Consider the following 144,179-nt stretch of genomic DNA (forward strand, 5'->3'; position numbering starts at 1 on the left):
TTGTTTAAGATGAATAAAATGACCATTGCATGCTTCTACTTAAAGGCCCTACTTTCATGATATAATATCACTGTAACATTCACTTTTTACATTTTCCATATATTTCACCTGAAGGTCGAATATCCCTAACTTTTTGTGAGTAGTGTATGTCAGCCAGTGCACCAATGTGGCTCACTGGTATTTTTTCAGTGGAAGAAGATCAACCAGACTGTTAGTAGACACGTTCACGGTTGGTTTGAGTCCACAAATGTAGAAAAATGTAGATCAGACTTGTAATAAACGTGAAATACAGCAGAGCAGCTTTGGGCTCATACGAGGAAACAGTCACTGGATAAATAGATATGAATGAGGAGGCTTCAGTTATGAGCGAGGACGAGTAATGACTCTGCGTCTGGACTTTACTTTGTTCTTACGTGTTTCTGCCACCGGCTGGGGGTGGGCAGGGGGATCATGCTGCAGCGATAAAGGGCACTTCAGCAGTGGAAACCATGAGGACACCGAGAGAGGCAAATGGGAGTCAATTTTCACCCCCCACCTCTGCTTCTGTGGTCCTGTGTGTGTGTGTGTGTGTGTGTGTGTGTGTGCGTGCATGAGTGTGTGTGTGGGGGTTTCGGTGTGAATCAGCATGTTGCAAATGCTACTGCAGGAGAAAGGAAATGAGCTTCTGCATGTCTATAATTGACATATGATACTGTGAACGAACGCATTCACAGTTCTGCAGCAAACGACGCCTGATGGACACATCAGCAGATTTATTCCACATCAGAGCAGATACTTTGGATCCCCAAAGTGATTATAATTCATCCTGAGGGGACAATGAATGTCTGTACGAAGGAGACATTTCGCTAAACATCAGAAATATCTACCGAGCGGTTTTAGGAAGGTCGGAGGGACGTCAGTAGGAAGAAAACTATTTTTGAGCCTATATTTTTTGGGTGAAATGCTCCTTTAAGGTCACTGTAATTTGATGGGTGGGAACAAAGAAAGAGTTCATGATTTCAGAAACGAGCCTCATCAACCATCAACATCCATCCATCAACCATCAACCATCAACATCCATCCATCAACCATCAACCATCAACATCCATCAACATCCATCAACCATCAACATCCATCCATCAACCATCAACCATCAACATCCATCAACATCCATCAACCATCAACATCCATCAACCATCAACATCCATCCATCAACCATCAACATCCATCAACCATCAACATCCATCCATCAACCATCAACCATCAACATCCATCAACCATCAACATCCATCAACCATCAACCATCAACATCCATCAACCATCAACATCCATCATCCATCAACATCCATCAACCATCAACATCCATCCATCAACCATCAACCATCAACATCCATCAACCATCAACATCCATCCATCAACCATCAACATCCATCAACCATCAACATCCATCCATCAACCATCAACCATCAACATCCATCAACCATCAACATCCATCAACCATCAACATCCATCAACCATCAACCATCAACCATCAACATCCATCAACCATCAACATCCATCAACCATCAACATCCATCAACCATCAACATCCATCAACCATCAACCATCAACCATCAACATCCATCAACCATCAACATCCATCAACCATCAACATCCATCAACCATCAACATCCCTCCATCCTCCCTCCATCCTAATGACAATAAAGAAGCCTCTTGAATTACAACATGCTAAAAGGTTATTACCAAAAGTAACCCGTCGACCCAGTTTCATTTCTCATTAAATGACCCCTGAGGATTAGCAGTACAGACGATGGATGGATGGATGTTTTCACTGCTGACGATCACAGAGCAGGAAAAACAAATCAGAATGAATCCAAACGGCTTCACCTTCCTTCTGTTTACGTCAGGAAATGTGTCACAGAGACAAGAGATCGTTATCAAACCACTGAAACAAGATAACACAACGACAGCGAGACAAGAATATGTCAGAAATTGCCAAGAAAGATATATATAGATATATGTAGTCATCTCATATTTTATATATATATATATATAAATAAAGGGATCTTGAATCTTGAACTCTGACCTTTGCAGGAAGTTTGGCCCTTTATTAGATAAATCAATATGTTTTTATCTTTTGCTGTCATCTGTCTGGACGTTATTGCTTCCTTAGAGCTAAAAAGAAAGCAGAATTACTGATAAACAATGTTTAAGTTATTGGATGACTTGTTGAGATAAACAGCAGGTGGAGCGAATTCTCCATTAAACCACTGCAGAAGAAGAGGAGGAGGAGGAGGAGGAGGAGGAGGAGGAGGAGGAGGAGGACTTCAGCTTTAACCTCAAAACGATGGGAAATGTCCTGAAAATATAGTTTTTAGTTTCCAGATCAATACTGTGCTCAATATTAACCACGTGGAAGCAAATGTGTCTGCAGAGTGATTCAATATCACTAAAATATGCTGCAGGTTTGGGTGTGAATTGGTTGAAGTGGCCCTTTAAGGCAGCCTGAGTTTGTGTCGATGAACAAAAAGATGATTCAGGATTTTCAAACACACACACACACACACACACACACACACACACACACACACACACACACACACACAGACACACACACACGCACACACACACACACACACACACACACACACACACACACACAGCTCATTAACATGTTACAGAGATGCACTGTGGCATTTCCATGAAGTTCTGTGTTGTTTCCTGTTGCAAAGGAAGCTCTGAGTGGGTTAATCTGCAACCACACACACACACACACACACACACACACACACACACACACACACACACACACACACTCAGTTATGTTTCATATCAAAGTGGCAGCAAGTGAATTAAAGTGATTTCTGTGGATTTGACACGAAAATACTTTAATTTAAGTCAAAACTAGATCATAAAAATGAACACTGTTTATTATTATTTTAGAAAAACTCCATTTTCATAAGAGACGCCGACGTTCCTGCTCGTTATTAATGAGTTTAAACAACACGGCAGCATTTTAAGGTTAAACACCAGGTGAATAAAATAAACTTCAGGCGCTGTAAGATGTAAAGAACCATCTTTTTTCCTCGTTCTTGTCTTTTTATTTAATGTTTTTTTCCTGTTGTTTTTATATCTGTTGACAGACAGACACTCTTCACGTCTTCATATACAAACAAAAGTACACAGAAGTGTTGAGGACGTCACTTTTCCACCTCCCAGCATTAGTTTGGACTCAGAAACAACTCAGCAGCTCAAATTTGATGGAAAATGGTGGAACCCGTCCTGCAGGAGAGGTCACGGGGTCGTGAAGACACACCAGGTAAGACGTCTTTGGAGTTTCACGGATGCATGACGACGCATTTTAGTGCGTTTGGATCATTAAAGCCTCTGCTGACATCTGGTGACAAAGTGTCCGACTACAACCACGGGACACCCACAGGGAGAGGATGGACACCAGAAATATCACAAACAAACACATCAGATTTAGAAAAACACTTCTCTTCATGCAGGTGTGTTTCTCCCAGAAGCTGTTTTAGATTCTAAACACATGAAGATCGAATCTCTCTGGATGTAACGACGCCTTTGGACCACGAGATGGCAGCAGAGTATCCTGTTAAAGTGTGTAACGAAGTACTTTTACTCAACTTGTGTACAAATGTGAGGTATTTGGTGTTAAAGTACAAATAATACGCAGTAAAAATACGAGTTACTGCACTGAAGAGAAGGTCTGTGGGTTTTTCTCAAACTGCAGCTGCTGATTATTTTCTCCATCAATCCATCGATTGATTATTTTGCTAAATAGTGAGAAATGTCTTCACAGATGATTAAAAGCAGATTCAGATTATGATTCAAAGGAGAAGCTGATGTTTTTACATTAAAACGGACTTAAATGATGATCATTTGTCTGTTGATCCACTGATTGATTGATAGCTGATGGGTTATTTAATGTTGATCAGGACACGTCATAGTTTATAAAGTTTATAAAGCTGAGGCTCCTCAGTGGACGAGAAGAAGAAAAAGTCGTGAAAAGAAAAAACTAAAGTACTTTAAAGTTGCACTGAAGTGAGTAAATGTACTCTGAGTTCATCTTTAAGTCACTTTGGAGTTTTTATTTTTAGCCTTTTATTTAATTCAAACTCTTTAATGATTTTAATTCACACGTCTCAGCTGCAATTATGTAACTTTTGGATTTTACTTTTACATTTTTTATTAAATTACATTTATATTTTTTTATCTGATTTTGATTTGATTTAGTTTAATTTAATTTAATTCTTATTTTTAATTTTTATTCCTATTTCCGCTCATATTACTATTCATGTGTCTCCTCAGTTGTGTCGCCTCCTGTCTAATGTTTTATCTTGGCTCTTGCTTCGTGCAGCAGGAATAAAGTTTGCTTTATAAATAAAGTTTTACTTTCTAGTGACAGTCTTGAGCAGCCAGCTGGCAGCAGAGCCTCCCTGCTCCTCCTGCAGTACAATAAAAAATACTTTGCATACTTTCCTCTGTACTAGTATCTGTGAGTACTGCGGCAGGTATGTTTGTCCTGCGGAGAGTCTCTGAGGTTCATCGCTGCTTTTTCATCTCCAGAATTAGTAGAAATGCTCCTTTAACGCAGCTTATCATTGATCTGCCACATTGTTCACGTCACGTCGGCGGACGGAGACACGACTGTACGATGAAGAGAGACGCTGGAAATAAACCGACCTCTGGCCCGGCAAATCTGACACCACACACACACACACACACACACAGTTTTCCGCTCGTCCTGAACTCAGAGACCCTTAAACAGATCAGTGAGCGCCTGCTGGAGTCTATATTCAATTATACAGAGAGAGAGAGAGAGAGACAGGCAGGTAGAGAGACAGTTTCCATGCCTGGTTTTATATTTAGGGCTTCAAACTGTCTGGAGAAGGTGAAACATTTGAGTGGGACACAAAGAAGAAGGAGACGCCGTCCTCAGACAGAAGGTCTGAAGTCCATTAGTGGTCATTTCTTCATACGGCAACTCAAAGCGCTTCACAGGGACGTAAAAACACGATAAAAACAAGACGCAGAAACGTTGAATTACATGTAAAAGATAATAAAAGCACAAGAAGACAAGTAGTTAAAGCTCAAGAGATGCATTCAGGGTCCTGTTGTTATATTTTTCTTGCATGTTTTGGTGACGTCTGACTGGACGCTTTTCTTCGTCTGGATGGAAATGTGCATTAATTGATTTCGCTGAAAGTTTAAGTGCTTTAGTGGCCTGGAAACCTAATTTTGGACTAGTAGGCACAAAAAGTTAAGAAACAGCTCCAGTAAATGACCTTGAACGAATGGGTTTCTGTTGCTGCAACATAATTCTCTGAGGCGACTCAAATCCTCGTCCACTAAAAGTTCTTGTTCTTGTCTCAGCGTCCGACAACATCACTGACCTTATGTCTCCGTCTTCAAACACACCAGACTCCGTTGACCAAAACAGCCATTTTACCTCACAGAACACGAGAGTTGCTGGTCTGCTGCTGCCTCGATGAGTTCGTTTGTCTGTGTTTAAAAAGTCACGTATTATCCTGCATTTCAGAGCTAAAATTACTGTTTTTGTCAATGGAGTCTGGTGGCTGTGAAGGCAGCGCTGTAACGGCTTAAAGCTCTGTGTTGTAAATGGATTCAGTGGGTTTAGATTCGGTTATCTGCTCTAAAGACTGGATTAATCTATTTTGTTTTTATTATTTTTATTATTCATTGTGCTCAAGGTTTGAATTTTGAAGTTTGGGGGAAGAACTGTTGAGTTGGTGTGTATTTAGAAACAATATGAGATTGGTTAGACTGGGATAAAGATGGGTTTAGGGTGTGTACAGGGTTTAGACTGGGTTCAGGTTTTAGAGTGGATTATTTACTGTCAGACTGGTTAACAACAGCTAAGAAATGGGTTAAGATGAGTTTAGGATGTTTGGAGAGGGTTTAGACTGGGTTGTAATGGCATTGCAGTGGTTTTAAGTTGGATTTGAACTGTTTTAGAGTGGATTATCTGCCCTTAACCTGGTTTAGAGAGGGTATAACGGTGAGAATTGGATCAGCTAATAAAACCGACTTTAACCGTTCTATGCTACATGTGGGACAGTGAACATATTTCGAATATACTGACGAATAAATGTGTTTAAATGAGGCCATATTAAAGACCCCAACGGACATCGCCATGGCGACGTAAACAAGACACCGGCCACCCGGTTTCCCCGACAACAGCCTCTCAGCAGGACGTCGGTGACGAATGTGACACCTGCTGCCAACTCATCTCTGCTGTCATCAGCCGACCGGACCTTCGCTCGACCACTCGCTCTCTCTGCTTTCTTTTCATTATCTGGGTCTGTAGGTCAGCACACACACACACACACACACACATACGTCCACCTGCTCAGGTAACAGCCAAGTGCATGCTGGGAGTCATGGAGAAAGGACCTGTCATCGTCTGAACTGTCTGTCTGCTGACCTTCACAGCAGGAGCTTCTCTCTTCCCTCAGTCTGGACTCTCAGGCGTTCGCTCACACGTTAGCTTCAGTTTTATTAGCAGGCGATGCTAAGCTACGCTACACTACGCTAAACTCCTCCTGGTGCTTCACGTTGTTGTTGTCGTTGTTTTTAACATTGTTGTTGCATCTTACGCTGTTGTTTAAGTAATAAAAATACATTGAACATCATCATCTTATCATGTAAAACTAATAACTCATGCAGTAGAGGGCTAAATGTCTCGGTCAGCCAATCAGATCGCTCGGTTGGGACGACTTGTTGTGTAACATTAGTTTCCACTGACACCAGAACTTTACCGTGTTTATTACAGTTTGCCTTAAAGCTGAATAAACAAAGTCGCGCAGGCAGATTTGTTCCTGTGTTGTGACTGAAGGTGGTTTGACATTTGTACAGTAAGTGGATATTAATTTGGACCCATAATCCCTTGCAGCAAGTCGCACTCTATCATGTTACCAGTGTGTGTGTGTGTGTGTGTGTGTGTGTGTGTGTGGCCGTCATGATCGCCCACTGAGCTCTGAGCTACAGTTTTAAATAGACACACACACACACACTGAGGTCTGGGGTTGTTTCCCTCAGCTGAATCTCATTTGTTTGGCATCCAGAAGGCGTCACACGGTGAAACTTCGGGCCTCGGCGCTGGAAAGAGTCCAGATTAATCTCCGCCGACACGTCACAGCGTTAACTGACTCTGACCTGAAAGTGTTTCCTTTTTCTCTCTGATGTTTCTGGATTAAAATTACAGTTTACTTGCATTTTACTGCTGCAGATGTTTAAGTCAGAGCGCGTTTTACCTCTTTTATTTCCTGTTGGGTGGTTTAATCTGCAGTAAAGCATCATGGCACATAATCATCATGGCGTCGCTGTTCTCTGATTAACCACGTATCTCTAAAAAGTCTTCATGAGCTCTGTGTCGATGCTTTTTCCAGCTGATCCAACAGTTTATTCACCTGAAGAAGAAGAATTTAAAGGAACTTTTATCACATTCCACGTCCACGCTGCACCTGCCTCACCTGTCTCACCTGCCTCACCTGCCTCACCCCTCATGCTGACTCACCTGTGCCTCTCCCGGCTCTGTCACGCTCTGAGTGGCTGTGCTGGTGGAGTGGGGCGGAGCCAGGCGAGCACACGGCAGGTTTGGAGATTTGGAGATTAATCTGACGGCGAGAGCTGAGAAGCTGAGTCACTTCCTGTCCTCCTCTTCCTCCTCCTCCTCCTCCTCCTCCTCCTCCTCCTCCTCCTCCTCCTCCTCCTCCTCCTCCTCCACCTGTGGACGTGTGGATGAAAACTTTAAATATAACTATATCATACTTATTATTATTATTTAAATACAAATATTTCACACACAATTTCAGGAAAATGTGTAGAAACTGTCTAAATGTGCATAAATAAACATTTGTAATATTCCCAGTTTATGGTTTGCTGTAGCTATTTAAAACACGATCTCACATTAAGGTTCATTTAGCAGGTGATGTGGTGCTTTCAGTCATATCACATGGTCTGCATCAACAGGAACAGTTGGCAGTTACTGAAAATCTACTTTCGGGCCAACGTGGCCAATAAATCTTTCATTGAAATGTACATTTGTCCATCTGCTGATGAAGCCCATGTGAGGTGACTGAAAGCTCTGGGACAGCCACTTTGCTTTTGAGTCCAAGAATCTGCTCAAAACTAAAATGAAATATTTTGTCGTCATATTACTTCACTGAACAGACAAACAGCCGTTATGTCGCTCTCTGCACACACACCAGACTCCATTCACAAAAACAGGGATTTTAGCTCACAGAACAGATGAGTGCTCTGATCGAGGCAGCAGTAGAGCAGCAACTCCTGTGTTCTGTGAGGTAAAATTACTGTTTTTGTGAATGGAGTCTGGTGGCTTTGAGGAGAGCAATGAGCAAAATATGTACAGATGGGGCCGGGGATTAAAAATATGTTTATGTTAATCATTTATCTTTTAAAGGAGTATTTGTATTCCAGTGATTTACTTAATAGACACATCAGAGCTGAGAAACCTAATTTCTGGATCCTACATTTCCCATAATTCAACTCAGTAGCATCTTGCATTAGACTTGATAAAAGCCCGAATCTTTCAAACTAGACACCTACAGTTGATTTGTGTCAGTGTAACTAAGCTCATTCACTCATGTGCTGCACTTTGATTATTCAATTTTGCAGTACATTTTTTATTTCATGCCACTTTATGCTTCTGCTTCACAACATTTTGAGAAAAACATTCTACTTTCCACTTCACTACATTTACTGCAGAGCTACAGATACTTAGTAGATATGCTCAGTCTACACAATATGATTAAATTAAACTACCAAATAAGTATTATGTAGTTAAAATTAGCTCCCCTATAACATACTATTTCCTCAATAATGATAATCTGATAATAGTTTAACACTGACAGCAGCCACTCCAGTGTTTTCGTACTGTAATATCACTACTTTTACTTAAGTAAGTGATCTGAGTACTTCCTCCACTCCTCTGAACGACCAGCTGTCAATCACCCCACCCACAGAGCCTGCAGGACTGGTGCATTGTGGGTAGAATCCCCCGACCACCTGCCCATGAGCCAGGCAGCAGCTGCTCCCGCTCCGAGCCGTTAGCCTGTTAGCTTAAAGCTAGCGTCTATAATTAGCATCAGTGTCCTTCCTGCTAATCTGCCTGCGGCCTAATATGGAGCACAGCTGCTCCAATCACATGGCTGCTGCTCGTTGCCATGGCGAACTAATTAGCGTGCGTTAAAGAGGAAACGTGCACGTGTGTGTTTGTGTGTTTTGTTGGAGATCAACTGTCTGATTAATGATCAAGTGATTAGTTGATCAACTGAAAATTATTTTGATAATTGATTAATTGTTGGAATCACTTCATGATATCAAAACATTTGCTACAAAGTAAATATCTTTGGCCTGAGAAAACAACTTGAAGACGACACTTTGGGCTCATAGTTCTGGTACGGCGGCTGGGAGGTGCCATTTTTAAGAGTGAGAGTGATAAAATTGTTTTTCACAGTAGCGAGTCCCAGCGGGCTAAAAACCAGCTAAGCCTGGCTGATGTCGTTGTGAACCATATTGATTCAGGATCGTCTTCAATAGCTTGTAAACATTAGTATAATTGACATTCTTGGTGAAAATATCGTGACAACAGAAGAGAACTTTGACGAATTTTTCTAAATCTGCGAATTTATTTATCTTCTGTTGGTTCTTCTAAAAAAAACAAGAGCGAGTACGTCGTTGAGTTTGACTAAGCACGAGCCCTTCACAGTATTCCTGTTTTTAAAAATCAGCCTGTGCTCTGTTCTTTGAAGTTTGTTCTTTTTATCCGACACCACGTCGATTTGCCGGGTTTCGTTTCTAGAACATTCTAGAATGGAATTTTCACCTAAATTTGGCAACAAAGTGGAACAATGGAATGTTGGAGCGATGACGTCACCTTTGGTTTCCTTGGTTTCCTGGCACCGTGTCATCGAGCTGTGATGTCACATCCTCCCTCCCCGACAACACTGCATTCATTAGCACCTGCGAGTGCCGCCGTTGTCGTGGTAACCTCTGTCTAATCCAGGATCCCTCTGTGTGTGTGTGTGTGTGTGTGTGTGTGTGTGTGTGTGTGTGGATGGTGGAGTTAGATGTATTTTTACCTGAGATAGAACGAGAAGAGACGTATCCACCGTTTAAAATGTCCTCCGGCTTCTTGTGTGATTTGGAGTTAAGTTAAAATGTTGTTTCCATCTGATTCAGTATAAAGACACACTGGAGAGGAAACAACAGCTCAATCAATCAACAGCTTTTAGCACAACATTACCTCCATAATCCAAAATGAGGAGAAATCAACCTATTTGTATACTGAACTAATCAGCTATCTGGCTCATTGGTAGAAAAAAGTACCTTGAAATTAAATATTTGATATTTCTGTTTCTAGAAATGGAAGATAATGTTACCATCAAGTTACATTTATCTTTTCAGTCAGGTTTTGATGCACACAGTAAAATTCAGTTGTTTTATACCTTCATCCTGTCAAATGTAATGGTATTATTTCATGTTCAATACATTGAGAATAATTTATAGCTAAGACGAAGCTAACACGACGTTGTAAAGAAGACTGTAACATTAGCTTGGTAGCTAAAACACAAACCATTCACAAATTATAAAATCCTTAATATGAAATTCAAATACATTTTTAACAATTTGAAATGTTCTAATCTAAATCAACCTGTACCAACTGACACATTTATTTCACACACTCAGAAAGAAAAATGCATGAAAGATGAACAATAAAACTGTTTTATTAATAATAATAATAATAATTTTTTCCACCACAATAAAATTTAACAAAGGCTCACTAGAAAAAGTGTCAACTTCTGTGTTCTGTACAGTAGATACAGTACGTTGTAAAACTGGCCGCGGTGTGGCACAGCAGCGCATTCAACCCCCCCAAAAAAAACTATAATTCAAACATTTTTCCACATTATTTACAGATAAAATCCACAATAAACCCGAGCTGGCAAACGTCACAGAAATACAGCGCAGCTTCACGCTAACAGCGCCTAACCTCTGGCTAGGGAGACCCCTCCAATAGAAGCTAAATGGCTAACGGGCTGGTAGGCTAACTGGCTAGCATGCTAACAAGCTAGCAGGCTAGTTAGGCTACAGCTGTTTTCACACATGAGCAGAAAAAACACCTCATTTTTTCTGAATGCTACCAAGAGGTCAGTTAAACCAGACTTTGTGCAGCCTGATAATAATTACCTGTTCAAAAAAACAACAAACAAAAACAAAACACTGTCACATGTTCTCCTTCCCTACTTCCTGTCTGAAAGGCGGCTGCTGCTTCTCCTCTGACTGCCTCCCTATTCACGTACTTTTTGCCTCCTGTCCTACGTTCTACCTCCCTACCTACCTGTCTGTTTGAGCGGCTAGCTCTCAGCTAGCTTTGTAAAGGAATGCACTTTGGTAGATTCAACCAAATGCCCTGGATGTTAGTCACAACGATGACAACAGTAATAATCACAAAAACAATGATAACTGAGCAGTCTGAGGTACCAACAGGAAAAAAGAACGCTTTAAAACCACATTAATGCTAATGCTAACAGCTCGTGAGCGCCTCCGTGAGGAGCACGTACAAACTTATGAGCTACTAGCGGTCAGCTAGCAGTAGGCTAGTGTTAAGTTCCATGTAGAGAAAACATCAGTGCAGCAGCTAGCGGCTGGACGCTAGCGGTCAAACGGCTAGTGTTAGCTTAGCCCTGTCGTCAGCAGGCGTCGCCCGTCCGTCCCGAGGCGACGTGTGGCGACAGTTGGCTGATATGTGTCTGTACATTGTGCAGCCATGTAATACAACCCCCCCCCCCCCCCCCTCCACACACCCCAACACACACACACACACACACACACACAATAACAAACACGTCTGTAGATATCAGTGTTGATCAGTTTAAAGCTACGACCTGTGGTTGGTGCGCTGGTCTGCAGTGGTGGCTCTGTAAACTCTACGGAAACCCATTTCTACCAGACAAAAAAAACCAAAACATTATTAATCATCATTATTAAAATTGACAATAGAAAATACTGATGTGAGTGACAGCTGAGATACTAAGTCAGTATTTTGAATGTTCAAGTCTAAAATCTAATTCACAATCTAATTCCTTTCGCTGCCTAACAGACGCTGGTCAGGGCAGAAGAGGAAAACCCTCTTTCCTCGTTTCTTCTCCCGCACAAACATCACCGCTAACGTCACTCACTTTTCTCAGGACACAAAGAGGTCAGAGGTCACATGGTGTCTTTGGGCTTTGCTGAAACAAACCAGGAGCCAATCAGGACGCAGACTTTGGCCGAGCCTTTATGACATCATTGTGAGTTGCACCAAGAGATACTTTTTGATTTTTTATGAAAACTTTTTTGTAATATACTTTTGTTGATATATTGGAGACCGTTGCCATGGCAACATCACCGTTTTTTTTGTGTGTGTGTGTGTGTGTGTGTGTGTGTTAGGTGGGCGTGGCATGGCGATGAGATACTGAAGGCACAAAGTTACGACTCTCAGCACTCGTCTCACTAAAAAATTTTTTTTTAAAAATTAAAAAACACAATCAACCAACCAACCAACCAATCAAATCTTTAGAAAACAAACAAACAAACAAACAAAAAAAAAACATCAGAGAGGACTGCCCCCACCCCCATTTCCCCCTCCTCCTCCTCCTCTAGTTCACTTCCTGTTTACTGTCCAGGTCCAGGAAGGGGCGGGGCTTCCCCTGAGATGGGCGGAGCAGGTAGCGTCTGTGTGTGTTTTACATCATCAGTTCCTTGCATCGCATCATTGTCGTCCACTTCCCATGTGCTACATTACATCACGGTTGCCAGGCCGACGACGGCACACACGACCTCCTCTTCATCATCACCCTCCTCCTCCTCCTCCTCCTCCTCCTCCTCTTCTTCTTCCCCAGTATGACTCGACTTCCTGTGGGTGGAGCCAAACTGCAGAGTGCGTTCAGGAACGGTTGTGTGTGTACACATAGATATATTTGTGTGTTTTTGTGTGAGGGAACAAGGTTTAAGAAAACATCTCGTAACGTCGACGTTGCACATACACACTGCTACACACACACGCACAAACATACACACTGCTACACACACAAACATACACACTGCTACACACACAAACATACACACTGCTACACACACACACACACACACACACACACATTCAAGTATACGGTATGAACTGCACATCGTAGTAAATATGTTGATTAGATTAATAAATATTAATTAAATCGTAGTAAATAAATAAGAAGCATCTTCAAACACCCCTTCCCTCCCCTCCCCGATCACATTGATTGATCCATTTATCAATACTGACCTTTGATCAATATATTACTGCTCGTCTACACATTATTGTAACTGGTTATTCTGATGTTTTGGATCCGTTTATTTCACTTAATCTCGTCTGTATTGCTTTTCTGTGATAGCTTCGGGGTCCGGTCACAGCAGGAAGTTATTCCTTCATGTGGCGACGGCTTATCCAGCTAAGGATGGTATCCCAGCATGCATTGAGTGAGAGGCAGTACATGCAGGTGGGATATACCAATAACATCACAGGGACTCTTTTACTTTGATCAGAAAGCCTATTCTGATTTTACTTGAATCATCTCTATTTCATCTACTAGAACTGGTTTTACTTTTCATTTCATGTATTTCCTTTTTTAATTTAAATTTGCTTCCTTCTGTAAAGCTGAGTTTAAAGAAAAATCCTCTCCAACTATACAATAGATTCTTATATACTATCAATAATGTATTTATTTTGGCTAATTCAGTGAATTAAATCGCCTCACAGTAAACAGTAACCATCAAACTATTTCCCTGCCTGAATTCTTTGGCTCACTTGTGGCTGATTTGAAACCAATTGGTTACATATCTATATATATATATATATATAGATATGGCCAATAAATTACCTATATCCAGGTGAAGCCTGGCCAGCAGTAGCTCGGTTAGTGCACTGCATGTAAACGCTCTTAAGTGTCATATTCAAATTCATATTCACTCCTGTGCTGTGGAGAAACACTATGTACGTTTCCATTCGTCTTTTCTTTCTCTGTTTTTGTTTGCATTTAAAAAATTAATTAAAAAAATTATGGAAACTAGGAGAAAGGTGAAAAGAAGTTCTTTGCTGAGGTGAAAAAGCTGATGCAACAAAGTGTAACGAACGAAGAGTCATGTAAAGCTGCTGTTGGCAATAATATTTCATCATAATTGAAGTTAAAATAGCTAATTTTGATCATTTGACCACGTCAGTAACAATATTTAATCAAAAACATGTATCTATGAGTGCTAGCATTCATTTGTGGTTTCATTTGCTGGAAATTTGGTTCAAATGTGCGCTACATTTGGATGGAAACCTGCGACAGAAACACTTACAAACTGCTGTGACTGGACCCCTTTTTAATGATAATACCATCTGTGTGTATTTTAGCGGATATGTTTAGTGTCTAATTCCCTTCAGAGGTGTTTATTACTTTAAAAAGAAACCCTGAATTAAAAGCTGGAGCCCTCCTCCATCAAACAGCATCACCATCAGTGGCATGCTAACACCGTGTTAGCTTCAGAGTGATTCTGCCTCTTAGTAAACTGCAAAAAATATGCGGCTCACAAGGCTTTTTGCTGCAAATTTCATGTCTGAATCTTTTATGTGGAGCAAAGACGTCACACAAGGTGTCGATAGTTCCCACCTACAAGTGAGACAAATTCCACCACAGTTTAATTTAGAAGGATATGTCTGTAGATAACCAGCTGATCCCTCCAGACTAGCTTCACAGTAACAAAGTGTTACAGTCTGGAGTCCTGAAATGTGACTGAGGAGTCACATTTCTCTGCACTGGGCCAATATGTGAAGCACCTTCAGGCTGTCGCTGCTTCGCCTCCATCTGTTGCATTAAACTTTAAGAACGGTCATAAAACGTCTTTGTTGTTCAGACACACGGACTGTTTCCGATCGATTTTAATGCTGTGAAATCGTCACAGCCAAACAGAGAGTCAGCTCTCTGAACTGTGGCTCCTTTTCCTCCATATTTCATCCATCTAAACAAACACTCGCCTCTGCTGCGACATTATGGAGGATATTTTTGCCGCCATGTGATTTCTGTCTGTCTGAAAGTCTTTTTTTGAAGCTGGGAATTTTATTATCCTGCTAAAAACGTATTTGCCGTAACAAATATTGATTTTTCTCATTAGTTGATGCTTACGTGGCAGCTTCATGGTATTGTTTTTACATTTAAGACTGACCAAATGTACGGAGTGATTCATTTAAATCTTGACTTTGGTTACTATCATTCCCATTTTGTCTACATCAGAGCCCTTTGATTTTAACACCATGTTTTTTGTCTCTAAACCTGCCTTTACTCTGCCTTTTTCTCTGTCTTCACAATTCTTTCAGCCATTTTTTGTCCTTAATAATAAGATTTGGCTTCTTAAATAGGGGACAAAATGGTGCAAGTTAATCCACACATACTTTGCTGTTTTTTCTCTCTCTTTGCTAACACTTCAGAAAACACTTAAAAACACTAAATCTGTGCTTCATAAGGCAGGGCAGTGGACAGCTAACAGGCTATGGCTAAAAAAGTCTAAGGCTAGCCAACAGACTGCCAAGAAAGGCAAATCGTGAGCCAGCTATCGCTAGCTGACTTGTTTAAAGTTTGCTAGGCTAACTGCTGGCCAGAAAAAAGGGTAAATAGGTAGCAAAGTGACAGCTGAACACAAACAAATAGCTGTCTAACGACCAACCAGTGATAATTAGCCAGTTAACAGTTAGCCAGCTGACAGGCACAACGCTACACACTGTAAAACAACAGCTAGCTAAGAAAATTAGCCAGCTAACAGGTAGATGGTTCAGTTTGGGACTTTGTTTCGATTATTTGTTTGGTCATTTAAGTCAAAAGTCATGACAAATGCCCACTTCTGTTCCCCCAAACTGAAAGGGAACACAAAATTTGTTATTTCGTGATGATACGAATATAAATTATCATGCTAATTGTTGTGCTTTTGCAGCTTTTACCTTATGAGGACATAGCTGACTTTTTTGTCAGCAAACCACATGAAAGTACTACATGATCCATTACCCTACAATTGTCTGTAGATGCAACCTTGTAAGGCTACGGTCATAAAAAGTTGTTTTTGGTGTCTGATCGATTAATCGACTGTCAGCTCAGCTAAATAGATTCTGTGCTAAAAACATAAAAAAAGCCTTGTTCCCTCCGTCAGCACCATGTTTTTGATGTGTTTGTGAGTTTGGAGCTACAGAGTGGTGTGTTCTGATTGTCTGAGCAGCTCCACAATCATTTCAGGTGTGTGTGGTCACTTCCTTTCTTGCTGCTCTCAACGTAAAAACAACTATTGTCTTTTTCAGACTGAGGACTGAGAACTTGGGGTGTGAACGCACCCCCAGTTTATCAATAAAGTTTCTTTCAGCTCAGCTAACGTCTCAGCCTGGCCATTCTGCACATTTTAACACCCCGACGCTGGGCTTCCATTTGTCTTGAACGCACTCCAACAACGCTGTGAAAACCAGCTTGAAAAAAACCAAACGCTCTTCAAAACTGGACAAACCAGTTTTATTCGGTCCCAGCCGGTTGCTCTGCCTAAAACTCCCACCACAGCGAGCGGGGTGCATTCAATCTCAGCTGACCAGCTTGGGCAGAACCGTCCTAGGCTGGATGTTTCCGTTGGCATCGGTGATCGCTGCCAAGTTAGTCCTGGCTTTGGAGGAGGAGGACGTGGTGGTTGAGGAGGTGGTGGCGAGTTTGGAGATTGAGGTGATGGCGCCGTCGGTGGTGGTGGCGCCACGTTTGGAGGAGGAGGAGGAGGAGGAGGAGGTCTTTTCCGCCGTGGTGGTTCCTGTTGGCGGCTTGGGAAGTCGCCTCCTCAGCCACGGGTGGCGCAGCGCCTGGCTGGGTGTCATCCTGAGCGCCGGGTCCCACTCCAGACACTGTTTGAGGAAGTCCAAGAACAGCGGGTCGTCGCAGCCCTTCAGCGCTGCGCTCCAGTCCTTGCTGCCGGGCGGGCCGCGTACCTTCCCCCGTCGCGAGCGCCCGCCGTTCAGCACCGTGGTGCCGTCGGGCAGCGCGGTGACGGTGCAGTACCGAGGGTAGCCTTTGGACGACACAAAGTTCTTGGCTCTCTTGGAGGCGTCTAGGAGCTTCTGGCCGGGCATGCCCAGTAGTTCGATGATGCAGGCCAGCTGATCGGCTTCGTCTTCGCCCGGTAACAGCGGGTAACCGGTCAGCAGCTCGGCCAGGATGCAGCCCAGAGACCACATGTCGATTGGCATCCCGTACCTGGAGCCTGGAGAGAGATGGACCAGTCAGCAGCTGGATTCAACCACCAATTCTCTGTTGATACACACTGTCCATTCTGACCTTTCATTTCCTACCTCCCAGACAGCCACTGGTTCCAGTATAATCCAATAAAATTTAACTTGTAGCAACTGGAAACTACCTTTGTTAAACATTTGGTCGTAATCTCTCAATGCATATTCTCTATTACGTATTCATATTTATGTAACTTTGATATCACAAGCAGCCCATGAACATGAGGTAAAACTACCGTTTCCCTCAATGGAGTCTGGTGTGTGTGCAGAGAGCGATATATCGGCTGTTTGTGGTTAAACCAAAAGGATCTTCCAGGTCTCTCTCTGTAGGGATCCTTTCCATGATGCTGTCAGACATTTTTAGCGGACAAGAACATCCACTAAAAATGTTTGTTTTGCCACTGACAGTCAGACTGTCCCTACAGAGACAGACCTGTAAGATCCTTTTGGTTTAACCAGAAACAGTTGGCACATTGCTCTCTTCAAAGCCACCAAACTCCATTGACAAAAACAGTAATTTTACCTCTCAGAACACAGGAGATGCTGGTCTACTGCTGCCTCGATCAGAACACTCTTCTGTTCTGTGAGCTAAAATCACTGTTTTAGTGAATGGAGTCTGGTGTGTGTGCTGTTTGTGGTTAAACCAAAAGGATCTTCCAGGTCTCTCTCTGTAGGGATCCTTTCCATGATGCTGTCACACACTTAGAATAACACTCTGTGCCTGTCAGTGGCACTTTTTGCAGCTACCAATCATCTGAAACCGAAAATATGCAAAACAGGGCCCAGGCTTAAAAGTACCGGAGTGATCCTTAAAGTATATGTGACTAATACCTGAAATTGAAACCAGCTGCCAAAACCAAACCAAACGGAAGTGAAAGAGTTTACTTTTAGTGTGGACCACCTTCATGTTTTGAATGTTTGATCTTACCTAGAATGACCTCTGGCGCTCGATAGAACCTGGACTGGATGTAGGTGTAAACTCTCTGATGTTCATAACAGCTAGAACCAAAATCTATGACCTGGAGAAGCACAGAGAACGATTTATTGACGATTAACAAGCCTTTAAAGCAAACAGAAACACTTGGTGTCGGTTATTGTAGCTCACCTTGATGCCGCTGCGGCCCTGCTGCTTGAGCAAAATGTTCTCCGGCTTGAGGTCGCAGTGGATGATGCGGTTCTTGTGCAGCGAGTCCAGACACTGCAGGATGGAGTGGGCGAACTTCCTGACCAGCGGGAGGCTGAAGCCCTGGAACTTGTTCTTCTTGATGAGCTCGTACAGGTTCATGCTGAGCAGCTCGAAGGTCATGCAGATGTGGTTTCGGAAGGTGAAGTTCTCCAGCATGTGGATGACGTTCATGCTCGAGTCCTTGTCCTGCTTCTTCAGGTGCTCCAGGATGCGGATCTCCTCCGCCGCCTGCCGGTGGAAGCGCTTCTCGTTGCGGACCATTTTCAGGGCCACGTGGGTCTGAGACTTGTGGTCGAAGGCCTTCACCACCTGAAGGAGGCGGGTGGGGGCACAACGCTCTAATCAATATTTAATCAAACGTGACTGTGATCTGCTGATAGTGTCAAACAAATTGATTAGTGATCAAGGAGCCAAGAGGAGAATGAAAAAAAGCTTCTTTAACCTCCTGAAATCCACTTTTTAAGTTGGAAGATTCACTTTATTCCACTTCAACTGTAAATAATTACTGCAGGTTGAAGTAAATGATCAGCTTCTGTTCTGCTCTGATGCTTGATAATCAATCGAAAGCAATATTTCAATCCACAAGAGCAATTCTGATTGATTAATTGATTGATTAAAAGTAGTAGCAGTAGTAGCGGAAGTAGGAGCAGTAGTAGTCTAGCAGTAGTATAGCAGTAGTCTAGCAGTAGTATTGCAGTAGTACTGCAGTAGTACTGCAGTAGTACTGCAGTAGTCTAGCAGTAGTACTGCAGTAGTACTGCACTAGTACTGCAGTAGTATTGCAGTAGCAGCAGCTCTGTGGCCGGTCTACCTGTCCAAAGCTGCCCTTGCCGATGACCTTCAGCACTTCGTAGCGGTACGAGATGTGGTCATGAGGAACGTGGATGTAGGATCCCTGATCGTCGTCATAGCCGCCGTTGTTGGCTCCGCCCATGACCCCTGACCTCTTCTTGGCATTCGGACCAACAAAATACACTGAGGAGAAACAAGTACGTCACTCTTACTCCTATTGATCAAGACCAGAGCAGCTACAGACGATCAAAACAATGAAAATGTTCTTCTTCTCACCCTCCGGGTAGCTGAACACCTCGTGGTGCTCGAACGACGACATTTTGGACATGAACTGCTTCATGGCCTGCTCCGGGGTCAAGGCGGTGGGCTTTGGCTTGCCGTCCGCCGCCTTGTTGGAGGCGGCGCTGCCCTGCCGGCAGTGGTGGGCGGTCTCCGAGGTCGTGGTCTGGCGGTCCGGGAGCGGCAGGCCCGACCGGGTGGAGCTGAGCGGAGCCAGCCCATTGGGCTGGGAGGTGAGGACCGGACGCTTGTTGGTGTTCTCCTCGTACAGCTGGGTGACGTGGACCTGCGACTGTGACGACAGCTGGACGGCGTCCGACATGGCGGCTTTAGAGCCTCCCTGAGAGGAAACAACCGAACATGAGAATCCATAAATCTGACTCCTTATCACTGCAGAACTTGCCTGAGAAATATCACATTTTTAAGTTTTCTTCACTGTCACAGTAATCCAGTGATAGTTGTCTGTCCAGCCATGAGTGCACTGACAACAGGAACTGCTCAGAGAAAAATCGGCATAATTTTAACAGTAACGATTCACAAAAATGATAAGAACGGGAAGCTGAAAATAAAAGTCTAGTCATGGATGTTTAAAGAGGACTGGATACAGCGCTGGAGGCGGAGCCACCACTTCCTGCTGTAGAGAAATTTATCGGAAACGACCATCCTGGAGTTTTTTTTTAACGTTTTAATCTAATAATGTATAATTACTACTAATGCTGACTTTGTTCTGAGAGTTTAAGACGCTGTTGTCTCAGTTGTTTGTTGATATCCACTGAAAAGTGTCTGGACGTTCTTGAACACAACACCGACAATTTGGACAATTAATGCCCACAAATGAGTCATTTGTCCCCTAAACTGATACCGACTAATTACCAAACAGTGACCGATAGATTATCAGAAACACAGCCGTCTCTCTCTCTCTCTCTCTCTCATTTCGTCTCTTTGTCTCTCGCCCAGTGAGTCACTGTTGCCGTGGAGACCAGCACACCTGGGTCCTTTTCAGATAATAACAGAGGTGCATTTGGTTTCAACACACACACACACACACACACACACACACACACACACACACACACACACACACACACACACACACACACACACACACACACACACACACACACACACACACACACACACACACACACACACACACACACACACACACACACACACACACACACACACACACACACACACACACACAAGAAAAGAAGGTCTTTGAACTGAGACGCTGTGTGTGTGGTATAAAAATAAGGAAGTGAGTTGAGACGGGAAATCGAAACAATAACACACAGGTGTGTGTGTGTGTGTGTGTGTGTGTGTGTGTGTGTTGTCAGTAGTTACAGTGACATGTGAGAGCAAAGTTCTCCGTTCTCTCTGTTGACTCCTCCCTCACCTGGCAGCACCTTGACTGACACACACACACACACGTGTTTGCGTCACTCTGCAAACATCATGATGATGCTGCAACTACTGATCATTCATTCATTCATCATTCTAGTTACTGTTTATAATTAATAGTTTTCAGGTACTTGCTTGTTTTGTCCAGCTAACAGTTCAAAACCTGCAGATTTTCAGTTCACTGTCATAGAAAACAAGACAGATGCAATAAAGCTTCACATGTGAGACACTGAAATTAGGGAATTTTGGTAAATCCTGCTTAGAAAATGTCTTAAACTGTTAATCTGTTATCAAAACCGTTGCTGTCGTTTGGCTAATCAGCAGTTTCAGCTCTAAAAAACCTCATTGACTCTGTACTTTTGGCTCCTCGAGTCGTAAAAACTGGACACACAAACCTACTAAATCAACTTTAGTCACAGGGTTAATTATCGACTTTAAACAACATATAAAAAATAACATCAGCAGACACTATTATACTTTGACAAACACTGGCTGAAGGCAGCACACACACAGATCTTCAGGAGAAAGTCGACGAATCTCAATTTCACCAATTTATAGATCGGACCTTTCCTCCGCTGTGTGACTGTTTATTTTTGTTCAGAAAATGTTATAATTTATAACTGTAAAACGTTACATAAAACCCTGCTAATGCTAATAGTCAAGGACATAACTCTAAAGGCAACGGAGTAAATAAATGCTGCATCAGCTCCTTCATACCATTAGTCCTGTGTGTGTGTGTGTGTGTGTGTGTGTGTGTGCATGTCCTTCACACCAGCCTATAAACCAATCAGCTGTTTAAAGCATCCCAGAGCAGAGGGCTATTATTAGCTGAGTGGCTACAGCTGACTGTTCCTGAGAGCTGCTGCTCAGGCTCACTGCTTCACCGAGCTAACAGCAGGCTAGCAGCACGCTAACACGCTAACTGCTGCTCCCTACTCAAACTACAGCCTTCTAAAGCCACCGTGAGCCTCCAGCAGAGGTTGGCATTAAACTGCAAACACATGAACTGCAGACTGACCGGAGGCTCCTTCTGACAACATGTTGATGTGTCCTTAAAGGGATTGTTGGGATTATTTGAAGTGGGGTTGAATGAGGTACTTATCCATAGTGAGTGTATTAACTACAGTAGATGGGCAGACAGACACAAAAGATGGGGGCAGCAGAAAAATATATTTTGGCAACTGAAAACTTCACAGTGTCATCAGACAACCGTTTCCTACAGAGAACTGCATGGTCTCTTCCAAAGCCACCAGACTCCATTAATAAAACCACTATTTTTATCTCCCAGAACACAGGAGCTGCTGGTCTTCTGCTGCATCAATCTGTCAGTTTGTTTGTGTTATTGTGTAACTTTGGTTTGTTTCGAAGTCTTCGCTCATATCTGAACTAACATATCAAAACACCAAAGTCACAGGAACTGGACCAGCAACCCCCGTGTTCTGCCAGGTAAAATCACTGTTTTTGTCAATGGAGTCTGGTAGCTTTGAAGAGCTCGATGAAAATATTCTAATATTCTTTCCCGCTGTCCCAATGCACAGCACACAGAGTCATTACTATCCCTTCAAACAAATAACTCCAGATGTATGTATGTATGTAGAGGACAAAATGCCAAATGTACATAATAGAACGTACACAATGTTCGTTTATACATACAAAGTAAACACCTTCTACTTCGCTGCACTGAGGTCTGGGCACTAACAGGGCTGGAAACTTTTCCGTGTTGGTGCCGACATGTTGCCTGAGCTTTAGTAATATAAACATGTTTTTTAGTTTGTGCCAAACTGCTCACAGCATCAGGAATAAAACACAGTTAGATGTGTTTTATGATTTAAATCTTTAACCGATCAAAGGATAAGTGTGAGTTTTGTTACTGCACTTATTTTGTTACTCCCACACCTGGAGAATGTAATAAGCCGGGGGGGTCTTAAACCCACCAAATATGCCTAATTACTGCAATAAAGTGAAGATGAAAGCGAGAGCGTGTTTGTACCGTCAGGGGGTTGAGGTTGTTGTTGCGAAGCCGCGGCAGGGCGACAGGCGACGTTGTCTGAGAGCCACTGTGACCAGGAGAGTAGACCGGCTCGCCCACTTTGCCTGAAAATAAAAACAGACACAAGTCAAGTTTCAGAGAAGAAGATTGACCATCTCCGACCGGCTGGGACTTTTTGGTTTGCCTCCTTCAGAAGCTCTTTGTTTTCCGGCACCTCACATCGGTGAAGACGGCGTCAGTTTTATTATCATATTTTTAATAACAGTTGTAACAAACTTTTCTAAAGTTTACCACATCAGCCAGCACTAATGAACCAGGATATTGGTACAGGGACAAATCCAGTGGTTAGCTTAGCTTAGCATAAAGACTGGAAACCAGGGATGTATAAAGAGACCTGGAGGCTCCGTTTATTCCTATGAAAGTTGCTCAGTGGCGCATGAAGCCAAAAACGTTTAACTTCCTGGAGATAAAAGTACCCAGATCTTCTGCACCGTTGTGCCAGTATAGCATAGCGCACTAGCGTCTTTAGCCGACGTAGCCAGCTAACTAGTGATTAGCCCTCCGCTAGCTTGAATGGAGATAAAATCAATTTAATCGTGCTGCTCTTCTAGACTTTCGAAATGTTGCCGGACTGAATGGATCAAATTCTGATGGTGGAATGAGTCCTTTCACAGGTTGGGACACTGTAAGTCTGCGGGGAAAAGTGTTTTTGGGCAAAATGGCGTCACGTGACGGATGGTGTTGTTGCGGTTTAGCCTCTATGTTGAGTTGGTGTGCCGTACATCCAGGGGGCTTGATGGAAACAGGAGTGTGTCTGATTTACATGCTGTGTTTTAGCCACTTGTTGACTGCATCTCCACAGTCTTGTCCTCACAGCGGGGTTGCCAGGTTTGAGCTCTGACCGCCTAACTGATGCTGCACTGGGAGCAGACGACATGACACGGTGTAAGAAGTGTCCATGCCTCCCTTCAACATACCAAATGTCACATGACGTGATACAAAAAGAGCTCGTTACGTAACACACATATCAGCAACATGCTCGTCAACGCCCTGAAATATTCAAAAGTGTTTCGAATCCCTCGGATCCCTGCGGGTTATTTGAGTGGAGACTTTGGCAGAGTGTTTTCATTCAGAGACAGATAATCAGGGTTAGATTAGATATGTTTAGAGAGGACTGAACAGAGACAGACATTTGCATACGCAGACAAACACATGTAGAGACTGACGGACGGAGACGTGGCCTTTACTGCCATCCACCCATATTTAAGAGCTTTTTTAAAGTCGTCCAAGCACATTAACTGATCCTAAACACCACCTCTTTCCCTAAATGCACCTCTCAAAGCCAATCATGGACTCAGACAACCTCTGTCACTCACACTTTTCACACAAAAAATACCTGGAGAATGTCCAGCAGCAGCAGCAGCACTCACTCTGCTACTTCTTTACAAAGTTAGGTCACCTTGCTTCACGTTTTTTGAGCTAAGCTGAACAGATAAACTCCCCGTCCACTTTCTCAGGTAGATCTATACATGCTAATGCAGCTCTGCCACCTTTAGCTTTAGCTGTTATATCGCTCTCGTCACAGCCACCAGACTCCATTGACAAAAACAGTAATTTAACCTCACAGAACACAGGAGTTGCTGCTCTACTGCTGCCTCGATTGGTTAGTTTGTTTGTGCTATTGAGTGTTACACAAATATTGTGTTTGATCCAAACTAACCGATTAAAACACCAAAATCACACAATAACACAAACAAACTAACCCGATTGAGGTGGTGGTAGACCTGCAGCTCCCACGTTCACTATGGTAAAATTACAGTTTTTATCAATGGAATCTGGTGGCTTTGACGGCGTTATGTGAAGAATCCCTACAGCCATTTTATCTCTCTTTCCAGACACTTGGAATAACAATCTGAGCCTGTCAGTGGCAAAAACAAGCACTTTTACGGGCCGCGCTTTGATATGGATGAGGATTACGTTGCAGCCATTGCAGCTGCCGGCTGAGGCGACCTTCTGGACCAATTCCAAAACTGTTAGTACCTGCCAGTCATTCCAAACCAACGCATGTACAAACCAGGCCCAGGTTTAAAAATACTGGAGTGATCCTTTAATTAAACTATGCTGTAAACGACACAACAGTTCGACATCTCCACAAACACAATAAACACATGAAAAGTGAACATTGTTGCTCTATAAGTAGAATGTGTTGGGCTGCATTAGATGGTGTAGGTGGACCTAAACACCTGAACTGAAATGAACCGACACCAGAGGCCGCCTGGAAGACACGACGTCTATTTAAAAACCGTGTGCTGGTACGCTGTGTTTTTCAGGACAGTTAGCCTGAAACAGCCCTGAGCCGGACTGACCCAGGCCAAAGTGATCCAGCCTAGTCTGGAGGCCGCGGGTCCTGCAGGTTGACTCAGTCTAAGGAGGATTTAATTTAGTCTGATAATCCCCAATATGCTGCCAACCTCTCTTTACCTCTCAAACTCTGCCTGCAGCCTTGCCCTCTTTAACAGCGACAAGACAACAGCGACAACACGGCGGGGGCAAAGGTCGGAGGTCACGGCAGAGCGCCGTCTGAATACGCCGGAGGTTTAAGAGCGACGATAAGTGTTGTACTTTGACCGACTTTCCTATCAGCGTCCACCCTCCCAACGCCGCGGTGGAAAATATGCTCCAGGAAACAAACTCTAAGGTTTCACACTTTTAATATGGAGGATCAAAACTCACAAGATCACATCTAAATAAATAAGCAACTCAATAATTATTAGAATTATCAATTTATACGCCTTTAAATGCACCAAAAATAATATTAAAGATACATTTAGGAATTAATCGATCTGTAAAATGTGACACAAATTGGTGTTTATATTTTAATTTGCCATTGTATGAATTTACCTTTGTCTCAATTATTTATCAATTAATTTATTTCTGTTTCATGTTACGTTTCTTTATGTATTTCTGCTTCATTGAGCATTTATCTTTTAACATTAATTTTATCTATCGATTATTTATTAATTCATTCATTCAATTTATTCATTCATTCTTGATTTTGGTGGTTTCCCTTCTCCACAGTTTAAAGACTGACTCGCGACACTTTGAGAGTTTTTGCTTGCTGATTGATCGACTGTTGCAGCTCTGGCTGGATCGACCCTGACAATCACTGATCGATATGCTCAGCGGCTCTGAGAGCGTGGGGGGGGGGCGTGATGTGACAACCTCACAGGCCACCGTCCGGCTCTCAGCTGCTTCCTGTGTCCACGCAGGTTACAGCAGGCAGATGGTCTCTGCCGCTGCTCTCTGCCTCTAATCTCAACGCTGCCTGTAATCCTGCAAATGAGGACGACACAAATCACATTCAGGGGACGGCGGCAGAGCGTCGGCGCGCCGTGCGACGGCTACGGCTGCATGCAAACACCACAAGAAGAAGTCGCTGTGATTCAGCCGATGAGCCCTGAGCGCGCTGTAAACTGCAGACGCAGCACAAACCCTCCCTGCAGGGAAACAACGCAGCGTCTTCAGGCTCAAACGATCAATATCACTACACTCTCTTCATGGTGTGTGTTCTTCCTTCCCTGCAGATTAACACAGAAGCAATTCAAGCCAATTAACTAATTAGGCAGTCAGCTGATTTACAGATAATGTCTCTAATCTGAGTGTTTTCTGCTTTTTTCAGTGTTTTACATGATTTTGGATAAAACCTGACCGTAGACTGTATACAGGAAGTGGATACAGCCACTGTGACGTCACCCATTGGTTTGTGGACTGCCTAACTGGCAGTCAGGCCGCCGCCATTTTGGTTTTGGAACCAAAATTGGCGTTCACTCCATCTGACTGGTTAGGTTTAGGCATGACCCACACCTGAGAACTGCTTCGTCGTGTATTCTCCTCTAAGTGGGACCATAACCTACTAAATGAAGATTGTAAACTAGCGAATGAGACCATGAACTCATCAGGAAAATGTTCACTGAGCTGATAAATCAGGAGAGAAGTCTGTGCTCTAAACAGAAGTCTGATTGGATGGAAGTCAATGGAGAAATGGTCAGTGAACAGAGATCTTAAAAAACAAGTGTCTTCCTACACCTACATATAAGAAATAACACTTTCTTTCACACCCAAAGTTAATCTTTTATAGCCCGAATCCCTCCTGTTTTTCTTAAATGTATTTGTATAAATTATTATCATATTGACTTAAAATAAAATAAACGTTTTATAGCCTACATCCTTACTGTTTTTAACGTCAAGCTTAACACATTTTTATTTTTAATAATTTGGTTTATTGGAAAAAATCTATGTTTTATTGGCTGCATCCAAGTGTGAAATATTTCAATTTTATTTGTATGTAGATTATCATTTTATTTATGTACAATAATAAGGTAGTATGATCGTTATCTCAACTTCTGGTTAACAAACGTGTAGGGAAACCTCAGAAAAACAAACATAAGTTAATCAATAACATGGTAAAATCCAGTATGGCCGCGGCTCTAACTCAGACTGTCCTCAGACCCCTGAGCCCTTCATCAGCCCCACAGGGTCTTCATCGACACATGACGACATACTGGGGAGCACATACAGTCTTCCTCGCCGCGGGCCTGACAGATGCATGCTAACAGAGTGGAAAAGCAGCGTGCTGAATGTGAACTTGACACCCCGAGCTGGAGATGCCAGAGCGGCCGGCGAGCACGCCCGGCATGCTGCTCGGCAGGACGAGTGGGAAAGTCTGCAGCAACGTGACCGCACACATGCAGCGCTGTGACGCTCGGCGGGGTCAGAAACAGAAACAGATTCAAAGGAACTGCCCCACAAAGTTCAGAAAGTGACCTGGAATCTACAGACGGAGACTTTCTGAGGATCCCAGCTGGGTAACATCTACCGGTTCACACAACACTTTGAGTTTGTGGCGTTTCTCCACCATAAAAACATCATCACGTATGATAAGAAGTTTAAAGGGCAACTTCAGTTCATCCCAAAGGCCTCGCTGTGCTTCACATCATGTGTTTGTCTAGATAGATAAATCATATTTATTTGAACTACAACATGTCTTTCTCAAGGTGACGTCACATATTCTGTTTACAACGACATAAAACAGAGAAAAGCAGCTAATTGTCACATTTAAGGAGCTGAAACAAGTTTTCTTTTTTGCCATTTCTGCTTAAAAATAAGAACGCTGATTGATTTTCTGTCGATCCATTAACTAACTAATCCTTTCAGCTCTATCTGCGCTGATACTGTTGGCAGACTCACCATCAACATTCTTGGTGATTTTTGAAACAGTGCGTCTCACACGGACGGGAGATAAAAACCTGCTGCAACTTCTAATGTCTGCAGGCAACAAATACGGCAGCTGATATCGGCAGATTATCGATCAGTTGTTTGGACTGTGAAGGTGAAAATGGTGAAAAAATACCCATCTCAATCCTTCAAGTGTTTTGTTTTGTTTGTCAAAATGTTAAGATATTTAATTTACGATCAGAACAGACAAAAAAACTAAACATATTCACATCTGAGAGGCTGCAACCAATGAAAAAAATGACTCAAAATAATTAATTATCAAAATAGTTGCTGCAGCTCTACATATCTGCTCAGGCAAGACAGCTGGACAAAAGTCAGAAATTGGTGGACCGCGTTGGGATGCTTCTGGAGACGAAAACATCCGATAAATCCTTCTTGTAAACACACTTTCTCTGGATATTTACTGTGAACATTGGCTGCACACAAGTACTAGCTTGACTGACATCGTCAACATCAGTGCATCAAATGTGCTTTAAAGTGTTGGTGTGTGGTAAAAATTTGGGACGCCAAATGGAACAAAACTGAAAAAGCAGCACAACCAGTCACCACACCGTCTGAAAAAACATTCAAACCACTAATGAACCAGTTATGAAACCACTAGTATGAAGAGTTAATATAAGAGAGAAGATAAAACAACCTTCAATGCTACAAAAAAAGAGGTTAATAGCCAACATGACAGTATTATTTTAAAGAGATAGTTCACACTTTTTGAAGTGGGGCTGTATGAGTTCCTTATCCATAGTCAGTGTATTAACTACAGTACATAAAAGTTGATAAGCTCCAAATTTTAGCCACCTAAAAAATCTGTTTAAACGTACGCTATATTCACAATACTTTAACCACTTTACCGAGCATCAGACAGCCCCACAGAAGCCGTTCACTCCATTGATAAAAACGGTCATGTTACCTCACAGAACACAGGAGCAAGCTGGTCTACCACACAATTACACAAACAAACTAACAAATCAAGGCAGCGGTGGACCAACTCCTGTGTTCTGTGAGGTAAAATTACTGTTTTTGTCAATGGAGTCTGGTGGCTTGGAAGAGAGCAAAAGGGGAGAATAGTTTCAGTTCCCCTTGGACATGGCTGCAAATACAGCGCACACTTAAACTGATATCGATGTTTACATTTTACTGCTGCCCTTGTTAACTGCAGTACATTGCTTAGCGTCTGTGCTGGGACTCCTTCCAACTTTAATACTTCTAAAATGTGCCTCTGACATACAACACCAAAAATACTACTAGCATAACCTTGATTCATGACTGTAAAAATCAGACTAATACAGAGTATACTATGATGATGCCAATAAAGGTTAATGGACAATCTAAACTGCTACACTGATAATAACAACCAAACAAGCTAAAAGTGAGCATAAGGCTGCACGCTTAAAATTAAAGTGAATAATCTGTAAGATACAGCCCTACATGTATTTACATTCATGTAGTTATAGTTTCTGTACATACAGAGACAAAGCCAAGCCAACACTTGGCTAGTAACCACGAGGACCCAGTGTTTACATCAGGATAATCAGTTTCCAATGACACTGATATCAGCTAGCAGGCCGGCTGCTTGAACAGTAGCCAGTGTTTACATTAGAGTAACTGCATTAACGTCACGTTACATTTCACGGTAACAATGGGCTAACACAAAGCTACAGCACGCCAATACAGATAAGCTAAAGCTAACCAAATATGTTGACCATGACAATACACTGATCCGGCTCTGAATGCCACATGGCAACTGTGCGTAACCACGGAAACAAAAATACATTTACATTCAAATTATCATGAATCATAGCAACAGAAAAACCCAAGTCTTTGAATGGTTTAAATGTCGACGTTACCAGATCATAAAGCTGTAAAACTACATCAAGCCACATCATGTTGATACCGATAAGCTAAAGCTAGCCAAAAATATTGACTATGGCAATACATCGATCGGGATCTAAAGGCCTCATGATAACTGTCTGTAACCAGGGAAATAAAAATATATTTACATTTAAATTATGAGTCTTCTAATGGCTTCAATGTCGACACAGCGCACGCTCTCTGTCCACACTGATCTTGACGCTAACGCTTGCATCGCTTGCTGGATTGTGTCATTTCCAGTAATGAAACGTCTAAATATCACGATATAAAACGTGTGTGTTCAGCTTAAAAAGTACAAAAACGTGGGAGCAGAGGGAGTTCCCGCCATCTTTTACTGAAGTACTTACATCTCCAGTCTGATCTCAAGAGCGTCTGGTGATGCGACCGTCGCTTGTGTGCTGTCAGGACACGGTGTCAGACTAACACAAAGCTACAGCATGAACACTAACTTGTGTTACAGATATTTAATGTTATCATAGAAGCTACAGTCTGACTGATAGTGTCTGATAAAACATTAGTAGTTTATAAAGCTGTAAAACACCAGTTTAAGGTTTTTACAAAGCTACAGCCGATATCAATAAGCTAAAGCTAGCCAAATATACTGACTACGCCAATACGTCGGTCAGGCTCTAAATGCCACATGACAACCGTGTGTAACCAAGGAAACAACAACATGTTTACATTTAAATTATCGTGAATCATAACAACGTCCTCTGATGGCTTAAATGTCAACATACAGGCTGTAAAACAACAGTTTACGGCTGACACAAAGCTACAGCGTGAATATTGACGAGTGTCACATACATTTAAGCTACTATAGAAACGACAGCCTGACTGATAGCGGACTTTGAGGCTTATATCAATTTTTAAATGTAAAAATTCTGTAACGACCTATCAACCTTTTCTTGTTTCTCAAACAGATAACGTGAACAAATGTTTTTGATAAGAATCCCTTAAATTGGGTTATTATAGAACAGAACCCTGGTATGTACAACAAGATAAACATTTATCAGCTCTCTCTGGTGGACAGTAAATTTATCTTTGCAATGCGATTTCTTGTTGCTTATCTGCCAACATATATGCTGATACCGATAAGCTAAAGCTAGCCAAATATACAGACTACGCCAATACATCGATCAGGCTCTAAATGCCACGTGACAACTGTGTGTAACTAAGGAAACAAAAACGCATTTACATTTAAATTATCGTGACATCGTTGTATCATAACAACACAGAAACCTCGAGAGAGCAACGTCCTCTGATGGCTTAAATGTCAACAACAGTTTACAGCTAGCACAAAGCTACAGCATGCAAATACAGATAAGCTAAAGCTAGCTAGCCAATATATTGACCAGGCCAGTACATTGATCGGGCTCTAAATGCCACATGATCACCGTCTGTAATCAGGGAAATAAAATATATATTTACATTGAAATGATCATAAATCATAATAACACAGAAACCTCAAGAGAGATTAGTTTTCGAACTGTTTAAATGTCAACATACAGCTGCAAAACAGCAGAGTCGGGCTAACACAAAGCTACAGCATGAACTTTAGGCCGTGTCACATACATTTAAGCTATTATGGAGACGACAGCCTGAATGGACCTTGAGGCGTATTTCAATATTTATATCTTTTCAAACAGAGAACATAGATGCTTTCGATGAGCATCCCTTAAATTGGGTTATTTCACAATGGAACCCTGGTATTTACAGAGCACGGCAAAATATACAATTATCAGCCATCTCTGATGGACAGACTACGATTTCTTGTTATCTGCTGACATATATGCCGATACCGGTAAGATAAAGCTAGCCAAATATACTGACTATGCCAATACATTGATCAGGCTCTAAATGACACATGTGTAACCAAGGAAACAAAAATATATTTACATTTAAATGCTCATGAATCATAACAACATGTTTTAACGTTGACATTAGCGGCTTGTAAAGCTGTAAAACAACAGATTGTGGCTAACACACAAAGCTACAGCATGCCGACACAGATAAGCTAAAGCTAGCCAATGTATTGATCAGGACAATATATCGATCAGGCTCCAAATGCCACATGACAACTGTGCGTAACCAAGGAAACAAAAAACACGTTCAAATCAACATGAATCACAACAAGACAGAAACCTCAAGAGAGATGAAGTCTTTGAGTGGTTTAAATGTCAACAGTTTAAGGCTAACACAAAGCTAGCGAATGCCGATACAGATAAGCTAAAGCAAGCCAATATATTGATCAGGACAATATATCGATCAGGCTCCAAATGCCACATGACACCTGTGTGTAACCAAGGAAACAAAAATATATTTACATTTAAATGCTCATGAATCATAACAACACGTTTTAACGTTGACATTAGCGGATTGTAAAGCTGTAAAACAACAGTTTGCGGCTAACACACAAAACTACAGCATGCCGACACAGATAAGCTAAAGCTAGCCAATGTATTGATCAGGACAATATATCGATCAGGCTCCGAATGCCACATGACAACTGTGCGTAACCAAGGAAACAAAAACACGTTCAAATCAACATGAATCACAACAAGACAGAAACCTCAAGAGAGGTGAAGTCTTTGAGTGGTTTAAATGTCAACAGTTTAAGGCTAACACAAAGCTAGCGAATGCCGATACAGATAAGCTAAAGCAAGCCAATATATTGATCAGGACAATATATCGATCAGGCTCCAAATGCCACATGACAGCTGTGTGTAACCAAGGAAACAAAAACACATTCACATTCAGATCATCATGAATCATAACAAGACAGAAACCTCAAAGAAAACAAAGGCTCTGAGTGGTTTAAATGTCAACATACAGGACACAAAGCAGCACAGATCAGCTAAAGCTAGCCAATGATATTGATCAGGCCAATATATATCGATCAGGCTCCAAATGCCTCATGACAACTGCCTGTAACCGCGGAAACAACACAGCTACATTTAAATGACCCTGAATCATAACAACATGTGTGTCATGCTAACACTTAGCTACAGCAGCAACACTACCATGTAATTACACCTCTAGCATTATAGCATGAGTCTGCTAAGCTAACTACAGTATCCTAGAAGTGACAGCTAGAAATAAATAAATAGATAAACACATAAAGGCAAACCAACTGACCTCTGACTGAACTGAAGCTTTATTTCTGTCTGCAGAGCTGGAGGCCAAAAATTACCCAGCAACCGAAAACACACACACACACACACACACACTTAACACTTAACACCTATCACTGCCCAGCACCAAATATCTGTATAATATCCAACATCACACACACACACAAAATGTTTGACAGACACCAAGCAGCTGCTATAAAAGCTCCACAAAGAGCTAAATTAGAAATAAACAGGCAGAAAACACAGCTTCCGCCGCTGCTGTCACTTCTCATCTGTTAGCTAGCAGTTAGCTAGCTAGCAGTTAGCTAGCTAAAAATAAACCTGACAGCCAGGAGGAGAGGAGGAAGAAGACTCTGCTGCTGCAGCTTTAAAACCACCGTTTCTCCTTTATTCCTCCTCTTTTTGTTTAGTAACAACACCCGCAGCACAGCTTCTCCTCGGTCTCCCTGTTTTTCCGACACCGAAAAAATAAGATTACAGCTAATTTGATTAGTTTAACGAGCAGAGAGAGAGACAGAGGCGAGCTGTTTTAAGCTAGCACAGCCTGCAGCCCTTCCCTCACTCCTTTCCTTCCTTGCTCACTCGCTTCAGTTTCATTAACACTGATTTAAATGGAGGTAAACAGAAGCTGGGGGTTCAGCGGGGTGTCCCCGTGGATTCGGCCGGGCTCAGGCGCCCTCGGGCCGGCTATAGAGGCTGTGCTCACCCGTCGGGAGGACCGAGGTTCCGGGCTTCTTGGTTAACATGGCGGCCGCTCCTCTCCTCTGGACACAGACGGACAGGACGCCTCCTCTTCCTCCATCTGCAGCTCCTCCTCTTCCTCCTACTCCTCCTCCTCCCTCTAATCCCTCTGATCACTCAGCATCTACTTCCTCCTCTTCCTCACCCTGTTTTAAGTCTTGTTATTGTCCGGATACTCTCTTTTTAATCAAATAAATGATATTGCCAATAAGAATAACAGTCTAATGTAATAACAGTCTACATCTGAATGCATTATATCATCTATTGCTGTTTATATTTCTGTAATCACTATATCATAATGTGCATTCCCATCATTATACAGTCAGTATTTTAAATAAATAATAAATGCCTGGACTTAATATTTAAAGTTTTATAAAATAAAAAAATGAAAAATCATGGATGTAAGGCTTCATGGATGGTTTGTTTCCTGGTAATTCACTGATAATTCACAGAAACCTGCATCCCATGATGTGTCTGGTCCAGTCTCAATCAATCAATCAATCAATCAATCAATCAATCAATCACTCTTTATTTATATAATGCTTTCCATGAAGAGCCGCTCTGGACCAAACTCTGTAATTAAGATTCAGGAATTCAAAGAGTCTCTCTGCTGATCAACTCGTCCTCCAGCGTCAACCAGCAAAAACATAAATAAAACTTTTGGTAAATTAGATTAAAGATTAAATCCACGTGGCTTCAAATAAATAAAACATGACTAGTAACATCAGAACATCTCTGCACAAAGATTTACACAATTTACACGATTCTTTATTTACATTTGAACCTGTCCCTGACCTCTGATCACTTTCCCTCCAGAGGATCAATAAAGGCTAATTTTACTGCCGTCAATAAAGATCAATAAGCAGTGATCATATTCAGATGACTGTCAGAAGGGAGCAGTGATAAAGCTGCAACCAGGAAATGTTTTTACAGGAAAGATTATTTATAGTATTAGAGTTAATCATTCATTTTCTGTCAATTGATCGACACACTTATTGACGATTTTTGTATACAAAGTGAAACTAAAGACATTTGAAGTGGACGTCTGAGCTCTGAATAATGAGTTTATCAAACGTGCTGATGTGTGATCAGAATATTGATTAGAATGATACTTCTAATGATGCCCCAGGTCTTTAAATGAAGGTCAGATAGGAAATACAATTAAAAACAGCATCAATCAAGCTGTGGGTAACCATGGCAACGGCACTGATGCTGGGCCGCCAATCACAAACTGAGTGATGGTAAAAAAAAAGACAGATACTGACCTCGTTAGGGAGAGGCTGTGTCTGCCCGACGAGCTCCAGGAGGCAACAGAAGGTGGTGAAGCTGAAGGTGAAGGTGAAGGTGAAGGAGAAGGTGAAGGTGAAGAAGAGCAGAGCGCCGTTCTTCATCTCCGCCTCATCCGGAGCTCTGAGCACGAGGACGCCATCATCTAAACACCGTGTGGTGGTTCATCTGGCTGCCTGGAGACCAACAACATGTTTACATCTGACGGCGAGAGCCTCCTCAGGGCTGCTGCTGCTGGGGCAATAAAGTTTGTTCAATCAACGTGTGTGTGTGTGTGTGTGTGTGTACGTGTGCTCTCAGGTTTCACAGCTTTTAGTTAAATTGAGAAGCAGGCTTATGCAACACTCACACACACTCACACACACTCACACACACACACACTCACATACACACACACACACAGGCAGGAGCAGCTAAGTCAGCCCAGAACATCAGCAGACCGTCTGTTGAATCTTTTATTTTCCAGAACGACAGGACGGTTCACTGACTGGACTTCCTACATCGCTGATGTTGGTCCGATATCCACCAAACAGAGTCCACCAGGCTCAGGTGCTCCCCCCCCACCCCCCGGGGGGCCTTTTCAGCTGCCATAAGGTTTTACAATGCAAAAAAAGAACTTTGTATTAAAACCACCAGGAGAAAGTAGAGAAAAGCAGCCAGACAGTGGAGGACGAGTGCATCATGTGCACAGCTGGAGACAAACAAACCTCTGAACTGATTTCATATTTATGTTTTCTCACTGGTATCTGAGGTCATCAATCAGGGGTCATGCACTGGGCTGCTAATATTTAAATAACAATCCTAAAAACAGAGACCATAGGGCATCATAAAAAATTTGTTAATCACACAGAATAAATCCAGAATAATAAGGACTGTACTTTTTTAAAGCTATGGTATTTTAAATACTTGATAACTGTTAATTTAAATAATAAATAAAGGCATCTAAGGGATAACAATGAACATAATGTCCTTTAGTATAAGGCGACTGCCATCTAGCGGTTCGGCGGCGCTATGACCACCCAATTAGGCTTTTATTGTGAAAACCACCGAGACTGGCGGCATCTTCAAATCCAAGATGGCGGCCGGACGAGGGCAGTTTTTTCGGAGCTTCTTGGAGGGTTTGGAGAGGAAAGCCGCCCAGCCGGCTCCGGGTAAACTACAGCCGGGCCCGGATGGAGGCAAACCGGGTCCGAGAACAGGAAAGACGGGCGGAAGGAGGAGGAGGCAGCCGAAGGCGGCACCGGGTCCGGTTAGCGGAAGCGGAGCCAGGTGACAGGGCGGGAACCTGGGACCGGGGCACCAGTTAGTCCAGGATTCCTTTTTTTACACTACACCTCTGCTATGTAAAATTATTATTTACACTTTTTTTTGTGTGAATGATTTGATTTTATCCTAACATATTTTTCTTTATTTCTTCTCTTTATCTTTATCTCGCAGCCCAAAACCAAAAGCAGAGAAAAAGAAAGCGGAAATTGCCAAAGTGAAAACTTCTTTTGAAACTTCTTTTCACTTTGAGGAAATCTTCATTGAAATGTAAGTTAGCATTAGCATTAGCATTAGCTAACCACAGCCACTGTAAACAGTCGCTGCTGCCTGTTTTAATTTAATTTAATTTAATTTATTTTGCCTTAAAACAACAATTTAAAAAGACATTTCAGGTGATGTTTTACACGGATTTGTTGCTACTTTAGCTAACAGTAGTATTAAGATAAGATAAGATCAACTTTATTGATCCTTTTTAAATTGCTTAAATATCAGATCGACATGTTTTAATTGATGAGGATTGACTAAAACAGTCATTTATTGATTTAATAATTAATCCACTGACTAATTTATTCAGCTGGTTAGCTAATTGTTTAATTAATACACAGAAAAGTTTAATTAAAAAGTCATTTTTAACCAAATACTTGCCTTTGACATGTTTAAAAATATGTTAAACCCAGTTTTTATTCAGTAATGTTGATTTTTCTTTCTCGGGATGGTATTCGTCCTTGTTTGCACTTTTAAATGAAACCTGTTTTATCTTTTTCTGCTGGCAGAAGAAATTACATTTCAATGGGATCTTTCTGGTTGAAGAACGATCGAAGACTTTACTGGTTCTTATATGACAGTTTAGGAACTTGTTACAAAGAATTTTCAATATTTTCTGACATTTATAGATGATCAATAATTGTCAGCCTAATAGATAACAGATATGATTGTTAGCTGCAGCCCTTAGATTGATTCACACACCTCCCTTCATGTCCAAATTTAGCAGCTTAAGTGCCCAAACTGTCTCCTGCAGGTGGGATAGAAACAACGGCGTCAGTTCTTCGTGGTGATTCCTCGTTATTTTTCTTCCAGGCTGCCGTCCGAGATCCTCGTTAAGATTCTGTCCTACCTGGATGCCTCCTCGCTCTTCTGCATCAGCCACGTCAGCAAGCTCTTCAACCAGCTCGCCAGCGATGAGTAAGTCTGACACGTCGTCTTTTAACAGGAGACAAGTTTAAACCAAAGATTTCTAAAATATCCACTATTTCTCCAGCTGGTGTGACTCCTATAGATGTGTTCACAGGCTCCTGTCGGCTAAAGGCTTCTACTGTGAAGCAGCTGGAGGGGTTTTATTGTGAAACAGCTGGAGGGTGTTTACTGTGAAGCTGTCGGGGGGGGCTTTCGCTGTTAATTGTATAAACTTTTACTGTGAAGCAGCTTGAGAGCTCTGATTGTGACGCCGTTTGAGGGCTTTTACTGTTAATTATGGATGAAAACATTTAGTGCGGAGCAGCTGCAGGGCTTTTACTGTGAAACAGCTGAGCATCTTTTACTGTGAAGTGGCCAAAGGTCTTGTAACGTCAGGAGGCCTTTACTGTGAAGCAGCTGCAGGGCTGTTTAACTGTGAGGGACTTTTACTGTGAAGTGTCAGGGAGAGTTTGAGGCTTTTATTTTGAAGCAGGCCGATGATGAACACGACCTCTAAACAACATTTTTCAGTTGTTTTTTCTCAGCAGATCAGAACAGGATGGTCCTGAATACATATTGGATGCAGATTATTGTAATTAATGTAATTTTGTGTTAAATAAAGTTTTAAAAATGAGCAGCAGGACTTGTTTTGACAGTGAGGAGTAACTCTTCTTTCACTGCAGTGTCATGTGGCAGAGGATTTACACGTCAGAGTTTGGGAGCCAAATGTGGAAGCCGAAGTCTGCGGACGCCGCGGAGGACCGGCCGACGGGCCACTGGAAGAAGATGTACCTCAGGACCGTGGCTGGACAGGAAATGAAAAAGTGGAGGAAGGAGCTGAGAGACGTCAGCCCGTACACGGGGCTTCCCCGGCACACAGAGTGGGTCCTCAGGTACGAACTACACCTTTAGAGGAAAGTGAAAACTGTCGCACATGGACACAAACAAACTGATGGAGGCAGCAGTAGAGCAGCAGCTCCTGTGTTCTCAGAGGTAAAAGTACTGATATAATCCTGAGATTAAGAATCTAATCAGAAGCAGCTTTTCTCTCCCTAAAGCCTCCTCAGGTAGTTACTGGTGGTTACTGGTGCTTATTGGTGGTTACTGGTGGTTACTGGTGGTTGTTGGTGGTTATTGGTGGTTACCGGTGGTTACCGTGGTTGTTGGTGGTTATTGGTGGTTATTGGTGGTTACCGGTGCTTATTGGTGGTTACCGGTGGTTGTTGGTGGTTACCGGTGGTTACTGGTGGTTGTTGGTGGTTACCGGTGGTTGTTGGTGGTTACCGGTGGTTACTGGTGGTTGTTGGTGGTTACCGGTGGTTACTGGTGGTTGTTGGTGGTTACTGGTGGTTGTTGCTCCTCTCCAGGAGGCTGAATGTGAGCTGGGAGCTGACGCTGAGCGACGGTTTGGGGCAGGAGAGCCGGCAGGAGCAGAGCCGCCTCTTCTTCTTCGAGACGTCCGTGGTCGTCCGCTGGAGCCGAGGAGGCTTCCCCAGATTTCACCACATCAGCAGCATCCAGGTGCACGGAGTCAGGAGGGGGGCACCCAAGGGTGCCACAGCCTCAGAGTAAGACCCTGCCGCTCCTCCTCTGGCTGCAGGCCTCATCTCTCCCTCCTCCTCTTCTTCCTCCTCCTCTCTCCCTCTCTTCTTCCTCCTCCTCCTCCTCCATCAGGCCTCATCTCTCCCTCCTCCTCTTCTTCCTCCTCCTCTCTCCCTCTCTTCTTCCTCCTCCTCCTCCTCCATCAGGCCTCATCTCTCCCTCTCTTCCTCCTCCTCCTCTCCATCAGGCCTCATCTCTCCCTCTCTTCCTCCTCCTCCTCTCCATCAGGCCTCATCTCTCCCTCTCTTCCTCCTCCTCCTCCTCCATCAGGCCTCATCTCTCCCTCTCTTCCTCCTCCTCCTCTCCATCAGGCCTCATCTCTCCCTCTCTTCTTCCTCCTCCTCCTCCTCCATCAGGCCTCATCTCTCCCTCTCTTCCTCCTCCTCCTCTCCATCAGGCCTCATCTCTCCCTCTCCTCTTCCTCCTCCTCTCCATCAGGCCTCATCTCCTCCTCCTCCTCCATCAGGCCTCATCTCTCCCTCTCTTCCTCTTCCTCCTCCTCCTCCTCTCCATCAGGCCTCATCTCTCCCTCTCCTCTTCCTCCTCCTCCTCTCCATCAGGCCTCATCTCTCCCTCTCCTCTTCCTCCTCCTCCTCCTCCATCAGGCCTCATCTCTCCCTCTCTTCCTCCTCCTCCTCCTCCTCCTCCTCCTCCTCCTCCTCAGGCCCGGCTGGCGCTCTCTGATCTTAAAGCTGGACGTGAAGCCTCGACACGCTCGCTTCGTCGGCAAAGACCGACTGATCACACTGATGCATCTGCCGCCGGGCTTCATTGTGGGAATCTGGAGGGTACGAGACGACAGCAGATGGTCCTCATGACCATTTTATACATTCAGAAAAACTGGATAAAACCTGTGTGTGTGTGTGTGTGTGTGTGTGTGTGTTGTGTGTTGTGTGTGTGTGTGTGTGTGTGTGTGCAGGGGCAGAGCGTCGTGGCCTTCGTCATGCTCAGCCTGCACTTCCACAGGCTGGTGGAGAGGAGCCTGCTGGGATCTCCGGCCTGGTAAGTTCTCCTCCGTTCTTATCTGCACGTAGTCTTTAAATGTTTGTTTTAATAAAATGAAACGATGGAAGTAATCAATAAGTCCATCAATATCAGCTACAATCATCTTTTTATGATATCAAAATGCTCCTTTTTTGATTTAAGATGCTCTTTTTAAAGCAAATCAAATCCGTTTTCATCTGTGTTGATATTTGAGTAACTATATCAGAGATCAGTGGGGACACAGTCCGTTATTATCTGCTGGTAATATTTCTGACTTCCGTCCCGTGTGTCCCTTCCTGCAGCCCGTACTCTGAGCCGACGGACCCCCCTCCCGCCGACGACTCGGACCCTGAGTTTGGTCTGCACGGCTACACTCTGCACTTCGTCCTGCACAACACCGGCACCGAGATCATGTCGGGACACTTCCGCCAGCTCTCCTGTCGCACCGGTAACCTGATTACAGTTAATGATAAAGACTTATTTTGGGGGGAAATTCCAGTTTTTATGTCTAAAAGTGTTGGAGTAGATTGTTTCAGCCAGCAGCTGTGAAAGGAGCTGTACCGTTATCTTTGGGACAACTGCACCTGATCACAGTAGGTCCACTAAAAGAGCTTGTTTGATCCACTGACAGGCTCAGAGTGTTATTCTAAGTGTGTGACAGCATCATGGAAAGGATCCCTACAGAGAGAGACCTGGAAGATCCTTTTGGTTTAACCACAAACAGCACACACACCAGACTACATTCACTAAAACAGGGATTTTGCCTTGCAGAGCATGGGAGTTAGTGGCCTATCACTTTCCTAATCAGTTAGTTTCTGTCTGTTATTGTGTGTCACACAAATATTGTGTTGGATCTGAAGTGACCCTTTAAAGCACCAAAGTCACACAATAACACAAACACACTAACTGATTGTGACAGCAGTGCTCCAACAACTACTGTCTGAAATCACTGTTTTAGTGAATGTAGTCTGGTGTGTGTGCAGAGAGCGATATAACGGCTGTTTGTGGTTAAACCAAAAGGATCTTCCAGGTCTCTCTCTGTAGGGATCCTTTCCATGATGCTGTCACACACTTAGAATAACACTCTGAGCCTGTCAGTGGATCAAACAGGCACTTGTAGTGAACTTAGTGGCTGCTGGCTGAGGCATATGAAAAAAGAGGGCCAGAGTCCCCTCTTGTTTTCTCAGATCCCTCAGGTGAACTGTCCTGTTCATGTCTAAAGCTTGTGTTGTTGATGTGATCAGTTCAGATCCAGCGCGGACTGATGGAGCTGAAGGTGATCGACAGGACCAACCTGTCCCAGCACAGGTCGCTGTCTGGAAGCATCAAGATGCCGTGGAAGAGCGAGGAGCTGGAGGGCGCAGTGGAGGTACGTCTGTCCGAAACAGGAGGGACAAGACTAAAGTCATCAAACAACAGATATATGAAAATAGGAACTTAAAGACTTTGTTTTTAATAATGAAATCATTTATTTTTGACAATTTTATTATCATTTCTCACTTGTAACAGACGTGAGGTTGATAATAGATGAATATTAAAACAATTAGTAAAATAAAAAGATATAACAGAGACAAACAAATCAAATCAAATCAAGAAATGAGACAAACTTTCAGTATTATGAACTGGGCGACATTGCTGGGAAAAATCGTCTCGGCCGGCGTTTTAGAGTAAAAACTTCCAATCACCAAACAAACAAAGAGAAATTTGATGGCTGAAGACGATGAAACTGCAAAAAAACAAAGAAAAAGAACCAAATTTGATGTTCAGGTGAAGGTGAAACGGCTCCAGGTGCCATTCAGAGGTGCTTCTAGAGCAGGTTTACATGGTTCAGTGCTCAAGAAAACACTTTATTCTTCTTGCACCAGACGTGACTGCTGTTTTCAGTGTTTTAGAAGAACAGATGCTGCTTTCGGACAGCAAGGTAGATTCAGGAGGTTTTCAATAAATCCAATAAATAAAGGGAGCCAAATATGAACAGAGAGTTTTTTTTTATGCACATTTACTGAAAGATGCAGCAGGAGAAGATCTCTGTGCATACTGGGGGCTCATTTCTGCTGCAAAGGCATTAAAAAGTGCATTTTGCTCAATGTGGGACCTTTTAAAACCGCCAGCGAGGACGCCGCCAGGATCCATTAGTGAAAAACACCGGTGGTTACGAAGAGAGAACATTAAAACTAGTTAAACTTTAAGGAAATAATCAGCTTCAGTCTCTTTGTTGCTGAGCTGAATGCAGGAGAGTCTGCACACGCTGCTCTGATGCTTCTTTCTTACGTAGAACTGCTGCATCATAACGCTGACGCTGCTGGACGAGTTCCAGAAACCGTTCTGGTGCGTCAGCTCGCCCATCTGCATCGCGATGGCGAAGAGGACGCTGTCCTTCGACTACAGCGGTGAGCACTTTGTGATGGAGCACCAGACGCCGGAGGGCCAGGCCAAGATGAAGCTGGTGTGGCTGAAGGAGCAGAAGCAGTTCTTCCTCATCAGCCTCACCGTCTACGTCCCCGTTGTCAAAGTCAACGAGCGTTTCAGCAGAGACTACTGAAGCTGCACCGGGACGCAGAGACTTTGAGTTCTTCCGCTGAGGAGTTCAGACTGTTTTCAGGAAAAAAAACAGACTAAATTTAGTTTTAGAAGAAAAGTTTATTTGTATTTTGTTCCTAAAAACATTCTATTACTTGTTTTAAAGTCAGGTTTATTTTGAGTAGATATGAATTTCAGTTTAAGCTACAAACACATGACAGAAACTCGTGTGACTAATAAACTGCTCTTTAAAAAGGCCGTGAAGGTTATTTATGTGTTTATTCTGTTTCTAACGACAGAGTTTCCACCGCAGTTATTTCCAGACGGGGAAAGTCAGGAAATCTTAGCGTCTTATTTATTATTCTGTCCCATTACTCACTAAACCTCTTGTTTAAAAAAAGTTTCTTCATTTAACAAATACGTATTTTTTTTGTTTTTGTCTGAGAATTGTGACACTGAAACGCTCTTTTGACCACGTCCTCTCAGCGGTTTGTTGCCTCCGCTCGGTTTTTGTGATCCGATCAAACTAGGATTTGAAATTGAAAATGAAACTGTTATTAAGGTTTTCTATTGTGACTCCCTGATATAAATAATATAATATAATATAATTTGGAAATGACGGCTGTCCCACAAGAACCTTGTTGCTTGTCGGCGTAATCCAACCTCCATAGTAGTCAGTTAGTGACAGTTTGATGGACGACAGGTATTGATGGAAGGGAAGCAATTTCCTGTCTGTCTTAATTATGATTATTATTCGTATTATTGCATTTCAGTGCTTTATTTGACAGGGTGACATGCAGCAAAGGGACCAAGGCTGGATTTGGACCTTGCTGTAAGAACAAAGTTTAATGGTACGTGCTCGGTCTGTCTCTGATCATGTGACTTTTAAGCTTGAAGGAGTTTGTCATTGATTAGGGCTCAGTGGTGGATTGGGTCGTTTTGTGCTCCATTTCTGCTTGATTGCTCCCCTCACCTGAGCTAAGTAGCATATTTAACGATGTCTAACAGTGTTCGATGGCGATTTAACGAATATTAATACAAGGCTTTGTTGGTGACTCGAGTCTGTTATTTCTGTATAACAGACTGTCGCTGTGGACACAGTTCAGAAATCATATTCAAATCAACATTTTAAGTGAAATTATTGCTTTATTTAGTACAGAGCCGTGTAATAAGCAGGATAGTTTACAACAAGCAGCGATCATTCTTGCAAAACGATCCCTAACGGGTTGCTGCAGGACCCTGTGCTCAAAATAAGATCACACTTGTAACAAAGTTGTTGCCTGGAACAGCATCAAGCACTTGTTTCCCATCATCAGACCTCCACTGCACACCATCTTTCTTATTCCCCTCTGTCATCAATACAATGCCAATATCAAAAAGTATCAAATTCCCCTCAATAATGTATTGATTTTGACAATTTTGATGATTCACCGCTGGATTGTGTTGTGGGATGACCAACAGTAGTACAGAGTTGTCGGCCTAGGAGTCTCTGGCTGGGACCGTAGACAAGATGCTGATCTCATACTTCTCTTTATGTTATGCAAGAGGGGGCCAAAGCTTTTCTGGGCAAAAAACGAAGAATCTCGACTCTTTTACTTGGTGAAATGGCTTGTGGGAACCTGAAAAGTGCTTTGTTACTGGACTCCTGTGCAAGCCACGGTCCGAAGAATGCGATTGTGGATAAAAGCGTGAGCGGTGCTCAGATTTCTAGAAGGATCTTGGGGCAGAACCTCTGCTCCTTTTGGAGTTGATGAAACCGGTCCAGGCAGCGGATCGAGATGTACCTTGATACCTCCCAGTGAAGGTAGTCCAGGTACGTGCAACTAGAAAGCGACCCCTGCTCAGACCCAGAACACATCTGAAAGACTACGTCCCATTTGGCTGCGGGGTCTAGTAAAAGGTAAAGGTGATGGTAGGGTCCAGCTGTGCTTTGCCCCCGCTCATCTTCCGCCATGAATATAGTCTAACTCTGTGCACACTGAGAGTTCAGTGGTTGATTAACAGGAGTGATGATCACAGGAGGACCACCACTTCCACCATCAGTTATTTCTGGACCAAAGAATGGGAGGAGCTTCTGAGTGAAGGAGCAGCCAGCGAAGGAGTGGAGAAGATCAGCGGAGTCAACATCGTAAAAGGAGACCAGACCCTCTTCATAATCTACAAACACTCCCACCTTCTGAGGATGCGACTTCGGAGAGAGAATAACTGGAGGGTTTTCGGAAGCCGAGTACTCGTCTTCATTCCTCAAAGCAATCGTCCAGAAACCTTCTTCAGGAGTCATTATGATGATTCCCTTCCTGTCAATCGACTCTTTGACCACTCCTAAAGTCCAGGAACTGTTCCCTCGAACCTGAACCTCAAAGTAAAACCTTCCCGAAGAGAAGCCCTGCTTTCCTAAAACATTAACACATCTTTTAAACCTCTTGGGGTTGCGTGGAACTTTCCTCATCACGTCACCATCATACACTTGTTTGCCATCATCTGACACGATTAAAGCAGGATGAGCCGTATCAGGATCCAGAGTCACATCAACTGCAAACTTCTGGACACTCTTCAGCCCAGCTTTCTTTCTTTCACATACTTCCTGATCTCTGACGGGAGAAATGATGAGTGGGGCAGAGTTTTTCCTCCTGTCGTTACTACAGGGGCTGAAGAGTGGCAGGAGATCCTCAGTGAAGGAGCAGCCAGTGAAGGAGTAGAGAAGATCTGTGGAATCTACGTCGTAAAAGGAGACCAGACCCTCTTCGTAATCCACAAACACTCCCACCTTCTTCAGAGGGTGATTCAGAGAGAGATGAACTATGGGGTAAATGGCAGCGGTGTACTCGTCTTCATTCCTCAAAGCAATCGTCCAGAAGCCATCTTCAGGACTCAGCATGGTGATTCCCTTCCTGTCAATCGACTCTGTGGCGACGCCTACAGTCCACGCTGTCTTCCCTCTAACCTGAACCTCAAAGTAAAACCTTCCTGAGGAGAAGCCCTGCTTTCCTAAAACATAATTACAACTTTTAAACCTCTTAGGGTTCTCTGGGAGCGCCTTGGTCTCATCAACATGATGCACTCGTTTCCCGTCAGCAGACAGGATGAGGTTAGGATGAGCGGTATCAGGATCCAGAGTCACATCAACTGCAAACTTCTCCATCCTCTTCAGCTCGGCCTTTTCTGCGTTGTGCTCTTCTTTCTGGGCACCAGAATAATGTGTCCTGGGGCCTAAAACAAGGCAGAACAAAAACACACTGTCAGACTTGCATATCGGCTTTTATAATGTAATGTGTTAACACATGTATATAAGTAACTCTAAACCATAAAAAAGTAACTCTAAACCATAGTAAACTAACTCTAAACCATAATAAAGTTACTCTAAACCATAAAAAAGTAACTCTAAACCATAAAAAAGTAACTCTAAACCATAGTAAAGTAACTCTAACCCATAGTAAAGTGACTCTAAACCATAGAAAAGTAACTCTAAACCATAGAAAAGTAACTCTAAACCATAGTAAAGTCACTCTAAACCATAGAAAAGTAACTCTAAACCATAGAAAAGTAACTCTAAACCATAGTAAAGTCACTCTAAACCATAGAAAAGTAACTCTAAACCATAGAAAAGTAACTCTAAACCATAGTAAAGCCACTCTAAACCATAGAAAAGTAACTCTAAACCATAGTAAAGCCACTCTAAACCATAGAAAAGTAACTCTAAACCATAGTAAAGTCACTCTAAACCATAGAAAAGTAACTCTAAACCATAGTAAAGCCACTCTAAACCATAATAAATTCACTCTAAACCATAATAAAGTGACTCTAAACCATAGTAAAGTGACTCTAAACCATAGAAAAGTAACTCTAAACCATAATAAAGTCACTCTTAACCATAATAAAGTGACTCTAAACCATAGTAAAGTGACTCTAAACCATAGAAAAGTAACTCTAAACCATAGTAAAGTAACTCTAAACCATAATAAAGTCACTCTAAACCATAGTAAAGTAACTCTAAACCATAGTAAAGTAACTCTAAACCATAATAAAGTCACTTTAAACCATAAAAAAATAACTCTAAACCATAAAAAAGTGACTTCAGAAGGTTTTCAGATCTTCATATTTGTACCTTTTGGCCAGCTGAAGTGTTGCAGCTGCTGCACCAGATCGTTCCTGCTGATCTTCTCTAAAACCTTCAAGGTAACTTTCAGAGCTCCAGGCCCCTGATGCTTCTGAACCATCAGATCCACGGTGTCCTGCCGCTCTGCCTTCTCCAGCTGAGCCGCCGGGATGCCTGGAAAGCCTTCTTGGACGTCACCCTGCTTCAGGAACCATTTGAAAGTCTTGAACTCATCTTCCCTCAAGTCCTGCAGCGTTTGCCAGAGTTTCTCTTTCAGGTCCTCCATTTTTGGCTCCCTGGAGAAAATAAGCGAAACACAAATTCAGGTTTTATTTTTCTCATGTCAAGCCGCTTCTTTAGTGCCTCTGATGACAAACGGATGACAAAATGTTAGATATGTTAATTCTTTCTACATTTTGTTGTTCAAAGAAAGTGAGATGGTGAGTACTTAAATCCTTTTTTACACTTTGTTATGTCATTTTCTGCTGTTTTCCCTTTGATAATTAATAATAATGGTTAATAATGTTATTAATAATAACAATGATTCCTGGATAGACTCGACTACAATATTCCTCAAATGTAGAAAGATGAATCATCCAGGTAAATCAGTGTCTTACTTATATAATATATATATATTATACGCCTGTTGTTGTTTTTTTAACCTGCTCTTCTTCCTTTTAATCTACATCCGCCAGAAAAACGTACTTGCGTCACTCCTCCATGAACTTCTCTTCAACTTTCAGTTTGGCTGAGGTGCACTCTGAGAGCACAGGCCTGACTTCCCTCCTGCTGAACTAAACACTCCTCATTCTGCAGAGATCCTTTACTCCTTTACTCCTTACAAAGAAAGTCCAGATGTGAAAAATCAAATCTCCCTGCTCTCAAACACAACACGACCCCCACATGTAGCCTCCCAGAAAGAAAGCGCTGCCTAATATTTGCGCCAAGTACAAACATTGGTCCGGTTTATTTAATGTTTCCTCTCAGGGATCTACAGGAAGAGTTTTGTTTCTGGAGGTGCTTTAGTCAACACAATACTCAGCTGAAACCAAGTTCTTATTAGTTATTAGTCTTATTAGTTATTGTAACCATGACGAAGGTTCCCCAGATGTTTTCAAACATCCTAATCTAGTCTTCATTTTAACCCAGACAGGACTCTTTCTTTAACGTTTTCTGGTTTTAGACGGATTAACTTGTAAAAAGTAGCCTCCACATAAAGTATATAAGAGAGTACGCACCTTAAAAAAACGTCTATTCAAACAATAAACCCCCCAACACACACAAATGGGACGTCACGTTATTAAATAACTCACCCAGAGTCTCTCAGCATTCAGTTATGATCCTGTGGTGGTTACTACCTCGGCCTTGACTTGTTTCTCTCAACTTCCTGTCTAAGGAAGTGAAGCGAGTCTCCTCCTCCACCCTGTGAAGCTTGATTACTTGCCTCTGTCACATGTGACCATTTCTTCACATCTCTAGATAGAGAAGCATGAGATTCACTTCATGTACAGATTTTTATATTGAGAGCTTCACCGTATCCAACTAGCACAACAAAAAGAGCCAAAACACACAAAGCAATGAAGACATGAAACACACTTTACTGTGCACGCAAGGAAAAAACATAAAGGGACAAAAGCTGCAACACAAAGAGTAAAGAAAAATAAAAAGCTGAGCTGCTGGTGAGCAGTTATTGCTAAAGGGATTAATGAAAACTTGGCGCCATTTTGGTTTGCTGTCGTCAGAGATCTTCCAAAATGAGTCTACGTAGAATAACATTTCTTTTATTTGTGCTACTAGCCGCCCACCGCAGCTCGGGAAACACTGTCCTGTAATCAAGCCTCATCTTAGCTTTAAATAACATACATACAGACACATGACTGTTGTTTTAATAGAACAAAGTGAAACACTTGACATTCAAGTAAATAACGGGGGAAAAACCTCATATTACATCCAATATTTCTTTATTTTTTTAGTGAGTTGCTAACTTCGCCTGCTCTTCGGTTCTTCGTCGGTAGAATTCAATGTACTTATCAGAGATTTCTGACTGAAACCAAAACAAAAAACTTCACTCAGCAGCCAGAGAACGACACCATCCACTCCTGGTAAGCCAAGTCAGACTGGTAGCTGTGTGGCCATTACCAGAAGTATTTATTTGAAATACCCAACCTGGCTCGGAGCAGCTTTCCATCTTTTTCTGTGTCCTTCGTGCTCACTTGACATACTTGACTCTGATTTAATCTCCTCTCCTCACCCCAGCAAATGCACATCTAGCCGCCCTTCTTCGGGCACGTATGGGACAGGAGGACGTTAATCATGTTCTGAATGATGGCAGGTTGCGGGTGGAGGTTGTGCGGCAGGCGGTGGGCCTGGACCATCTCCCAGGCGTCCACCAGACGAACGTTCAGACCTTTGAACGCGGCTCTGATTGCTTTGTCACACTGCACCGCGTGCCAGTCGCTGCTGATTAGCGCCACAGTGCGCGTCAAAGTTTTGGGGTTCGCGGTCCGGATGACGACCAGCGTGCCCGGAGCCCTGTCCAGCAGCCGGACCACCGCCCTGCGGATGCTCAGCAACCGCCGCATGTAGACCTCGACGGGGTAAGTGGTGAAGTGAGCCCACACGCCAATAACCACGACGGTGTTTGAACCTCCGATTAAACCGTCTAGTTCATTGGCAATGTAACGCAGCTCGCTGGTGGGGACGCTGGCAAAATTGATGGGAGGACCGTGGCAGCGGTACGTCACCAAGATGTTGTTTTCATGGTCCAACGCCATGAAAGGTCCAACTTGCTTCTGATGGTGCAGGTTAAACTTCTTCAGATCTGAAAGTGTTGCAGAGAAAACGGTTTAAGCTGCAGTGTGAGCACAGTTGTTTGCAGTTACTCCTGAGGATTCGCTACCTGGCAGTACTGCGTTGAGGTATTCAAACCACTGCCTGATGGTGGAGTCTCCATACATGTGGACCACTTTGTCTCTCAGACACTGAGTGATGGCAGACGAGGTGTTGAATTGGTGAACTGTGGTGCCATCTAGTGCTCGCCACGTATCCTGGTAGTAGTAACCAGAGGGCCCAGACTTCACACTGCTGCTCTTTGCATTTGATTGACCTGAAAGGAGGTTAAAGACTCAGGGCGGGGTGTTTTTAAATATCATATACGTTCACCTAACGAAGATTATGACAGTGAAATGCACATTTCTTGCTAGATGTGTTGTCAGAATGTATTTTGATGCCAAAACCATCTAGCATAAAAGGGAAGTCTGCCATTTCGCTTGAGGTTTCCACTGCAGAGATCTTCCACAAATGTGATGCATAACTTTTTGTAATATATCATCTCTACCCAGAACAAAGTTATTTACAACTGCTTTGCTTTACCTTTCTGTTTTGGCAGCACAGTGATGTTGGCAGGTCCTGAGGCCTGAATGGGGACTTTCATGTTGACCTCACTGAAGAAAAGCACACATAATAAATAAACTATCCCTGACACACAGTACAATATACCAACATAGTTTAGATGAAAACGGGAACAACCAATCAGTAAAATGAGAAGTTTTACACAGAACTTGGCCTCTAAACCTCTATTTTGTGTTTTAAAGCTACACTAACTAATATTTTCATACGTCACGGTGCCACTGCATCCATCTTTCAGCTCATCAGCATATTTGATCAGACGCAGCAGATCTCAGTGCTAATGTTCCTCCACGTGTGCTGAATGTGTAAAAAGCCCTCTGCTGCTACACTTTTGCTTCATAGCTTTATAAAGCGATAATATGTCAGTGTTATGTTTATAGATTGTTGCTTTGCCCCCAAGTGGCAAAAAAATAAACATGCATCTTAAATTAACAGTAAAACATAGATGGCAAAAGCTTTTTTTTAGTTTGTTATTAAGGTTTAGAGCTGCTTCTTTAGGATTTACAGTCTTTTTTTTAGGGTTTAGAGTTTCTTTTTAGGGTTTTTAGCTTGTTTTTAGGGTTTAGAGCTTCTTTCTTAAGGTTTAGAGCTGAACATGTAGTTACAAATATCTAAAATTCCCCTCAAATGACACGCACAGGTAACTCTATATATGTATTTATTAGAAGTTGCACATAATGCCAATCCTGTCTCTCTTCTCCCTCACCTTTGGAACAGTGTCTGGTCTCCGGCCGAGACGTTTTGTTTCATTCCTCCTTTGGTGTGGATGATCCTGGCGCCACAGCTCAGCTTCATCGGCTTGAAGCAGAACCAAGGCTCGCCAGTGTGGATGTCAGTGTAGTTGCACAGCGACCTTTTCGGAGTTGGACGTAGGCAGACGTTACAGACGGTAGTTTCGGAGAGTTTGCCTGAGCGAAAGAGGCTTTTGAAGTAAACCCTATAAGGCTGTTTGCTTGCCATGTTCTGCATCACTCGGACAGCCTCCCTCGTGTGAACCAGCGTCACCTGATAGGATGGAGAACCCCAGTTTTCATTACGTTCATCGTTTTCATATAACACACGTCGTGAAAACCTAAAAAACAGACATTCTGCGACACATCCATTTCATGAGAGGTCCATATAAGTTTAGGTGTTCAATGCAGGCGAACCATAACAGAAAAACAACTCTGAGCTGATTTTGTCAAAGAGTGAATCTTAGACCATGTTCACAGCATTCAATAAATAAATAAATATGAGACCTTCTCAAACAGACTTTATAAAAGACTATTTAATTCAGTTCAAAGCCTATTATTAGTAGACGTGAATTTAAGAGCTTTTAAGGACCCATGGAGAGTCAGGCCACAACCTGATACACCTTGAGGCCACCTATAAGCCTGTCAAAGGACGCTGAGGAAACCCTCCAGGAGTGTTTACCTGGGAACAGTTCCAGGAGGGCTATGGACTATGTCTCACTGATTAACAGACTGTTCTGCATGGTCACAACTGTACCCTCATAAAAGGTCTGCCACTTCAAGAACACCAAACCCTAGATTAGTAAAGAAAATGCAAATGCATGTACCTTCATGGCAAGGGATCAGTAGGCTGTCCACAAGGAGCTAAAGAGGGCAACTAAAGTGAGAGGACTGAGGCCAAGTATGGAGTGAAAAGGAGTGGCACTAGTACAGTTCCCTGAGGTGTGCCAGCGTTTCTTATTACAATCTCACAACACGGGTCACTTAGATTTAAAATATCTATATTTAACATGATAGTGTTAAGCATCACCTGAACCTCTGAGCTTCCTTCCCAGAGTAAAGAGAACACCGCAGAGTAGCTGCCGTTGAGATGATCCACCACGCGCCCAACCACACCTGCACCAAGCGTCGGGTTGTGCAGCCAGGCGAGCAAGAAGTCTCCCCCAAACGTCCTGGGATTGCCCTTGAAGTCGTACATTTTGATTCTAACCTCCAGCTGATCGCCTACGTGCCGCTGTCCTCCTCCCCTCCCTGGTGGGAGAATGGTGAAGGTGCTGTGGGCAGGATCACTGGTCTTCTCCAGGGAAAGAGGACTTGGCAAAAGTGGAGTTTCAGGCCAAGCAATGGAGTCTAGTAGGAGGCGTTCCTCCACGGCATCCTCAGGGGACAGTTTCTTGAGGGTGCAGACGCCATGATGCACATTAGGGGCAGTTGAAACTCTCGGGACGATGGTGGTGGAGTTCAATTTATGCTGAAGCTGGCAGGGAGAGAGAGAGATGGTGATAAAGATGCATACATTGTTCTTAACATTGACCCATGGGAAATATGCAGGAGTTTGATGATTCAGGAAGATTTTCAATGTTTGAACGCAAAACAAGGCAGTAAATGATGACTGTAACACAAACCATTTTCTCTTTTGATGCATGAGATGCAGAATCTCCTTTAGCTTGTTCCAACTGACCTCTGCCGACTTGAAACCACTGAGAAGGGCACAAAGACAAACAGAAATATAGAAATCTCAACTCAACTTTCCCCAAATGATTCTTTACAAATCACAGTAAGTGAAGCAAGTGAAGGTTTTTGTCCACAGCGTTGAATGCATACATTTAGCATAGAAGAATCACAGGAAATCTTTAGGCATTACATTATCTAAAATGGTGCATTTAGCTGGTGTTTAGGCATAGCTCTAAACGTTTACATTCCCCGGCTTCTACCCTGATCCTGAGCATCACATTTCAGGGTCATCCCCCTTCAAGTGCTCCCACCAAAACCGAAGTTCTCACCTCCAGAATCTCCATGTTTCGTAGCACGAACATGAAGGCAAACACAGCCAGAAAGAGGAAGACGGCGCTGTACTTGGGAAGGCAGATGTTGACCTCCCCGCACTTCCAAACTTTGACATTCATGATCGGTGGTCAGTCTTCATCTCTGGCTGCAGCGTAGCACAGTGACCAGATCACCTGCTGCTGGAGTAATAAGATAAGAACAAAGGGTAACTGACACCTAATAAGTTTAACTTGCTAAAACATGGACTAAATTGGGAAATCATCTCCATACAAACTAAACTAAATCCACCGCAGCCCACCAGTTTGGTCCAGACTGAAATTCCTCAACAACTATTGGTTGGATTGGCATGAAACATGGTATGGCGTCCAGAGGATGAAGTCTCATGACTTCAGTGATCCGCTGACTTTTCCACAAGGCCGCCAGCAGTTCAACATCTTCAGTTATCCACTGAAATATCTCGGCATCTTCTCAATGGACGGGAGCGCAATTTGGCAGACACTTGTGGATCCCAGACAATGAATCTTGGTGATTTTCTCCAGCGCCACCACGAGTTTGAAAGTTGTGACTTTGACGTCTCAATCTGACGCACAAGGCACCCATCAGAGATGCAATCGTTACGGGGGCGACCCTGGTGCAGCATGAGCAAATGGGACTCCCCTCATGCCTGTTCCACCAAGAGAGCAAGAGCCACCAGCAAGTAAGTGTCACAGTCCTTTAACATTTCTTTAATCTCATATGAGGCTGCGTTTCTTATTCTGTCTCATTCTTGGATGTATTTCCTACTTTGTTGTGTTGCAGCTACAGACAGCAGCTAAAAGTGTTTCTCCACATCCAAGATGAACCTCTGGTCGTCATGGAGGTGTTAAAAACCCTCTGACAGGCTGACGTCTGACGGTGGTGGTGGAGTATACGATTTCCAGTCTGCATGGGGTGTTTTACTTTGAGAGCTGAGCGGCTTCTCTTTGCTGAAATCTTGTGTGTCGGCATAACATGCAAAGGTGGTTAAAGATTAACAAAGACATGAGAACAGGTTGGTTCACTGAGGCCGTGGCCTGTGATGGTGTCACGGCTCAGATTACAACATAGATGAGCTTTAATTTGCATACACAGGTACTGAGGGATACTATGAGGCTGTATTCAGTTGGGGGAAATGTAGTAAAACTGAGAAATGTATTCTTTTATTTCACATATATACAGAAAGAGAGAAATGAAGAGCTGAACTAGCAGCAAAATGTACTTTAAGTATCAAAAGCGACAGTACTCGTCATGTATGATGGACTTTCTGAGAGTAATATATTACAACAGTAGTAGTTTTTACTTCTGTGTCATATCAAACAATTCACACACCTCATAAAAATACAAAAAACACACATTTGCAGATAAAACACACACAGAATCGAAAGAAAAACCTCTATTCTAACGTTACGTGTTCCTCTAAACACTTTCAAACAACACTTACGTGGAGAATTTCAAATAATTTGTGCGTTAAATAGTGAAATAACGAAAAGAAATGCTGCAGGTTTATCTGGATAAAGAACAGTTGTGAGGTTCTCTGATTGTTTCCATTTTCTGCTCCTTTATACTTCGACAGCACGACGTCTCAGAGACACTGAGAACTCTTCAGTTACTACCTACGTTGTAGATTCAGGTTGATGAGAAATAAAATCAACAAATAAATCCTGACGTGTGATCATAGATTTAGTAAAAGTACCTGGAATATATTTTGCTTATAATTTTGTACTTAATAATTAATAATTGCTTTTTAGTCGAGCAAAGGAGAGTACAAAGTCCAGTCTTTCCCTCCCGGAAGAAGCATGAAATGGAAACAGCAACAGTAAAAGTCCAATAACCTCAAAAGTTATCAGTTTTCATGTCTGCAAAATGAAGTTTTAAATAGACTCTTACCTTTAGGTTCAGTCGGAGACAACACTCGCTCTGTGGCTCTGGATGGTCCTAAACATTTCTAAGGTGCCTGCAGAGGGTTGGGTTTCTGGTTCCCGGCGCACAGGTAACAAGGAAAGTGATTACATGGGTGAGGCTACTGTGATCTTTGCATTGTCTGTTCAATGTCTCTTCCTAGAGATAGGAATTATATAAGTATGCCATGACTCTCTGAGAGGAATGGGATGTGGATAACATGGAAGTCCTGTTCATATTATAAATATTGGAACAGCCGCACAGTCGGCGTGTTTATATGAGCGCTTAACATTTCTCTCATCACTGTCATCCATCTCTGGTCTGAATCCAGTCGGGCAGGTTCGTGTGCGAGGCAGGATGGACCGTTGAGTCAGACAAGATCATGGAAACACAAGGCTGGAGGGAGGGCAGAGAGGACAAATGTGATATTAATACTAGTTGGCAAATGTAAGTAGAGCAGAACACAACCATATTAGAAGAAAGGGGAAGTTCATCCTGTTACACTGGTAATTATGGTATGACGGGTTTCAAATGGTTACGTGCTGTTAAACAAATGGATGAGGTTCACCCTGCAGTGACGGTGGACATTTTGCCCTTTTCTCATGGCAGCTCTTAAGTCCCACAGTCTTATGACGCCCTTGTCGTCCACTTCATTGTATAATTTGGAATAACGAGTTGAGAAATGGGTCCAGACTCGCTGTGAGCCGTGTTTGTCCAGCAGCACTTAGTACAGAGGAGGAAGTGAAGTTACCTTCCTAAAGTGAACAGCTATGCGAGGCCTGTGATGTGTCATCTATAAACATAGTCACCCACCGTGGGTGAAGGTGGATAAACACAACTAATCGTGAGTGTTTATTGTCATTCTTTTAATTGTACTATAACATTCAGCTATGCAGACAGTTATAAAAAAGTATTACAGTTCTCCCCTCAGCTCTGAGGTGTGGCTCCAGCTTAGGTGGACTTAATATCTAATAATATATTTTAAATGAATTCATTTCTTCCTGAAGATAATTCTTGTTTATCTTGTGTGTTAGTGGGCAAAATAAGGGAGGAAATCCACAAAAGAAAGCGGAAGTTAAAACAGAATAGATACCAGCGCTGAAAAAGAGATTTTACTTCAGTAGATGTGAATCCTGTTTGCACATCTAGACGGTTAAAGCTCAGGTGCATCAGAGAGTCGCCCCCTGCTGGACACTAGAGAGAGTGCAGGTTTAAGGCTCTCCAGCTGTGAACCTTAAGGTTGAAGGGAGGCCTGTCTGTCTTTGGAGCATCCTTTAGCTGTCTCATTGTTTGGGTTTCCGTTAACGGGGGTGCTCCGTCCTCCAGACTGCACAAGACGGACGGCCTCCTGCTGGAGAAGTCTGGCCTGCAGGCAGCTTGTAAATGTGGAGCAGCATAAAGGATCTCTCTGCGGCGGCTGAGTTATTACTCGACAGATCTGGGCTGCTTCCCCGGAGCCGAAGGGCCTTCCCTCCTCCTCAGAGGCTCTCAGTAGTGTGCTGCCAAGGCTGGATTACTCACCGAGTCAGTAATTTAGCTTTTACGTGCTTTAATTTGGCTCCGATTTTGCACTTCACTGTGTTTTCCTGCGTTTTGTGGCAGACTTTCCACTAAGGAATCAGCAGGGAAATCAATTAGTGCTCCAACTTCATTAGTATGAAACTGGTGAAGAACTTCAAGTAAAGTTTGATTTTCCACCTGTCATATCAAACTCAACCTGAAAAAAGAGGTGGAATCAAGGGGGTGGTGTTTTCTGCTTCTCTGTAGCTGCACAATCGTTGCTCACAGGCTTTTTTTTTTTTTTTTTTTAATAAATACAACAAAATGAATAAGATGTGTGCACACTGAGAACATGCAGGCCCTCACAGTGGTTACACATTCGAAATCAATTACAATCAAATCATTTTTAGATGATTTTTATAGTTTATCTTCTAGCTATGCTCCGTGAAAGCACACAAGATGATTACAGAACAATTAAACTCCGAATCTGCGACAGATTTAACAGAAGTTAAGACTTTTAAACCAACTAACCAGTTTTGCCGGGAGGAAAAAAAACAGAAAACTTAAGTGAGAAATAACCCAAAATATTTCTGTCTGTGTTTGTATAGAAACTCATTATTCATAGAAGAAGCTGGGTTAGAAAACAAGCTTTTAAAAGTTTTATTAGTACAAAAAATGGTTCCTCAGGAGTTCTTTGAGGTGCTGCAACCCCCATATGGTTCTCTAGAGGTTCTTCAGTTAGTGTTTTACAAGGATAGATACTAAATAGCACCAAGAGCCAAAAACAAAACACCTTTAGTGCTTTTTACCTCCATGTTTCTCTGGTGTGCAGGCTGTGAGGCTGTGATGGCTCCTGCAGGAGTAATAAGCTGATAATAAACCAATCCCAGGGAGGGAAGGAGTACTAGAATATGTTCCTCAAATAAAAGTACTTTAAAGAAACTTTACTCAAATATGTGCTTGGATAAAAGTTTCATCTTCAGCCTGTGTGTGCACATGATGTCCCTCAGTGCAGCCTGACGGGGTTCAACCAGGAAAACAGGAGAAAGCTCAACATTAAAGCAACAATACAGCAGAGCAGCAGCAGGGAGCGTTATTAGGCCCCACACAGGGATGAGTGGGATCAATATGAACACACTTTAAAGCAGAGAGAGAGCCTGCACACACACACACACACACACACACACTTATAGGTCATTGCAGCCCTTTGTAGGAGAAGTTAAAACACTTTACGCACTATTAGCGGCCATCAGCGCGTCTCTGTGCTCCTCTGATGAACTTGCAGCGACTCCAGACTACTTTGTGGCGTTTTTATTGAACTGACATCACAGCTCTGATCCTCTGGTGATCAATCAAGACCTTATTTTATGACTTCTTTACAGGAAACTTGACAAGTGCGGCCGCACCGACCACGTGGAGCGGCCACGCCTGCAGCCGTGCGTAAAGACCGCAGCATCACCGGCGACGCGGGCCGAGGGAGGCTGCCGTTTGGCTTCAACACCGCCGGAGTCCGAGTGCAGTGGGTGGAGTCAGAGGATGCTGTAGGTGCAGGAGGAGCCGCTGCCCTCACACGCCGAAGCCATGCGTAATAAATGAGGATGCTGGAGCATGAGGCAGGAGCGGACATGCGCCTGGTCCGTCAGATCGGCACAGCCATGAAGATCCAGGCCGGCGGGGAGCACATGGGCTGCAGCAAGGTCGAGGAGAACCAGGAGAACCAGGTCATCTGCTTGCAGCGGCAGGACGAGATGGTGCGGGTTTGTCCGGGGAGTCCGCGCCGCGCCATCGCGACCCGCCTCTCCTCCGGATCCGCAGGTATGCAGCGGGACTTCCCACATCATCACTGGGGTGCTTCATGCCGCCTCCTCCCTTCTTAGCACCAGTTATGCTGATTTCACCGCTGAGCTCGGGCTGAACTGTGGGTGTGGTGCTCCAAGTGACTGTCCGTCATCAGCTGGAGGCTAAAACACTCAAAGAATGACTGGAGCAGCTCCAACCAGTCTGTGAGCTTATGGATGAGTCAGACTGGTTTATGCACCAGAGTCCAAAGCAAAACGTCTAAATTTTAAATGGCATGAGAGCAGCACAGTCACCAGGAGTCACAGCCTGCTGCACACTCATGTTGGGCTGAATGTGGTCATATTTGAAGTTTTATTCCACTGAAACACTGGAGCTAATGTGCCGTTAATCTTCCATGACAACCTGGAACTAAAACTAATCCTCAATCTGTGTTTAGGACACACAAACACACACTCTTGTGCTCTTTCTTTTCTATTTTATTGTATTTTTTATTGAACAAAACATGACATGGTATAAAGTACAAACTATATCAGAATCTTACTCTTGTGCCCTTTAGGCAGAAAGATGCTGCATCAGCGTAGAAAGCTTCTGTGCTCAGTTACTTCAGATTGTTTCACTCCTGGGTTTTATTTTTTAAAGATGTTGCTGGTTTAAAGCAGATTCTGACCTCATTGTATCTGAACATCTGAATGATGTTCACGGCGCCGCCTGATGATGATGATGATGAATTATGGATGTCAGTGGAAGATGCTCGCAGGCCGATTCAGTGCGTCCACATGCTGACTTCCCATAACTTTGGTAATAATAAATGACGCCCAGCAGCTTTATCTACAAAACGTGGGAGCAAAACACTCCCAGTCGGTGATAAATGTCCACGCTGTGCTGCAGCTGCTTTTCTCTGATGCGGCTGTAGCTCTCAGATTAGAGAGGAAGGAGATGAGAGTTTCCTGCAGAAAGTTCTCCGCGTTACTAAACGAGCAGGAATATTTGTGTTCAGTGACGCTTTGTGGTCCTCTGGTGCCCTGGAGCTCCAAATGTAGCCTCCAGAGTTAGTTTGATATATCTACTGGGCATTGTTGGAGTTACCGATTGTCCATGATGCCAGCAAATGTAAATAAGTAAAGTTTAGAGTAGAATAGTTCCTTTATTGATCCTTCTTGTTACGAAAAACAGTAATAAAAAAGGGGAAAATATATGAAAAGTATAAAATATGTAGAATCTAAAATAGAATAATGTAACATAAGACTAATATACAATATAAAAAATGAAAAATATTTCAAGTACGATGTGCAAAAACTGGCTGGGGGAGAAAAGAGGAAGAGAAATATACATATATACAATAGAACATACTACAAAACACTAATGCATCAAAACACTAATGCTCAGCAGCGTTAAAACGTCTGATGGCAGCAGGCAGGAAGGAGTTTATTTAGTACGGCACTTTTCACAGAGCAACGTCCTGTAAAGTGCTTTACAGGAGTGAAAGAACATCAAAAACAGTAAATGTATCTTTAAAAAAAAAAACAATAAGAAAAACAACAACAAACAGCCGTGAGAATGAACAGATCTAAAAACACTGATCACATCAGTTAGACAGCAGGAGAAGAGTTTGAATCAATATGTTTTCAGCTGAGACTGCAGATCTAATGTCTAAAGGAAGGCTGATCCTTAACGTGTTGTTTTTAGTCCAGTGACTGACAGTAAACCTGTCTCACAGTAAACCCGTCTCACAGTAAACCCGTCTCACACAGAAGTCGTCTTAGTTGTTACAAAAAGGGAAAAACAGCGACTAGATTTCCTCCCTTTTTAAAGATTTATACGAGGTTTTGTGTGAATATTGAACATTATGTAGATGGATAGATTTTAAAGCTGCACTCTTCAATGTTTCCACTCTGACAGCAGCTCAGGTGACGATGTGTGACGTGAAAAGTGATGACAAATTTGCACAAAACGTTTTGGCGTCTTGTAGCTCGTTGTGTTGGTTTGGTGGCCGTCACTGTTTTGGTTCAGCTCAGGCAGGTGATTGTTCCCCCGCTGCGCTAATTACTTCACTAAAAATGCACAAAAACCCACGAAGCAGAAGAAGAAAGCGTGTGTCTCATATGCAGTGAATGATTAATATAGTTAATATATATAGAGGTGGAATAATCGAAGGTTCGTGTTCTTCTTCGTGCACTCTCTGATATCAATCACTGCCTCCAGCGCCGTTCCTCCACTAGTGGTCACTTACAGTACTGCAGCATAATAAATACACAATAATCGTCAGAATCACTAAGTGGTGACACGGTGGGACAACAGGCAGCAGTAATCAATGGAGAAGAAATATTGAAATCATTAGTTATCAAACAGGTTCGTTATATCAACTTTAAACATTTCTGCTGCTTCATGGTTAAGCAGTAGTTATTAGTGGAGCTGAATTATCTGTTAATCAATCAATTAGCTGATCCTCAGAAAAAAGAATGAACGAGAGGCGGTGCTTTACTGTCATCATTATTATTATTATTATTATTATCAATTAGCCAAAATATATTAAAATATCTTCATTTTGTGGCGCAATTCGCCCTCAAAATAAAATAAATAGATAAATGTTTTGCCAGTGAGTAGGCCGGCCCTTAGCAACGCCCCTAGCAACAGAGGCGACGTGAATACGATGAGACGTAGAAGCACAAGACTTCTGCATTTAGCTGCTGTATCCTCAAACATCACATGTAGTTTTACGCTGAAAAGGAACCTGAGAAGTCTGAAACATGTGCTGCCACAAGGAGCTTTGTTAGTGAAACAATGCTCAAAAAGTCAATTATGGATTTCTGTTGTAACCATCAAAGCTCAGTCCACCATATGAAATAATAACTTATGATGAAAACCATCTGTTTTGGATCTGTCCAGTTGTTCCAAGCTGAGATGTTGCCGTGGACAGCCGTGTGTTTGTGTTATAACCCGTAAATTAAAGGTTTGGAGCTGCGTCCAGATGACCAAGCAGCAAACATCCTCATCCCCTGAACCCCCATCAGGGCTCCTCCTCCTCCAGGACTCTGGGCTCATTCTCACAACACTGCTGCTCTTATGAATTTTTATGCCGTTTCATTCCAGCTCTATTTAAATGAGCACACTGAGGCACTAAAGCTGCCTGTTTCTCCCCTTGTGGAGCTCAGAGTGTGGAGATGATGATGATGATGATGATGATGATGATGATTGTGTGTGATCTCTCCACCGCCACAGACCGAGAGCCCAGCAGCAGCAGCTACAATGTCTCTTCAGGGACTTTCTACAGCTGCGTCAGTCAGATCACCATCGGTAAGTTCGTCATGGAAACTACGTGATAATCACTATATAATCTAATGTTGTTACTTTCTTTATTTTATTGGGTGTTTGTGTTTGGCCGCTTTCACGCCAGAGCTGTTTGGTCCGATTTAGACGAGCCAGAGTTCGTTTCCTCGGATAGTCCGCTTCGTTTGGGCAGGCGTGAAAGCTCCTCCGAACTCTGGTGCGGATCAAACAAGCGAACTATGGTCCACCTGAAAAACGTGGGTCTCGGTTCGCTTGCAAGTGGGAAATGCAAACGGACCAAAGAGAGGAAGTAGATTGATGGATGGATAGAAATACTTTATTGATCCCCAGGGGGAAGTTCTGGTGTTACAATAGCATAAAGTGTTATAAAGTTAAAGTGACCACCACCACGAATACAAACAAATAAAAATGTACAAAATGCCGTGAAGTGAACCAAAGAGAGGAAGTGACGTAGAGCGCAGTGCATTTTGGGTAGAAAAAAAAACAAAGCCAACAACAAAGAAAAGTTGGAAGATGTCTCGTGGCAGACGTGGAGTAGTGAGGAGGTGCAGGCGCTCATCGATCTATGGTCAGAGGACTAAATATATCACAGTTGCTTGTGGCCTCTGTTTTCAGTCCTGCCAATCGATGAGCCGGGTTTTCTTCTTCCTCGTGCTGTTTTTCTTCCTGGTCAGTGCTTGTTTCGGACAATATCGCCCCAAAAAAGAGTCCCCCGGACCATCGTGGTGTGAAAACAACCTTAGTTTCATATCAAGTAATGTGTTTCCCTTTGTAGCATCTGTTTGTAGAATATCTTAAAAGTTTATAGACGAGGTCAAAGGGCTTCTCACTCAAGGACATTTAAACCTGCATTAACTGTTGGTTAGAACAATAATCTGCCACTTGGTTTAATCTTTGTCTGGTTTGGTCATTACGGGCCACCGTACCTTGTATGTGTATCCATTTCAACGCCGCTGAACTTGAAATATAATATACATGAAAGTGATACTTTCTATCACTGATCTAATTATAGATACACTGAGGTTATACATGCTTTAATTAAAATGCATCAAACTTGGTTATTAGAATAATTATGGATCTGCTGAAACAAATGTTGGGTTACTGATTTATCACACACACACACTATAGACCTCCACTACACACTGACACACTGACTAACTATCACACACACACTATAGACGTCCACTACACACTGACACACTGACTAACTATCACACACACACACTATAGACCTCCACTACACACTGACACACTGACTAACTATCACACACACACACTATAGACCTCCACTACACACTGACACACTGACTAACACACACACACACACACTATAGACCTCCACTACACACTGACACACTGACTAACACATACACACACACACTATAGACCTCCACTACACACTGACACACTGACTAACTATCACACACACACACTATAGACCTCCACTACACACTAACACACTGACTAACTATCACACACACACACTATAGACCTCCACTACACACTAACACACTGACTAACTAGCACACACACACTATAGACCTCCACTACACACTGACACACTGACTAACTAGCACACACACACTATAGACCTCCACTACACACTGACACACTGACTAACTATCACACACACACACTATAGACCTCCACTACACACTGACACACTGACTAACACACACACACACACACTATAGACCTCCACTACACACTAACACACTGACTAACTAGCAGCAGCTAAGTGTGCCCTTTGCTAAGCAGTCAGAAAATGAAAGAGTTCCCCAGACGGGTGACTCTTGTCCGGACGTCAGGGCTCGTCGGCAGGAGGCGGTGAGCGGTTTGACGACGCTGCCTGAAATCATCTCCCCTCCATGAATCTTCCAGCCTGGTTGGAGGCAGCGAGCCGGATGCTGTCACGGTCACGTCTGGGGGTTCAGCTGAGGCTGCTGCTGCATGCAGGTGTTCCTCTCTGCTCTCTGTGCTACATAAAAAAACTAATGAAGTGCTGAAGGAGAGCTTTGCACCGCTGAGACTCACCCTGTTGGTTTTACAAAGGGGAAGATCTATAGTCACACTCGGACATAAAAAAGAGTTAGTGTGCCGCCTTTGTTTGAGAGGAAAATACTAGTCAGCATCACTGGAGGTTCTTAAAAGTTCCTATTGATTATAATCTTCCATTTACTCAACTGTTGGAGGGATTTACTGCAGTTTTGCGGCTGATAGACAGCTGATCTTCATCCTGTGAAAAGCAATCAAACGCAGCGCCGGCTGATCACCGCTGCACACCGAGAGCTCGGGTTTTTGGTCTGTGGTGCATTTATCGATGTTTTGGTATTTAAACGTGCTCAAAGTTTCCGTTGCAGCACCTGGAAATGATTTGAATCCAGCCTGCTGCTGCTCCTGGGAGGGCTGTGCTGACTCTGCTTTCTGGTCATGAGGTTTGTTCTGTGAATCTCAGAACGATATCAGGAAACGAGAGGCTGCTTATGAAACAGAATCTTTACTGACGTCCATTGTCAGTTTTATCACCAGCTGAAGCGTCGTGACATAATCATTCCTGATTCGACCCAACATCATCGTTGATCTGAACATGAGGCGTTCATGGCCTCATGAGGAGGGAACCCTGAGCGCTGGACGTCCTGACAATATTTATACATGCAGACATACATCCGCTCATACAACTAAGTATGATTACTGCATCAGCTGACGAAGCTAGAATAAACTTTTAGTGGAAACACGTCCACCTTAAGCATCTGCTCAGTCTGCTCTTCGCATCGTGCCGCTCGTGGCCCAGATACCTGCAGCTGCATTTGTTTTCTCACCTCTGAGGGCGTGAGGAGGTGGAGGCGCTACATATCTGGGCCTCCCTCTCCTCGGAGAGCCACGCGGGCACTTTTTTCTGATGACTGCGACACAGATATTGCTTAGAACACACTATGTCCGAAAGGGCTGCGCGCACCGCGAGTTTTGGAGGTCGTTCGGATACATGCCAGGTGTAGATTACCACCTCTACCCCCCCACACACACCTCCTCCTGCCATTTCAGGTGACTTTCATGGGATTGTTGTCTCAGTGCAGCCAGTGATGAGTCGTCACACAGCTGGACTGAGTAGCTGCACAAACTTTTAGACTTTTAGGCTCACATCCGCCTGACCTGCTGTAAAACATCATCAAACATCACTTTATAGCTTTCTGACCTGCAGCAGCATCACTTTAGAATCACCTGTTTCCTGGAACAACTTCTGCCAAAGCTGAAGCAGCTCTGATTGTTTCCTGTGTCTGTCGAAGAGGGCAGGGCACCAATCAGGATTCAGCAACATTTTGAATAAATTAGATTAGATTAATCAAAAAAGTAGGGATGGATTAGTCTAAAGGTTGCAACAAATTGATGAAAATGTATGAAGAAATTTTACGTGAGGAATAAATTGAATCTCGCGGCCATGAATTAGCATGTCGAGCACTAAAACGCTGCTAAAACGTGATGATTTTTTGCTTGTTATATCAAATTTTGTTGATAAAACAAGCGACATAAGTCTGATTTGATGTGGATGTAAAGAAAACATAGACGACATCAGGAGACGGAGATCAGTTTTTCTGCTTTGAAACCCAAACTGAGAGAAAACGTTGTGACGGGATGTTGAATCAGAGGTTTTCACCGACACACACTTCCAGCTTTGACCCACAAACTGCTGCGTTCGTCCAGGATGATGTTGACAAGTTGTTGAATCTGAGAAAATAAAACTGCTCGTTGTAATGGAAAATGAAAGTGAAGCCTTCAGAGTCTGATTTCACTTGACTTTGATTCCTAAAAAGAATTATTTTTGTGCAAGAGAGTAAACGGGATGAAAAACACCAGAGTTTGTGCTGCTTTCTTCTCACTGTGCAGGTTTCCAGGTGAACTGCTGCGACACGCGGCCCTGAGATGACTAATACACTCATTCTTTCCTGCACCGCTCGACTATTTCTGTCTGCAAACTTCCACACACCACAGAATAGCCCTTCTCCCATCATTTCCAAGCAGCAGTTGGATCTTTCTTGCCAAATGTGTTGCACTAGATAAACCCCCCTCCCCCCGTGGGAAAATAAGGACCTTATCTGTGTGCTAGTTGTTGGAAGTGCTGATCCGAGCACTAACGTTGTTTCGGGGACGCCCAAACCTGCGAAAACCCCTTTATTGTTTTAGAGAAACTCTGAAATAGCCGAGATGAGCCGCCTAGCTCAGATCTACCTGCCCCCCCCTCCTCCTCCTCCAGCTGAATGTGCAGTGTGAGGGCCGAGCTGGGAGGCTCGGGGGCCGCTGGGCCCTCCGCTACTCCGCTATCGATCGGCCTTCGTTTGCTCACTGCTGATGTACCTTTGAAATCTGCTGGGGTTTGTGTTTTACAGGAAACCAGGAGAGTTCAGGGGGGGGCAGCGCTTCCTAGTCCTACCTGCCCCCCGGTGTGTTACATAACACCGGCGTGCGGGAAATCAGCCGGGGGAGGAACTGCAGCGTAGTGTTTTATGTGTTCGGATCCAAACGGGGATCATGTCAGGCCTTTACCCATAATCCCTCATCAGTCCAACATGGAGATCAGTGAGGTGCAGAACACTGAAGTTATTGGGTGAAGTTGACCTTTAAGACACAAAGTTACTGAATGATGTTCGTCAGGATGAAGTAAAGCTCAGATGTTCTGTTTGAGCTCATGTTGCAGCTGAAAAGTGTTACTGTGTTTTTATGGTGCTCATTTTTAGCGTCGCTAACCTTTTTATCTCTGATCATAAACCAACCCAAGTTCTCTCTCCACAGAAACACAGAAACGACAATATGATGCTATGACCGTCTATTTTTCACGGAAAGATGATCCAACAGAAATACTTTAGTTTGAAAATCATGCTGAGGGACACGAAAAAATGTCCTCGGACCGGAATGAGTAGATTAAATTTGGTTACTATCCCATAAGCGCTGTGTCGCTGCAGTAGCTGCAGAGGGTGTGACCTCCGCCTCATGTGGTCCTTTAACTCGTCCTTAAGTTACCTGAAGTGAAGTGAAGTGACCTGGTTCATTATTAGTGTCTCTAGTTTAGGTTATGAGAATGTTTATGGTACTTAAAGAAGCTGTTTGACACTTCAAGAGTGAATCCACTGTCATCAAATATGGAGCCAGAGGCGATTAGCTTAGCTTAGCTTAGCATAGAGCCTGACAGCAGGGCAGAACATCCTTAGTTTGCCCAAAGTTCAAAAACACATCCAGCAGCTTGTGAAAATTAAATGTTTTAGCCAAAATGAAGCAAAGGCAAACTTCCTCTTCCATCATCAGACGATCAGCAGACTGCACGTTTTGCAGACTGTTGACTGAGAACCACTTTTTTTAATTCAGTTAAGTACATTTAATGTAATTACCTGCAGACAAATGTTAATTATTGCAGTCTCAGAGTGCTTTTAGTTGCTTTTGTAGCTTCTTCTAGCAGCAAAGACACAACAGCAGTGTCAGAACCTCTGGATAGTAACGAAGAAGTTAGACTTTGGTCATTTTCAGGCTGAATGATCAATATTAACCTCTACAGGACGTTTCCCAGAGCTTTCAGCCACATCTTGTGTCTTCATCGGCAGATTACCAGTCAGTGGGTCTTATGTTAAGATTATTCTAGTCAAAGTGTTATTTCTAAGGTGATTAATGAGCCTTTGTAATTTGTTTTCACAAAAATTACTAAAATCTCTGTTTTAGTGAATGTAGTCTGGTGTGTGTGCTGTTTGTGGTTAAACCAAAAGGATCTTCCAGGTCTCTCTCTGTAGGGATCCTTTCCATGATGCTGTCACACACTGAGAATAACACTCTGAGCCTGTCAGTGGATCAAACAAGCTCTTGTAGTGGACCTACTGTGATCAGGTGCCGTCACTCTGAAGGACATATTACAGCCATCGTAGCCTGTTTGCAGGCTGAGCTGATCCACTGGACCAGTTCCAAAACTTCTTGTTCCTACCAGTCACATGTGGAAAATAGAGCCCATGTTTGAAAATACCAGAATTCTCCTTTAAGTCATCAGTGGGATCATTAAAACCTCTTCTGTCCGAGCAGCTGAGGAACTTCAGCTAATAACCGTCAGAACCAGTTAGGAATCATTTTAATATAAAGCAAAATAGTCTTTCGTTTTAAAACCTAAAGTATATTTGACTTTAAACAGTTTATTGCGTCCTTCAGCTGCCAGTTAGACACTGTTTTTGTGCTTTGGCAGTAATCAGTCAGAATCTGCTCATCGTGTGTGTTGAGTGTTTGCAGCCGTGAGACTGAACAGACTTCTGGGTAATCGTAGGGACAGTTTATGTTGGATGTCTTGAGGATGTTGGCAGCTGTGACCACTAGAGGGCAGCGTCGCTGAGGCCTTCACTGATCCTCAACACGGCCGTTTAGCAGCATCACAAAGAGCCAAAGCCCCTCTGAGGCCAGTGAGCGTTTGTCTGATTTCACTGTGAAGTTTGAGATCTGATTTGTCCCCGTGTCTCTTTGTCAGGGTTCGACCTCGGGGGTCAGGTGGCCATCGGGTTCTCCCACTGGAAGAGTCCTTTCCCGGCCAGCGGCCACAACCTCCCCAGTCCGGACTGCGTCCGCTCGGAGGCCTCCGCCGTCCCGGCCGTCGGCGAGCACCTGGAGCCGGTGTCCTGCCCGGCGTCGCTGTCCATCACCCCGCTGCCGACCCTCAGCGCCAGCCAGGAGACGCTGTGCGACAGCAGCACCAGTACGTAGAGCTCACACTGCAAACCTTCTTTAGACGAACTGGCTCAAGGAAAACAGAGAAACTACAGAAACAGCAGCAGCACACTGACATTTAGATGGTTTAAGTGCTTCACTGCAGTGTGTAGAGATTATACACTGTATGCACACACACACACACACACACACACACACACAGGGCTGTCAGTTTATCAGGTACATGCAGCTAAAGGTGATGCAGTCTGAAGCAGCAGCTCTGCAGTAAGAAGTATTGAGGTAGTTTCTGGTTATTCTGCTACACTGGCAGCCGTTTCTGTTATTTAGTCCACCCCGATTATTCTAAAGACGGCAGGCCGAGTGACAGGAACACCTGGAGGAGGACCGATCGTGAGTTTATAACGTGGTCCACTCCCTCTCAGAATCAGAAGCTGAGAAAGATCGACCCGTAAATCTTCTTTCTTCTTCCTACAACGAGATCACTCGTACATTTCAACACCTCTTAGTTCCTGACTGATCTTTTCCTACAGTCTGAATAAATGCTCTCTATAGACACACCTCTGCCTCCACTTTATCACCGCAGACAGTTGCTCTACTGCTACGACTTTGACTTAAGACTCAACAGGATCGGACCGACTGCTCAGTTTAAAAGCACCGATTAAAAAACACCGTTTGTTGCTTGTTAATCATTTTAAAATGTTTTCCGTTCACTGAAAATGAGGACACGTTCTCAGCGACTCCTGGAGATTTAAATAAAGGTTGAATGAACGAAGGATCCATTTCCACTGCTGATGAATCTAAATCACCCAACACTTATTTTACCTTTTAATTATCTTGTTAAATGTTTGATCTCATATTGAACACAGGATGGCTCGTATTAACGGGTTCCTCCTAGTTTTAGACCCACAAATAAAAAATCTAACCATTATTGTCGTGTTTTTTCAAGCTGCCTCTGGACAGGAAGACATCTCTCCCTAAAAAATATATGAATTTGTCCTTTAATATCTACCTCTGTGTGTGTGTGTGTGTGTGTGTGTGTGTGTGTCCTTGAGTTTCCATCAGAGGATCACGCTGCCATCAGAGCCGACTGTCATTGTTTCAGGCTCCAGCAACACCGACACAGCCAGCCCTCCTCTGTGATTGGCCGCTGCCAGAGCAGCTCCACCTCTGATTGGCTGCCAGGCGAGGCTGCTTAAGCATGCCGACGAGCCGCACACACACACACACACTCACACACACACACACACACACACACACACACCTCCTCCCTCCCTCTCTCACTGTAAACATCCTGCTCGTGCCTGTGTTTTCCTCCAGACAAGATCTCTGACAGCGTTTGTGAGCTCGTGTTTGTGATGCGTCCGTGTGTGAGTGTGTGTGAATGTGTGTGTGTGTGTGAGTGTGTGTGTGTGTGTGTGTGAGGCTGTGCTGGATCTACAGATGCACTGATGATGAGGATGATGAGGAGGAGTGAGGAGTAGAAAGTGGGGATGCTGGTTTCTCTCGTGGGACGTCGTGTTTGTTTGTTTGATTTCCTCAGCGAGGTCATTTGCACGCCGGGGCTTTGGGGGGGGGGGGTGACGGCGGCTGACCACCGTGTGTGTGTGTGTGTGTGTGTGTGTGTGTGTGTGTGTGTGTGTGGGCAAGAGTCCTCTGGCTGTTTTGGCGTCCACTGCGGCTCGGCTGGGAAGCCCCTCCCCTCTGGGGGGTGAAGCCTCTGCCCACCTTCACATGGTGAGTGTTGTTGTCAAGTTGTCTTAAAGCAGAGTGTGTGTGTGTGTGTGTGTGTGTGTGTGTGTGTGTGTTTTCCTGCTGCAGTGCTTCCTCTCGTGTGTCTCACTCTTCGTTTGACCTTCACACACTCATTTTATCGTAAAATGCTTCACACACTCTTCATCCCCAGCGATGCGTCGGTCCTAAGACACTCAGAGAAGGGAGGGAAGTGTGTCGCCCCTCTGAGAGCAGAGTGTGTGTCTCAGGCATCGTTAGCAGGTCGGTGTGGTGACCGTCAGGGCGAACATGTAACCCTCCCCTCCATCCATCCCTCCGTCCGTCCGTCCTCACAAGCTGCAGCACATCACCTCCCATTCGTCCTCCCTCTCTCCCCCCCTCTGAAACCACGTCGTCAGGATGTTTAATAGTCATTTTACAGCACAGAGCTCATCGTGTAATCAGAGAATCCACTCACTGACAGACATACTGTGTGTACGTACACGTGTAGGGGAGACCGGGGGTCATCATCAGCTCGTCTTCTAACTGTTGTTCCTACATCAGAGGGAAGCTGAGGGTCTTGGGCTGAGTTATTAACCATCAAACGCGCTCTGAATCTGATTATTTCTTCCCTGTAACTCACCTGTTAATCACCTGCTTTGCACTTGTGCAGCCTTAAAGTTGGAGGGACAGTTGGAGGAAGTGAACAAGACATCGGAGACTAAATTTCTTTATTTCTTTACATAATATGTTACATTTAGGGTCGACTTATTTAAAGATGCTTTCAGCGTCTGTAAGCCTTGTTTCCTGTCCACACAAACACTACAGGGCTTTTATTTTGAAACCAAAACGGGAAGAATTGAGTAGAAAAAGTTTTTTTCATGTCTGTGACGTATTTCACCTGTACAGACATTTAAATTGTAGTGAAAGGTGGAAAATGTTGCTGGTATGATGTCAGTACGACTATCAGAGATCACGTGTGTCGCAGACAAGACTCCGACTCTCTAACGCCAAAATAAAAACCAACACTTGCCGCGTGGTCTTGGTTTTAACGGCCGAAGTTCGGAAATGTTTTACGATGCAGCCAGCGGATATCAGATGTCTGGGCCAAGACTTCCTCTCAGAACAGAAATGAGTGCAGATGGATTTCTAAAAACCTAAATATTGGGTTCTTCCTCCTCATTGGCTCCAAACACAGGGACTGTTGCTCCATCGTGATTGGCCAGTATAACTACAGGTGGAAACAATAACGCTGCTGCTGCTGCTGCCAGGTTGAGATGCACCTACAGGTTTAGGTTAATAGATCTGTTCTTTAGATCTGTAATCACCGTTTTTTTTTTTAAACTGAGGAGGCCGAAACAGAAGCTCCGACCTGGAAGTGAGAGGAGATGATTAAATATGTATCTGACACAGTAACACTAACGGGCGCAGCAGCCTACTTACTCCTGCACTCGCATCAATTTTCATGAGCTGCTTGCTCTAAATGCTGGAGGTCCCGATTCAAAACCACTGAGCTGATGGGGTTTGAATTTTTTAAATGATACACGATCTGAGAGGCTCATTAGAGAGACGACGGCTCGCAGCCTGTGAATGAATTACAAAGTGATTCTGCACGCCGACAGATCGGCGATGTGTCGACATGTTGTGCTCATCAGGCGCACAAATAGACAAACAGATGGTTTCCTGTCGAAGGTGTAAATAGGTCATTGTGTCATTGTTATTATGCCGTTGTCTCCTGACCCCAAGTAACTGTGAAGGGAAAAGAAAAACCAAGCTTTAATGTGCTTGTTTTCAACTGAAAAACTAGAAAAGAAATCATCCAGTGAGATTTAACGGCCTGTAGTCGTTATCGTTAGCGGACATCACTGTTAGCTCTTTGCTAGCTCCCACTTGTCCTTACAGTTTGCTCATCTCCCCTCCTGAGACCTGGAAGACAAATTTAATATTCAGATTGTTTGTTTCACATAATTGGGATGTAAGAAACAGGTCAGACATGTTATTTATTGATCCCTTGCAGTGGATATTGGGTCAATCTTTGCCACAAACAGTACATTACAAAGGAATATTTATTAATAATGAAATAATACATTTTCTTTCTTTCTCAAATTAATTTAAAACCTGCTCCATTGCTTGGCTTTCTCGATCTCTGCCTCCCTCACTGCTATAAAACATGTTGTTTTTTGCCAGTTTGAAGACAGACAGACGATCCCATGTGTGTGATACGAAGTGGACGCAGCCATTTTGAAGCCTTGAGCTTCACTTTAAGGGCGTCGCCATCTTGGTTTTTGTTTGGAGCCAGAAGTGATGTTTTGTCTCTGTCTCAGTCTATTTTCCTCTAAATAAAACCATAATTTACTAAACAAACATCCTGCTGTGCTGAAGAAGACTGTAAACTAGCGACTGAGAGCAGAAACTCATCAGGAAAATGTTCACCGAGCTGATAAATCAAGTGAGAACTCATTTTCTCATTGACTTCCATTCACTCTGAGTGCTTTTTGCAGCCTGCAGAGTTGCAGATGTCCTCCATACGGTCTGAGGAGGCGTTCTGGGATTTGTAGGGACCATCTATCATCTTAATGGTGTCTGAGTGTGAGGAGGAGAGGCCGTGGAAGCGTAACATATCAAATACCTGAACACCTCTGGTTGTATTTACTGTAACCGACTTGTGAGGAGTTTGTTACTCGTCCGTCTGTGAGCCGCCGAGGCTTCGGCGCCGCGTGACCTCGGCTTGGGTTACAGGGCCGTTAAAGTTTGATGGGCACATTGTTTGACCGGGCCACCGTCTGGGCGCAGCAGCACGATGTAGGCTAATGTGTAGCCTGTCAGTCCTCTGAGAGCCAATATTTATAGTAAGCAATTCTCTCTCCCGTTTAATGAGAGCGGCGTCGGAGCGCTGTGGGTGCTGAGGAAACCGCTAACGAGGTGGTGCTGGTGATCCCCATGCATCTAAGTGCAAATGGATGTTTCATCGACCTCACCTCTTGGTGAATTCAGACTGCTCCGGTTTGGATGGCTCTACCCCAGCGTGGTGAAGTGTTTACTGCCACTCTGAGGAGGAGGAACGGGTCGCAGAGTGCTGATTTTTCACCAGTATGAAATTTACGGCGCTCCTATTAGCCGCATCCAATGTTCCCAAGCATCAGCGGCTGATTAAGAGCCGGGATGCTTCCCCCCCCAAAACCTCAGTGTCTGTCCCCGGCACAGCGGCTCAGCAGAAAAATTCAGCTGAGTCACCTCTCGTGTCACAAACTAAACTCCAGACCTCCAGAACAGCCGAAGTCCTCCCGCTCTCCGGAGAACTGGAAGTCAGAGAAACAGACCTATTCAGGTGGAGCTGATTTAAGGTGTTTTGCGAAGCTTTGAATAATTTCCCTCCCCTCCCCAAAGGAAGCAGTCTGGTTGACAAATAGACCCAATTAGCTCGTGTGCTCCTGTGGAGAGCGAGTCTTTCCAACGTTAAGCCTTAGTAAGGAGATGAAAGTTACTAAACTGTCATTTTCTATTTCTTTTTCCTTTTTTTTTTCTGCGTGCCTTTCTCTTTCCCATTACCTGTCTCTCTCTAGCTCTGCCTCGTCTTTTTCATTCGTGGACGGCACAAAGTTCTGTCCCATCTATTTGCACCCAGATTAACTTACTTACTTACTTATTTTCGTACTTATTTAGTTGTCAGTTTTCTTATTATTGTCAGTTTCAGTTGCGGTTTGGTTAGGTTTAGGCACCAAAACTACTTGATGATGGTTTGGGTTCAAATAACAAGTCAAATACAAACACAAAAGGCAGAGTACATTAAACACAACATAATAGCATCTGCCTATAATGAATTCAGTAAATACTCTGAGACACAGCTAACCAAGCTAGCTTCAAGATGCTAACCTCCTACGTTAGCTTTCATGAATGAGTGAAGAAATAACTGAAACCTGTTCATTTATTGTGAATATTTTTATCAGTACTCTTCTATGAACAGTAGGTCAGATAACAGTGTATAATGTAGAATGTTTTGCATCTTTCAGCTCACAGATCTCAGCTCTCATCAGCATAATTTCCACACAGCAGAGTGTAAAAAAAAAAGAAAGTTAGCAACTCACTGGTGAAGAGCCAGATATTACTTATTACTTAAAATCAGCATGTGGTCAGAAACACAACTTCAAATGACTGCTGATGTTACTCTGTGTATGTTACATGTGTACATAAGCAACTTTTTACAACTTTTATATAGTGAAAATCTGCCAATGTTGCTGCAAAAACCCTTAAAATGTCTTAAATTCACCTTAACTGATAAAAGTCCTCATAAGGTATTAAATAATCTTATTTAATATTTTCCACTGAATGAACAAAATGTCTGAACATTGATGAAATCAGTTCAGAGTTCAAATGTCTGTTATCCTGTTACACTGAACACACATCTGTAAGTCTTTGTAGTGATTAATACCATTAAGGACAAGATGTATTTTTCACCTTAATCAATGTATTTAGACAAAATGTTGTTATATTGTCATTTTTGTACTTTTGAACTGACAGCACATGTATTTAATGTTTATTTTTTACTGCAAAACTGCCCTTAAATTAGATTAAACTGTGGTATTAAAGAGTAGGTAGGTTAGTTTGACCTGTCTAACTAACTGGTATTCAGTTTCTTGGTAATCCTCAGGTTTGATGCTGCTTTGAGCATAAAAGAGGTTTGAAAGTAGTTTTTGCTGCTCAACCACATAGCAGTGATATCGTACAATGAAATAACTGTAATACATCAGTGGTGGTCGATAGGCTGACTGATTAAGACTGATGACTCGATCAATACTTTGCCAGTTGCTGACATTAGTGGCTTTCAGAACTCACTGTGAGCTCTGTCACCCGCCTCAAGTCCTTTTAAGTGAAGCTCATTCCTGCACTGAATTGGTGTGTTTTTTTTGTGTCTTGGGGAACGACGAGTCGCACCAGACAGTGGGACAGAGTGTAATAAGAGTCCTGTGTGTCCTCCAGGTGTGAGTTTCTCTCTACATGGGTCTGAGCCCCAGCGGCAGAGCCCCCACCGACGCAGAGTGCCGCTGCAGCCCTCGGCCTCGGGCTACCAGGCGGCGGACAGACACCTCGCCTTCTCCTCCTTTGGGCAGCCAGACATCATGGAGGAGTCCTCGGCTGAGGCCCTGGACTCCAGCGCTCAGGACGATGCGCCTCCTCTCGGTGAGACCCTGCACCTCAAGGTCTGCACGTCTGAATGAGGTGATAAACGTCTGCACAGAGTAACTCCAACAGACGGATGAGACATAAAGTAGAAACTGTAGAAACATCGCTATTAACATTTTAACCCACTTTTAGTGTCGCTTATCTAAATCAGGGACGTTTGCAAAGATAAAAGAAGTGGACGCACCCATAGTGACGTCACCCATTGGTTTGTGGGCGGCCATTTTGAGGCCTCCAGTTGATGATTTAACTATAAAGAGACCTGGATACAACGATCATTTATTCCTATGAAAGTTGCTCAGTGGAGCATGAAACAGCCGAGCTGGCTAACTTCCTGTTAGCCCTCCGCTAACGTCATTTTGGGCTCAGTGTCGTTGTTTCACTGTGTAAAATTTGCTTCAAAACCTGGTGCACTTCTTGGAGACTTACTGTCTCCATGTTGGAGCAAGAATTGACGCCAGGAGGTAGTCCCACCCTAAAGCATACCCTCATTACTTTGGTTCTAGCCAGCTAGCTGGTAAAGCTAACAGCAGAGTGAATTGGACCTGCATTCATCAGGTGTCCAGAAACATGAAACATAAATGTGTCCATTGGTTGTGTAAATATTCATTCAGCTGACTCCACATCACTGTCATACACTCGTCTTCCCTCCAGCTGTGAAGGATGTTAACGTGCTGCTGGAGAGGGAAAGGTCAGAGGGCGTCAGCAGCCCGTCCAGAGACGACGACTCCACCCTGCTGAACCAGAGAACCCACAGCAGCATCCTGGACGACAACACCAAGTCCGACTCCGGCCTCCCAGAGGTCAGTGGTCCATCTGCATCTCTGGGGGGTCGTTGCCGTGGGGATGATGTGCGTAACGGTCACAGTGTAACAGCCCAACAGCCCAACAGCCATCAATAAATTCAATATTTTAACAAAAAAAAGAGGCGCAGGTATGTAATAAACTTGAAATGATTGGATAGACAACCTACCTGTCTACCTCCTACCGCACACGGCCGGATTCTTCAACCCGGCTAAAGCTAGCCAGCGAGTCACACTGCAACAGACTGTCGTTTAGCGAGCTAACCCGTTAGCACGTGACGATGAGCTAAAGGCTACGTTACGTTTGTGACGGCTGTTTCGCTTGACTTTATGTGATTGTGCTATTTCATAGTCTTGAATTGACTTTAGCTACTTTTCCACCAAAAGCCAAGCAAATATCCGCCTCATGTTACTCACTCCGGTTACTCACGCAAGTAAACGCAAGCAGTCTGTCGGCGCTGAGATTCCCCTCAAGGATACGTTCACTGAAGCTGTCTCTGTGGGAAACCAGAGCTCTCTGCCGGGAAAATTTTTCGCTTCAGTTGAATATTTTATGCCTGATTCCCGTTACTCGATTTCTCGCCTCTATTTGCGTCTTTGCATTGACTTTCTGTGTGGAAAAAGTTCGCTTTGCGTTTGGTGGAAACACCTTTAGGCTGGCAGCCAGCGGTTGTGCACAGAACGAATGAGAGACCTGGCAGCGGAGCCTTTCAACACGAGTGGAAAAACCGGATACTTTGACAAACTAGATACTCGTGCTAGTTTCTCTTATTCTTAACTTCATATACAGTAAATCCATTCATAAACGATGGATGAGAAGCCATTTAAAACATGGACCCTTAATGCCCAGATGCCGTTCCGTCCTCATTCTGTCTCTCTTGCCGGTCTGTTGCCGTCAGGGGCGGAGTAAGTCCAGATGCCTTTGCTTCAGCGATGGAAAGAGCCGCATAGACTACATCCTGGTTTACAGGAAGTCCAGCTCACAGTCGGAGAAGAGGGAGGTGTTTGAGCGCAACATCCGGGCAGAGGGCTTACAGATGGAAAAGGAGGTAACGGCCATTTCTGTTAGCTTTATACTGCACATAAAGCACGTTACACCGATGCCTTTCTTGCATTACGTTTCACAGTCTGTGTGGTTTGAGGAAATGCCAGAGAAACGGTGACTGTAATTACATTATAACTGAACTTAACCTTTGAACTGAACACTGACTCCACTTGAACTGGAGCTTTAGTTGTGGATTAAACTGTTGAATTGTTTCATATTTAAAAAGTCAAAAATAAAGATTAACTCCAGTTTTTAGTGACAAGAGCCTTAAGTGTTCATCACTGCAACCACGTAACCATCTGATCCATTGTTTATATAAAAGCACCGATTGGAGCAGGTTTAAAATAGTTTTTGTGGCCGTCAGCTCGGCTACAGAGGCTGTGATCACTATGTTTACATCAGGCCTCTGTCTCTGTGCTTAAATTGCTTAGATTTAGCTCTGGAGGGGTCATAAAGGTCAAAATGCTTCTGCATGTGCACAGGAAACAATCCGTGGCTGTGGTTTGATTCATTTTCCTGCACAAGATAAGTGTAGCTACAGAGAACAGAGCATTTTTCTCCCAAATTCAGTCCGTCCTCTGCAGCAGGGGGGGGTGGGGGCTCGGTCTGAAATGGCTGAACAGAAGTCTGCGGAGAGCCAAGACGCTGCTCGGTGTGGGGATGTCTGTGTGACAGCTGTCCCTGAGGACTGACTGAACTTCAGGGAGAAACTGTCTGTTCTGCTGGTTATTTTATTCGCTTAAATTCGTCAAAACGTGGCCACAAATTAATCAAAATGTGGGAACGAATCGAATCGCTTATGCGGTAGAGCACTCCGGATACTGAACTGTGTCATTCCTGCACAGATTAATCAAAACTTGGCCACAAGTTGCATCCAGTCTGCACACAAGAACAATTGGAGCTTTTCACTGTAGTAAAACGAGGCTTCAGTGTGTTTGTTTTTCTGCCTGTGGGGCTTTTAAAGCTAAAAACTCGGCAGGCTCCTCTGCTGGCAGAGATTTATCTTTGCTGTGATTACTTTGGCAAAAAAAACCTGCAGCTGCATTCACGGTGTGCAAACATGAGGATCATCGATACCAGTCTGAGCGAAGAAGCAATTTAATGCTCAGTCCCGTAATGTGTGTAATCTTGTTTTAAAACAGGCCTCCTGACGGCTGAGTGCTGCTGTGACGTTCACTGACGAGCCGCCGCTCATAGAGCCAGAACAAATGTGCTGATGGCACTTTTCTCTCCTGCTTTTGCTTCTTATTTAGCAAAAGTGTCACTTGAAAGAGCAGAAAACGTGGATGCTGTGGTTTGTGTGTGTGTGTGTGTGTGTGTGCGTGTGTGTGTGTGTGTGTAGCATCAAGGTCGTCATCATCCAGACGGCGGTTCTTCTCTCCTCATTTTGGTATTTTTAGGTTCCTGATTCATGAATCTTTAGACTGACTCCCACTCAGCTGACGACACCGAGAGGATATTTTCTGAAATCAAATTGCTGTGTGTGTGTGTGTGTGTGTGTGTGTGTGTGTTTTCTTTACAGGCCTCCATAACAAACAGTGACGTGATCTTTCTGAAGCTTCATGCACCGTGGGATGTTCTGTGTCGCTACGCAGAGCTCATGAACATCCGCATGCCTTTCAGGTGAGACGACAAACACACACACACACACACACACACACACACACACACTGTCTTATATCAGAAAACACCCCTCATGGAGTTTTCATGTAAACAAACGAGAGTTCATGTTCACATTCAGTGCGTCATTTCTTATTTACAAAACCAATTTACTCTTCTTCACTGCCTTTGTTGGTGCGTTGCTGTACTTCTTTGCACGTTAGCGCCCCCAGGTGTCCATCAGCAGAAGTGTGTGTTGTACAGCAGCGGCCCACAGTGTCTACCTTTAATGTGTGTATTATAGTAGTTTTATCATATTTATTATTAAACGGCCCTGAGCAGCTCCTTCAGCAGCAGAATCCTCCCCACTGATGTCAGACTGGTTAACAGCAGCGTTATATAAATCTCATGACGATATCACAGCAGCAACCTGCACTTTATCACCACTCATGTCTGGTTTTGTTGTCTTACTTACATTTACGTCTATATTTTGTAATATCTGTTGCTGTAACAAGTAAATGTCCCCGCTGTGGACGAGTAAAGTCTCTCTTATAAGTGTTTTCATGTTAAGTTAAGTTAATTATTCTCACTTATTCCAGGAGGAAAATCTTTTACATGCACCGACGGCACAAGTTCATGAGCAGGTGAGTGTTCGGTCGGCGTGAGCTCGGCTGACGGGGCAAAGCTCGGCTCCGGCGGCGTTAACTGAAACTCCACTTGCAGGATGGAGAAGCGCATCAACAAGTTTCGCGGCTGGCTTCCCCGCAAGCCCATGAAGTTTGACCACGACACTCTGCCCGACCTGGAGGAGAACGAGAGCTTCACCGCCCCCTTCAGTCGATCCAGGATACACCAGTGAGTTCTTACCAGAGGAGTGACTTGGTCTTTACCTTAAACTGCTTTTTCCATTTCCTCCTTTATACTTTAAATTCTCTCTCTGTTGCCTTTCTCACATAAACCGACGCTCCGCACACTCGCTCAAATCCCCCACGGACAGATTTGTAATAACCGCTCGGTTTCACTGCAGTTTCATCATCCACAACAAAGACACTTTCTTCAACAACGCCACCAGGAGTCGCATCGTCCACCACATCCTGCAGCGGGTCAAATATGAGGAGGGAAAAAATAAGATGGGTGAGTTTTCCCATCCTGAGAAACCCTAGAAGTACGGGCCGATCATTTACAGTTTGAGTTTTGAATAAAAAGAAGCAGCTTGAGCTTCTGCTGTTGTTGTTGTTTGTGTGGCAGCATCAGGAATCTGCTTGTTTTTGATTCCAGGACTTAATCGTCTTTTGAGCAATAACTCCTATGAGGCGGCGTTCCCTCTTCACGAGGTAATCTGACCGCATGAATTCATTAAATACATTTTTACGTCATGTTTGTGGTCATGAAGACGGTCGAGCTCATCACATGGGTCCTTAACCCTTTAACCTTCTGCTCAACCACATGGTAGAGCACATTTTGACTCACTATATCTTATTGAAAACATGTTTTACTTACGACATCTCAACCGTTTGGTAGAGGCCAATATTTCAAAAAATGTTTGTGATTAGTGCCCCGAGGAAATAAAATATATAAAGAATACATTTTTTCATTGCTTTTTTCTTGATGAGGATGTTAAAGGGTTAAATCTCTCCACTGACCTCCAGAGGATTTTAAAATCCTGTCACTGCTGTTATGAATCACTAAATGATCCCCCTCAGGTCACCTGGTCAGCTGTTAGTGTCTCTGCTCTCCACCTGTGGAACGAGCTTCCTGAACACCTGAAACTGTTTCCTGTGGCTTTCCAATAAATGAGCTACATAAAAAAGGACTTTTTATCTACGTCCTTTTATTTCATCGTCTCTTAAGCTCAAACTATTACATGTAATTTGACTGTTTTCATGTCTCTGTACAGCACTTTGAATCGCCTCGTGTCTGAATGGTGCTCTATAAATACATTCGCCTCGTCTCACTGACACGTATGACATGACGTCTTTGTGTGTGTGGACTGTTCACAGGGGAGATACCACAGCAAAAACTCCATCCGAACACACGGAGCGGAGAACCACCGCCACCTGCTGTACGAGTGCTGGGCCTGGTGGGGGGTCTGGTACAAGTACCAGCCGCTGGACCTCATCAGGTAGCCGTGATACATCCTCACCTTCATCTGCAAATGTTTTCTGTTTGACCAGATGCTTCGTTGTTTAAATGTCTCCAGATCTCAGCAAAGAAAGCTGCTGTTTCACCAGTCATGGTGTATTTGTATATGAGTGATGTCTCCTGGCCTGGACTTTTATCTGAAGCAGGCTGAAGGACTAAAACTGTCCTCCTCTTTTCCTGAACCTAACCAGGTAGTTTTGGTGCCAAACCAAACACGTGTTTATTGTTGTTTCCATGATGCCGAAGGTGCTTGGTGCGGTCAGGGACAGTTTGTTTAGTAAATTATGGTCCCATTTAGAGGAAAGTAGACCAGGAAGAGGAGGGAGGGGCTTTAGGGGCGGGGCTACCTGCTGAGTGAAGCGGTTTTTATGGCACGAGCGTCACTTCTGATTCCAAAAAACCAAGATGGCTGACGCCTGTAAAGCTAAAACACGAGGCTTCAAAATGGCCAAGAGGTGACTTCACTGTGGCTACATCCACCTCTTTTATAAGGACTGTGGTCTCATGGATAGAGACACTCTGGGGGGGGCGACAGTCTTTTACTCATCTGGGAATGAGAACCATTTAGAGCGAAGACCAAACCAGCCAAAATATTTCTGCAGCAGGGCGTCCTGTGTGGCGTACGAGACGATGAAGCTGGGGACAAAATGGCCGTATTTGACAGCTTGGGATGAAAATGTACTGGATATTAACACACAGATAGAAACAGTGACTGAGATGGGAAAATGTTACTTTTGGTGAGTAATTTATGAGAATTTATTAAGTTAAAGTGATGAGAAAGGACATTACACTTAGTTATCACCAGGAGCTTTTCCCCTGGTCTGTATCTGGGAGGATATACAGTATTTTCAGGGACCCCCAAACTGAAGAACACCCCGAACTCGTTCCTGTCGTGCTCTGCTGCTGTTTCAGGAGGTACTTCGGGGAGAAGATCGGCCTGTACTTCGCCTGGCTCGGCTGGTACACGGGGATGCTGTTTCCTGCAGCTCTGGTCGGCCTCTTTGTTTTCCTGTACGGCGTCTTCACCCTGGAGCACTGCCAGGTCAGGTAAACACACCCCTGCTCTTTTCTGATAACGATATGTGAGTTTTGTATTTGACACATTATAAAAAGCTTTGAGTTTCCACAGAAAAACTACAGATGAGACACTCTTCATTGGAAAAGTCACTTTTTTAATTTGTTTTTGCATCAATAAGCCTACTCACTATATTCTAGACTCCATTCTGCAAAGAGTACCATCTGTTTTATCTCAATGCAGCAACATCCACTGATGTTTTATATATTATATGAATGTGAAAACCTCTATTTTATGTTCTTGAGAATTCAATTTAAATATTGTGAGGAAAAAAAACTAATATATAAGTGCGAAATGATCCCATGGAAACTTATAATAATGCCTGTTAAATTAACTAAATTAAACATAGTAATTATTCTCTGATTTAAATATAGGAAGCAGTCATAGCCACCGCGACGTCCTGGTTTCAGAACCCTTGTGTCTGATTGGTTAGGTTTCAGCATGACCCGCCTCTGATTGGTTACTCAGCAGGAAGCCCCGCCCTAAAGCCCCTCCCCCTCCTCTTCCTGGTGTATTTTCCTCTAAATAAAACCATAATTTACTAAATAAACTTCCTGCTGTGCTGAAGAAGACTGTAAACTAGTGACTGAGAGCAGAAACTCATCAGGAAAATGTTCCCTGAGCTGAATTTAAGGCTCCTCAGCATCGATTTCACTGTTCAAACCCAAACCCACGTTGACTTTAACTGTCGCTGGTTGTAACGGCAACTTTATCGGAGTCTGACGGGCTAAATGTTGTTCTCCAGTAAAGAAATCTGCCAGGCCACGGACATCATCATGTGCCCCATCTGTGACCAGTACTGCCCCTACCAGAGGCTGTCAGACAGCTGCATCTACGCCAAGGTACCGTCACCGCAGACACCTTTTTAAAAAGAGACTGTATTCATTCAGCCTGAATCGTGTTTCGATCTGTTTTCTAGCGCCACGTTTAAGGACTTCCTTTCTTCTTTGCAGGTCACCCATCTCTTCGACAACGGGGCAACTGTTTTCTTCGCTGTGTTCATGGCTGTTTGGGGTAAGTCAGTGAGCTCATAAGGGGCAGCTGATCGTCCATCAATCAGAAGAGTATTTCAGGGAACGATACTGAACTTGATCCTGAGGCACACAGATCCCACTCGTTTGCACGTTGAGTCCAATATTCACTCTCCTTTTAGCTCTGTTTTGGTCTCCACCAGCTGCCATGGCTCTTTAGCCGCTAAATCCGCCATGTTCACCACCCGAGAAACCAAAACAACGAGCTTAAAGATGCTAAAACGCACTGAAGGACTTATGCGATTTACTTAATTGGGTGATAATTCTCTGATCAGCACCTTTAGATCTATTGTTTGAATACAAATCTTGATGAGTGCAGCTTTAATTTCAAACCATTATCACTACAGACACATGACATTGCATATAGACTGTACGTTGTTTAAAAACAGGGTGCATTTACTATTCAGTATGAAGTCCATGTTTTTATTTAGTTTTGGTAGAACCAGGAGCCTGTCAGTGCTGAACCAGGTCCCAGGGTATGGAGGGTCCGAACAGCTTGTTTGAGACCGTGACGGGTTCGTACTGTTCAAGTGGAGCAGACGTGGAGGGCGATGAAGCAGCAGCAGCAGCATCGTCTTCACGCCGTTGATGGCTGGCCTGTTTATAAATGCCTGGGTGGAGGGATGAAGGTGCTGAGGAACACAAAAGAAAGGAAAATTAACCAAAAATCAAGACTGATTTGCACTGGTATTTTTAAACCTGGTCCTTTTTTTTAAACATATTTTAGTTTCGAAATCAGTAGGAGATACAAAATATTTGGAATTGGTCCAGTAGGTCGCCTCAGCCAGCAGCCAAGAATGGATGGTGAACATGCTTTAATGGCTGCAACATAATCCTTTGGGGCAATTGCACCCAGTAAAAATAATCCACTAAAAGAGCTTGTTTGATCCACTGACAGGCTCAGAGTGTTATTCTAAGTGTGTGACAGCATCATGGAAAGGATCCCTACAGAGAGAGACCTGGAAGATCCTTTTGGTTTAACCACAAACAGCACACACACCAGACTACATTCACTAAAACAGGGATTTTACCTCACAGTAGTTGCTGGTCTACCACAGTCTAAAGTAATTTGTTTGTGTTCATTTGTGTTACACAAATGTCATGTCAGATCTGAATTAACCCTTTAAAACACCAAAGTCACACATTAACACAAACAAATTACCTGATTTGGACGGTGGTAGACCAGCAACTACTGTGTAAAATCCCTGTTTTTATGAATGGAGTCTGGTGTGTGTGCAGAGAGCGATATAACGGCTGTTTGTGGTTAAACCAAAAGGATCTTCCAGGTCTCTCTCTGTAGGGATCCTTTCCATGATGCTGTCACACACTGAGAATAACAATCTGAGCCTGTCAGTGGATCAAACAAGCTCTTTTAGTGGATGTTCTTTAATCAGGCGCAATTGCCCCAAAGGATTACATTACAGCTGTCGTTTGTTTGCCGCCTGTTATCAGCTGCCGGCTGAAGCAATCGACTGGACCAATTCCAAAAGGTTTTGTAGCTACCAGCCATTTCAAACCCAAAATAAATAAATAAATAATAAAAAATAGGGCCTGTGGTTAAAAGCACCACAGTTATCCTTTAATTCTTATATTTTATCCTGGACAAACTACTTGACTACACACGAGAACATTTCTTCTTAATCTGTGGATTAATTCTCAAAAACAACTCTTTCTAAACTTTCATTATTAGCTATTTGTTGATGCATTACAACTCAACCAAGTAACAAAAGCTGTTGCAGCAAACTAAATGCTCACCAACAAGTGTTTTAAAAGTCTCTGCATGCTTTAGAGCCGCTCGCACTCGGTTGTCAAGCCTCCAACATCTCAGCATGAAGAACAGGACTAAACACAGCTGGAGGGCAAAGGTCAACACGCCCAGCACGATTATGGTGTGGTTAACTGTTGAAGGTAAAGAGGAGAGAAAAGGGTACAAGGTGGTTTTGCAGCTTCGTGCTCAGAGCTGTGACATGAATGCAATCATTGTTCTAAAGAGTAATTTGTGCTTTTTATATGTAAGTTAGCCAAAAGCTTAAAGACACATAGATTAAAAGTGAGGGCATGCTAGAATACCTACAGCCTTGTTGTTTTGCTGTGTGTTAATAATTCACACACTCAGACATATTCAGACAATGTCCTCATCACAGTGGAAACTCTATCAGACCCCACACTGTCGCACTTATACATTTTTTATGGTGACTTGAAGGTAGAGAGTCATAGACGGATTACCGAGCGGGTCCACTGGGCACAGGTCAAGGGGGGGCGACAAGAACGTCTATCAAAGTCTTCAAGGAGATGCAAAGCAACCAGTAAGGGACATAAAATGACCAGATTGAGACTAAAAACAACTACTAAAAGACTCAAAATGACCTAAAAGAGACTCAAAATGACTGAATACGGATGCGAAACAACCAATAAGAGACACAAAAAGGCCATATTGAGACTAAAAACAACTACTAAAAGACTCAAAATGACCAAAAAAAGACACAAAATCAGCGACTAGATGTGTGCGAAGTAAATAAAGATGCAGAATGACCAAATTGAGACATAAAATGACTACAAAAAGACACAAAGTGACCACAAAGATCCCAAAAATGAGCAAAAAGAGATCAGAAACAACCAAAAAGTGACACAGAATGACCACATGGAGACTAAAATGACTACAAGAAGACATGAAATGACCAAAAAGAGACACAAAACTACACGTCTGTGCTCGGGGTCCCACTGGCTCAGAATCCATCCACGGGTGTAATAATCATTTTTGCCTGAAATCAAACCATCGATCTGCATCTCAGAGCTCCAGAATAACAGACCTATAGCAGTGACATGTTACAGTACCAGCTGATGATCTGTTTGCTGCTGACTCCCACTGGGTGACCTCTGGCTGAGAGAAGCCCAGAGTCAGGTTCTGGTTCTGGTTCGATCCCATCGGTCCGATCGGACACTGCGGCAGGAGCGTCCCTGTACAGCCGGGCACAGGAGACGTGTGTTTTACTCACATGGTGCAAAAGGTTAAAGTTTTTAAATTAAACCTGTTTCAGTTTGGCCCTGATGAGAAGTTATGCCCCCAAATAACGCTGGGCTCGCAGTCCGGTTTGAATCCGTCCTCCATGCGGCTTCATATCCCACCAGGAGTGTTTCCGAGGTGTGATTAGTTGATTTGGTCAATTTCGCTGCTTCTAACTGCTGCAGTCTGTCTGTAGGTCGTAGCCCAGAGGTTCGTCTTGGACTCACAGAGACTAAAAACAACAACTTAAAGACACAAAACAACCGCAAAATGGCCACAGAGACTGAAAATGAGGAAATGGAGATGCAAAATGACCACAAAAAGATTAAAAACAACAACTAAAAGACGCAAAACAATCAAAAAGAGACACAAAATCACCCCATGGAGACCAAATCTGTGGTGCTACAGGCAGTTAAAGTGTTTGTCCACGTCCAAGATGAACCTGTGGTGGTTCACAGTGTTTAAAGGTCACAAACAGACTGGATTTGAATGGTGTTAATCAGGTTACGAGGCTTGAAGACCATCACGTCAGAGTAATATTAGATGTTTATTCTGGAGAGTAAAGAGCTCTAGTTATCTAGTTATCTAGCCTCGCTCTTATCTCGTCCACAGATCGACTTTAACAACCATTAATAAGTTACAGACCGCTAAGTCATGCAGCCTTTGTGTGTTTAAGTCACCGTGGAGCTGCAAAAACAGGAGGAAACAGCTGAGAGGTTGATGTTTTGTCAAAGAGAAGAAACAGAGATCATCAGACCAAACTTAAACACACTGACAGTAGAGCGAAACACACTTATTAACAAACAAGACGAGCTACACTGATGTGACAGTTGTGTACAGGAGCCTGTGAAGGATGTTTCCACAGCTGCACATTCACGCCAGATGTTTTCTGATGCGTTCAAATATTCCACTTTTTGCCCGTTTAAAGAAAAATCGGAGAGAAACCGACCTTACAGTCTCTTCTGCTGCCGCCGCCGCCGTCCAGAAGAATGTATCTGCAGCAGAGGGTCGGCTCATTAAGGTTCCTCAGAAGTGAGCTCCACCGCTGTCTCCACACGGGGGGCCGCTGCCCTTCTCAAGACAGCTGTGCCCTCATGTTCAAAACACGTTCAGCGGGGAAAACCAGCTCAGATTCTCAGGGTGGAGGCTGCTGATCAGTGTGGAGCCTCTGCACACAAACTGCTCCTGGCAATTAGTGAGCTATCCACAGGACTTTGTTCGGGAGTAGCTGCCCTCCGTGCTGCCTGAGTGTCATGTGATCACTTGTCCCCTCCAGCTTCATGGAGAGTTTCAGTGTCTTTCGGCTCATTGTTTTGGTTCCATATGCTGAGAATCGGCCTGAAGCCGGTTAGCACGAGCACCAGCCCCACTTAAAGCTCCAGTTTCTAACCTGAGGAGTTACACCAAGAGGATATTTACTTTGTGTTTGATGGAAACGCAGCTTTAGAACAACCATCACACACACACACACACACACCAACAAGAACATCAGTACACATCAGAGAGCTCAGCCAGGTGAACCGCCAACACAGTCCACAGGACCTGTGGGATGAGGAAGGAGCTTGAATGTGTTTAAATATGAACAGTAACAGTAAGAGTGCTTCAGGTAAACGTATTGTGTTTCTGAAAATTAAACGATCTTTATTCTCGTCCTCCAGCTACGGTCTTCCTGGAGTTCTGGAAAAGGCGCCGAGCCGTCCTGGCGTACGACTGGGACCTCATAGACTGGGAGGAGGAGGAGGTGAAGTACTTCCCTTTCACATACGATGAATGTCGTGTGGAGAACCGGAAGGTTTCGGCCATTTTCTGTTTCTAGAAAGATACGTTTTCATTTCTTTGCAAGCGATGACCAGTTTCTTGGCTTCACATCAGCTCTGACGGCGAGAAAACGTTCGCCTACTCGAGCCTTTTTTAAAAGGCTGCGCTGAGCTAAGAGTCAAATCAATTCATGACTCACCCAAAATGTACAAGTTCTTTCATTTTTACAATGAAAGCTCTGAGCAACCGCCGATCTTCTTATGTTCTCGCCTCCAGCCCCACAGACTTTAGCCTGTCAGAGTCCGACTGAGAGTCTCAAGACAAGACGGAGATAATAAACCTTCTGGAAGAAAACAACAACTTTGTGTTTGTGGTGTAGATTTAGGAACAGGTGATGAAACAGGTTTTTAAAATCTAAATCTGAGTGTGTTGTTCTCGACAGGACGTGTTTGGCCGGTGATCACGTGGTTACTTGATCAACTCCCGGCTTCTTTGCAGCAAAGATTTCAACAAATAAATCAGAAATTTTCAGCAAATTTTTGTGCTCATCTGCAAAAAAAAACAAGATGTGCAACAAAAAGTGCACCATAGTTCATAGTTCACCATTTTCTTTGCCTCACTTGCCTCTCAGAGCTTCTGTACAACCCTAAAAACATGTGTACTAAAACACTGTGGGTGGACACTTACTTGTATTTGCTGTAATTGATCATATATTTGTAATTTAAAGATTTAACACTATTGTTTGGGCTTCTGCTCTCTTATATGGTTGGATTCATATCATTTCTTCCACATACAGAAGCACCTAATTAACCTAACGAAGCCCCTCACATTAGCTACGTTAGCTACATTAGCTACATGTAGCATGTGGCTAACGTGGCTACGTGCTGCTCACGTGTGTCTTGGTCCCTTCAGGATGAAATTCGCCCCCAGTTTGAGGCCAAATACTCCAAGAAGGAGAGGATGAACCCGATATCTGGAAAGCCCGAGCCTTACCAGGCCTTCACCGACAAATACAGTCGCCTCATCGTCTCAGCGTCCGGGATCTTCTTCATGGTGAGTTTCTGGGGTAGATAAATCACCTCTTTGTATTCACTCGTCCTGATTGTAGACTTAAACAGTCTCATCTTTTATTTGGCCATTCTGTTGCCAGACGATCCCGTATGAACCAAACCGTGACTCGATGTGTGAACTGATGCTTTTGCACGTCTCTGTGATGTCACAGATCCTGGTGGTGATCGCCGCCGTGTTCGGCATCGTCATTTACCGCGTGATCACCGTCAGCACCTTCGCCGCCTTCGGCTGGGCGCTCATCAGGAACAACTCTCAGGTGGCGACCACGGGAACGGCAGTCTGCATCAACTTCTGCATCATCATGCTCCTCAATGTGGTGAGTGTACATTCATATCCTTTTTATAGGCTGCTGTTCCATAATAAGTCTCTTACAATCAGTCTTACATCACTTCCTCCTTCACTAACGGCCTCTGACATCCTGTTTTTTCCAGCTCTATGAAAAAGTTGCTCTTCTTCTCACTAACTTAGGTAAGTTGACTGCTAATATTTTAAGGGGCTATCAGACGGAGACGTATCGACGTAACACATCTCCTGCAAAATCCTTGTTTTTAGATGCACATGAAGGTTAAAATGTCTTCAACTTGTCAGCAAAGGTGCAGAGCCAGGCAGCCAATCACATCAAGGAGGCGGGCTTTACTACTTCCTTCCTGTTTTGATGACGCAATTACGAATATTAGCCGTCTTTAACTAAGATGAACTAAATAATTCTACAGTTTCCAGGCATCTGTTGTTTTTACTGCTTGTTTACCGCTACTGGCCGGAGCCAAACCCAGCTGACTTTGGCCGAGCGGCGGGGTCCGCCACGGACTGATCGCCAGCCAACCACAGGGCCACACAGTGTTTTTAACCTGCATGTCTTTGGACTGTGGGAAGAGGCCGGAAAAAACCAAAAAGCAGGGGGAGAACGTGCAGCAGTAGATTTTATATTATTCTGTGTAATTCAAAGTCACCAAACGATTTGGTGGAAGCTCGTCTCCTTCTGATCGGCCCTTTAATTCTATTACTGTTCGTCCATTGATTTGTCCATAAAGTTGTGGTTATTATTAGGATCGATACAGTCACTAATGATCGGCGTGCATTTGTGCAACATAGTCAACAAGTAATTAGATATCACCGTATTTCGGACTGTATATTCTTCTTTATGGAAAAATGAAAAAGATGTCTGTAATATATGCAAATTAGTGCATATTTAATGAGATGTGTCCTCATTTGCATATGCAATGCAAAAAACTTGTATTACAAATTGCCTTAATGTCAGTAATCAGCTGGGGCACTTTTCTATTAGTGAGACGTTTAATGTCCCACCTTTTTTTACCTGCTGCTCCGTCATCTTCATCTGCTCGTCTGCATCTCAGCAGCTTCTCCCTCGTCTCCCTCCACAGAGCAGCCGAGGACGGAGTCGGAGTGGGAGAACAGCTTCACCCTCAAGATGTTCCTGTTTCAGTTTGTCAACCTCAACAGTTCAACTTTCTACATCGCCTTCTTTTTGGGAAGGTGAGGGAGCCGCCGTAACAGTGATTACTAATAATAATGATACTGTAATACTCAGTATCACGCTTATATACTGTAGATAAACTACGGTAAGATAAACTTAATTCAATAATAACTCAATAGTCAGACAAATGTGAAAAGAAGATGGACATAAAAATACAAAAGACATAAATTACAATTGTTAAATTGCACTCGATAAATAAATTTCCCATCATGAAAGGTGATAAAACAGGAAAATATTTAGTTCCTTAATTTGTTTTTCGGCCATGAAAACCAGCAGGAACAATAAAATAATCTTTTCTTTTTTGCAAACGTTTAAAAAATTCAATGTTTAATTTATTTCTAATGTATTTTTAAATTATTTTCATAATACTCTGAGGCAGGATTATACAACTCTGGAGAGTCAGCAGAAAACTAATTTGTGTAACACCATAATTCAAGCAGACGCACAGACAGAGCCCTGAGGGACACCACAGGACATATGAGCTCTCTCTTCATAGGAAACCCTAAAAGGACTCTCAGTATTAATAGTTATTATTTTATTTATGTCCCAAACATTCACAGCTCTGAGTGGAGCTGATCTGGACTGTGTGTTTTTACCGCTTTATGTCTGTGATGCTGCGTCTCCAGGGCTTTTTGTTTTGTCAGCGTAACATCTGAAACCTCAGAAAAGTCTTATTAAAGATATGAAACATCTCACTGAGCGTCTCTTTCCTCTCCTGACAGATTCACAGGCCGGCCTGGTGCGTATCTACGCCTTATCAATCGCTGGAAACTGGAAGAAGTGAGTAATTACTTCGCTCTCCCACGGGGGAATAACAGCAAAGCATTATGGGTGTAAGGGCGTCCAAATTGAACATTAAGCTATTACAGTATGCCCAGACACCAGCATTTAACCCCCATCAGCAGTAGGCGCTGGTCTGAGGGATAAAAGCTCCTGAGCCGGCGCTTTTAGGTGCTGACGAGCTCCCACGGCTGCTCAAGTGGAAGTGACCATACTACTATTAACTATATTATATATTACTATACTGTACACTATTATACTATATACTATTATACTATATACTGTAATACCGTACACTATTATACTGTATACTATTGTACTATATACCATTATACTGTATACTATTGTACTATATACCATTATACTGTATACTATTGTACTGTATACTATTGTACTGTATACTATTGTACTATATACCATTATACTGTATACTATTATACCGTACACTACTGTACTGAATACTATGTTATGGATAATGTTCAGTGATGCAGGACTTGAATCGTACTGAAGAAAATCAACAATTTGACACAAAATACTGACCTGAAAATAATTTTATTGAGTCCATAGCAACAGTCTGGTTATATAGAAATAACAGTCAGACTGGAGTATTCAGCAAAGCCACGTAATAACATCCTGTAGACTATTATAGTACAGAGTACAGTGTGTGTAGTAATATTAACTGTGCACTGCTTGTGTAAAAGTCATCAGTATTTCACCATTTCTAATTAAAATTCACAAAAACAACACCGTCATGTTTGGTGTGCATGACCAGCACACTCAAACCTCAAGTACTTTCAGAATACACCTGGTTTTGTCTGGTGGAACACCTGACGTGCTCTGAAATAGGATCTAAAATGGTAAATATGTGGACGCAGTATTGAGAATGTGGTCAAAACACTGAAGCTTAGTGAGAGTTTCCACATAAACTCTACACAGACACACACTCAGCCCATTTATAGCTGCATTATGTTTAATTATTCACAAATAATCAGAACACACACAACAAAATTATTCAAGGCATCACAGCAATGTTCTCTCGACTGAAACTAGATGTCAGAGAGGACGAGATGCCGTCATGGCTTCTTGTAAACAAATATTTCACATTCATGGGCAAGAAACATCTTTGTCCCGTAGATTCAGATGAGGGCCGATCGCAGCATCTCTGTTCTGTTCTGCAGCGATGCAGAGTGCCTCCAATTTCTGTGCCGTTATTAGTGAGAGCTGGTTTGATTTGACCTCCTTTTCTCCCCCTCTCTCCCTCTCCCCCTCTCCCCCTCTCTCCCTCCTGCAGTGTCACCCCAGTGGTTGTCTCATTGACCTCTGCTTGCAGATGGGGATCATCATGGTGCTAAAACAGACCTGGAACAACTTCATGGAGCTCGGCTACCCGTGAGTTCCCAGCGGTTTCTGCTCTCAGAAGATGTTTCCAACAAACACAAATAACCTTTGTTACTGTTTCCTCTTCTTCTTCTTCTTCTTCTTCCAGGCTGATCCAGAACTGGTGGACCCGGCGGAGGCTGAGGAGAGAGCACGGACAGAAGGCCAAGGCCAGCTTCCCCCAGTGGGAGAGGGACTACAACCTCCAGCCGATGAACGCCTACGGGCTCTTCGATGAGTATTTAGAGATGAGTACGTTGCCCTCCACTGTTTCATCCAATGAATCCAACATTTAAATATCTAAAGTACGTACAACAGAAGAGTTTCACTGAACAAACTTAAAACTACCAACACCAAACCACAGATGCACAAAGTTAGAGACTATCTGCTGCTAATGAAGCCAGATGTTTCCCCCAGAAGGTGGTGCAGAGAAAACAGCTCAAAGAAGAGTGAATACTGGACAGAAACACCACTGAAGGAATGATAACGTCTGCTGTGTTCCCTTCCTTCCTCCCGCTGTGACGTGAAAACATCATGGATCCAGACCTCTTTCTGTAGCAATAAATAGCTGATTAAAAGCAAAGTGATCAAAGTGTTAAAACAGTGACACAGCTAACATGGAGGCTTGTGATTGGCCGATCCACAGCTGTCCTGTCGGCCATCTTTATATAAAGTCTATGGTGGGAATACGCAGCGGACTAGATCACCATGGTAACTGATGCAGCAAACTTATGTTCAGCAAATGTTCCACAGCAGCTCTTCCTGATTGGCTGAATGTTTTATACTGCTGGTTCTGCAGCTGATAGAACAGATTAGAACACTGATTATTATGTTCAATAAATACAGTTTCATTTTAATTTGACCCCAAACTGACCCGATCTCCACGTCGACCTCATTATGAAACCGAGTCAGACGCAAATGCATGATTGATTAATTTAATATAGCAGATTTAAACACAATCATTAGAGCTCTCTGCTACTTTTAAGCTACATTTAGAGTCTGAGAGCTCAAATATTTCCACTCATTCTGCCAGTTTTTATGTTCTTCGCAGCTCTCCGTCATAACCGTTGTTCCTCCTGACTGAAGCAGGCGGCATTTACTGCGTTTTACTGAGAAAACATCCAGCAGATTTGTGCAGAAGAGTCGACTGATGCTTCGTGATGCTCGTCACCCTTTAGGTTTTGTCGGGTGCCTTCTGAAGGTTTGCGGCTTTTGTGCTCGTTTCAGTTTTGCAGTTTGGCTTCACCACCATCTTCGTGGCAGCGTTCCCTCTCGCCCCTCTGCTGGCGCTGCTCAACAACATCATCGAGATCCGTTTAGACGCCTACAAGTTCGTCACACAGTGGAGGCGACCTCTGCCCTCACAAGCCAAAGACATAGGTGAATTAAACACAGTCACATTCACCTTTTTGTCCCCAGGAACAGGGAATACTGATCCTTTTCATCTGTGCCCGTTTAGGGATCTGGTACGGCATCCTGGAGGGCATCGGCATCTTATCGGTCATCACCAACGCCTTCGTCATCGCCGTTACCTCAGACTTCATCCCTCGCCTCGTTTACGCCTACAAGTATGGACCGTGTGCTGGTCAGGGCCGAGCGGGGGAGGGGTGAGTGACGCCTGGGCGGGACATCTTACTTTCCTTTGCTCTAGATACTGAACTGAGTGTTGGATGAGATGGTTTCTCGTGTCTCCTACAGGTGCATGATGGGTTACGTCAATGCCAGTCTCTCGGTATTCCGGGTGTCCGACTTTGAGAGGAGGTCGCAGCCCAAAACCACGGGCTCCGAGCTGGTTGGGGAGGCTGTGAAGTATTGCAGGTAGCGTGTGTGTGTTTGTTAAAAACAGTTTTAACCTGCATTGTGAGGAGTTAAAGGTTTAAAGCTCAACCCTGTCATGCATAGAGGTTTGATGGCACATCAGCCACTACAGTGAAGCTGCTGCATCATCTCATACACTCACTGCTACCCAGAGGGAAACCAAGATGGCCGACAGACAGTCAGAAACACCAAGGTGCTCATTTCTTTCTGTTCAAACCTTCTAGAAAAAGAAATCCTTGCAGAGAAGAAAAATATGGGGACATCAAGTAACATCTAAGGAGTCATGTGATTGACTAAATTTTCCAAGTATTGATTTTATATTATGATTAATCACTATATTTCAACGACTGAAGTTCAAATTTTGTTTTTCACGTCGAAAGACGAATAAAAACACTTTTCCTGACTGAGGTTATTATAATTCATGCATGAAAGGGTTAAGGTTTGAATTGGAGGGTCGGAGTTCATTTGTTGTGATGGTTCATCCTATAATTTATTTATTTATAATGCAAGTGTAGAAAAACAAGGATATTTGTGTCTTCAGTGGGCGTCAAGCTGAGAAAATGTCATTCATCACTCGTTACTTGCTTTATTTTCAAAAGTAATGTTGATAATTTATTAATAGTTACACTACCAGTGTCCCATTACAGCACAGAAAAACACTCAGGCTTAACATGAGCACCTCTCTGGTTCTGGTGATCCCTGTTGTCCTCTGTGCACACAAATTAATCCATTCATTGGTTTTCTTCATTCTTCCTCTTGGTTTACTGGCAGATTAAGTAACAACAAATGCTCAGATTTGTTCCACCAGTCATTTCTGGGGAGAGTAAACGTATTACTGCCAGACACGGAGCGAAGAAGTATCCAGTGCCCTAAAAGAAAAAAGGAGGAGCTGGTGTTCATTTGTAACAGGATTTGGCTCCAGGGTGGTTTTGCATAACTTATTTTGTGTGCGTTCATTCGTTTTATTAATGATCCCCATTAACCAACACACGGGCTTAGTGAGCTCCACATGAAATATACATGAGGAGTAAAACACCAGGAGTGTCTGCACAGGAAGCTGCACAGTAAAACAACCTGAAGCCAAAAACACATTTTATTTTGAAGGATGATGTGACAGGTAACAACTGTAGTGAACTTTACTCCGATTTGTTGATGCTTCTGTCAGTAGTTCCATCACTAACATGAGTCGGTATATTATCATCTGTTCCTGTGGGACGACCTTTGACCCACCAGGTATCGGGACTACAGGGAGCCTCCGGACTCCGCCGAGCCGTACTCGTACACGCTGCAGTTCTGGCACGTCCTGGCAGCCCGGCTGGCGTTCATCATCGTATTTGAGGTCAGTGTTTTTGACAGCTGGCTGCAAAAATACGGAGATCTAATGATGTTGTTAGTGATAACATAAAGACGACTCTGTTCCTGCAGCACATGGTCTTTGCTATCAAGACCCTGATCGCGTACCTGATCCCCGACCTCCCCAAGGACCTGCGGGACAGGATGCGCAGGGAGAAATACCTGATCCAGGAGATGATGTACGAGGCCGAGCTGGACAGACTGCAGAAGGAGAAGAACGAGAAGAAGAAGAAAGACAGGGCCCATCACAAGGAGTGGCCCTGAACGCACCATTCTGGTACAGCCAGCAGTGCGTGTGGTGCCTTCAGGGACCAATTGAGCATGACTGTTGATTTAAAATGGGTCTGTCAGAGACAGCATTTGAACTGTTTCATGGAGATAATGTTTAAAGCTTAACGGCCGTCATTTCAGACCCCAAAATCAACACTTGGTGGCTAGAAATGAGATCTACTTTCATGTACGCTCGTCTGCACTCATTGGATTGTGAATTTTAACTCTTTAATGTCTGTAGTCGTAATGTGGGGCATTAAATTGAGGAGTTTTAGATTGTAAAACAAGTCCGAGCTACTGATTTCATGCTAGAATAGTTCATAAGCAGCCAAATTCAAAGTTGGACCAAAAGAAAGTGTGTAAAGTTGCTCCGCAGTGTAGAAACAGTGCTCTCACACACTCCCTCCTGCTCCCAGGTGATCAGCTGGTGTTTCCACCGCACAGTGGAGGGAGGAGAGGAGCGCTGGGCTTCCTGCATGATCCTGGACCCTCACACCTTCCTCCTGCCGTGTCAGACCAGCGCCTCCCAGTGGACGGTGGATGAAGTGCGTCCAGCGGGGCCACGCGGTGACCGCCGAGCCCACGAGTCCGCGAACATGACCGACGTCCCCTTTGAACAACACACCGGGTTTTGCTACACCCCCCCCACACACACACACACACACATAGTTTCTACTGTGGACTCCCCAGCGTGCGTCCTCAGATCCTGAATGTAGATCTCAACTAAGACTAACAGATTTCTTCTTTTAGTGGAGAGAAGCTCACTGAATGACAAACCCTGTTTACATGTCTCCTTCTCCGAGGAGTTCACTTTTCTTTTTTTGTTGCTTTACTGTAAATAAAACTAAATGAATGTCAGGCCGTCTGCTCTGCTACAGCGTAGTGCAACAAAAACTAGACAATGCAAGTTCCTCAGACGTTGCGGTGGGATTGCTGGCTGCCGAGCCGAGCCGAGCCGCTTCATGTATATCCGGGCGCTACGCTGCTTTGCTTGAACAGCTTGAAAGCTGGACTGTAATCGCTTGACGGACGGCTGGCTACTAAACCGCACCGCTGGCTTAGCTTTCTGCGTCGGAGCAGCTGAGAGAGTGTGAAGAGTTCGAACATGAGGAGAAGGAAGTGGAATGTGAGCAATTAGTGAACGTGGAAGGACTCAGGAGTGAGCTGAGGTGTGTGTGTGTGTGTCAGACAGGTACAAATCCACCATCTGCAGCTACCTGTAGAGGAACTCTTCTCCTGCGCACCAGAGGCAGGAAACAAATGTTGGTGATGTTAATGTAAATCACTGCTGTGTTCATGTGTAATAAAGCTGCTGTGACTCCTCAGAGATCAGAGAAACAGTCTAATCAGCTGATTAGTGATCAGGGCGCCCCCTCCTGCTATAAAAAGGGGTTTGCAGTCACATGACTTTGGATGGAGGCCAGGAAGTAAAAAAAAAAAAAAAAAGCCAAATCAGAAAAAAAACTGGTTTTTCTACTGAACTGAGAGACTCAAGAAAACAAAAGTTTTTTTGGGGGGGAACAACTTTTTGGTCCAAGACCTGGATGCCAGGGTGGATTAACCTGACGATAAACATTTAAAGCTGCCGTGCCCCTCAGTGTTGCTACGGTAACCACTCATTTATCTGGCAAAACAATGGATCACCATAAGAAAACCACAGTTAAACACTTGTAGCATTTAGGCTGCACCCTGCAAAACACTCTGTAAGTTAGCCAGTGTTAGCTACTGCTAGCCAGTGTTAACTATTGCTAGCCAGTGTTAACTACTGCTAACCACTGTTAACTATTGCTAGCCACTGTTAACTACCGCTAGCCAGTGTAAGCTACTGCTAGCCACTGTTAACTATTGCTAGCCATTGTTAGCTACTGTTAGCCACTGTTAGCTACTGTTAGCTAGTGTCGGCTCCACTCTTCCTGTAGTTTCTCTGTTTGATCGATCTGAGTTAACTCCGTTAACTAATCACTTTGAGAAAATCACTTCCTGTCCTCCATCTGTAGCCGTCGCCGCAGCAACAACACAGTGATGTTGCATCATACGCAATCTGGTTTATTACTGGTTACCACGGTGACGGCAGCTGCTGACTCTGACTCACTACTCAAAGAGCTTAATTCCTGTCGAACAGTTTAAAAACTCCCTTTTTTCTGGTTGTTGGTCACTTTGTTTGAAAGAGGGAACATTTTTCTACGTTTTGATGAAAAAATAGATGCACAAAGAGTGAAAACTGTTGTGAGGAGTTAGAGGAAGTTAAAGAGAACAGTTTCTCCGCTGAAGTAGGCAGGAAAAATAAATTGAGCAGCAGTCCCACCAGTGAAGGTTTCCTCTGCAGGGATGGAAGTTAGCAAACCAATGACATTTTACCATTTTTGTTATTGCAACAAAACAAAAGAACAGTTTGTGATACTTAAACGCTTCGTTCTGCAGGATGATCTTCCCAAATTAACACTCTTGTTATTTTCCCGCCGCCTCACCACAGCTGTAAAATACTAGAAATGAACAAACCTACACGTTGGCGTGTTGGAATAGTTTGCAAGAGCACAACTAGAGAAGTGAGTGTTGGTGTCCGTCTCATTCAGCCGCCTGTAAAAGCTTCACAATCCAAGCTTGAGGTGTTTTATGTCGTAGAACTAAACAGGAAAGCAGAAATCCTTCCTTAAACCCTCCGACTCCCCGACGGCGAAGTGATCTCCAGGTTTTAGGACTGGAAATGACTGGAAATGCTTTTCATTTGAGTTTAGATGAATAACTTCAGTAATAAACGTTATTTATTGTAAAGAACTTTGTGACTTTGTGCGTCTCTTTCTCCAGGAAACGTCAGTTCATCAGTCTGGTCGAGACAAAAACACCCAAAAGAAAAAAGTAATGAAGAAAAACATAAAATGGAAACTTGTTATTTTATGATAATTGATAATAATTACAGGAAACAGTGTCCACTGGGTACAGTCCTGATTAATAATAATAATAATAATAATAATAAGTAATATTTACTTTGGTTTTAGCACATTTCTGTATTGTTAGAACCAGATGTAATTAGAAATAGTATTTTCTTTATTTTTCCAGACATTTTATTTCATTTATTTTTGATGTATAATCTTATTATTGCATCCACTCATTGATTTAGTAAAACAAAAAACACCTTAAATATTAAATCCTCAGGTAGGAGGGAATGTTTTCAGCATCATGATCGTTTCAAGACAATTATTCTTTTTCTCGGACTATAAAACACGTTGTTTTTTTTTAAATTGCAAAGAAAATTTGACCAGAATTACAAATATAATTTTATTGGTTTTATTAATTTATACTTTCTGTACGGAGCCACATGAAAACATTAAGGGGAGAAAATGCAGTTTTGTTGACATAAGAATAATAATTTCTAACCTGTGAGGTGTAAAAACCCACCAAGGACACACGCAGGTGTTGAATTCAGGCTCCGAAATCACTAAAAACTAAATAAAACTACATGAATCCAAAGGTATTTAGCAGTTAGTGTGTCTCAGCAGCAGAGGGGGGCAGAGAGCTGAGACATCCAGTCACTGTCCTGCTTCCCAGATATCATCGTCCATCATTTAAGGCTGATAGCATCACTGCTTTGAGGGTCAGTCACACACACACACACACACACACACACACACCTGCATGGTGAACATTATTGGGGAATAAAAACAGACTTTATTATTCTAGTGGATGGAGGAGAGAGGAGGAACAGATGAGCTTTTACAATCATCCTTAGTGCCTCCCGGCCTTCACGACGAGTCCACGAGCTCATCCAGCAAAAATCAATCAATCAAGCAGCTGTAGTTAATGTTTCAGTGTGTGTGTGTGTGTGTGTGTGTGTGTGTGTGTGTGTGTGTGAATCACCTTCAGCACGTCACGCTCGTCTGATTTCCATGTTTGCCTGCAGATTCATTTTAATACCCAAATACATCTGTTTGTCGATCACTAGCCTGAACATAGAAATAATCACAGATTAGCGCCGGCTGGATTATTTCTGGTGTTTCGGCCTCCGCGCAGACTCCATTTTGATTATTAAAAGCAGGGGACAGAGGAGGCAAACTGTGGTTTGTTTCCTATTAAAGGCGACTCCTCTCTCTAAGAGGATTAGCCCGGACACACGCTCAGGAGTTACGTAAGGCTGTCAGGGGATAATATCGGACATTTCCCCTCATATCCCGCATTTTGGCAGCCCGGCGAGTTGACCTGAGGAAGAGGCAGAGCCGAGGAAGAGGAGGCTTGTGGGAAACTGCTGATGTCTGCGATGACATAACGACGACGTCTCAACACAACTTTGTCCCTTTGTTTCTTCCTCCTGGTCAGAATCTGTCCGACTAACTAAAGTTCACATGACGACGAGACACGTGTGCTGCATTTAAAGAGGCTCCTGCTGAAGTTAAAGAAGCAGCTGACTAATAACGTTTTTATTTTATTGTGTCTGTTTGTCACCGTTTGTCTCGTCCTGCAGTTTAAAGAACAATAATACACAGCAGAAACATGCTGGAGTTAGCCGGGATGCTAATCTACATCAGAAACATCACAAGTGACAGAAGTGAAAGTTTCAGTGGCCAAAAAAACCTGTGCAGACTGAGCAACCTGCAAAAATCTTCATGGTCACGATGGAGGGCCGTTTTTATTTGCTTCAGGAAGCTGCTTAAACAAAATGTTTCACTTCTCAGATTAGAGAAAAGCTTTAGACTCACTTTAATTAAAGTATTTCACTACTTATGATTAACTCATTCGTTTCTACATGTCGTGCTGTTAAATTAATTTGAGTCATTTGCACCTTTACTTTCTCCTCTTTAACAGAGGTGAAGCCCCGACCCCACCGACCTCGTGTATATATATATATATATATATATATATATATATATATATATATATATATACACACACTCCTCACTAAAAGTTAGGGATGTTCGACTTTCAGGTGAAATATATGGAAAATGTAAAAAGTGAATGCTACAGTGATATTATATCATGAAAGTAGGACATTTAAGTAGAAGCATGCACTGGTGATTTTATTCATCTTAAACAATTTATTAAAAGAAAATCTACCAACAGTGGTAGGTATACCACAACAAAACACGTTCAGTGTCTCAATAAATTGGGACGTGGCCAAAGGACGTCCACTCCTCTCCTTTCTGTGACTCTTCCAGTCTCTGTATCACTGTTCCAACCTCCTGATGACACTCTGTGACCCTCTAAGCTCAGTGAACACCTCCGTCTGAGGACTTCCTGTTTGAAGCCTCCAGTGTTGAGGTGCTGCTGATCAACTGTTAGGTGTCGTCTTGGTCTCATGATGTCAGAATGTGAACAGCAGGATGAGGAGGACTGTTTAAATACCAATTCTACCTGAAGCAGGAAATGTATTGGTGGATTCATGGATCAAACCTGTTGTGAATGTTGCTGTTAAGCTTCTTGTTAGAGAACAGCAGCTGGTGCAGAAAGTACTGAGACACTGAACAGTTGGACATGTGCATTCAAAGGTTTAGAGAAGGTCACATTAAGTTCACCTGGAAAGGTTAGAATGCATTTTAGGTTCATCCTGAGATTTCACCTGAAAGCTGAATATCCCTAACTTTTAGTGAGTAGTATGTACACACAGTGGTCCCTCGTTTACTGCCGGGGTTACGTTCTAAAAATAACCCACAACAGGCGAAATCCGCAAAGTAGTCAGATTTTTTACAATTACTAAATATATTTTAAGGCTGTAAAACCCCTCACCATACAGTTTAGACACTTTTCTCAGACAGGCATTAACATTTTCTCACATTTATCTCTTGTTTTTTTGTCTTACAAACAGGCAGCACTTCAAAGTCACACTGCTAGCGACTGAACATTTCTGTAAATTTGGCAAACAGAACTCATTCTGTCCTGTACAGAGACACGGCACAGAGGAGATCAATTGACATTAGTCTACAGTCCCTTAGCCAATCAGGACGCAGAACACAATGCGTGTTCATACACTGTAAAAAAAAAAAAAAAAAAACATGCAAAATTGCACTAAAAAAATCAGCGAAACAGCGAGGCTGTGAAAGGTGAACCGTGTTATAGTGAGGGACTTCTGTATATATATAAAAATATATATATCATTTCTTGATCCTGTTTGAATTGTGTCCTGAATCACACACACACACATACGTTTGTCAGTTTTAAAGAAAACTACTCAAAAATTCGTAAAAACTGTTTTAGAAGTTTAAAATAAATATGTAACTAGAAAGACGACACTCCCAGAAGTGGTGTCCGGTTAGCCTGCGGCGCTAAAGCCAAAGCTAAAAGCTGCGATGTGTGTGAGTGTGTTTGGCATCGCAGAGGCTCGTTCTTTAGCTTCAGAATAATAAAAAGGACCAGGAGTCTCTGATAAAACCCATCAGGTGTTTGACTTGTTAAACTCTCTTAAATGGACAAACTGTGTGTGAGCTGACCTCTGAAATAAGGTCGTCCCCCTGAGGTGTGTGGGAGATCAGATCTGGCTTTATTGTACGTTTTAGTTCTTGTGTTTCTGTCTCCTCTCTCTCGTGAGGCCTTCAGCCTCAGAGGTCCATCACACAGAGGTATTTCTCTCTAACAGAGAACAGCAGCTTTCTTATCTGTGCAACAAAAGCGCCTCCTTTTAAATACCAAACCTCCGGCTGCTCCAAATGTCAGATAAGAAAGCTGCTTCCTCGTTGTTTAGAGGCCGAGGCCCCGGCGTCACGTCCGGGATCATCGCTGCAAACGCCGGGAAAAAACGGCAACCAGACCAAAACACTCCTGCTGTTTCCCGGCTGCGGTTGCCAGGGCGACGCAGCTGACGTGTCCATCTCCGTCTGCCTCCATCGTTCCTGTTCCTCCTTTCTTTTCCTGTCACACACCTGCTCCTCCACACACACACACACTTAGAGCCTCCGCTTCTCTATTAACTTGTTAAACCTGTCAATGAATTAGCACTGATGGCAGTTTACAGAGTTCTGGTTCAGTTCATTATTAATAAAAGTTATAAAAATCTCCTCTGCGTCCTGATATAAGCGCTCTAATTTCCTGACGATTCATAATTCAAACGACGGAGGAGTGTAACGGATGTGTGGCTGAAATAGGAACCTTAATGTGAGCACATTCAAGACAACGGGACCATTTAGCAAACTTTAATTAACACGACTTCATCAACGTTCTCTGCACTGATGGGGCTCACATGGAAACACCTTCAGTTATTCCTGCTTTCGCTCTCCAGTCTGCAATAATTTAACCGAAGCTGGTGTCATTCGTCTTCACGTTTTGGAGCCAAACCTCAAACTGCAGCACAAACTGTAGAAATGATGTAAAGTCTCGTCAGATATTCTGACAGCGGCGGAGAAAAACGAGACTTCCTCCATGACAGCGCTGTCAGCGAGGCCCCCGCTGGGATTTGATCCTATAAACGCTGCGAGCGACTCGTTCCTCACTACGGTGACATCCATCACACAAGTAAATAAATAAATAAATAAATAAATAAATAAATTCATGATCTGCATTTTCCTGAACAAATAAAACCTTTTGGCGTGAAGAGACATTGTTGAGTTTAAAGGAACAAGTTTAGAGCACAGAGGAGAGACAGAATATCCATTAACTGACTTTATACATGTAGCTGAGCTGCATGACGTCTCATCAATACGATGGGGAACATGTTTCTTAAGATCTTCGGTGTTTAACTCTCATCTTTCCTTTCAACCTGCCGGGTCAAAAAAAACGACCTGAGCAGCAAAAACATCCACATTTTCCTCAGAAACGTTGATTCTCATGTTCCCTCGCCGACGTCCTGGTTCTCCGGGTCTTTCAGTCATTCACAGAGAGTTTGATCTTCCCGTGTTCAGAGACTCTTCACTGTAATATTGCTAGTTTAATAATAAAGAACAATAGATTCCCACTCAGACGGATGTTGGTGAGGTGGTTTATTATTGCAGCTTCAGACTTTGGTTAAATTCTTTGGTTAATTTGTATATTTTTCTTGTTTGAGAATCAGTTTTCAGCTGCAGTTTGGTTAAGTTTAGGAAAATAAACTGGTTTGGGTTCAAATGATAAATACATATAAAAAAAGACAGGATATTTTAACCCTTTCATGCATGAATCATGAAAACCTCAGTCAGGAGTGTTTTTATTCATCTTTAGGCTGAAAAACAAGATTTTTTTTCCCTCAACCCAAATTTTATAAAGATATATTTACATGTCCAGTAGTTGAAATATAGCCAGTGATGCGTGTTGTACACTTCAGTGGACGTGATTAATCATAATTTCCTGATTTAGCAATTGCATGACTCCTCAGATGTTACTTGATGTCCCCGTATTTTTCTTCTCTGCATGAGTCTCTTTTTTATAGAAGGTTTGAACAGGAAAAAAATGAGCACCTTGGTGTTTCTGTCTGTCTGTCGGCCATCTTGGTTTCAGTGTATGAGATGATGCAGTAGCTTCACTGTAGTGGCTGATGTGCAACTATGCCATCAAAACTCATGCATATACAAGAAAACAGCTTTTGAAGAGCTGCACACTGTAGTGACCTCTCTGCATGAAACACTAAATATCTTCTAGCAGGAACAACAAATGTTCAAAACCAGGAAGTATTAATCTTAGTGTTGGTATTCGTGTTTTCTGGTCACCGTACGTTTGACGTTGGATTCTCACAAGTAGTGTTGACGACCAGATTCACAGCTGAAATGATCCCAGAGATGCTGCTCCTGACTAATACTGGTAATAATAATATTAATAAGATAAATAAGATGTTAAACTAGCAGCTGACCAGACCATCTGAAGGCTGAGAGTCTGTCCATAACACTGTTATATGACTGGACTACAGCAGCACAGCATCAGAGCAGAATATTCATCCAACACCAGAACTGTAAGCGACGTTTCTAGAGGAGTGCAGAGGTCGTAATCAGAGCACTTGAGCATCATTTTGCAAGCTTAGACTGATGGAGTGCTTGAGCCCAAAAACAGAGAGAGAGAGAGAGAGAGAGCGTTTCATCAACTAACACGCTTCAGTTTAAGGAGCGTACGAGCCGGAGTGGAGGAGGCAGACAGAGGAGGATGAGTGTTCGGCCCACCACACCAACCTGATGCTGCAGATATGGAGGACGAGCTCTGCACAAAAAGCCACGAATCAAATAAAATACGACGATCGTGAGCTTTGTTCAAACGTGCAGCAGCACAAAGAAGTTTCACAGCTCGTGTTTGGTGCCATTTGGTGTCGGATCATTAACCAGTGAAATCTGTCCGACGGGTCACATTTAGAGGAATCTCCCAACAAACAACAAAAAGAAAAAAGGACTGCAAATCCATTTCCTGAAGCCGACGTTTGATTGTGTGTGTCGAGGATCTCACGCTGCCGTGAGCCGTGTGTGTTTTCCAATAATCACGGTAATATGACACCACCGGGACATTTCCTGGGGGAGGTCAGGTGCTGGGGGTTAATGACTGCCATGAATAAACCCACAGACTTCGCAGCTAATGAACTGTAATAGAACTCAAGTGAATTTTAGGCACAGCGAGCTCGCAAGGACAATTAATTTAGCTCCATTTCACCTGAGGCTTCCTGGTTAGACAGCAGCTTGCCTGCCATCACCCCCCCCCCCTCCCTCCCTCTCTCATACTTCCCCCCCGGTCTGGTTATTGCAAGAGATTGCATGGTCGTGTTTGTCAGGTGGCAGATGGTGTCAGTGTCAAATTTTTTTGCCAAAACACCATCAGCTCTTATTCTAATTGCTTTTACAACAAACTTTTGGAGTTTGTTTGCACAGAAATATCAAGTCTTTACAGTAACACAGCAATAAAACTGCTCTCGTCAATCATTTTTGTGTCAACGGCTCAAATTATTACACCTGTTGTGAAACTGGGAGCTCAAAGTGACGACCTTCAGCCCCACACAGCATGTTAGCATCTTTCAGCTGATTGTTTTGGTTTTTCTTACCGCCGTCATCGGGATTATTTTCAGCTCACTGTACACTTTCTGCCCAGGAAACAGCAGACAGTCATAATGGAGCGTTTAGCAGCTTTAAAGGGACAGTTCGGAGTATTTGAAGTGTCGTTCTATGGAGGTATTCATCCTTATTTGGTGTGTTTCTACCTACAGAAGGTTGCAGTCATTCTGTAATTCTCTTTACTTCCAAGCCACCAGACTCCATTTACGTCATCATTTTACCTTCAGATCCGAATTAAAATGTTAATTCATTTATTGAGGCAGCATTTTCTGCTGTTTTTAATCAGTAAAGGCTTTAAAATGAGTAAAACTTTACACTTTAAAAGCTTAACTCTTCAGCACAAGTGGAGTTTAAGAGACTAAATTCATCATTTTATTTATGTGGGCCCTTTTTTACCTCATACAACCACACTATCCGTTTAAGAGGCAGGTATGTGGTGGAGACCAAAGCGGAGGGTGAACATTAGCCAGTAGCGGCTCCAACTCTTCTCACTTAATCTAATGCGGTGCTGCATGTGTGAAAACCACAAACTTCCCCTTCAGCAGACAATTACAGCTACTCCAAGACAGCGAGGTGGAAAGTGCAGCATCCGGCCTCCTCCTCCTTCGCTGACGTGATGTCTTGATACTGAAGGGACACACGGAGGAAATGTGGCTGCCACCGATACGGCGGCGGGAGCTGACCCACATTCTACGGGAAAGAAGGTGAAAGTCTTATCTGCAAAAGCGGCTAATTTGCTGTGTGTCTGAGGCAGGCGATGACAGCTTTGCCCTTAAAATCATCTGATCAAGTATTTCAGCGCGGCTGCAGGGTCGCGGTGTGGGCAGGATGTGAGCTGCTCCCCATATCTTCAACATGTCATTAGGCCTCATTATCTATCCACTGTTGCACACCGGCAGCCAAACAGCCTCACAAAGGGAGACTGAATGAGATGCAGCGCTCCGAAAGGACTTTCCCCCTTTCTGTCCGTAATGAGGACGTGGATTTAGGAGCATCATCAGGGACAGCTGGAGGTTATTTGGATCCCAGACAAAAAGATTCAGGTCTAGTTTTTAGGTTAAAGCTGCTGTAATCAACACCTTTATATTAGCAGTGGATCACATGACAACACCACGGGGGTTCCAGGCCGATTCATCCCTCCAACAGTCAGAGGAGAAATCTGGTTTGGTACCAACGTTCAGCCCAGATTATTTGGTAACACGAGGGCTTTACAGGTTCAGTCTAAAACCTCCACATCTGCTCGCAGACGCATTTAAAATCTGGATGATTTGTCACTGTTTTCTGAGCGGCGCTGCAACTAAACACTAAACATCCAGGCCCTTGAGGTTTATTAGAAGATTTAGACCACGGGGAAAGAGTTTAGTGTTAACTGGACGCTTCTGGCTGTCACACAGGAAGTCTTTTTTACCAGCTGCAATAAGGTTTTTTAATGGAAAAAAATAACTCTGAACCTTTATTTAACCTTTATTTTTCTGTACCTAATTTATTCATTGTATTTTAACTGTGTGGCTTTTGACTGTTTTGTATTTTATCTGCTTGCACTGTTGGTGTATGTCTGCTTGGAAAGCTGCCGTGCTATTGGAATTTCCTGTTAAGGATTATTAAAGTATCAATCTATCTAAATAAGATCAACTGTGTCACAGAGGAGTTCAGAAAGTATTTAATGAAAAGTTCTTGTCAGAAACAGAAGATCAGGAACAGTTGAGCTAAAACACAAAGCTCTAGATGATGTGTCGCTGACACAAAGGACAAGACGAAGTGAAACAGAACAAAGGGGGAGGTGGACTATATATAAGCTCACAAGGTGTGTGAACACAGGTGGAAACAATCAGGGCGGGCAGACGATCACACAGGCGGGAAAACACACAAAGGCAGGAAGTGAAGCTGACAAAACAGGAAGTCACGAGACAAACGACAAACTGTTCCTCTTTGTGTTGTGTCTTGTCAAAAGCACAGAACAGTCTGAATGATGTTAAAACTCAAGGTTAACAAACCTTAACCTAACCGAACTTAACCCAGAAGCACAAGGTGGTTCCTATCGGACTGATTAGCCGCCATTTTCAGTCCAGCACTTCTTTTAGCTTTTAGCTTTCAGCTTACTGCTGTTGACGGATATTAAATCTGGCGGCTGAAATCTCACCTCCAGTCCTCGCTGAAGAGCTGACGACCGCCTCCTTCGTTCATCTGCTTTTGTTTTGTTTGTTTCCAAAGCGAGCTGCAGCACAATAGTCTCCATTGCTCCTGATCAATAATAATAATAATGATGATCTTAATTATATCCTGTAGCTTATGATGCAACATCAAAGAGAAGATCATCTGGGAAGTTCCTCCTTGTTCCCTCAGCTTGAGTTTCCCCGAAAACCTACGGTGCACAAGGTTTAGCTCCGTCCTCAGCACGACTTCTAATCCCACCGGCCCGCCTCGTCTAGTCAATCAATCAATCAATCAATCTTTATTTACATAGCGCCAATTCATAACAGCGTTATCTCAAGACTCTTTCCATAAACAGCAGGTCTAGACCAAACTCTTTAATTAAGAGAGAGACCCAACGATTCAGGAATTCAACATCTATCTTTAGCGGAGAGCTTCTGGGATACAGACGCTCCCCCGGAAAGTTTTAGCCGTCTGCGTTTTAGCATCTTTTGGCTAATTCACTGTTCTCATTCACTCCCACCGCTCTCATTGTGTCGTTGTCAGAGGCGTCATGGAGCTGAAACTCACTTTTAAGCTTCAAAACTGGCGCCGATCAGCTCACAAGCTTCCCTCACGAGTCGGTAGAGACCAAAAACGGAGCAAAAAGCAGCATGAGTGTTGAGGTTACGACTTCAAACGAATTATAATGTTGCTTGTTCTTCAGCAAAAACTGAAATTTGAATCTCCAACTTTTCACTGGAGTTAGTGAACGAGGAGCTAGTTTTCTCTGCTGGACTGACGACACCTGAAACACTCCAAACGTCCCCGTGCTTACCTGTGAAAACCGTCACAACCTGAAACTTGCATTCAGCACCTGCCAATGGCCTGTTGCCTGTAAAAGGATGAGGCTGTTCTTTTTTACAACACCCTTTAATTAGTGAAGGTTCATATCAAATGTCTCTGCACTTGGAAAAGTACTGAGCAACAAGTGCACAAGAAAAAAAAAGAAGGTTTTAAAGGATTGAGCTTTTTTTTTTTTCACAAGCCACTAAAAAGGCTTGTAAGAGGATTTGTTGACTCACTAAGAGGTTGTTTGTCATCCTGAAATCCTTCTGATGTAACACTGCTTTTCATTTTTCACCCAAATTGCCTCTTTTCATTTTAACCAAAAAAAAAAGAAAAAAAGATTTGACCACATCCCCAGAGGAGCCGATTTAATGATGAGGATAGCTGCTGAACTGCTGAAGTCCTGCAGTGAATCTGGTGAAGTATTGAATAAATCAAACCGTCCTGGCTGCAGCTTCTCCTTGAAAAACATGTTTTATTCATGAAGAGTGACGGTTGTTGTTGTGTGGACTGTGTAAGATGTAGGCTGGATGTTTTCTAGACTGTGTTGGATGAGTGGTCGGGATTGATTGGCTGAAACTGGGGCACAGTGACTTAAATCAGATGTGGGCCAAGGGCGTAAAGTGGTACTCGTACTCCCCGCCCCCCCACCGCTACCTCTGGCACCCTTAACTCCCATCACAGCCGTCTCTGAACTCGGCGTGATCTCATTAACACACCTGTAAAGTTTTACGACCGTTATCACCTCAATGAAAACAGTGCACTCGCGTATAAACACCTGCCGAAGACCTGTTTTAAAGGTGTTTCCGGCTTCCTGGAACAACAGCTGCTGGTTTATTGGAGGAACAATCACAGATGCAGCCTTTTGTCAGGTACATCCCCAAACTATGGAGCCCACGACCTGCAGGTGTCGGCTCATACAATCATTATAAAGCAAAGATAAGAACGTACACACCTGAAATTCTGTTTGCACTTTGCTTCATGATGCCCTCTTTTTTTTAAATGTTTAATTTACAGAATCTAATTTATACTAATTAGTTTATTATTTTCATTTTCTTCTATTCTACATTACACAATCTGTTCTATTTGGATGATTTTAATGTTTTTATATGTGCACTTTGTTGTAAAGCCCCTTTGTGCTGCATTTCATGTATGAAAGATGCTGTAAAAATAACATTTATCATCATTATAACTCTTATTAAAACACCAGCAAGTCAAATATGAACATTACTGTTAAATTCACTTGTATATGAAGTTTATTTCATACGTACAAATATCAGTGTTGCCTTCACTGCTCTACATAAAATTCATCCTGCATCTAATCGAGACAGAGAGAATATAAAAAGTGGAGTTTCAGACAGGACTTGAACTCAGCATGGTCGTGTACAGCCAAGGAAACTCTAACGAGCCTCTTGGTACCTTGGAAATGAGTCCACACACCTATAAAAAAATCAAACAAAGGGAGGAGGAGGAGGAGGAATGTGGGTCACAGTGGGCTCGGGGCAACATGGCAAACCTTCTGGTTTCTGTGACGGTAATCTGGGCTGACTGGGGCTTCATCGCTGAGCCCAAACTCTGCTCCTGTCTGAACCGATGAGGATCAATTCCTCCGTGAGTCTGCCGTTCGTGAAGCGGAGGGTGAGCGTGGAGGTTTTAACCGGATGAACGGGGATCGGGGTCGTCCAAACCTGCTCCTGGTGGTCTGGACCTGAACCCTGACGCCCCCCCTTTAGAGAAATGTGGGCTTGAAGTTGTTGTTTGATGTGTTTGATATCAAATTATGGCAGTTTAGAGCTGCTGCACCAATGCCTCAGGTGCTGGAAATCATTAAAGGGCCAGTTCACACACAAGAAAACCATATTTTCTACTTACTTCTACTGGCAAACAGTTTCTATTTGCCTCCAATTCAATGAAGGTCAATGTTATTTACTGAAGAACAAACGTGTCCCTGACACCCTTGATGATCAATCAGCAGTTTTTGTGGGGACCATTTACTTTAGTAGACCAATACTCAGTGCAGGGTGTGTTTAGCAGACGGTACAGTATTAATAGACGTTTCAAAGTCAGGTGGGGCAGCAGAACAAGCTGTAAACAACAACACTGACATATTATCACAGAAGAAGGATGAAACGACGTACATGTTGCCTATTTCTGCATCCTGCAGCATTAGTGCTCACTTGGAGTCGAGTGTCCGGCCACCTAGTGAATGGAAGTCAAATATTCACTCTCCTTATAACCGTTCTTGTGGCTTCTGCACAGTCGAAGGAGAAACTTCAGGCTCTTGTGCTGCTAGATGTTGCACCGTGTTCACCAGCTAGATATCGGCTCTGCACGGCTGCTGTTTGGAGCAGGACAGGTGTGTTTTCACTGAGAAATAGCTGCTGGCTGGAAAACAGGGATGAGCGGTTCAGTTAAAACCACAACAACGACCTGAAAGATGCTAAAATACTCTAAACTGCTCATATAATTTCACCTCAATTAGTCTCATTACAGAAAGTCATTGTTTTAAAATAATGCAGCTATGAACAACACCAACAAAGTTCCATTCACCTCCATTGTATTTGGATGGAGTCTGAAATCTCAGAGCCAAATACAGTTAAAACCTTCTGCATAAACAAAACAATAATAACTGTAATGTCTAGTTTTCATTCGTCTCACTCGTGCTTTTTGTTTCTATGCTTTTTTAAAACATTTTTTTTTATGATAAACAAACTTTCACAGGCTCAGATTTGATTGAGAAAAGATTATTTCACACGACTGACATGTTTTTTAAAAAACAACAAAACAACTTATTGTGATGGAAGCGCGTGCTGCACAATAATCCATCTCAGCCCAATTTCAAAACGCCGCCCCCACATCTATATGATCTTTCTGACCTTTTGCAGGAACAATTTTCCCACGTTGGCGGTGAAATGTCCAGACAGTCGAGACATAATTGAAATTCTGCCTGCAAAACGGGCTGCGTTATCTGCTTCAGACCAAACACCGGGACGCTACAGAGCAAAACTACTTAACAAGAATCACAGTGCACTACTTCACATCGAATGTATTTTCTCATTATGTACTGAAACTAAAAAAAACAAACAAAAACACACACACTTGAGCTCAGACTGTACAAATGCAGGGATGTGAATATAATGTTGCTGCTACACCATGTGAGCAGGGTCAGTGAAGGTCTGTCCCACTGTCCTACTTCCATTCTTGAGAATTCCCTCTGTGGTAACGTGAGCCGAGTTGATCGCTGGTGTTTTTTGGCCGCTAGCGACCGAGTCCTCTGCCTGAGGCTCTAAGAACGCCACCCTCTTCCCGTTGGAGCGCCGCTGTCCTGACTCTTCCTCTCTGGGGTCCGAGCAGAGGATGATGGCTCGCCCGCCGCACCCCCTCGACCCCCCGGCCCGGCTCTCCCGGCATCGGCAGGGAGTGAGGTAGAGGTAGAGCAGCACCAGTATGATGCTGACCACGCAGGAAGCCAGGGTGGTGAACGCCGTGTTGAAATGCTCAGCGCTGCTGCGGTGCGCCAGGCCGCTGGCGGAGGCCGCGCTCAGGTTTCCGACCACCACATTGACGTTGGGAGACTCGTAGGGGTTGTAGTGGCGCCCGCGGGCAGCCACACACCCGTACACACCAGAATCCTCCATCAGGGCTGCTCGGATTTGTAGGGTGCCATTGGGGGAAACTATTAGGTGGGCTTTGGGATCATTGGTTGATGAATTGACCACAGTCCTGGGGGTAACCCAGAACACCACCTGCCCCTCCTGGGCGGTGGGAGCCAACCCTGGACATGGCACTCTTACCCATTTACCAGGCTCTACCTGGTAAGTCTGTACCTTAAGGGGCATATCTGACACTTCTTCCTGGCTACAATTAGATGCTCCTGACTCATCTCTGCACGGGTATTCCCCTCTGAAGTCCACCAGGGGGCGATACTGCTTCCACATCCAGTACTCCAACAAGCCGATAAAGGCGCAGTCACAAACCAAAGGGTTTTCCTGCAAATAAATTCCCCCCCGCTGGGTGAGAGACAGCAGCCTCTGGACCGGCGCCTCGGAGATCCTGTTGTACGACAGATCGAGGAAGGTCAAATTACGAGGCCCTCCAGGTTCCCAATAAAGCCCCAGGGGGAACGCCGTCAGTCTGTTCCCAGAGAGGTAGAGCCTCTGCAGGCTGTGGAGATCGCTGAAGGCCCCGGGGTTAATCTGCATGATTTGGTTGCCAAACAGCAGCAACTCTTTCAGTTCCTTCAACCCGGCGAAGACGGACGAGTTCAGTGCCGTTAGTTGGTTGGACGAGAGGTCCAGGTGGAGGAGATGCGGCGTCACAGCGAAGGCGTTCGCCTCAATTTGGCTAATAGAGTTTCGGCTGAGAACCACAGTAGCGAGCCGGCCAAATGACGGGGAAATCCAGTCCGCGGGCAGGGCAGCGAGGGCATTGTGGCTCAGGTCCAACCGTGTGGCGTAGCTCGGCAGATCAAAGGGCAGCGCAGACAGATTGCGGCCGCTGCAGGAAACGATATCGCTGGCACAGAGGCAGTAGGGTGGGCAAGTGGTCACAGACGGAGGGAAGCCAAGACACAGGGAGAGCAGCAAGGTGCAGCCTCCAACACTGGCCTTCACCAGAAGCTGCCCCGCGATGGGAACCATCCTGGTTTTCCCCCTCGGGGTGGGATCTCAGGTTACCGTCTCACCGGGCGGACACATGTCAGGTTTGCAAGCCTCGGAGAGCGGATGGTTTTAATGAACTGAAGACAGACACAGAAAGAGAGGGAGAATCTCAACTTTATAGTAGTTTTAGAAATAATCCACCAGCGCTACCGACGCTCCGTCACATGAAGTGAAACAGCATTAAGAAGAGAACATGCAGCGTAGGTTATGTAGCTCTGAGAATAAATCATAATCCACATTCAGATCAACTCTGCTGGCATGAAAACTGTTAGTAACTGCTGGGACAAGAGTAACTTAATCCACTGGTTAGTAATCCATACTCCTCCCACCACAGCACCTCAAGGATCCCAACATTATTATTACTTAACTGTTGTTTTAGTGTTTGTTCTGCTTTCTTTTTCTCACTTTGTCACCATGTTGCTTCATAACCACAATGTTTATAGTAGAATTAAATCAGTTATCTGCCCACTGCTCATATTATTCATTTAAAAACAGGTGGAAAAGCCCAGCAGGTGACCTGTAAACAAAGTTTAGAGCTGTGACGACTGCAGTCAGTCAATAAACCAGCGACTGTTCAGACAATTGATCATTTAAGTCATTTTAAAGCAAAAACACCCGTCAGTCTGTCTTTAATTTAATAATAATATCAACAATAATACTAATACTGACAGATCTATAGTAATTTAATGTTTGCCGCAGAGGTCAGTTGGTATTTTTCACTAATTTCGGACTCTTTTTTTGCCAAATTAATTATGAATGAAGAGAATAACTAATAGATAAAGCCTTAGTGAAGGATTCAGAAGTGGGAACATGAGTTAGAAGTCTGTGTTACAGAGTCAGAGCAGGAAAGTGGTTGGATGATGATTAATTATTCTATATTTCTGATATTAAAGCCTTTTTTTCCCCCTCTGCTGTTCCCACACATGATCAGACTCACAGGAGAGACAACATCCGACTTTAAAGGGACCAAAACACACCAAACCAAACACAGTGAACCCAGCTCACCTTTCCGCCCACACCCTCAGCTCGGCTGTGCTGCCTTCACGTCCCGCGTTAAGAGTCCTAAAATCCGAAAGCTGTTTTTTTTTTTTTCTTCCTCGGCTGTTTTTGGAGCAGAGCGCATCGCCTCCCGTGCGCCGCGGAGTGAGGAGCTGCTCACCTGCAGGTCGGGTTGCACGTCGCTGTGGGAGGGAGAGAGAGGGGTGTGTGTGTGTGTGTGTGTGTGTGTGTGTGTGTGTGTGTGTGAGGGGGGGGTGGTCCTGGGAGGGAAATACGGAGCACAGCAGCAGCAGCAGCCAACACACCAATGATCAGAGCTGGTGCTGATGAAGGAGGGGAGGGAGGTGTGAGGAGAGGGAGAGGGGGAAGACGAGGAGGAAGAGGGTGCAGCATCAGCACCACAAACTCTAAAGCTTCTGATTTTGTGGCTCATAGAAGTTTATGTGCTCCTTATGTCAACAGATGTGTACATTTAATTTTTATTTATTTTATTTTATACTGCTCTTCTCACAGTACTTCTTTTTTTTTTATTTCGTACCTCCCCGTGTGTAAATGTGTCCTTTGAATCCTCCTGTGAACACCTTTACATTTCGGTTGTTGTTTCAGCGGATGAAACCATCAATCTGCACATTGACAACAAAAATGTTTACCAAATATCAGATTAAAGCGGCGCAGATCAAGATTTTTACATCAAAAATGGCTCAAATGAGTCGTTTGTTGCGACAAACCCCACTAAATAAGATCACCTGACTCTGCAGCGTTTTAGCATCCTTCAGCTCATTGTTTTGGTTGAGTCCCCCGGCTCTCATCTTTGCCCGTTTTCGGCAGCTGTTTTTCAGCGGAAAAGCTTTCGAACCCACTTTGCACGACCAAGACGGACAAAGTTAGCAACTAGCTGGTGAACACAGTGGAGCTTTTAAGCAGCTAAAGAGACAGATGTTTCTCTCCGGAGGTGGTGGAGCCCAAATCAGAGCTAAAAGAGAGTGAAATTAATGCTAATTGTAAATAACAGTTTGCTAACACACGACAGAGTTGTTTACATCTTATTCTGCTGGACTTAAGAGGCAAATAATGTCTGATTGGTTGTTTTAAATTTGGCAAATTAACCTTTTGAGTGTAGCTTTAAATAGTTCACGTTATGTTTTGACCATTTGACCTGCTGCATTTCCTCCTTAAATTGTGGCTTTAAGAGCAGCAAACTTTTTTTAAATATATTTTTCAGTCATTTTAGACTTTGTTTCCCTTTAATCACCCAAACACACACACACACAAATGAAGATCTGAAATAATTCAAGTCATTCCCACTAAATTCAGATCATATGAGATTTAAAATCATAATTAAAATCTGTCTGATCCATGCGTGTTCATGTGTCTGTGTGTGTGTGTGTGTGTGTGTGTTCATGTGTCTGTGTGTGTGTGTGTCTGTGTGTGTGTGTGTGCACAGTCTTGATTCCTGCCTTCTTACAGTTCATTCCCCTGCAGAGACGCCATGTCTGCCTCTGCTGCATCACAGCTGCTAATGGTGGCTTTGCAAGGACGACTTGGTTTAATTAGAGATAACATCGGTGCAATTAAACATCTGTGACCTTGAACGTTTCTTCTCCTCATTTTCTCCGACGGAGTCAAAGCTTTATCTCCGCTGGGTTACAAAGTGCCGCTAAAGCTCTGCGTATATTGAGTTGTGTGTTGTAAACAAACACTGTTGCAGCTCAACAAATAAAAACTGTAAAAGAAGAGCAGCATTTTAGGATTTGCCCGCTGAGGCAGAATATTTCAGATGGCATTAAGCTGAGCAAAAGGTTTACATAATCCCCCTCATGTTTGCAAAATACTGTTCATCCCTGAATACAGAATTTAGCCCGTTGCCTCGTTTATTCCCTTAATGTTGCCACACTGCAATCAAAGCATTGCTTTTACTGTCCGACATGCAGAAGCTGGCCGCCACCTCGCTTGTGCACGGCGTCTTCCACATCACATGAAAGTATTCTTCCACCTAATCATCATCTCGTAGATCCTCGCATACACGACCAATTCAATACCTGACAAACAGAAAGGAGGCGGAGAAAAATCAATTGAATTCTCATTTCACAAGATGAGTCAACTCCATTAGCTGAGGGCGAAGTGAGAACGAGGCTTGTTGTCTTATAACCCTGACTTCAGTCTAATCACAATGCACTCGTAATTATGAGCTTCCCACCCGGGACACCGTGACGGACAAATCGCTGTATGTTTCCATGGCGCCGACCATCAAAGGGGAAGGCCTCCGGGGGATTTTGCCAGAATGTCCATCTTCGCTCCAGGATCGTGTCATTGATATTCAAGGCATGGACGTTTTCCTCATTCCTTCTTCATTTCAGACAAAGTCTCGTCCTTGATTACAGGAATGTGGCATAATAAGTAATGAACAACAACGGACGGACGGACGGACGGACAGCGAGGCCTGTGCAGAATATGAAGTGGCTTTCACCTGCAGCTCAGCCTCCACCGGCGCCTGCTGGTCTTACCTGGCAGTTAAATGCACATAATTGCATCTATTTTGCATCCCAGGTGTAAAATAGTCACTGATTACACAGTTAGAGCGAACGCCAGCAGGGCTGAAGAGCGTCGAGTCTGGGTGGTTTTTAGTTTAGCTGGAGTTCAACGTGACCCGTCCATGCGTCCACCTGTCGGCTCTAATCACTACTTACTGTTCAGGTTGTGCAGCAGAAACATCCCGCCGCATCGCCCCAGTGTGCATGAAGCGACAATCACACACACAAAGACAGAGGATTTACAGTTTGCCCGTTTTAGACGCCTGCATGCAGAGTCGTGAAGATAGAATTTCTCTTAAGGTGGTTTTTCTGCTTCAGAAATCAGAACTATTGAGTCATTTTACTCATTATTCTTCAATTTAAAGGACAGTTCAATGTTTTGGGAGATGCAGGAATTAGTTTCCTCGCCAAGAGATAAATGAGAAGATCAGTTCCACTCAACAAGACAACAATTAGCTTAGCTTAGCTTAGCTTAGCTTAGCACAAACATTGGGAGCATTGGGAAACAGCTAGCTTGGCTCTGTCCAAAGCTAGCTCCCACCCAAGAAATAATCCGGCACATAATTGCTCCATAAAAACCGCAACACACTTCAGTTTCCGAACAGATCGACCGAACGAGATGCAGCATAGCGAGAACCAGGCCGGCCGTTAATCCCCGTTTCCAGTCGTCAAGCTAACGCTCGCTAACAGGCCGCTAGCTTTAGCTTTTTGTAGCTACCGTCCAGATACAGGAGTGGTATTGACCTTCTCATTTAACTCACAGCAAGAAATATGTACATGTATATCCCAAAATGTTTCTGTTAAGTGGAAAATTTAAATAATATTTCATGATATTGTCTTTATCACACATGTTAAGCTAGTTTAAGGTTTCTCAACTGTCTCACACATAAACTCACATCGTTTTACCCCAAACAAGATGGAAATTAAATCCACTGCAGATCGCTCAGGTTAGTCAGAGCCGTGGTCAAATATGATTTTGCATACTTGTCTCCACACACACTGAATTTGACGATATATAAATATTGCATTTATCTAAATGTTCCCCCACCATTCACTGTGTGCGTCTCCCAGTGTATCTGCAGCACTTTATGGACTTGAACTGTGGTTTTAAACACCAGGTGAGAATGAAGGAAGAGAAAAATCCATCGTCTGAGTGCAAAAACAGAATCTGAATTCATGCAAACTGTGCACAGATGTTGCCAAAACCTCAGAGGGGGCCAGAATTAGTGTCTCTCCCCCCTGTTTTGTTTCCAGATTTTAAAAAACCTGAATCTCGATCTTAACTGTGCCGTCCCAGATTACAGCCGGAGGGTTAAAACAACCTTCCTCTTTGCCTCGCCGCCACTCCGCTTTATCTCGCACCTCTTCCTCCTCTTCAAACACTGGGAGCTGTGACACGGCTGAGGAGCTGCAAGAGTGCTTTTAATGGAAGACATTTAATCCTACACTTGCCATTATGCAGCAGAACGGTGTGTTTCATTACACACACACACACACACACACACACACACACACCTGGAAAATGCCTTACAGCTTTCAAACTCCACATCAACGCCAGTTTGTAATGAAGGTTTTTCATTATTTCACGCAGCCAGTGTGAGGCACGCTGTAACCCAGAGCTAGTGAGCTTCACCAGGTTATTAAATCAGCCAAACATTTTCCCTTCACTTCACCACTAAAAGCACATTTGTTATCCTCACCTCCTCACCGCTGGGAATACTCCACGCATTAAACATGTATTCATCCACGGCTAAAAATAGTCCCCGACAAATGCACTGTTTACATCTACTAGTGCACAACAGCCATTTGTTTTAGTAAGTTAGTGGGAGGTGTGTTTATTGTGGTGGTTAGCATAGCATGCTAGTTAGTTTAACATGTTTGTTTGGCAGGTGGCGAAGGGATATCGTCATTGATTTCATTGGTTGTAGTGTCTCTCTCTCTCTCTCTGAGCCTGATGTTGTTCGAGGTTTCTTCCTGTTAAAGGGGAGTGTTTCCTGACTAATATAATACCTGATGCTGCTCATGTGGGGAATTCTTGAATCGTTGAGTGTCTCTCTTAATTAAAGAGTTTGGTGGAAGCAACTTCACACGAAGCATCATGAAGAGTTATTATAGTTTAGTATGTGTCTTTAGTTTTTATTCTCATTTCTGTTGTTTGTAATTCAGTTTAGTTTGGTAGTTTCAATTACTTATTGTTTAAAGTGTGTTGGTCACGTTTTTATTTCAGTTTCAGTGTTTATTCTTCTTATTCAAGGATTCAAGGAACTTTATTTGTCATAGCAACACATGTTTACACACAGGGAGGTACGATTATGTTCTCAGGTCCCAGTTTAAGCCAAGATAAATATCAATATAACAAACAAATAATATCATCTTATCTTAACCTCTTAAGACCCGAGCTCTTGTTTGATATGCATTTTTTATTTCTCCTTGCTATTTGGGCTTATTGGACCCTGATAAGTATAAAACCTAAGCATCATCTTTTTACATGGTGCAGTTTTAGAGAAACATTATGTCCACATATGTGAAAACACAATAAAGTCACCTTTGTGCAAAACTCTTTATTTCCACCCTGAACATAGCAGTTTTTTTTTTCCTGACTGCTTTTGCATGTATTTATAACACATACAAAACATATTTTGAAAATCACGGTGCAAAAAACAATATGAAATATCAACAATTTTGCCCACATACATGTCCACACGGCCCCAGCTAAGCAGAATTAACTACTATGGTAATATAACCCAACATGTGATGTCCACGCATGTGTACTCCAGGTCTTTAGAGGTTATCATGATAGATTGAAGAAGCACTTTGTGTTATACAGACTCACCAGTCTCAGTAAACAACAGGCTGGTGGTGTCGACACATTTAAAAGACTAAAACTAACTAAAACTATTGTTTCAGCCTAGTTTCAGTTAATTATAACAGTGTTTTTTCCCAGAGATCACTCTGGGCATGTGTTCCTCTGTGTTCTTCCTCACAGATTTTGTTTGGTGAATTTTTATCATCCTTCACCTGCTGACACACATCATACGCCACCTAGGGTGATGTAACACCCCTTGCATGTTTCAGCTGTTTGTTCACTTCAGCGCTCGCAGCTGCAGCGCCTATAGACCCTCTATGTTATGTCTGTGTTCGCACACCAAACACTCCTGTTTTGCACTAGAAACGCTGGTGTTAAGACCTCCACACATTTCTCCTCCGTTCAAAAGCTGCCTACCACCTCCTCTTTGTGAGTGAGTGTGGGTAAGATAATGTGTGGGTTTAAATAATGCACGTAGCACATTGCAGGACCCTTGTGACATTAAAAACTGCTTTGCAGTATTTGAGTGTCCAAACCCACATTTTTACTGTGAATAATAAAGAATAATGATTTCACTGCAGCACTGAGGACTTTTATAGCAGCAGCGATATGATTTAGTGATCAAATAGAGAAACGTCAGATTAAAAATACCGTATTGTTTCAGTCATTAAAACCCAGACAATAATTAACCTCAGAGGCCGCGCTGCCATGGCAACCAGTTGGTTTTCCTGTGACCTTTGACACCTTTTAGGTTCAAGACGAGAGGATGCAACATTTGAGGGTAACCTAAAACCAGCGTTGTTTAAAAATTCAACCCAACGCCCACCGTGTTGTTCACCACCGTACAAGCCGGCGGTGACGGCAGACGGGTCACGTGACATCATCAACACAACACCAGGCTGCTATTGCTGATGAATTATTTCTCTGCTGTTCATTTTCTAGTGTTTGTAATATCAGGTCAACTGTGCACAGCGGTGACGCTAACAATAAAGTTTAATTACTTAATCTGACGCACTTTATTCCCATTCTGTCATTTCCCTCTGATGAAACAGCTGCAGGTGGTGTTAGCTAACACAGCGTTAGCATGCTAACTTTCTGTGAGATCACCTGCAGCTACTTTAGCTGGAAGTAAGAGGAAGAAGGGCACGAGAACAGCTGAACAATTTAAACACACATGTATTAGCATATTATTTATTTATAAATATGGAAATATTCATAAAAGCATACATGTAAAAACAAAGATGCTGGAATAAATAGGTTGTGTACATGAGATAAATGGATGTGGATGTATAAAGTATATATATATATGTGTGTGTGTTTAGATAAGAATAACTTAGTGAACGTGTTGTTTAAATGTTGTTGTTTGAGCTAGACTGATGCTGGAATATTAGATCAATACATTAGATAAATGAAATGACACAAGCAAGCGTTACCTTCAGTGTGCCGCTTCCTGATCGTAGCCTCTTTTTAACAGCATCGATCACCCCCACATTCAAAATCAACCCTTTATAGAGCACATGAGAGCACAAATCATCGTGGTCACAGTTTATTTCAGGAGTTAAATGTGCACGTCTGTGTGTGTTAAAGAGTTATTTCTCCCGTCCTGTGTCTGCTCGGGCTGAGATAAGCAGAAGAAGAAGAGCTGATTAAAGCAGATTAGAGGAGCCGCTGCTGATTTTGGTGCGATAACATAACGTTTCCACATCGACGACAACAAAACGTGACCACGGGGGCTAATGAAGCACAAGACTGTAAATGACTCATCTTCCCAACAGTGCTCTCGTTTCATTCTTTTGGATAAAAGCACCTTCCTGCTGCTGTGTGTGTGTGTGTGTGTGTGTGTGTGTGTGTGTGTGTGTTAATACATTTGACAGATTCAGGTCTTTGTGATGGCAGCTAACGATGTGGCAGCTTTTACGCTCTCTGACATCTACATTACTTCTCTGGCAGGAACGTGCAGCTCAGATCCTCCTCTCAGGCAAAAACCAGAACCAGAGGAAGTTCATGCTTTATCTTAATCCAGTGTGTGTGTGTGTGTGTGTTTGGGGTCAAAGTTCAGGGGCCACATGCAGCCCAATGTGATCTCCAGTGGGCCGGACCAGTAAACTCACAGCACAATAACCTCTAAATAACAACAACTCCACATGTTTCCCTTTGTTTTAGTGCAACATAAGTACAAGTCCACTCTGAAAATGTTCACATTTAATGAACTCTCTTTGTACAAAACATCATGAACGACCTGAAATTTGTCTTCTCTGTAATTTTCACACTCCCGTATGTTCGACAGCCCTGTCTCAAGCCATTCGTCTCATTTTTAAAATCATTTTCAGCCTCACTGGATTCATTCCAACTGCTTTCATGCAACAACAAACACGTCTTCAAAGTATATAAAACACTGTGCGTTCACTTAGTCAGTATTAATCACATTTTCCTCCTTTTTGTCCTCAGGAGTTTAACCTCAACCAGCAGCAGGACACACGAGCTCTGCTGCTGTTACTCCAGTGGGGAAGCGGCGCTCTCAGGTGGACACACGAGGTATTTCTACTCCCTCACTGCTCGTTTCAGCGTGAGCACACACACACACACACATATATATATATATACATACACTGCTCACAGAAAGTGAGGGATATTCAGCTTCCAGGTGAAATTTCAGGATGAACCTAAAATGCATTCTAACCTTTCCAGGTGAACTTAATGTGACCTTCTCTAAACCTTTGAATGCACATGTCCAACTGTTCAGTGTCTCAGTACTTTCTGCACCAGCTGCTGTTCTCTAACAAGAAGCTTAACAGCAACATTCACAACAGGTTTGATCCATGAATCCACCAATACATTTCCTGCTTCAGTTAGAATTGGTATTTAAACAGTCCTCCTCATCCTGCTGTTCACATTCTGACATCATGAGACCAAGACGACACCTAACAGTTGATCAGCAGCACCTCAACACTGGAGGCTTCAAACAGGAAGTCCTCAGACGGAGGTGTTCACTGAGCTTAGAGGGTCACAGAGTGTCATCAGGAGGTTGGAACAGTGATACAGAGACTGGAAGAGTCACAGAAAGGAGAGGAGTGGACGTCCTTTGGCCACATCCCAATTTATTGAGACACTGAACATGTTTTGTTGTGGTATACCTACCACTGTTGTTAGATTTTCTTCAAATACATTGTTTAAAATGAAGAAATCACCAGTGCATGCTTCTACTTAAACGCCCTACTTTCATGATATAATATCACTGTAGCATTCACTTTTTACATTTTCCATATATTTCACCTGAAAGCCGACTGTCCCTAACTTTTAGTGAGGAGTGTATCTGCTGATTTAACTAAATATATTCTTTTCCTTCAGCACACATTTGAGGTGTGTTTCCTGCCTCAGCGTCCTGTTGCTTCCTCAGTTCTTCCTTTTAATGCACCTTAAACTTCCACTCCACCACATCTCAGAGCTTTTTACCAGATTCACAGGTAAAAGTTTGCACTAGTTACTGGTCAGTTTACATGATGACAGTTTACATGTGAACAAGTGAATTCCTCCACTGTGGGATAAATAAAGTCCCTCTCATGTCTCATCCTGTGCAGTGAAAGAGGATTGTTGAGTGTTTGTGGTGACCTGAAGGATGAAGGGTTCCTTTATGGGCCGACAAAATTAGATTCCCTTTTCTGAGGCTGTATATTCTATTAAAACCCTGTTGGATCAGCTGGAAACAGGCTGTTTGTCCGAGCTCATGAAACAGTTAAAGACTTTGTGGTTCAGCAACAGCAACACTATAAATCCATGATGATCTTTGCTGTAGATTAAACCAGCCAGCAGCATTTTAAGGTGTTAAAATGAGCTAATTCCAATGAATTAGAAGAAGAATTATAACACACAAGCTGTCCCTTTATTGATCCTCGGGGGGGAAATTCTGGTTAAGTGAGTTAAAGTGAGCACCACCATGAATACAAACAAATAAGCAAAGAAATGTACAAAATGTTGTAAGTTGCAAGGTAATAAATAACTAAATAAAGGTAAATAAATACCAAATGTAATAAAACCAGCTTCAGGAAAAAGAAATCAGCTCCTCTGCAGAACTTTAAACTATATTTTCTCCATATTTCTACGTGGAAAGTGTCAAAACGATGAGAAGGAAACCAAAGCAGGACATTTATTCTCATTTTAAGTTTATTAAGAAGTTTATTGAGAGTGTAACATGTCTGAGAGGACAGGCTCCATCAGACCTGCTCCTCTTTTTATCTCATTTCCAGTCACACGATTACATCTCAGCGGCTCTGACGCTTCGCCCTGGAGGCAAACGCTTCGAGAGGCAAAGGCGTCGGCGTGTGATTCAGTCAGAAAAACCGTCTCAGTGTTTCACTGATAACGTCTGTTTTTCAGAGACGTGTTCTGCTTCTCCGCCATCACTCAGTGTGTTTGTGTAGCTGTGTGTTATGTGTGTATAGGTGTGTGTTTTGAGCATGTTAGTGAAGATGTGTGTGTGTGTGTGTGTGTGTGTGTGTGTGTGTGTGGTCCTTCCTGTCAGGGATCTTTTTCCTTCGCCGCCATGTTGACACACGTGTGCTTGTCGTGACAACTGTGGGAGGTGAAGAGCGCTGTGCACGTCATATGTCATGCCATCATCACCGTATGGAAGTAGAGACAACCCCCCTCAACACACACACACACACACTTCACTCCCTCAGCATTTACCCAGCAGCCACTGGGGGGGGGGGGAAGGTGTAGCTTAGTGGAGGTCAGAGAGTTCACATTCCAGGTGGAGGACACGAGGCCGGTCCTCCTTCACCTGCGCTCAGCTTGTGTTTGTTAATAAACTCCGTTCACTCGTCTGATGTGGAGCCGCCTGCATTTTTCCTCCACCTACTTCCTGCCAGGTCACCTCCAGTCGTGGTCGGTTTACGGGGGCAGAGGTCAGCTCCAGAAATACACCGCTGGCAGGCAGGAAGGTGGCGGGGCCCGTGCAGGTGGCGGGGCCCTCGCACAAAGCGCTCAGCAGATCCTCCTTCGGCCGCTAAGAAGCGTGTCATCTGCAGCGCCGGAAACAAAAACATTCTTGCGGAGGGACTTCTTTTGGTCGCCCCCCAACCCCCCTCCAACCGTCCGACAAAAGACGGAGAGGAAAGAAAAAAAAAAAGCCTCCCCTTGATAAGGCCGCTTCGAAACTTCAGAGGGCCTCTCCATTTGTTCAGCTGGCTGATGGAAAAGTACAGGCTTTGGCCCGCCACCCGCCCACGCACTTGTGTGGCAGCATCTCATCCTCCTGAGCTGCAGCTCTGTCTGTAGAATTAGCACAACTCAATTTGTGAAAACAACCGGCGCATGACGGTCGGTCAGACAAATCCCTGTTTGTGCAAACACTCTCACGAGGGACGGCTTCTCGCCATGAGCAGGAGAAAAACAGGACGGCCAGCTTTTTAAATCACCTTTTTACTCTTCTGCTGAATTCTTTGGATTATTTCACAGATTTGTGTTTTTTTTTTTTTTTTTTGGTTGGTCGTCGTCGCTGCTTTGAAGTGGGCGGGTTTCAGTGACATCACGTACCTCCACGCACCAATCAGGACTCAGCAGCACATGATTTCACGTCTGATGACACCTGTTGGGTCGTTTATGTCTGTTGAAAGCTTGTTATCAATCAGATTAGACCCAAACACACCAGAACAGTCTGGTTCAGTACTTCTAGTTTGGGTTTGGGGACGTTCAGCTCCCTTGACCTTTACTGAACTCTGTATTAGTCATGTTATTCTCATTTTCAAGTTCATACTTGTATTCGAGAGTCTTACTAGAATATGTTTCGATGCTGAAATGTTCCAAAAATTCTGCTTCTTTCAGCGCTCACACTCCAAACAGTCGATCAAATCAAGTTGTTTTTTACGTTTGACGTGGTGGGACGACGGCAAACGCAGACGAAAGGTTGATGTAAGAGGTGTTTGAGTGTTGATGATCCAAATACTAAGTTGCCTGAACCACAGAAACAGAAACGTAGACGTGTCCCAGTGTTAGTTGTGTTTGTTCAGGAGGTTAACGTGACCCCCAGTAATCGACTTTGACTCCAACACACAACCAGCATCATGTACAACTTCTGACATTTATTACAAAAATAACACATTTCATTCAAATCAGTTCAGAATTAAACGAGTTAGAGTTGATCTTGACCTCCCCAATATGGCCGACAAGTAGACCTGCATCTGTATCTATGGCGTGAACAGCCAGGTGATGATAATTCATGTCTCATGCTGCCGTCTTAAAGCAGGTCTTTATATTGGGGGGGCTCAGGTTCCTCCTCGCTAAGTGACGACTGACGGCCGTCATGTAACAGCTCATCTCATCTGGCCCCCAAACGTTCACTCCCACGAGGGGTTTCAGACATTTCTGCGCCTCCTTTCACTCCGTTTCCACCACAGACTGCTCACGATGGAGCCGACGGTGAGCGAGCTGAAGCCAGGTGAGGTCAGATCCTCCACTCTGCCGACGGGCCTTTGATCAAGATATTGATCCCTCGCTGGGTCCAGAAGGGCAGGAGACACCGAAAATATGATTAACTCATGTAACCGGATAAAGATAGCCGACGGCTATTTTGGGGTCTGAAACAGAGCCGTTCACTTGTTGGGTCTTGTGCCAGAGGTTTATATTACGAAGCTCGAGCTCTTCCAGACCGTATTTATTTTTATAGTGTGAGTGCTTATATTTAGATGTCATATCACAGAGTCTATTCTTAGACACGGCGTTCGGCCTCAGTGTGGGTGTGTGACGCTGGAAACATCGGTATGAATGGACACATGCTGTGGAGTTACAGTACAGAGATGAGGCCGTATCACATTAGTCACCACCTGCTGCTCAGGATTAAGAACCGTGGCAGGTTTTAAAGCTGCACCCATTAATATTTCTATAAGCACAATAAAAAAACCACAGTGTGTGTTTGAACTTGACTTCTTCTACTGTTTCTAGTTCTAAAAACAGGCTCTGATAAGCTCCCTGTGAGCTGCCTGCACAAACAAGATAATTAGCAAGCAGCTAGTGGACACAGAGGACCACAGAAGTTGGTGGAAACCAAAACAGAAGTAAAATGAGGGTGAAGGAGCTCATTGCTTTGGGTTTATGGCTCACAGATGTACACAAGGGTTTGTTTTTCTGTTGTCTGTCAAAAGGAAAGACAAAATTCAAAGCGCTTTACATGAAATATTAAAATTGTTAACCTCTAAAGACCTGGAGTACACATGTGAGGACATCACATGTTGGGTTATATTACCATAGTAGTTAATTCTGCTTAGCTGGGGCCGTATGGACATGTATGTGGGCAAAACTGTTGATATTTCATATTGTTTTTTGCACCGTGATTTTCAAAATATGTTTTGTATGTGTTATAAATACATGCAAAAGCAGTCAGGAAAAAAAAACTGCTATGTTCAGGGTGGTTTTGCACAAAGGTGACTTTATTGTGTTTTCACATATGTGGACAGAATGTTTCTCTAAAACTACACCATGTACAAAGATGATGCTTAGGTTTTATACTTATCAGGGTCCAATAAGCCCAAATAGCAAGGAGAAATAAAAAATGCATATCAAACAAGAGCTCGGGTCTTAAGAGGTTAAAGGGACATTTGAATACACTAAAAAACAGAGACCATAGAAAATAAAGCTAAAATCGAATGAATGAAAACCAAGCGAGGTAAAAGGAGACGGACTGTTGGACTTGTGTGACTTGAAACATGACTCCACATGTTGCTCCGTGTCTGTTCGATGCATAAAAAGGAGCCATATAAAAGGTTAAAGGTTAAATAAAGTAAACGCTCTGTCTAGATTCGGCTCCTCTTGTGACGTCATAAGGGGACCTGATGATCATGTGACCTCCTCCAGCTCTGACGCAGGCCTGCTGTAAGACAAGTATTAAACCGTGTAAACGTGTTTTAGTGAGACCTGCAGATAAAAGTAAAAGAGCTGATGTGTTTATCAATGAATGCAGGTTTAAAATGACAGATTAGACTTAATGATACGACTAAATAACTAGTTCATCCTTCCATTTCCCCTCTGATGTCGACAGAGAGTGTGAATCCAGATTGGACCAGATGGCCTGTGAATCATTTCCAAAATAATAATTCTACTAATAACAAAGCGGGTATTATTGACCCCAGCTGTGCAGTAACTGACCAACTGTGCTGTTTTCTGCAAACCTTTTGGGACACGTGTCCGTGGTGGCGGCGGCCCCCTCCGTCCCAGCCGACCGTTGGGCTGTTTGGGTTTGTTGCGGCCCGACCAGCAGGAGGGGAGTGGGTGAGGTGGGTGGTGGGATGTGGGGGAGGACGAGGAGGAGGGGGGGGGGTCTCCTTTCATGAGCATGTGAATGTCAACAGCCACCAAAAACTTGCCCCCCCAGACCCATTAGCGACCAGAAAAACAGCCACGGGGAAAACACATTGCATAATACCTTATGTAACAAGCCTCTGAAATTAATAGCTGCGCCAGAGAAGCGGAAGAATCGGGAAATTATGTCGGGGCCTTGCTGTATTGTGTTGTCGTGCAGGAATCAGGAGGGCGGGGGGGCGCGGGGGGGGGCACATATTAGGGCTCAGATGATGCACGAACAGGAAAACTAGCTGCCCGTCGAGGCCGAACTCTCAGCGAGGTGCAACTGACAAGCGTACAAGGTTTCTTCTACATTCACGTATTTGTCGCCAAATCTGTCTTCAAACAAACAAACTTTTTCAAAATTGGGGAAAATTTAAGGATTATTTTCAGGATTTGATCAAATCCAGAGAGATTTAAGGCGTCAGGACCGTCCAGAGAACAGGTTCTCTAAACGTAATCTCTTTAAATCTCTCTCGACACATCTGAACGGGTGAAATCTGTCCTAATCTGTGTGATCTGTTTGCCTCCTCTGAGATAAGACGGCGGTTTCCTGTTTCTTCATCTGGGTTTCCACGGTGTGTGAAAGGGCAAAAACGTTTCTGCTCTCTGAGAGAAGTTAGTGATTATTCCTGATAAGGACGCTGCTCGTTCTCGTCCACGTGGTCGTCACACATGTAGAGCAAGAACACTGTAGTATTATCCTGGAAGTGTGGCTGCTGCCTGAACAACCACAACAAAAACAGATAACAGATAATGTCAACACACAAGTTTCATTTTATCTGACGATCACAGCCGAAGACACACCTGCTCGGATCTTTGTCCCAGTGTTGAATCAGAATCGGCTCCGGAGGCTCTCGGCTGACCCGCTGACCCACTTGGAGGAATGTTTGAGCCGAAGCTTTGGATGCTCGTAGCTCTGGGAACTCTTCTCTGCACAGATAAACAGTTCTTATACATTCATAAATGGTCGTTGATTCAAACGTGTGATGGGATTTCGGCAACAAAGCTGCTCTGGTTAAGGTTTCGGTTTAACTATAACCGAGCTGTGATGGGTTTGATGTGATGTGATGTGAGGCACCATTGAGACCAAGATGGCTGCTGCTGAATCAAACAACTGCACTCGAAGCTTTTGTTGATAAGAAAGACGTGACTTCCAACAATCCCACAGGTTTTCACGCACTTTGGAGCTCAGTAATGAACTAAGAGGTTCCACACTGATTTGTGAGTTGGTCTGATGAGTATTTTTAGTTAACTCACTTTTGGGCTGCAGGAATCCTTCAGATGAATCCTCCATTATACCCTCAGACTGTGGCTGAGTGTGTGTACCTGTATGAGTGTGTGTGTGTGTCTGGATAGATAAAACACTTTAATCTGCTTTGTAATCGGAATTAAATCACTTTTCACTGAAAATAAAGGAAATGTCCAGCAGAAGCTCTTATTAATTAACTTGATATTTGTCCATGTTGTCATGACTGCTTGGTTTTATTGGAGGATTTTACATATTTTGGGATTCACAGTGACTGGGAGGTACAAAAAGTTCTGAAATCAGTCCAGTTGATCACCTCTCTTTCTTTTCTGGCCACTAAAAGTGATTGTTTTTGGCTGTGAGAGTTAGTGTAAAATCAGAAATCGCTGTTACATTGGTTAGTTAAAAGCTACCAAACTCCATTGATAAAAACAGTAATTTTACACAGTAGTTGCTGTGTTGCCGCTGTCTCAATCATGTAGTTTGTTTGTGTTATTCTGAGACTTTGGTGTTTAAAAGGATAGTTTAGATCCAGCAAAATATTCGTGTAACACACAATAACGCCAAACAAACTATCTGATAGAAACAGCAGGTGACCGTGGACTCCCATGGTCTGCGAGGTAAAATTACTGTTTTTGTCAATGGAGTCTGGTGAGCCTTTCTGATTTCAATGTAGTTTGACTGGGCACACTGAAAAATGATAACTTTATCAACTTTATTTTCAAGTTGAGGTCAATTTAATCTTTTTCTGGTTCAGTTATTAGTGTTATGGAGACTTGAGGCTATTATTAGACTGTTTTTGCTTCCATCTGGACAAACATCCACACTTTGTGAGAGGTGAAAGGTTTTGTTGGGCCCTCTGCCTCTAACAGATGAGCACTTCTTTTCACTCTAAATCACGCAGACAGATGTTGGAGCGAAGAAAAACACCTCCTGTGCTGTTTGTCCGTCAAAACACAGCAAAACACAGATGTGGTTATTGTCCAGGAAACAGTGGGTGCTCGTGGGGTCCCCGACCGCGAGCAAGGCACCGCACGGCCTCCTGGTTCCACTTCCTGCATAAAGATGTGCAGAAATCAGTAACTGAAAGCGATGATTCAAACCAGGGGAGAAACTTTCTCTGTGCATTTGTGTCGTTTCTGTGCCGGTTGCATAACGACAGCTTTTGTTTGACTAGTTTGCTCAGTGGGAGTTAACAGGTACGTTCCAGTCCGTGTTTACGTAAGCGTTATTTGTCTGCATTATGCTCAAGTCCGAGCCATCGAGTTCAGACAGGACGGCTGCTCCGGAGAGGCCGAGATACCAATCGATCGCTGGGAATTTAAAAGACATTTTAGCTCTTATTGCTTAATTCGTGACATGCTGATCTCACGCTAACAACTGTGTGACTCTTTCTAATCCGATTTGTCCGAGATGACGGGGCATCACATGCCCGCCGACAAAAAAATGAAGTTATGTGGAGCAGAAAATTGCCTCCATTTACAGCCCAACGAAGGATCAAAACCACAAAGACAAAAGTGACAAATGTGGAAAAAGAAGAGAAAAGATATAATCCACTGTCACATGTCCAGAAGACCCTTCTTTTTTCATTATGTGGGCCGAACGTCGCCTCAGTGAAGAGCTCACTGGGTCCATTATCTTTATTGAGCCTCAAGGGCCGTAGTTAAGTTTAGTTGAGTTCAGTCTTCGTGCACGTGAGGACGTTTCAGGTGACGACCTCGCTGAGACAAACAGTAACATGAACCCAGCAGTAATATTGATCCAGCATGTTTCCTGTCGTCAGGCACGGTGGATTTGACTGATCGACGTCTAAAATCATTACACTTTTTTCAGTGTTATTAAAATTCAAATCCCTTATGTGTAATTATCTTGCTGTGGATCGATGCATGAAAATATTGTAGCTTGTGATTTATTTAGTTGTTTCATATTTAAATATCATCCCTCTACAGCCAAATGAGTCTTGCCACTTTAAAAGATGCTATTTGCACCCGGGTGTAAATAAATACATGTTGGAAAGAGTTTGGTGTTTAATGTATCCTGCTTTTTATGTTTATGGAACAAACTGGGACTGAAAACTGAAACTGAGTCTACAAAATAAAATAAATAATCTATTCTGTGTAACTGGAACAGGTGTAAATAGCAGAATAGTGGCTGTTTGGTTATTGAATTAAGAACTTATGGAAAAATATAACTCATCTATGTTTTTTTTGAGCTGCTGAGCTAAAAAAAAATTAGCTTTTAGGACGTGGAAAGTGGATACAGTTACACCTGAGACCTGCTCAGATCGTCGTAATCACACTAACAACACATTAAAAACAACATGTTACTTTAAATATAAGATGCATGTAATAACACAGTTATAGCTCTCTTCACAGACTGGTAATGTTGCTAGCTAGCTAGCTAGCGAACAGCCATGTTACAAACACTATGGGCTAAAATCATGAGATACTTTTGTTGTGAATTAGCGAGTTAACGCCCGCGATCTCATTTGCAAATCTATTTTTCACTGCCGGTAGAATTGCAACCAAATAAGATAATAAGTAATAATTCTTTTTGCATGTCAAACCTGAGTCCCAGAGCACCGCTTCCTTCCACTAATGTGTTTGCAGAAATCCAGCGTAAAGCAAACACAACAATTGAAAAATATGTGTAAAAAAATTTAGTTTATTGCACTTTTTAGCAATTTATTTAGTCAGTCTGGACATAAGTCTATACATATTATTAAAATGTGGGATATAAGGGTTGTATTGATGTGCAGCACATTAAACAGCATGTAAAAAGGTAAAGATATGCTCTGGCGGACTTGTTCTATGGTTAGCGGTTAGCTGTCATGCCTGTTCACTCCTATGAAAAGCTGCTCAGCGACGCAAGAAGCCAAAAACACTTCGACTTCCCGTAAAAGAACGCAAATCGTCCACATTGTTGGGCCCATGGCGTTCTAGCGTCTTAGGCCTGCTAAATCGGCTAACTTCCTGTTAGCACTGAGCTAATTTGAATGGGAATAAAATGATTTAGCTCTTCCAGACTTTTCCCAAAAGTTGTTGGACTGAATGGATCAAATCCTGAATTTACTTTACATGCAGGCACACGCAGACGGATCGTAGTTACATGAATCATATCGCACATTGGTGGCAGCTCCTCTTTTTGGCAGCCTGCTTACCTGTCGACTGACACTAAACCTGATTAGTCACAATTCAGAGTATTTAATGGTTGTCAGCTGAAGGAGGCCGACTCTCATGTGAGCTGCTGTACTCGGTTTCTGTGATTCAGAACATGAGGCGACTCCCTCCAGCATCCAGCGTGGTTATTGTGTAACGTGAAGGCCCGTAAAAAGGGTGATAACGGGGCTTTTCACCAGGAGGAATCTTTAGAGACACAAATGAGGGACGACTGTCTTCTTTCTGCACACCAGCATGCTCTAAGTTCTGTGAGACTTTGGTAACTATTTCTAAAAATGTTCAGGTAGAAAGTAGAAGAAAATCGTACTCCGACTTTTCAGCATAACGAGGCAGAGCAGCCCTGTAAATCTTAAGATTTCTGCACGTGCCAAAGTCATGTTTTTGTTTTTTTTTATCCCTTTTTTTACTCAATTTTCAACATTACCAACATTTATACTTGTAAGTTATTTCGTAGGAACATAAAAAACATAAAAATAATGAAACAGATTATGGTATAAACTACAAATATGACAAGAAAATATAAAATAAGTTGTTTACAGGTCAACTTTAACCTCTTAAGACGTTGTGTTCACACATAGCACGCCACTCTGGAGCTGCAGGAAAACGTCTTTAATTTTAATCCAAAGAACCAGATCACGTGTACATGATTTGGAGAAACTTGTGAACCAAAAGCACAGGAACAAAAAAGTGTGAGGAAATTTTAAACTGGCTCTAATTAGCATGTCCATAGGAGTAGAACTGGATCATCAGCCCAATGGGAGCAGAGATGTTGTTATATCTGATGTTTACACAAACTTGAGCTAATGCTGTTCAAACTCACCAGACTCCATTGACAAAAACCATAATTTTACCTCCCAGAACATGGGAGCTGCTGGTTTACCGCTGTCTCTATCCGGTTGCTTGTTTGTGTCATTGTGTGCTGAACTAATATTGTGTTGGATCCAAACGAACCCTTTAAAACACCAAAAGTCACAAAATAACACAAACAAACTAACTGGTCAAGATGGAGGCAGATTAGTGACTCTTTTGTAAAATTACTGTTTTTGTCAATGGAGTCTGGCAGCTTTGAGCCGAGCTATTCCCATTCTTGAGGCCATCTACCATCTTGATGTTACCAGAACATATTTATTATTTGTGTACATATTATTTTTGATGCTTAATAAGCAGGAGTGTTTTGTAATCTCATGTGAGATGGACTACCTGTATAAATGCCTGTTTTGTGAATGGAGTCTGGTGTCTCTGTATTTGGAATCCTCCTCCTCCGGCACTGAGAAAGTTTTTGTTTCTGTCTGTTGTTTGTTGTTGTGGTGAGCAGAAATATCCTGTGACTGACCAGACAAAGTCAGGAGCGCCACAGAAAATCAAAGAAAACCTTGTTACGGTACTACCAGGTGACAGGTGAACTCTGGGAAGTGCAGTGCAGATAAAGGACACAAGGAACAATCACACTTTGCTTGTGGTGCAGATTATAAATTATATTGGTGATGGAATAAACATTACAAGTACAGAAGTGCAGATATATACAGTTTTGGACTTGTTCCAGTAGGTCACCTCAGCCAGCAGCCACAAACAGCTGTTACATCGCTCTCTGGAGACACACCAGACTCCATTCACAAAAACAGTAATTTTACACAGGAGCTGCTGGCACACCACCGTCTCCGTCAATTAGTTTGTTGGTGTTATTTCTCTTTAACTTTGGTGTTTTAAAGAGTTCATTTGGATCCAACACAGAGTTTGTGCAACACACAATAACCCAAACAACTAGCCCATTGTGGCAGCAGTAGACCACAGACTCTGTTCTGAGAGGTAAAATTACTGTTTTTGTCAATGGAGTCTGGTGGGTTTGCATAGCGTGCTTTAACGGGCTGTTTGTGGTTAAACAACAGCTCTTACAGGTCTGTATGGAGCAATTCCAAATGTTTGTGTGCCTAACACTCATTAACACCCATATATGATAATAATACAGGATACAGGTTTATAAATACTGATGTTATTTTTACTTATAAGAGGATTTCTGAGTGATCAACATCAACTCCAGCGGTCTGATGAATGTAGTAGAGCAGAAAGTACACGATGTTTCCCTCTGAGATCCAGTGAGCAGAGGTAGGAAATAGCATCAAATTGAGAAAAAAAAGCAAAGTACGAGTTCCTTAAAACTCTACATAAGGAAATTCCTCCTCCTGTTTGAGCCCCCTGCTTCCCCTTTAACAGCTAATTGCAGCTGAGCGGGGGTGTGCAGCTCCTTTCTCTCCTTTCTCTCTCCACAACGTGGCCATGCGGAATGTAAACAAAGGCTCCCAGTCTGCAAACGGCCACAATCACTAAATAAACCTCTGCTTTTTATCTGAAACGTTGCACAAACACCCTCCAGCTACTATAAATATTCACGCCGATCATTTCATCTGGAGACAAAACATCTGAGAAGAGGAAATGGGGACAATTAGACTGAGAGAATCCACTCCAACCTGCTGCTGAAGTTAAAATCTCGCTGTTTTGTTAAGGAGTTTTGTCACTTGGGCACCCAACAGGGGCTGGTGGGGGGTTAGTCTGGGAGAATAAGGGCCCCCCCACCCCCCAGCAGCGCTTGGCCGTGTAACACGACGCTCCAGGAGTTGCCATCATCACATGGCAGATGGAAATTTCCACTCAGGCTGGCTGCTTGTTAAATGGGAAGGGTCTCCAGCTCCTGTCTCCACTAGTGCGCCTCCTCCTCCTCCGCCCGCAGCTGCTGTCCGCCGCGCTCACTCCGGAGGTAAGACCCGGACTTTTTACGCACCTAATCCTCACCTTAAGTCTCTCTTGGAGGCTGCACGTGATTTGCTGGTTAATTCTGGGCCACCATGTTTGAGCCCTGGACGCGGGCAGTTTAATTCTGATGGTTTATTTATTTGGCTGGAAACCGGTTTTTACAGCCTCATTAGAAAATAAAGAGGAAGCTGGTTTGCGCGTCTGTTTAATGCATCTTAAAGACTTTTATTCCCCCCGCTGATTATTTGTGCGTTTGCATCCACAAACTAACGCGTGTCCAGGGGGGGAGGGAGAGGGAGGCAGCGGGCTTCCTGCAGGGTGTTGCCGGGGGTCAACAGAAAGCGGCGTGAAGCTCCTAACGCGCGTCTTTATGTGTAGAAGAGGACAGAAGAGCTGCGCGCCGAGAAGTTGGCGTCTGTTTGTCCCCCAAAGAAACACGCGTCCGGTGTGCAGTCACCAGTTGATCGTGGAAAAGTGGAAAGTGCGCTTTCTGGGTTGTGTTTTGCACGCGTGCCGCGCTGCCTTCACTGACGGGGAGCACAAAGGAGACTCTGGCTGTCCCCAGTGTGCATCAGTCAGGGCTGCTTTGTGTCTGCTCCTCCTCAGCGTGTCCCGAAACTCACCAAACAGAGAACCGAAGCGGATTCTTTATTATTTTGTTGGGGCAAACAGCTGGTTGGAGGTGTAGCTGCATCAGGGGTTTATGTAACAGCAGGCTGCAGTGTGGCCTGCAGGGCTCATAAGTCTGTTATGACTGCAACCACAGGCTCAAACTGTTGTTGTCATGCTCCTGCTGGAAATGCTGGACTTAAAAACCATCCAAAGTTGATTTGATCTCCTAAAACTTAAAGCCAACCCTCACTGTGGCTGCAGGAACATTTTTTATTCTCATTTTTTGGATGTTTAAAGTAGGTTTTGTCCTCTGGAGGCTCCTCACACACAGCCTGAGGAGGGTTTCCCCAAACTAAGCTTTTACTTGGATGCTCTTCACACATCTGCTGAGCTGCTGGCTCGTCTCCGCTGTGATATAACTTGACGTTCATCCCCGTTGTCTTTAGCCAGTTTAAGTGAAGCTTTTGAAAGCAACACACCCTAAATCCAGACACACAGAGCAGAGGCTCAGCTGAGCTGCTGGAAACAAAGACCGCAGTCAGACAGGAGGACATCACGGCTCAGGCGTGTTTTAAGTGTCCGTCACGGCTCTGCAGGCTGTTAAAAATACACTTTCAAACCTGCTCTGTTCTCTGTGCACCTCTCTGACAGCAAGAGGCGTTTTCAAGTCTCTGCAGCACTGAAACCTAAGTGGGCGTGTTTTATTCTGACTATGTTAAAGCCTTGACGTCCTCCATTTATACACTCAGGGCACTTTTCTTTAAAGAAACGTGCATAAAGGCGGGATGTGTAGTGTTTTATTTTAGAAAGAGGTGTCTAATAACAGCCTGACTTATCAATAAATCAAATGGTTTGACCAAAACTAGAAGAAAAAGTCCAGCCGTTACAACCCGACACGCCTACCTGCACTGACACACACACACGTCACATGTTCTGATTAATTCATGCACACGAGATAAGTGTATGTATGGGGAGCGGCACAACACACCAGCTCTCCAGGACCACCCTCCCTCCCTCCCTCCCTACCACACCAGCACCAGCAGCTCCGGCTCGCAGCGCATCAAGTAACCGAAGCCCGCCGTCGGTGCTGCTCAGGTCGGGACGCGAAGGCAGGACGCTCTCAAGACGCCGGCCGTCCGGCTCACACGGTGTGCAGGACTGTGTTTTCAGGAGAACTGGCCTGTTGTGCTTCTCTCTGTACATACACTTGTACAGAAATGAGGCCATGAATTGTTTCTGTGTGCTCGAAATGTTTTTTTTTTTGCAGACCTGGCTGCAGAGCTGTCGTGGACTCTTAGTCGGGGGGTTCGTTCATGTGTTTTGTTGCTCTAGACGGAGGTTGAAGGGAGGATACCTTCAAAGTCTGGCTACTCCTGCTAATTCTTCCAATGTTGCAGATCCTCCCTTTAAACACCTTAAGCCTACACCTTAATTACTCTGTAACCATCTTTAAAATGAGTTGTTGCAGCACAGCAGTGTAACTATCAGCTGATTAAGTTGATTATAAGCAGTAAAATTGCATTAATCAAATTAATCCACCTGTTTAGCACTTCCACAAAGACAGGTGACAACAAGAACGGACAAAATCTAAGCAGCAAAAGCAAAGATCCTACATTTCCCATAATGCACCTCCATAGTGCTCCAGCTTTTATTAGACCCTCCCTGGCTGGTAAAAGCCCACATCGTTCAGCCAAAGCCTGTAACACAGACGTTTGATTAAGATGTTTTGCGTGTCAGTGTGGTAACCCTGATGTTTAAACGCCACGGTAGCTTCACAAGGCTGCAGGTGACACCGGCACACCTGTCGGGGGGGCGGGGCTCGGCTGTGGAATCTCATGGAAAGGGTTGAGTGCCGGCTGATGTAACTTGTGATGCAAATGAGCTTTCGAGCCAGATGTGGAACTAGTTTCCAGGGAGCAGATGTCACGGACACAAAGACGCGGTGGGGAAGCGTTTGGCGGTTTTGCCAAAACGCTGTCAACACTTTGGGTGTCGGTGGGGCACTGTGCGACGTCAGAGGCTGCTTATTTTTACCTGCAGGATTACATCATTCAGTGAGACGCTGCTGATCCTCCTGCCACATGGAGGTCAGAGGTCAGCTGCAGTCTCGCTGGAGACCCCATAAACATGTTGGGATGTTTTCCGACACAGCTGCTCGAGCACAAAACTATATTTGGCTACTTACAACAGTTACAGTTGCTTTGAAAAAACATTATTAATATGGGAAACTGCATTATGTTGCTTATAACAAGTAACCCTGAGATATCACACTAGTAAAACCAGATCTTTATTTACAAATCCTCTAAATGTACTAAAGTTTGACTTGGAGCCAAGAGAAATTTGTTTTATTTTAATCACAGAGTAAAAACCTGCAGCAAAGTTTAAAGCTTTCACGGCTAATTTAGCTTAGCTTAGCTTAGCGTCTGAAACAGTGGTGAACATTTTGCCCCCCTTGAAACCTCAACCTGTTGTTTTTACACTTTGGTTCTTGTATGCATGGAACAAATAAAAATCTAACATGTTGATTAGTGAGCTTTAGATGTGTTTTTGTTAGCTTCAGACGGAGCCGGTGTCTCTGCTCAGCTAAGCTAAAGGGCTGCTGAAGTTAGCTTCATATTTAGCATACAGGTATGAGAGTCTTCTCATCCAATTCTTGCCAAGAAAGCTGATAATATTTGCCAAAATGTTAAAGTGGCCCGTCCAGAGGGCAGCATTTATAATCCCTTCACCCGCCGACCCAACGCTGCACGATGCTAATGCTAATGCTAATGCTAGCACGTCCGGTAAAGTCAAAACTGTGGAATCAGATTTGTGTCAATAAAACAAAACTTGTCAAACACAAATAAGAATTTTAGACTCATTGAAGCAGCAAAGTGTCGATGCTAAATATGACTAAATGCACTTTGGTTGGACATTAACACACAGACTCACTGAAATGTGAGTAATAATCAATAAAGAACAACATGTTTATATTGTTGAATTATTTGAGTTAAAGTGATGGAACTGTACTTAAAGCTTAACTGGTGTGCACATTATATAAGAGGCAGCAGGCCTTTATTTTTGGAGGCTTTTATTTGATAATTTTGACCATTATTAGACCATTATATTATTTATATGTGGAATCAAAAGAAAAACGTAAACGATGTGCGTTAAACGTACGTCTAGATACTTTCAGCCCAAATCTGCTGAAAATAAAGCTCGTCTTTGCTTTCAATACTTCTGTCTGCGGATCTGAACCAAGATTCAACATGAATCCGCACTGATAAGTGGAAGTGCAATCAATAAAACAGTCTCAGCTCTTCCCACGTGGTGACACATATCGAAACTGACCAGTGTTCAGACGCCCCACGGTGGGTTCATGGTCACTGAAATTGGACACGAGGATGAAATTTTACTTTGTTATCCCCCATTTTTTGCATAATTAGATCGACCAGGAAGGGAAGGAAGGGCTCCTGCTGAGGCAAGTTTAGATTTTTCTGATTAAAAGAAATCAATAACTGCCTGTTTTCTAAATGCAGGAGCTACATTGAACAGTATACGTTCAGATTAACGTTCTGATATCTCCAAACAATTACTTCTGTTCATTAGATTATTTGTGCTTCACTAATAGTCGTGAAAATGTTCTGAGTGTTTGTCGTGTTTGATGGTCGGTGACATCTTTGTACAGGTGACTGAACAAGCTCAGGTGTTTGGACAAAAGCACTCGATTTACCCTTTAAAATTACCCTTAAAACGGCGGTTCTGTCACGGACACGAGGGGCAGGTGGAGGAAAAACATCACAGTCCGAACACAATGAACTGGAGTCATTCAAATCTTATGAAATAATCCCAGATAACACTATAAAAGTCAAGGTCGGAGCCTTGAGCTTGAAAAGAATCGCGTATTGTGACAAAGCAAGATGCCGCCGTCATCAGTGCACACACACGAGCGGGCGGATCGATGCGAACTGATAAGATGAGCAGAGCGAGGGTCCGCAAGAGTGGGTTCACAAACAAGGTTAGGACACACCAGGCTCACGTACAAAAGGCCAATATGATGTTTACTGAAGGCCAACTGGCCTTAAATGTCACATGACAACAGCCACCGTTCTTGTCAATATGTTTTTTTGTCTTCGGCTCTGAGTGATGTGATTTACTCGATCCGTCACACAAACTCCTTTTGCTCCACGATTCGTTCTGGAATTTGCACGTTTTCGCGTCCATCAGTCAGAAATCCTGATTCAGACCAACTCACGTGTCCTTTTGTTTGTGTTTTTCTGCTTTCTGGGAATTTTCTTTGCAGGATAGAAGAACGTGTTCCTGTTTCCCTCACAGATGCAGTCAGCGACAGGAAACAAACATTAGCTTTTCAAGCCGCTGTACTGCAGCTCTGTTTATTAGATTTCAGTGAAACAGGCCACACTGCTGCTTCAGGGGATTTGTGGCTTTTTATTTTATATGTATATGTGTCAAGTGTGACAGCCGGGAGATGCTTAGAACAGTCTGACATCCTTCTTTTCATCCAGTCCAGTAAAATACCTGAGGTCTTGAGGTACAAACATCTGAAAAAACAACAGAAAAGTGGTGAGACGAGAAGTGAAACTCTTCCTGGTCCGGCTCAGAGATGTCCCGAGGGAATACTCCCGTCTTATTACTTCTGCTCATGTATCACACATCCATAACTTTCAGCTGTCTGAGCTCAGCCAAAAGGCGTGTTGTTCTCCTCATATATATCTTTGCATCACTTGAGTTCAGCTGCTGGGACATCGGATCGTATGATCTCACTCAGGATTGTCGTCATCTCTGTCCACTGAAAACCTTTTGGAAGGTATGAAGAACAGTAGTCCTCTGGCAAAACAGCCCATTACCTCAGTGAAAGAGAAAATCTGGCACATAGCTTCATCCAAGTAGAGCCTGAATGCCCTTTTTTGTCGCCCTCTCATGTGTTTTTAGCCATTCCAGCAGCGTGAGTCTACGGATGGCGACGTCAGTCACTTGGTTGGTCCACTGCTTTGGTCCAGACTGAAGGATTAGTAGCTACTAGATGTATTGCCATAAAATTCCCAGAAGGTCAATCTACTGACTGAAGCGCCTGATAGTTTTGCACCAGTTAGCAAACTGAGATGATGGTAATCTGCTACACATCAGGATGTGAATGTTGTCATTGTGCTGTTAGCATTTAGCTCATATACAGTACAGACAGTTTATTGGTTTGTGGACGGCCATTTTGAAGCCTCAAGTTGCCTTATGGGCGTCGCCATCTTGTTTTTTTGGAGCCAGAAGAGATGCTCTGATTGGTTAGTAACGATGCAGCCCCAACTGTGCTTCCTGATCTATTTTACTTTAAATGGGAGCATCATTTGCTAAATCAACTTCATGCTATGTTGTTTACTGAGCTAATAAATCAGGCGAGAAGTTTTTCTTTAAGACTTTTAAGGCTCTTCGGCATTGGCTTCACTTTTCAGAACCAGAAGCTACGTCCACCTCTTTTATTCTGCGGAGCTCATTCATTAATTCAGAATCCAGATAGATCTGGACAGAGAGAGCACACAGTGTAATAGAAGTAGGTTTAAAGACAGGCGGAGCAGCAGTCAGTGTCTGTCAGCTGATAAATGATGGCCCAGGAGGAAACACTTCCATACGTTGCACCAGTAGAGGATTTGGGAGTCAAGTGTGCAGCTGGAGAATTGGAAATATGCAGCATTCACACTGAGTGACCAGACGGCTGCTGTAGGGTTGAAATGTAGTGTTAAAGAAAATACAGTGATGTAAAATGGAAATCTAGGAGACAGAAAAACAAAACTGTGCTCTTGGTTTCTTGGAAGCGGAGGCTGAATGCACCGTGGCGTGGCCTGATAGTTTACGTGTTTCCAGCATGTAAAAGCTAAAGAAAGGAGCAGGGAGGCGCCTCAACATGCCACATGTAGTAAATTCCTCCCAAGAGGAAGCACAGACAGACCGGATCATCTGGAGGAGTGTGCTCGCTCGCTGGGCTCTGTGCAGATGTGTGTGTGGTTCTCTGCTGTGTGATGTGGTCGTGGCTCCATTAGCCCACTCCAATGTTACATAGCTCCTTAACTCCCTAATGACTCGCTTCATCAGCAGATCTGATCGCTGGAGCCACCGCCTCCTCAGCTGTTACTCGCTTTCTCACCGCAAGAATTAGACTTAGAAGACTTGATGCCACTCTGATGTGTGTGTGTTAAACATGAAGCCACAGCCAGCAGACTATTAGCTTAGCTTAGCTTAGCTTAGCTTAGCATAGCATACAGACTGGAAGCAGCTCGTTTCCTGGAGCACATGCAGGTGATCTGGCAGCTTAGCGGTGACCTCAGGACGTCACGACTCCCAGCTGAGCAATAGTAACAAAACCACCAGGAAACCAGTTTGTCCTTGTGTAACTTCAGTTTTTGTACAGATTAAACAAATAAGATACAACAAGTCATTTAATGAGCTTTACAGAGTTTTTATGGGGATTTTTTGTATCTTCGAACAAAGCTAGGCTAGCAGTTTGCAGTCATTATGCTAAGCTAAGCTAATCGGCGTCTGATTGTAGTGTCATAATTAGCTACGAGAGCGGCATCAATCTTCTCATCAAGCTCTCGGTAAGGGTTAGGGTTTCTGGATCTCCCAGAAAGGCAGACTGTCACTTTAACTTGACCTCCGAGTGGATTAAGGGTTCAGAACATGAGCTGAACATCGGAGATCCTCACAGCCCGGCGATCCACCGTCCTGTTTGTGTCATGAATGAATCAGCAGACCTTTATTTCCCTTTCACAACCACACTTCTCCCCCCAGTCTGCTGCGTCATGTTTGCCTCATGGCTTCCAGTGGAGGACTGCGGCTGCAATTTTCAGCTCCTGTGACGTCTGGTGATTTGTGTAACTGAGCCAGCGTGTCCGGATTTATGACCTCCGGCTGCAAATGAGGTGTTTGCTTAAATAAATACCTAGTTTGTGGATCAGAAATCAGGTGGATCGTTTTTAAAGTCAACTCCAGGAACCCCGTGTTCATGCAGGAAAAACATTTCCACAGAAACGATGACAGTCATGTGATGCATGTCACATCATACTTGCATAGCGCTGTTAGATTCTACAAGCAGGGGACACAAACATCAGTTTTAATCTAGTCCGAGGTGGACTTGTCCTGTATCTGAGCAGGTATTACAGGAGTCATCTGGCCAATCACTCACCAGCAGATAGTGTGAGGTATTTGCAGCCCGTCACATGGGGCTGAGAGGTATAGGCTTAATTTAGAGGACTCCAAATTCCAGCTGGTGAGGGTCACTGGTGGAGTCGCTGGGAACGCCGGCCTGCAGGATCCAGGCTGATGTGGGTTTGGATGCAAGCGTGCGATCGATTTGAGACGATTTCATGTGAAGCAAGCAGTGTTTCCCCTACTGTTATGATTAACAACTGATCATTGATGCCATTGATTTATGTCTTCACAACATATGTAAAGAAGTAAACTTGACATTTAAAGGTTGAAATAATGCCCCTTTCTCCTTAAATTCCCAAATTAATCCACGCTGCTGATTTATTCCTAAAATGGGAGGAAATATCCTCATCTGCTTCTCTTAGCTGCTCACCATTATCACCATTTATCACTCCGTCGCCAACGGTGGCACAGAAATGCCAAGGGAATTTCAAAATAAAAGCGTATCTTACAGATGACGATATTGATCAATGCTTTTACTTTGCAGCGACGCTCATGGGCCGTCGATCACTGAATCGATGGAGCCCTAAGCAGCTGTACACTGAATTAGAGTGAACAAAGAAAGCAGCGTTGCCACACCTCCTATTTGAGCAACCAACTTTACCAAACCCTGTGTCAAAACAAGACCAGAGAGAGGTGGACACGTCCTCGCCACCCAGAAACACAGTTTATAGGAAAACTGAGCTAAACATCACGGATACTTCAACAAAAACAGCCAAAATGTGCTGCCGAGCTCCTGCAGTAGGTGGAAACAGTCAGTAAGATGACAGAGTTTTACCAAAACACTTCTTACATGACAAGAGGACAAAGGAAAACATGATCAGCACTTACTGGAGAGAGTCAGGAGAAAACTGAAAGTAGGAGACCGGCCTGTTCTGCACAGATCTATCGGTCACTAAGTTGTGTTTTTAGCTGAAGTTTTGTTATATAAGAGACACAGACTGACTCAAAATGACACTTAAAGAGGAAGCTCATGCATGTTTCTGATTATTATTATTATTCTGAGACGTTTCATTTCATTCAGCCGACTGATTTTTAACAAAAAGTCCTTTTTATAAGTTTTTTTTTTTAATCTTAAATGAGTAAGAACTGAAGCAGCAGAGGATGAGATATCCTGGGTGAAGCCCCAAAATGTGCAGAGTCCTACAATTCCCATGATGCAACTCAGTC

General features: G+C 43.5%; 5 protein-coding genes across 5 annotated transcripts; 2 read left to right on the plus strand and 3 right to left on the minus strand.

Moving 5' to 3' along the window:
• Nucleotides 1-16,497: 16,497 nt before the first annotated feature.
• dyrk2 (dual-specificity tyrosine-(Y)-phosphorylation regulated kinase 2) lies at nucleotides 16,498-34,039 on the minus strand. Its single transcript, XM_070853503.1, has 7 exons — nucleotides 33,994-34,039; nucleotides 22,993-23,096; nucleotides 19,596-19,938; nucleotides 19,339-19,502; nucleotides 18,447-18,836; nucleotides 18,270-18,360; nucleotides 16,498-17,316 (listed from the first exon to the last, which is right to left on the minus strand). Exons 1-7 carry the CDS (start codon nucleotides 34,031-34,033, stop codon nucleotides 16,652-16,654), a joined length of 1,797 nt encoding a protein of 598 aa, XP_070709604.1. The 5' UTR covers nucleotides 34,034-34,039; the 3' UTR covers nucleotides 16,498-16,651.
• A 2,351-nt stretch (nucleotides 34,040-36,390) lies between these two features.
• LOC139222236 (F-box only protein 15-like) lies at nucleotides 36,391-42,882 on the plus strand. Its single transcript, XM_070854209.1, has 9 exons — nucleotides 36,391-36,584; nucleotides 37,659-37,763; nucleotides 38,438-38,647; nucleotides 39,122-39,322; nucleotides 40,021-40,144; nucleotides 40,276-40,358; nucleotides 40,643-40,788; nucleotides 41,585-41,709; nucleotides 42,616-42,882. Exons 1-9 carry the CDS (start codon nucleotides 36,391-36,393, stop codon nucleotides 42,880-42,882), a joined length of 1,455 nt encoding a protein of 484 aa, XP_070710310.1.
• A 6,018-nt stretch (nucleotides 42,883-48,900) lies between these two features.
• LOC139221827 (NXPE family member 3-like) lies at nucleotides 48,901-52,769 on the minus strand. Its single transcript, XM_070853769.1, has 6 exons — nucleotides 52,715-52,769; nucleotides 52,126-52,572; nucleotides 51,071-51,369; nucleotides 50,329-50,399; nucleotides 49,856-50,062; nucleotides 48,901-49,777 (listed from the first exon to the last, which is right to left on the minus strand). Exons 1-6 carry the CDS (start codon nucleotides 52,721-52,723, stop codon nucleotides 49,224-49,226), a joined length of 1,587 nt encoding a protein of 528 aa, XP_070709870.1. The 5' UTR covers nucleotides 52,724-52,769; the 3' UTR covers nucleotides 48,901-49,223.
• A 5,348-nt stretch (nucleotides 52,770-58,117) lies between these two features.
• LOC139221587 (anoctamin-4-like) lies at nucleotides 58,118-96,257 on the plus strand. The gene is made up of 29 exons (XM_070853502.1): nucleotides 58,118-58,334; nucleotides 61,539-61,613; nucleotides 68,095-68,319; nucleotides 74,979-75,179; nucleotides 75,834-75,982; nucleotides 76,882-77,031; nucleotides 78,550-78,650; nucleotides 79,226-79,270; nucleotides 79,350-79,481; nucleotides 79,654-79,760; nucleotides 79,905-79,960; nucleotides 80,627-80,748; nucleotides 81,681-81,815; nucleotides 82,589-82,685; nucleotides 82,797-82,857; nucleotides 87,537-87,619; nucleotides 88,549-88,689; nucleotides 88,859-89,023; nucleotides 89,139-89,175; nucleotides 90,090-90,201; nucleotides 90,925-90,982; nucleotides 92,274-92,371; nucleotides 92,469-92,611; nucleotides 93,587-93,739; nucleotides 93,819-93,966; nucleotides 94,058-94,177; nucleotides 95,411-95,516; nucleotides 95,603-95,807; nucleotides 96,217-96,257. The coding sequence occupies exons 1-28, from the start codon at nucleotides 58,118-58,120 to the stop codon at nucleotides 95,792-95,794; spliced, it is 3,429 nt and encodes a 1,142-aa protein (XP_070709603.1). The 3' UTR covers nucleotides 95,795-95,807; nucleotides 96,217-96,257.
• Nucleotides 96,258-111,842: 15,585 nt separating this feature from the next.
• On the minus strand, nucleotides 111,843-113,336 carry LOC139222237 (amphoterin-induced protein 2-like). The gene has a single exon (XM_070854212.1). It carries the CDS (start codon nucleotides 113,334-113,336, stop codon nucleotides 111,843-111,845), a length of 1,494 nt encoding a protein of 497 aa, XP_070710313.1.
• Between the last annotated feature and the right edge of the window lie 30,843 nt (nucleotides 113,337-144,179).

This window comes from Pempheris klunzingeri, chromosome 22 (genome assembly GCF_042242105.1).
Source record: "Pempheris klunzingeri isolate RE-2024b chromosome 22, fPemKlu1.hap1, whole genome shotgun sequence".
Lineage (NCBI taxonomy): Eukaryota > Metazoa > Chordata > Actinopteri > Acropomatiformes > Pempheridae > Pempheris > Pempheris klunzingeri.

Bases quoted from the DNA above. Each gene is read 5' to 3' on its own strand.
- LOC139222236 (XM_070854209.1), top strand. From the start codon at position 36,391: ATGGCGGCCGGACGAGGGCAGTTTTTTCGGAGCTTCTTGGAGGGTTTG. The intron at 40,145-40,275 runs GTACGAGACGAC...GTGTGTGTGCAG, and splicing joins TCATTGTGGGAATCTGGAGG to GGGCAGAGCGTCGTGGCCTT. The intron at 40,789-41,584 runs GTAACCTGATTA...TGATGTGATCAG, and splicing joins CCAGCTCTCCTGTCGCACCG to TTCAGATCCAGCGCGGACTG.
- LOC139221827 (XM_070853769.1), bottom strand. The intron at 51,370-52,125 runs GTGATGCTTAAC...CCATCCTATCAG, and splicing joins AAGGAAGCTCAGAGGTTCAG to GTGACGCTGGTTCACACGAG. The intron at 49,778-49,855 runs GTAGCGAATCCT...CAACACTTTCAG, and splicing joins CCTCAACGCAGTACTGCCAG to ATCTGAAGAAGTTTAACCTG.
- dyrk2 (XM_070853503.1), bottom strand. From the start codon at position 34,033: ATGTTAACCAAGAAGCCCGGAACCTCGGTCCTCCCGACGG. The intron at 19,503-19,595 runs GTGAGAAGAAGA...GTTTCTCCTCAG, and splicing joins GGTGTTCAGCTACCCGGAGG to TGTATTTTGTTGGTCCGAAT. The intron at 18,837-19,338 runs GTAGACCGGCCA...CGCCTCCTTCAG, and splicing joins GCAAGGGCAGCTTTGGACAG to GTGGTGAAGGCCTTCGACCA.
- LOC139222237 (XM_070854212.1), bottom strand. From the start codon at position 113,336: ATGGTTCCCATCGCGGGGCAGCTTCTGGTGAAGGCCAGTGTTGGAGGC.
- LOC139221587 (XM_070853502.1), top strand. From the start codon at position 58,118: ATGCTGGAGCATGAGGCAGGAGCGGACATGCGCCTGGTCCGTCAGATC. The intron at 79,482-79,653 runs GTGAGTTCTTAC...GTTTCACTGCAG, and splicing joins AGTCGATCCAGGATACACCA to TTTCATCATCCACAACAAAG. The intron at 95,517-95,602 runs GTCAGTGTTTTT...CTGTTCCTGCAG, and splicing joins CGTTCATCATCGTATTTGAG to CACATGGTCTTTGCTATCAA.